The 144,179-nt window shown below is 37.0% G+C and overlaps 3 protein-coding genes across 6 annotated transcripts; 2 read left to right on the top strand and 1 right to left on the bottom strand.

Moving 5' to 3' along the window:
* The first annotated feature begins 18,012 nt into the window (after nt 1-18,012).
* Nucleotides 18,013-27,531, top strand: MS3_00008297 (uncharacterized protein). Its single transcript, XM_051216660.1, has 6 exons — nt 18,013-18,505; nt 20,157-20,581; nt 20,616-20,663; nt 21,397-21,487; nt 25,653-25,703; nt 25,853-27,531. Exons 2-6 carry the CDS (start codon nt 20,520-20,522, stop codon nt 26,021-26,023), a joined length of 423 nt encoding a protein of 140 aa, XP_051065253.1. The 5' UTR covers nt 18,013-18,505; nt 20,157-20,519; the 3' UTR covers nt 26,024-27,531.
* Nucleotides 27,532-46,631: 19,100 nt separating this feature from the next.
* Nucleotides 46,632-60,597, bottom strand: MS3_00008296 (uncharacterized protein; the record flags this gene model as incomplete). Of its 2 annotated transcripts, XM_035732811.2 has the most annotated exons (11): nt 46,632-48,045; nt 49,187-49,663; nt 50,834-51,326; nt 52,941-53,529; nt 55,323-55,641; nt 56,198-56,515; nt 59,835-59,993; nt 60,025-60,110; nt 60,141-60,234; nt 60,264-60,361; nt 60,394-60,531. In XM_035732811.2, 11 exons carry the CDS (start codon nt 60,529-60,531, stop codon nt 47,526-47,528), a joined length of 3,291 nt encoding a protein of 1,096 aa, XP_035585810.1. In that variant the 3' UTR covers nt 46,632-47,525. The 2 variants fall into 2 exon arrangements, with proteins under 2 accessions (XP_035585810.1, XP_051065252.1); XM_051216659.1 differs by having other exon boundaries at nt 59,835-60,361; nt 60,394-60,597.
* A 15,232-nt stretch (nt 60,598-75,829) lies between these two features.
* On the top strand, nt 75,830-121,044 carry ORC3_1 (Origin recognition complex subunit 3). 3 transcript variants are annotated; one of them, XM_051216658.1, is made up of 17 exons: nt 75,830-75,991; nt 76,031-76,061; nt 76,112-76,185; nt 76,222-76,620; nt 79,528-79,590; nt 86,913-86,970; nt 87,057-87,568; nt 90,037-90,147; nt 91,416-91,784; nt 93,518-93,597; nt 94,236-94,438; nt 95,999-96,165; nt 104,783-105,115; nt 109,961-110,080; nt 114,824-114,885; nt 116,452-116,552; nt 118,492-121,044. In XM_051216658.1, exons 1-17 carry the CDS (start codon nt 75,986-75,988, stop codon nt 118,569-118,571), a joined length of 2,769 nt encoding a protein of 922 aa, XP_051065251.1. In that variant the 5' UTR covers nt 75,830-75,985; the 3' UTR covers nt 118,572-121,044. The 3 variants fall into 3 exon arrangements, with proteins under 3 accessions (XP_051065251.1, XP_051065250.1, XP_035585811.2); XM_051216657.1 differs by having other exon boundaries at nt 117,611-121,044; XM_035732812.2 differs by having other exon boundaries at nt 116,452-121,044.
* Nucleotides 121,045-144,179: the final 23,135 nt, after the last annotated feature.

The raw sequence follows: 144,179 nt of genomic DNA, 5'->3' as shown, positions 1-144,179 counted from the left end.
TCATTGTTAATCATTTCAATCAAATGCAGGACAGTGAAGATTATTCTTTCATTATTTGTCCAATAGTAGACTGATTCAACTTTTAAACTAATGGTAATTAATTTGATGATACTACTTTTTCCATATTCAGTTCATAATTTTGATCATCGGCGTTGGATTACTAAATTTACATACAAAAGGGTATGAAATAATTATTTCTGTAACTGTGGATACCGCGTTGGCCAGCTTAGCGATTTTATTGGGTGTAAAGCTACGAGTTCGAGAAAGAAAATTGGAGTTAATCTTGTTCTCGGTATGGTGTGTATTTGGGGGAGTTTGAATCATTTTTATGGGGGCACTTCGCAACGTAAGTTTGTCTGATCATACATTTCCACAAACTAGCAGTAATCAGTGATTATTATCGACTTATTAATGGTTCACTCGAATAGCTACAGTTTTTCTAACAAAATACGATTATCGTGAATACCGACAAATAGTTTCTGTACTAGTCCGTAGCCGCCAGTTAGAAACACCGAATTATCGATTGGACCAATGATGCGTAAAACACGTGCGAGCAGCTCATGATAAGAGAGACATGAATATAAATAGTTAATCAATTATACGAAAAAAGTATACACATAGTATTGGTCCATAACTTGATTCGAAAAAGTTACCACTCATTATTCTTATCGGGACACAACAGTTTTCTACACCGAAGTAGAAATACATTTTCAATTTATATTTGATTGAGGAATATTCCAAACAATTCTTTGTTTTCTAATACATGTTCAACTACATTGAACTTTATTTCACATCATTTCGCTGCCACATTGAAAACTTAATTGTTTTCTACCAACCATGATACTTTCATCACGTTACTTACTTACTTACCCACTTACGGCTGTTACTCCCTGTCCAGCATTTTCCAACCCACTGTTTTCTGGACTTTCCTCTCATGTTCTATCTCACTTTTGTTCACTTTTCTCATGTGTGTCTGAATTTATCGGTGTAATGTGTTCTTCGTTCTTAAACTTCTTCGCTGGCTTTGACGATTCCAGATGAGGGCCTGCATTTCGACGCTGTTCGATGCTTTTCTCAATGTATGTCATATCCACTCCCGGCGCTTCTTCTTGATATCCTCATCTGCTAAAATTTGGTTTATTCTCTCTCACAGTGGGTTGTTACAGGTAGTGTAGTGTCTGGCCAACAGATCCGAAGTACTTTCCATGAACAACTGTAAATAAACACTTGTATCTTCAGGATTATTGCTTTCGTAGTTCTCCAATCTTGAATCCCGCACATTAGAACTGTTTTGAGGCTTGTATTGAAAATTCTGAGTTTGATGTTGTTTTGCAGATAGTTGTTTTGAGTTGCAGATGTTCTTCAGTTGTAAATACGCTGCTCTTGCTTTGCCGATCTGCGCCTTCACATCTGCATCAGATCCTCCATGTTCATCAATGATGCTACACAAATACGTGAAGGTTTTAACATCTTCCAAATGTTCTCTGTCAATTTTTATTGCATCGGTGCATACTGTGTTTGTTTTATGGAAGAATTTTGCTTTTTCCTTAGTGTATTTTGGGACCAACTGCTGCTTGGGCTGACGCATCACTGTTGTTCCTCTCCTTCATTTGTTGTTGCATGTGCAACAGAAGAGCCAGATCATCTGCGAAGTCTAGATCGTCCAACTGCATCCTAGATGTCCACTGTATCTCGTGCTTCCCTCCAGATGTTGATGTCCCCATGATCCAGTCGATCACCGGGAGAAAGAGAAAGGGTGAGAGTAAGCAACATTGCCTGACACCGGTCTTCACTTCGAATGACTTTGTCAACTGTCCTCCATGCACGATTTTGCAGTTTAATCCATCATATGAACTCTGTATGATATTGACTATCTTCTGAGAAGAATTTTCCATAGTGTTGTTCTGTCCACGCTATCAAATTCGTTTTCGTAGTCAGTGAAGTTGATGTAGAGTAATTTCATACACATAGTTCCCTTTATTATTTTAAATAGAGCAAGAACAAAGATTGGTGCAGAATAATATGAATTCATTTTATTTCGTTAGGTTCTCATCAGCTGCTTACAACCTAAAATATTTAAAATTCAACATTATTACAGATATTGACATATTTATACATAAGAGTGTGATTAAGGATCAGTACATGTGTATGATGATGTAGCAAGCAAAGATTCAGATAGAGTTAATGAGCTCATAAAATGTTTGATTCGAATAAATAAATAAAGTTAGAGAGGGAAAGTTCCAGAACATTGAAATAGTGATTAGAACTCATGAAAATAGATTAATTGTAATAAAGAAAATATGAATTGAAATCAATCAGTTATGTATGATGTAATTTAAACTTCAGAAAGAGTTGCAATAATGACTCAATGAATAAATAGAAATAAATGAATAAAAAGGAGGGGGTTATTGTTACCAGGGTAAAGAAAGATTTATTACTGTCTCTTTTTGTATACATAGATCTGGTTTTAAACGTTTGATTGCTAACGCTTCAGCGAATTTCAAAAGGTTCGAGTTTGATTGTTTGTTAATCACCTTGAAGGACTTCAGTATATCAACTTCATGTCCTGTATCAAGGAGATGTCTTGCGATAGCACTGTTCAATGCGTTCAATCCATTTAACCTTAAACTTTTCGGAATATCTTCTTTGAATCGGACGTAGGCTCTCCTTTCTGTTCTACCAATGTAACTGCTTTGGCAGGCACATGTAAATTTGTATACATGGTTGGTGGTAACATGAAAGGGATACCTATCGACGTTTGATTGTGTCAAAGAACATGTTGTTTTGGACAGGACAATCAATTTCGCTGCAGGATAAGTTCTTGTCAGTGCAGTTTTTAGTCTCATATTGGTTGATCCTGTGACATCGTCACCTTTGAAATGAAGTTGAATAAACATAAGCTTTTTATTTGCTGTAATTTTTTTGGTTTTTTATCTTCACATTTGCCGTGATGAATTCCATTCAATTGATTGTTCCACAATGATCCGTAGAGTTGCGATTTGGTCTGTACACGATCTATCCTTACGGAATCCAGCCTGTTGGTCAAGAACTGACTGGAATGATTTGTTCAACGCTCGTACTGCACAAAGACACACGTATCATGACATTGACAAATAACGTAATTTCAATTGTATTAGTGGTCTTACTTTTTATGACACCATTCGATGATCCGAACTAACTTATATGTATCGTCATGTACGCCATGGTTACTGGACTGAAACTTCGATTGATATGGATCAGTAGCGTAGGTGTATTCACTCACCTTTTTGACTGCCGTATTACTTTATGTTTATCTTAAAACTGTGTCTGTATGAACCTTATTCTAAGTGCATAAATTTTTTCAGATCCAATCGCACCACATTAGACCGATCTTTCAACTAACACAACTTGTTAATGTCGTTTCATCATGGTAATGAGATATAATAACTTAAGCCAGCTTGCATCAGCTATCTTACACGGTACTTTTCAACCTACATTTTCCATTATGTGATTTATAAAATTTTTTCAAAATCCTAATGTTTCTACATTCACCTTGAAGATGTTAGTTATTAACTAGAATAGAGAACTCTGTATGTGAATAGTGAAGGTTGCGAATAAAGTACCATGAGTGCAAGTTTAGTAAATGGACAAATAATGTGATGAAACTTCTTCTGAAAAATAAGTTTGTCACCATGTACTGGTATAACATATTGATTTAATGTATTATAAAATAAGTGTTATTATTAGTAATTACTGAAGCTTTAGAGGCATAGAATGTATTTCAGTAGAAGGTCGATGAGGAAAGAACGGAAACGGAACGGAAAGCAATTGGTATTAAAACGTGTGAACAATAAAATCTGAGATAATGGACTGATGTTTGCGACAGAAAAGGTCAGATTTGAGATGATGGGTTGATATTATGCAAATTACCCATTTACTCATATGGTTCTCAGATTTTGTTCAGATGCTCTGTAATTATGTGGTCAAATACATTCGATTGTCCTCACTGGTGTTGTGCTCACTACGCATATATAGATTTCCTAATAGAAACGTTTTTCCATGTTATCGGAGGTTATTGAAAGTCTATTTAAGCTTCTCTTATACATTCAGAAACAATCTTTCTTCATATCGAACCTTTGCGAATAACTACAATCCATTTTTAATATCAATGCTCGTGTAAAATTTTATCATTTATGTATTGAGTGAACATGTCTCATGAGTATAGATCAGCTTTGTCTTCTCATAACTATCAAATTGTATGATGTAGCAGCGGTAGTTGCTTGTTTTTGATTTTTCACAAATTGACTCATCTGACCATCACTTATTGAGTAGTAACGTTATAGCACATCACTTACTAGTAGTTTTGTCAAGCCTTTCAATGAAATTATTAAATAGACAGTGTTATTCAATCAGTAGAAATATGCTTATTGCTTTGTGTTTTGAGTGCTTGATAATATGTGACAGTCTATGCCCATATTCCTCAATCTACCCTTAATATCAGTCGGCCAAATGTAGCCCAATTAATCATATGTTTGAATCTCATTAATTGTTTTGCTTCGATTATATTCGATTTGACCCTGAATCTACCTCATTAATCGCTTGCTTGCGTGCATTATCCTCTGCAACAATTTTCGCTTAATGTACCTACCTGTAACTTTGTTATCTGTGCTATTCATTCGTAAACTGTATTCGACGCTTCATGTTGCCTACTGAATTCATCGTTGTAAGCCATTTATTCACAGCTATCCGTGTGATTGATCGACAAAACCTAAGGAATTATATCAAAACCAAACCAATACAATGTATTGCTCAACTTTATCACCAACAGTAGATGTATTGACAATAGGAAATAGGTTGTACATTATTGTAAAAGTATGAACAATATCATAGTAACTAAAAACAACAAGAATAACTTCAACTTTCTTTTCCGAACTTGTAGCTTTACACCCAATAAAATCTCTGAGCTGGTCAACGCGGTATTTGCAGGTTCAAAAATAATTATTTCATACCATGTTGAAAATGAATTTAGCAATCCAGCAGCGTTAATCATAATTATCAAGTGAACAGGGAAAATGTAGTATCATCAAATTACCATTAGTTTAAAAGTTGAATCGCTCAACTAACGGACAAATAATGAAAGAATAATCTTCACTCTCCTGCACTTAGATGCATCTTCACTGGTTACCGGTAACACATAATCAAATGCCAATTTCATCATCGTTGAACTATCTGCAATGGAGATTTGTCAACAACTCACATTCCACGCTTTTTGTGGAGTAAGAGTTTGCTCTTTTAGGAGAAGTATTCGTAATAAACTACTCCAGGTGTTGCAGTAAGCAGGAATTATCACCTTGAAGATATAGAAAAGGTTGGACTAATAGACAGTTTTAACACAATATAAATGCCTTTCACTAGATAAATTTTCAACACTGTTTACCCATATGGCCAAATTGAGCTGAACTTACAATTTTCATTTTTCATTTTGATCTATAAGACATTTTGTCAGAAATCCCTAATTTACATTTACAACTTTAGTCAATTCGTGATATTTTGGGTTAGTTATTGTGTCACTTTCTCTGTCTTATTATCTCGAAAAATAACAGCCTTTTGACAGTACGTCAAGGAAGCTATAGCAAAATGCTGATTCAATTAGTTAAAAGATTAGTAATGCTTTGGCAATGAATTTAACTATAATACTCCGTGTTTTGGATTTAAATCTCATGAGAAGTATCACTTAACATTGCAATGACATTTTGGTGATAGACAATCATTAACATGAAAACCTAAGTCTTGAGACTCGTGCTAAGTGCCTTTGAAGGCACTTAGGGTTCAAATTTGATATTATTATTATTATTATTTATTATTATTAATGGCTTCATTCAATATTATATTTTGGTACAATATAGAATTCTCAGCACAGGGAATTTCAACAAGTTACTTACTGAACAACGAACAAAAAGGCAGTAGCAAATACAAGAAGAAATATAAAAAAACCAAAAAAAAACTACAAAATTTTAAAATTAAAGACATGTTAAGAATGTAAGTTATTGACTAGGTTAATTCTAACAACCTGTTCGTCACAGAGTATATTTGCTAGGTAAGGTATTATAGAAATTTTGTACTTTTCCTTGCGTGCAAGGATTTTAAATGTCTATCCACAACCATATTATTTATGACCTCGAAAGATTCACCACACGTCTTGCTAACTGCCTTCAGCACTCTTCGCAATACAGCAAAGTCTTTTCTGAAAAGCCCGAGAAAGAATAATGGAGAACAGTAAAGAATAATAGGTAATATGCAAGAACTGACAAATTGTAAGAATAAATGACGAGTAATTCCAAGAGCATGCAATCTCCTTATGTAGTAAGTCAAACGGAAAACCTTCTTTGATAACGATAAAACGTGGGAAGACCAAGAGAGATCAGAGGAAAAGGTGACACCAAGATAATTGACCTTCGACACTGAGTTTATCAAGGAGTCTCCGATGGCACAAGCACCATGGGATCTCAAAATAGTGTTTATATTCCGTTCATGTCTCATACTAAAGTTAACAGCTTGACATTTAGATGGATTAAGTATGAGACCATTACCAACAGACCAATAATCAATGCGACACAAAAACTCATTAATTTCTATGGGATGTAAAGAGGAAGATATAGGCATACATACAGTGAGATCATCCGCGTACTTCACAAAAGTGTTTTCTGTGGAAGAGGGCAGGTCATGCAGAAAAAAAGAGAATAGAAGAGGTGAAAGAACAGCTCCTTGTGGTACACCTTCCTGAGACAGTAGAGGATCTGAACTCTTTCCTCCAAACACAGTGTACTGTTCCCTTCCAGAGAGGTAGGAACACAGCCAGTTGGTTATCCAGCTGTCAGTGTTGACGCTGATTAACTTGTTAAGTAAACGTTGTCTTGGTATAGAGTCAAAAGCTGAAGTATAGTCCAGAAAAGCACATCGAACATACTTCTTACCCTTGTAGTGACTCACATTTATCACGAGAACACGACTGGTTTGATAAAAACAATTATTATTATAACCAACTGTACCAGTGTTTGTTTTAATGTGCTTTTGTTTGACTGTGCTAATGACAGCTATATTGTGCTTCCATTCTTCTTCTTACATTTTTGATTGTGACTTCGCGCGGATTCGGTTACGTTCTGTAACCAAGGTTGTATCCTGGCACGATCTCGGTATCCTTTCGATGCCACGAGATCGCCAGCGAATATATCTCGATTTGGTCCATTAATTGCCTTCTGATATTTGGCTTCTCGGGAATTTTATGGATTTATTTGGTTACTTTAAACCTTTGCCTTCTGATTTACTTGGCACGTGTTTCTTGGTAGCGGTGTTCATAGTTAACCTCAACTCGACACCACGCTGCACCCTTTTCTAAGTTGAACACTATGTTGTGATGCAGAACTGCAACAGCATCTAAAGTGCTTCTTTTGCGCCTGTATGCAAACTGGTATGGGTCAGTATGCTCTTTTATCGCAGGCTGAAGTGGGAGTATTAATAATTTTTCCATGGTTTTGAGGAAGGGTGAAGTTATTGCAGTAGGTCTAAATTTTACATTCCTATCACCAAATGCTTTCTTGGGTACAGGAATTATCTTCATCTTTCTCCACATTTTAGGTATGAGATTAGATGAGAAGGATCTGTTAAATATAGTTGTGAACGGATGACACAGAACGTCAGCACATTTTTTAAAAAGGATGCTTGGGATTCCATCAGGTCACAAACATCGAGATGAATTAAGCGACTGGAGACATCCTCGTACATCAGTTTCAGTGAAAGTAGGAACACAGCTATTTTTTAAACCCGTGGATAGAGGGAGCATCACATCAGATGACTGACGTACAAAAGACTTAGTTAAGTCACAAACATTCAGCTGGTTATCGCTTCTAAACTTTCTGTCACCTGTAAGTTCTTTAAAGAATTTCCTCATACTTGGAGAGTTTTTGCAAGATAAGAGTTTTTGAGTAAACATGCAGTTGAGACGTCTAATCTCTAGGTTTATCAGACCATTTAGCTTACGAACTTCATTTGAATTCTTCTCCTTGTAGATTCTTTCTTTCATCCTCCGTAGTCGTTTTAGTTATGAAGATGTAAGTCGGTCAAAACTTACAAAAATGGTTTCAGTGGGACAACAAATATCAAAACAGAATTTAAGGTACCAAGTGATAACATCAGTAGTGATTTCGAGTGAGTCATCTGTAAATAATTCTCAGTTAGTCGTATGAAACATGTTTTTCAGATTTCGGATATTTTCTTCTGAGTAATTCCTATATTTGACTTTCTTGGTTTGATGTAAGAGTGTACTCTTCCCATGCTTTCCATATACTTTAGGTAGAACACGAACTATACAGTGATATGAGCTAGACAATGGAGCACGTTTATGAGTCGCATATGTACCCACATCATTAATGAAGACGAAGTCTAGATGAGCATCGAAACGGGTAGGAACATCCACTACATTTTGGTGACCTAGTGACGTAAGGAAGCTACAGTCACATGAATTGAAATCACCACATACAACTGAAAGTGAATCACTGAAGGCATTAACAGCGAACTCAGTGAATTCATCAGCAAAAACAGATAGTGCAGATGATGTGCAATCTGGAGTCACGTAGATATTGGTAACATAAACATATTTGTATTTATTCAGATGTTTTGGACGACATCTTAGAGTTAGACAGTCGATAAAGTCATTTGAAAACTTAAAACACTCAAACGAAGATCGACACCAGTTTATGTCTACAAACGTAGCTACACCGCCACCACACCTCTTTTTATTGTTCGATTGATCCTGACGATAAATTTTGAAATCATGTAGTGATACAAGGCAGTCATCTTGTAAATCATTCAACCAAGATCCTTGAATTGTGATGACACCACAATTACTATATGTATTTTGACTAAGCAGGAATTGCAGATAGTCAACTTTGTTGATTAGTGATCGGCAGTTAGAATTTTGTAGCTCGGGAATCGACATACGATTAACGTTCATTCTCTTTAACGCATATTGCCAACCACCACGATGCCTTTTATAGTACTTTTTCGCAACTTGTGCAGCGAAAGGTCGTAGGCTTTTCATAAAAGCACCTGAATAGGTTATGCGATTAATGGACATAATTATAAATTAAAACAAATGAAAAACAGATAACTTGTTGAAATAATCAGATGGCAGAAACAGGTAGCCCAGATATTCAAGCAGGCCGCCAGATATTAAATTTATGAGGAATGACTCACGAAACTGATGTTGGACTTACTTCTTTAAACAAATTTGACTCTCAGTTACTAAGAAAACAATTTAGATTTCCATTGTGACAGATCATTTTCACTGGTTAGTTTAGGTGGACGTTTTTGTTTATAACTCCGAATCCGTTTATCAAAATCTCAAGATATTTACTTAAATTATTAGTATATACTCTAATAAAAGACCTTAATTAGTGAAAAGATGAGGTTCTGTTGAGATTATTCAGCATAATGTGTTGATATTTGCGGATCCTGGATTATTCAACATAACTTTTGTTACATCATAGACAGACATCAGTTGTAAAATATCATCAAATACCAGAAATCTGTGAATAGCTGTTTAGACATAAAAGATTAGATAGTCAATACTTATAAGCTTTGTATCTTGACTTCACTTGTTCAGTGGATTTAATATCTTGGTCAGTGGACCGGAACGTATTTTGTCAGACGTTTCATGATCGACTAGATTCTATAACACATGTGTTTATGAGTTAGCACTGTCGAACAGTTGAAAATGAAGATGAAACAGATATCACATACTGAATTATTTTTAATTTCACAAAGTTATATTAGTCCACGAAATAGACTCACGTCAAAACAACTTAGTTAAAGAATATTTGAGATATTTCACACAACTGATTGTCAGTGTACTTACACTAAATTCTCTTTTCAATTGCTACTTATTTCATAATTTGTTGACGTAAATGAAATGTTGTCATTATTGGATCAGGACTGTTTAATGCCAGATAAGCTGGACTTGCTAAGGCACGGTAAACATTTAGCCTAGAACGTGAACGTTTCAATGAATCGTAATCTTGTCTAACTTGACAACCATTCCATTGACATGATATCGAATGTGGTTTGTCAATTGTATGATTACGTGATAAGAATATTTGTATCATCTCATGATTATTATAATGAACTGATTGAATTATTGGCGTTAAATCAGGTGAAAATGCATTGCTTGAATCCATTCATTTAATTTGTTGTTCATCAGCTTGATCATTTGGATGTTCAATAATAACACGTACTAGTTCAGGATGTCCTTTACTGATAGCATGTAGTAAAGCTTGTTCGATACATTCAAACTTTAATTTGTCTAATAATAATTCCATTACCTGAGTATTTTCTGAATCGACAGCAAGGTGTGTAATCCATTATGTCCCATATTATCAACACAATTTACATTGAAGTCAGTTGATTCGTCAGTATTTTCTAATAACGTACGAATGATCCCAACATTGCCTATCGCCGCTGCATTCAAATTTAACACGTTCTTAATTAATCAACTACAATTAAATTATTAGAAATAAAGATATATCTGACATCAGCATTTCGTTAAAAAAAACTATTCATGGGCTTTTTCCACAACTATATTTCCTAATAAGTGTTTTGGAGGAAAGAATCGATTTTAGTCTTAATTTATAGGTATTATAGAGAAATGATATTGATTGATTTCTGTTTAACTGAATTCATCTCAAAGGTTGTTACATATTCAAGCATTGTCCGAAAGAAAACAGAGCCAGTCGAAGATTGTATTTGAGTATTCAGTATTGAATTATACACGTACTTTTACAATGCGCTCTACAGACTATCAAAAAAATTGAAATAGTGATCATCAATAGTATCCTGAACCCCACGTTCTTTTTTATTTGAAACTCAACTGTATATAATTGCACATCAGTGTTGATATTTACACCGAAACTCCAACACAATAAAAAGGTGCAGGTACTATCAACTAATGATTTCCACATTGGACGAAGCCAGTATTCTGGTATCCAGCGCTGGCAACTTCAGTAACGATTTACAACAGGTGACCATATGGCGCGTTTTGAAGAATCCACATATGAGATACATATACCAAAGGATATGAACCGATTTCAGTCCATAACACTAACGATTGAAAGGTAAGAGTACATTAAATTGGACCACTACAAATGTTGTTTCAAGGATTCTAAGTACAGTTCAATTAAAACGAACTTTCGAATTTTCACTCACATATGGTTAATTTTAATGGTTAATTGGCAAAATCTCTTGCAACGAGAGCAGATTTCATTTACAACACGCCAGTTTATTTGACAAAAAGCGGCTATTTTGCGCTTTCATGTGACTTGGCAGTGCTCATTCACGACTCCGCACACGGGACGCCAATCCACGATCTTACGTCACGCTCAGATGCTTAAAATCTCGACCACCGAGACAGCACACAACAGTATAATTAGACAAATTCAGCATATTCACGATATTGTGTGGCCATCTTCCATCGTCTCCGGTGAATACCTGCATCACACCCAACACTGTTTACCTCCATTGGTCACGGCGTCTCACTAGAACTACGAGAGTTACTTCTCAAAGCCAGTTGGCAATGAGCACATGATAGTTATCAGTTGGAAGGTTTGTGAGATTTCTGTGTTTCATGGAAATCATGAAACGATCAGTGTAAAAGCACCATTCAAAACCAAGATTTCAAACAATGGAATAATTAATATACTTTAATAATGATGTAAAGTGTTTAGCTAAACACTTGGACGTTCTATATCTAAAAATCATATACATTGTTACGTAAAAGTTAATCGAAATTGGTATCATATATAGTTATAAAAGATCACACTAGAAATTTTTTTTCAGTTAGATTTAAAACCTATAACAATTAGCAGTCTTGACCATCATCAACACTATCAACTCACCACCTGAAAGTCAGTGACACACATTAGGAGGTAACTTCTCGAGCTTTAGAGAAGAGCAATGTCAAGTGTGATATAGAAAACCACCAAAGGCAATAAATGGTCGTTGCATGATATCTTTATTGCCTCGCATCCCAACTCGGATATCTGTAGTTTAAGCTCTTACCACGAGATTTGAAAGTACCAGGTTGGATTCCTGGTGAGGTTTTGGATGTGCACTGCCTCAAACCCCGATACTATACTGAAAGTAGTACTCAGCTCTTTCAATGATTTGTTAATTCCAGTTCATGTATAGATCATAAACGAAACATTGGTTTAAAAAACTAACCTTCTATTGACTCCTTCATCAAGATTTAAAAACGAATACCATAAAACAATGCATACATTTTACAAACATAGACGCCGTCTTGTTTACCTCTATAGGGAGAGGGAAATTTGAAACTTGTTTATTTTACGTAGTCAATAAATTGTTGTTCCAATGAATAAGAAAGCTGTCAAACACAATTGATTCATGTTACCACAGTGACCTTCGCTGTCATCTGAACGGTTGTTATAAATTCTGTTTGTTATTCTTTGATTTATTACAAAATTATATTTGCTTATAGCATACAACCTTATTCTTTGACAAAGTCGAATTCTTTAAATATTACATTATTGAGTACCCCATTTTGATCTCGTTTGTATAAGTAGAGATTACGGTTTAAAGATTGGACTGAGTCTTCTAGTTAATATAGTTTGCCTGGATTTCGTTGCTTTTTATATATCTGCTTACTTACATATGTTAACACTCGTCATTCAGTTTCATGATTTCTGCAGTATATATGAAACCTACCACCAGAAACTTTTTTGAATTTCCTCTTCAGCTAGAACCTAGTTTGTTCTTTACCATAATAGGTTTTTGATGATGAGGAGGATGATGATGATTGTTCGACGGATATTGAGTATCTTTCGTAGACGATTGTTTATAAATATTTTTACCCTTTTTATTGTCATTCCGGTAGTTCTCCTAGTTCTAGCTCCGTACAGTAGAATTGTCTTGATGTTCGTATTGAAGATTCTGACTTTGATATCGTTGACAGCTGTTGTGAGTACTATATGTACTTCATCTGTAAGAATTCAACCCTTGGTTTGCCAATCCTTACTTTTATGTGTGCATCAGATCCTCTTTGTTAATAAATGACACTTCCCAGGTACGTGATAGTCCCCAACTCTTTCAACCTTTATCTATCAAGTATTGTCTGTTTGATGTTCCCCGTGTTTTATTTGGGAATCTAGGATTTTCCTTTGCGAACGCTGAGGATTATTACTGAAGAGGCTGATGCTATACTAGATGTTTTAAAATAGATTGGTTGGTGTATATTACATCTATGAGAAGGTCTGTGAGTGCTGCTTCGTTGTCCGGTAAATTCAATGGAGCTGGTCTACTCCTCAGAATGTTCTACCCTGCTAATTCTCTGTTCACAAATCTCAGTGACTGACTTGCCCTTGCCATGACTCTTTGCTAGTTTCTCTATTGTGTGTCATACAGCTGTTACATATTTCTCTCTCTTTCAGCTTTTCCTACTGTCATCACTACGTCTTACACATATTTCTGCTCGTCAGTTCCAACGCTTCTCTTCACTTGCTTATTTGCTTCGGTATATTCCGCCTGTGCCTCGACTTTCTTTGCTCTTGTTCAGCCGTTGTTATTCGGTATCTTTTGTTTTTCTTCCTCGAATCCTTACCAAGGTTTCAGTAAATATACATTCCTTATGATGATGCATCTTGTGGCCCAGAATTCTCTGGCACGTTGAAGTTAGTACTTCAATGATCCTTTTCCAGTTGCTATTCATAGTAGTATCTCCTTCTTCGAGTAGATCCTCTAAAGCTTGGAACCTGTTGTTGATAGCCACGTTATATTTGTAAGTATCCCGAAGGAAAGCTGTATCGAGTTTCTGCTGTTTCTTGGGTTGTCCAGAAATTCTTCAGCTCTAGTATTTCAAAGACCAAAAGTATTATCCTCTGTAATGCCGTTTTCACAGTTGTCCTATGTTTCATCTAAAGCTATGTCAGCTGTTCGCTTTGTTCTTACATCCTCCATGAATTTTGAGAATTTTTTCTAAGTGCAAATTCTATTTACCTTGTTTTTTGTGGTAAGGTCTGTTTGTTAGAACGAACGTCGGCCTCATTAATTCCAAAACGTTTTAGCTTTCACCATGAGGCGTCATAAAGTTTCTAAATGAAGATTGCTCAATTTCCAAGGCAGAGTGTTGTGTCGGTTACTATGTTAAACCCATATAACTCATTCTAACTTGTGAACATGCCTTCCCCACTGCACGTCATTTTGCTCTCTTCTCTTCTCTTTGCTTCGTTCCTCTGATTGTCTATCCAGATTGATGATTGTACAAAATACATGTATTCGAAATCCTTTCTCGTATTTGACTTCTTTAGTTCAGTTGTTAAATAACGCGAGGTAAGCCGTTAACTACATACTAGGGTTGATGATATATATATATTTGGGCAGCAATCAATCATACGATTCTATTTGAGTCAAACATCAGGCCACCAATAGACTTTAAATGGTTGAAATAATTTTTCTGGTTGGCGTAACGAAACCCATGTTCTGGATCCCAATGGTAATCACAATTCATCTATTTTGTTTCGAAGTAGTCCGAATCAACACCTTACATACAAACAAAGCCTGACTCAAATCCAGGCCTGAACATCAACAACAGAGCAATTCAAACACTGACCATTGATGATGTATCGTTAATTAATATCACCTGTATACATCGTTAAAGTAACTATAAAGTCAATAGATCTGGTATATTCTTTCCTAAGGTATGCAAATTCGTGTCACACAGTTTTACTATCAGAAGTGTTCATACTCAGTTATTTGAATTCACAATAACCCGCAGTTACGACTCAGATATGCGAACTAAATTTTTACTTATCAATAAGTAGAGTGAGTAGACAGATTTCAATCGACAAAATTGCAATCAAGAAGCTTGTAGTTCAGTGAAGCAACTTCATTTCCTTTCACTATTCTTTGACATCAAACAAATACATACGTTATTTACCTAATATCCATATCACTATTGTCTTCATCGAATGAAACCAATGTGGAAGCGTAAATATTTTCAATTTTGACTAATTGATTTTCACAGTTTAAATCATGAGTTCTTCTTAACTAGACTACTGGATGTGGAGTCATAAATGTGCATTGGTGAGAAGATTCATACTAGGAAGTTTTAACTGTCAAGTACTTTATACTGCTGTTTCCTCGGTTGTGCAGTTCTTCCTTAAAAATCTGTGATGTGACCCGGTGAGACCCATAAGGAATTGTGCATGCGTTTGTGTGTGAAAATTATCCGCCTATAACTACTATTTTGAATGCAAATAAATATTGGTACATTACATATATGACTTAAACATTATTGCTTTCTCTTAATACCATGAAAATAAGTTTTCCAATCAGTTATTATTTAAATACACAATAATGACACCATACAGCCAATTATTCGAAGGAATTCTCGATGCTTACTTTCAATTTGTAGGTAACGGGGAAGATTATTCTAGATTTTAATATACTACAACTTCACTCATTACTAGCTAATGTTCTCGCCCTCCACATTTAGAAGGAACACAACAATCATTTTATTTATTTATCTATCTATCTATTATCAAGAATGCAGTGCAACTGCTTACATAGACATGGATCTCAAGGAACAGGTATTTCGTTACTTCTGGTCAACAACATTTAAAACTTGGAAGAGTAACTGTTTGACCATGCATCTTGTTACTTTCACGATAATATACATTTCACATTGGTAATGTAGTGAACGACAACACACAAGTGTGAACAACCGAAATCCAAAGTTAGCAACCATCCTTGCTTGCTTATTGTGATGCTTGTTACTGAACATCACATCAAGGCAATACTGACAGTATGCACATATGTCAATGAGAGATTGAACGATTGCAGTCCTAAACATCGGTGGGAAGTTTGAAGTAAACAATATCAAGTGAATTTGATGTTACTTTTGATTCATACAACTTTTCTCATTTCTCTACACTTGAATGAGGGAAGAACAGCAAATGAACACCAATTTCATGGATTGGCTGACTATAATCTGCTAAACTGTTGTTATTATTCATTGGAACGAAACAACTTTACATACTACTCGACAATGAAGTGTCTAGAATAAATTGAGTTCAAATGTGGAGATTGAATAATATTAAACAATCATACTGTGGAAGATATTGACAGTGATGTAAACAGTTTGATCTGCACACTGAATGAATACACATTTTGTATGTCTTACAACTTTCAACAATAACAACCATCATAACAGTCACATAATATTGATAATGATATATGTGTTCAGTGAACTATCAACAATGATGAGCGAAAGGTAACAGACTTCCAGGACTAATTATCGTTTACGAAGTCCGTTTCATTATCAACATAAAATAGGTGAATTTGACCTACATGATTCTGTTGTGTTCGGTTGACCGTAGTCAGCTCTACACTAAGTGAACTGTTGATCTATTCATGATTAGTAACGTTCGTTTACAAGTTTAGCTTTTTTCCGACTGTTATTAGGAAAATCGTTGTCGTCGTATCACATTTCACTACAGCTTGTTAGGATCTATGGAATATTCGACTAGACGTAGTCATGATGTATCCATATCAGGTGATTGGACTTCTCTTACAGTACTGATTGTTTAAACTACATTGATTATCTGTCTGACATGAAATATTCATAAGGGATTAAGTAAACTTCCTAATGTGTACAACAACTATATTGATGTCTTTATGAGATGAACACAAATGATGCCTAACAAACATGACACGAGAAAGGTTTATCAAGTGGAAAATAAACTTCAGTATGGAGCATTCATATGTGGTGTTTCGCACGTGATTTTTAATTCTAGCTGAAAATTGTTTGGTTTTTGTTTTGAACAGAATGAACCTCATTGTTTGATATGCTACCTGATGCATGAGGGAATCCTTAACTGGTGGTTATCTTCCACATCCAGTTATTCAACTCAATTCACCTGACTTCCACAAATGATTACCGATTTCCTCCGTCGTAGAAATCGAACTGTCCAATTGCAGTTGATGTTAAATAGATTAAGAAATGGAATTCAGTGAATGGATTCAATGACATTTTCATCGTTACTAAGTATTATAATACTGATAATTGACTATTCATTCATTAGATAGATAGAATATCGACTTCGTGATTAGAAATGGTTGAATTGGTTATCGAAATGATAGAACAGTTCGGTTAATAAGAAAACAATCTCATTTGTTTTGTTAAGTCACATAGATTTCTTTTGAATTTGTACTTACGTATTCATTTCTACGTCGATCTGTGAAAATTCTCTTACGAATTCGTAATACACAGTTATCTACAGTGATTAACTTTGTACCATGCCATATCAACTATCAGTTTGACTAAATGAAATCTCTCAGCTTTTAACCAGTTGGTTAAGAGCAAGCTAATTGGTAAAGTGTTCTTGTGAGTAAACGAGCACATACCCAATCGAATAAGCAAAGTTGCAAGAAGCAGAAAAATTCAAAATGTTGACATACAGCATTCCTGCATACAGTTGTTCAGCCTATATACACAGAATGAAAGAGAGAGAGCGAGTAATTGAGTGACAACGTCTCCGACTGTGAGGCTGGTAGACACGGAATCAAAAGCATTTCTTCAGTCGAGGATAAAATTACAACATTTTGACGATGGCGTTTAGGTTTCCTATACTTCCTACTGCAACAATATATATATATATTTTTTATTCATAGTTTGCAAGATGTGTCGATTTTGACCACAGAAATTAATTATATTATCAAGAAATAGAAATTAATGGTGCCTTATCTGACATCTATTCTCCGTAGAGACTCCATTCAGTTACTGAGCTTATCGGATAAATAAGATCACTGATTATTTCCATTTCAAAGTGCCATCACTTATTTTTTCTAAATAAACTAACAGTTAAATGCAGTTTGTTCGATTTCTGTTGTAATCTGTGGTTTGACTGCTAACTTTTGTATCTGTTCGTCGCTCAGTGTTCTGTCGGAGACGCTTATCACTTATACTCGGAACGAGGGACCTCTGCGCTTCCCACAACGAGAATGTAAGAACACAAAGACTGGTATAAATGATGATTACGTAACATTTAAACACTATGACAACGTCGAAAATGATTCTACTAGGAAGTACACTCATTTATATATTGATTGTACACACATTTTTATTAATAATTAAGATGAAATCACATGTATGAAAAACACTTTGAGTTATAACAAATCACATACTGAGCATAGTTCATATCGTATATTATACAGAATAAAATATCATACGAGAGAAAAGAAAACGGACATAATCTGGAACGAAAATTCATCATGAGTAAATCCAATCGAAAATTGACTTTTCTTTCCATCATATCGATTTGTAACCAAATCACTTATTTTGTTGTTTTGTACAATGTTCGCTTAACCAAAGTTCAATGAAGCAATTAATGAATTTCGTTATAAATTTGTGTAATTTTATTGTATGGATCATTAGTAATACTGAACATTCGAATAATTCCATGTAAGTTTATCAATTTTTCTATCAAACTGTATGAATTAAGCATGAATTTAGATTTGTTGATAAGTTGTATTATAAGTAGGATTGATGAGCTACCAGAAGGTTAACTTATCGACCTAGAATACGTAAATGACATTGTTCTGTTTGGTGAAGATGCCGCTAAAATACAGAGCATTTTGGTAGCAGTGAGCAACAATGCCAGGATGTTTGAGATCCTCATCTTCCCCTCTAAATGAGAGTTGTTGCTTCAGGACAGGTCTGCATGAACACCAGAACTAAGGATAGGGAGTGCAGTTGAACGCGTCAACAACTCCACTTACCTTGGAAATCCGATCAACCCTAATGTGTTGTTGTCTGACAAAAGCTCAGCACGTGTTCGAAAATCCCGTTTGCCTTTTGTCAAATTACATCACCTATGGCGAAGGCGAGATATCCGTCAATCAATAAAATGACGAGTATACTGCGCAGCAGTTCTTTTTGCTCTACTTAACGGTCAGTAGGAGTAAAAGATACCCGTGAGCTACTAGTAATTGATCACAGGTCCCTTAAAAACGTTTTCCACATCTACTGGTATCACTAGGTTAATAGAAGTGATGTGAGACGCATGGTATTAGAGCACGATGTTAAATCAATTGATGTGGTTGTGAATCTTCAGCGACTGAGATGGTTGAGCCAAATATTCCCGAACACAGATTACCACGACGCGCAATGCTTACTAGTGTTTAGGATGGCTAGAATAAAGCTAGAGACGGCCAAATCAAAATATGTTATCAGCACAAAATATAACTCTCAGCACAAATGATTCTGACGAGTTTCTTTTACAAACACGAGAGAGGTTCTCATAGATTCTCATGTATTGGTTCAACAACAAGATGTACAAGATGAAATATATATGGTAAATATTTATTACGGCATAACTTGTCAGCAGTTTGCAACATTTTCAATGTCTATCCACAACCATGTTTGTAATGATCTTGAAAGATTTATCACACACCCTACTTATTACCTTAAGCAGTCTCCACAATATGGCAAAATCTTTCCTAAAAATCAAATATCGCCAATAATCGAGAACACTAATGAACAATAGGTAACAACTAGAGTCAAGAAATCGTCAATATAAATGTCGAGCAATGTGCAAAGCACGTAACCTCACTATATAATCGGTCGAACGCAAAGCCTTCTTTCATATCAAAACCACATGAGAAGACGGAGAGAGAGGAAGAGGTACGAGCAAATTATTATTCCGCAAAAAGTAGCCTTTCACATTGTTTTCAATACGGAATGTCTAATAGTACAAACTTCATGATATTACAATAAGCTTTTTGAATTAAGTTTGCGTTTCGAGGATCACGTATGAGACCATTAACAACAGACCATCGTTAATTGAAATGCAAAAACTCATTCATTTCAAGAGGATATGAGGAGGTATAAATCCTCATTCGTAATATACACACCAGGATCATCAGTCTATTCAACAAAGTGTTTTCCATAGAAGATGGTAGAGCGATCAAGCTTCGATTGCATGACGTTGACTTTTTAACCAAAAATATATCATAGTAAAAGAGATAGCTTAACGTAGGCAACAACATACTTCTATTGAGAATTATTTATATGGAAGGATGCATTAGTCATTGTTAATGATCTATTTCTTTAGATTGAGTGCGATAACGTTAATGACTACAAGTCACCCCATCTTATGTAGTGAGCAACTACAATGAATCTGATGAGAACAGTTTTCGTCGGCTTTCAATGTTTGTTTTTAATCTTGTGAAGATGATACAGCAAACTAGTCAGATGGAATTCAAATTCTGTCCATGAATCCAAACTTGTTGTGAAACATTGATGAATGAGGCAAGAAATAGTCATGTGAATGAATATTTAAGGTTTTATGTAATCCATGAAATTGTTTATCTCCATTACTGTATTATTGTGAATTCTTACTCATTTCAGTTGAGTTTAGAATTAGTGGTTGAGGAAGGTGAATTGTTGACAAATCTCTATTACAGATAGTTAAACGATGATGAAATTGGCATTGGATAGTGTTTCAGAGATAAATTGTCAGAATAATTCTAATTGCACGTAAGAGATTTATCATTCCATTTGACATATTCAGCTTCCATCATTATGCGGAACCAGTTGTTCTCAGTGGTGTCATATTAACGTAAGTAATATGTTTTTAATGCATGTATTACGCGAAAATCATAACAACAATTTTCCATGTAATACTATTACGTATTATTTAATGAACTGATTAGTACAAATAGTCAAAGACTACGTATATGCCACACAAATCAGTTGATCTGTGTGTGGGCTGTGATATTGTCCGGGTGACCAGAGCGAAGCCGGTGGTTTTGTTAGAGGGCCACACTCGGAGTCACAAAGCAACGTCAGCAGATGTAATCCAATGGCAGCTGGTTAATATTCCATTTCTTTTCCTTAGGTTTGTGGAGCCCATGTAAATCACGGTTTTCCAACTTACTCAAATGGATTCAGCATATGCACTAACCCGCCAAATAGCCGAATATTCGCCTTATATACTCTCAATTTCTTAAACAGCACCCTCTCCACAAAAAAGGAATGAATATTTCTTCCGTGTTAGTGACTGTATATGGGTGTCCATATGAGAGCGTTTCGTGAGGGAGAGCTAATCCTCTCCAAAATCTGTCGTACCAGGGCATTTGTGTGATGAAATGAAATATTTAAGAGATCATTCCTTAGGTATTCCACTTTACAAGTTTGACAAACTTTTGAAAATGTTGAACTGAGTAGTAGGTGAGGAACGTGTTCAACCATTTTATGCATACATATTGTGTAGAACATTTGATGCATATTACTATGCTCTGTTGTATCTGTGAGCTTCGTATGTTGTACACATATTTTCTTTTATATTTCAGATTTATAGGTTTACTTATTGGATTAGCAATCATATTGATTAAGAAACTACATTCCACATCCATAATGAACACTGTCTTCATGGTTATAACGGTCAGTTGAATATGGTTTTAATATTACATTCATGATAGTTTCATCCAATCATCGATTGCATTTAGTTGAGTGTTGTTTGTTGAATAAAACATCAATGTTGTCATGTTCGTTTGATAACGGTGATCAGGATCAAATGATCTTTTAAGGTTGACTTGAATAGATGAGTTTGATCGTTGTAATTTATTTAAGGATGACATCATGTGTAGAGACCGAGTTTCTATAGTTTCACTGATTTCATAACAATGTTGACGTATAATGATGATCCGGTCGAATCATGAGCTATTACTTGACTGATAACTGGCGAAAATAATATAACATTAGAAGGTATCTGACTGTCCATGTTATGGACAATTGAGAAATGAGTAGACATGGTTACACATAATACCGGTACATTCCACTCTTATCTACGTTTGTTGTGATAACCATTTGCAAGATGTGGAATGAGCTGTGAACACAGAAAAGCAACTAAACAAATTGAATTTGTATCATTTTCATTTGTATAATCATCCACACACACTTTGTCTATCACTGAACTTGTGTTCTATGAGACACAAGTCATCATTTAGTGCTTCAAGTCGCAGACATTACTAGCTGTCGTAGTTGTTGGTTTACCCAAATTGGTATAATTCACACCGCTTAGGTGAGAACGAAACCTCATATAAAATGGTCATGTGTAATGGATGAGCGAATTAGTTTTGAAGATATTTCAAGTTTGTCATTATGATAGACATGGATAGAGATTCCTTGTTATGTGCTTGTATCCATAACTATTCATTGTTAAGCATTTCAATCAAATGCAGGACAGTGAAGATTATTCTTTCATTATTTGTCCAATAGTAGACTGATTCAACTTTTAAACTAATGGTAATCAATTTGATGATACTACTTTTTCCCTATTCAGTTGATAATTATGATTATTGGTGTTGGATTACTAAATTTACATACAAAATGGTATGAAATAATTATTTCTGTAACTGTGGATACCGCGTTGGCCAGCTTAGCGATTTTATTGGGTGTAAAGCTACGAGTTCGAGAAAGAAAATTGGAGATAATCTTGTTCTCGATATGGTGTGTATTTGGGGGAGTTTGAATCATTTTATTGATTATAGGGGCGGCACTTTCCAACGTAAGTTTGTCTAATCATAGATATGCACAAACTAGTAGTAATTAGTGATTATTATTGATTCGTTAATGGTTTACTCGAATAGCTACAGCTTTCCCAACTATATTCGCTGAATGTGAATACCGGTGAAACGTTTCTGTTATAGCCTGAAGCCGCCAATCAGAAGCAGCAAACTATCGATCGGATCAAGGACGCATAAGACACGTGCTTGCAGCCTACAGTCCTGATAAGCCCTGCCTTCCGCTTAGCCCGGTCAGTTAGGTCCAGAACATCAATTTCATCCTCTGCAATATGAATCATGTATTTCAAATATACACTGTTTATATGATAGTCAAGTAGAACACAACGTAGCATAAAGCAGAAAAGAACATTTTTACAAGATCTGTCTAAATATGTCTGTGAATGCGGGAGGAAGTGATTAACAGACAGGAAATAACTCAAGAATGGTAATTTGTATAATAACAGTTCATAGGTCAAAATAAAGCTTATGATAAGAGAGATATGAATGTGAATATTTTGCTTAATTAACAATAATAAGACAAAAATATACACATAATATTGGTCCATAACTTGATCCGAAAAAGTTACCACTCATTATTCTTTTCGGGACACAACATTTCCCTACACCGAAATAGAAATACATTTCCAATTTATATTTCATTGAGGAATATTCCAACCAAATCTTTGTTTTCTTATACATGTTCAACTACTTTGAACGTTCATTCGCATTATTTCGCTGCCGTAGTGTTTTTTTTTTACCGAAAATGATACTTTCATCAAGTTACTTACTTACTTATCCACTTACGGCTGTTACTCCCAGTGGAGCATGGGCCGCCTGCCAGCATTATCCAACCCACTCTGTCCTGGGCCTTCCTTTCTAGTTCGATCCAATTTTTGTTCATACCTCGCATGTCTACCCCAATTTCTCAGAGTAATTTGTTCTTTGTTCTTCCTCTTCTTCTTTGGCCTTGACGATTCCAGGTTAGGGCTTGCATTGCGACGCAGTTGGATGCTTTCCTCAATGTGTGTCGTATCCACTTCCAGCGCTTCTTCATGATTTCCTCCTCCGCTAAAAGTTCACTTGTTCTTTCCCACATTAGGTTGCTGCTGATAGTGTAGTGTCTGACCAATGGATCCGAAGTATTTTGCTTAGACAACTGTTAATAAACACCTGAATCCTCTGGCTTTCGTAGTTCTTCAAGTTTCAATACCGCACAGTAGAACTGTGATGACATTTCTATTAAAAATTATGAGTTTGGTGTTGTTTGACAGAGAGTTGTTCTTAGTTTCAGATGTACTTCATTTGTAAATATGCTGCTCTTGCTTTGCCGATCCTCGCCTTTACATCAGATTCTCCGTGTTCATCAATGATGATGCCCAGATATGTCAAGGTTTTCACATCTTCCAAATCTTCTCCGTCAAACGTGAATGGATTAGTGCATACTGTATTGTATGGGAGAATGTTGCTTTTCCCTTTCTGTATTTTGAGACCTACTGATGTTGAGGCTGCGGCTTCAGTGGTCTCTTTCTCCTGCATTTGTTGTTGCATGTGTAACAGAAGTGCCAGATCATCTGCGATGTCTAGATCGTCCAGGTGCATCCCAGCTAGCTGGTGGATCCCCTTCTTCACCCTGGATGTTGACGTCTTCATAGTTTATTCGATCATCCGAGAACGAGAAAGGGTGAGAGTAAGCAACTTTGCCTGACACTGTTCTTCACTTCGGACGACTCTGTCAAGTGTCCGCCAGGCACGATTTTACAGTTAAATCCATCAAAGGAATTCTGTTTGATATTGGCTATTTTCTCAGGCGCGCTGTATTGTTGAAGTAGCTTCCATAGTTTTGTTCTGTACACGCTATCAAATACTTTCTCATAGTCAATATAAATGATATTGGGTGATGAATCTCGTTCAGTTGATAGTTCCATAATGATCCGTAGAGTTGCGATATGGTTTGTACACGATCGACCCTTACGGAATCCTGCCTGTTGATCTCGAATTTGGATGTCTACGCAGTACATCATTCTGTTGACATCGCCTTTCTTTGGTATTTTGATTAGAATTCCTTCTTTGCAGTTTTTTGGTACTTGTTCTTTATCTGAAACTTTGCTGAAGAGAATGTGAAGTGTCTTTGCAGTTACTACTACATCATCTTTCTGTGCCTCTACCGTAATGTTGTCTGGTCCTGCTGCTTTGACACTGTTGATTTGTCTAATGGCCGTGCTGATTTCTTCAATTGTTGGTGGGCCAACATCGATTGAGAGGTCCGTGGGTGCTGATTCGATGTTTGGTGGGTTCAGTGGAGCTGATAGATTCAAGAGTTATTTCAAGTATTCTACCAAACTGTTTCGCTATTCTTTGATATCGGTGATTACGTTGCTTTTATTCCTGTCCACTAGTCTTTCTGGTTTACGATGATTTTCAACGAGTTTCTTTGTTGTACCATACGAGTGTTTCATGTTTTCTTTTCTTGCAGTCTTTTTCGCTGTCATTGCTAAGTCTTCCACATATTTACGTTTGTCGGTTCTCATACTCCTCTTCACTTGCTTGTTTATTGATGTGTATTCAGCTTGCTCCTTGGCTTCCTCTGCTTTTGTTCAGCTGTTATGGATTGCTGCCTTCTTGTTCCACCTTTTTTGAATCTTATCCAGTGTATCTGCAAAGATCCATTCCTTGTGGCCAAGGAACTCATTATTTGTTGAAGTGATTGTCTCTTTGATCCTCTTCCAGTTGCTCTCCATAGTGGTTCCTTCACCAGTGATTTCATGTTCTTAGAATCACTAACATGAATGTTTCACGATACAGTCATTAAACAAACTAATTCGTTGTTTGGCCAAATGTCAAGTATGAGACGGGATGGGTAAATGATTTCGAAATTCATGATCACTGACTGACTGAACTCTTACATGAAGTCAGTCAGTCAGTCACCTACATGTTAGTTTAAAATCGGTAGAGTTAATTAGTAGAGTGATACTGTTTATTCACTGATAATCATATAGATACATGATGAATTGACGTGAACTGTTTTCTTTCATTTATTCCAGCATTATGTACTAGATACATCCTGGATAAGTTGGTGGTGTGCAATTTTAATTGTAAGTTGTGAATAAATAATAAAATGTAAATACAAAGAACAACCGTCCATTGACGATCTCGTGCGCGAACTATTATTATACTACGATAATATCCACCAAAATCCCTTCTGATACTAATGAATTAATCATATATGTTTTGATTATTACAGGTGATTGTATACACAGCATATTATTTGTGTAGATCCGGTAAAGAAGAACAGTCTGATGTTCTGTACATTACTTTCTTACGGTCTTATGAATACATCTCCCTAATTGTCGTTTCACAATTTAGTTTAAATTCATTCATCGATTGTCATTGGAACAGTGGGAATACTGAATGAGACAATGATTGATCATGATGAATAGATGCTATTCCATTGAATGTTTTTATATGTTTGACGATTATTGTAAATGGCTTTGTTATTTATAATAGATGTTCTGTTAAATAGACGTTCGCCTCTTATAATCATTCACAATGTAGAACCACGCATATTTATGCATCAATCGAAGTTGCCATACCTCTTAATCACAACAAGATGAACACCGAATTCATAGAAGTTGTTACTCCAATGGTCGTAATATATTAAAGAAAGATTGTATATAAAGATAATGTACAGGAAGAAAGAATTAGTTGGTAGAAAGATTTGAAGCGACTTCAATCTCATAGTTTGAGGGAAGACAGAAAGTGTATGCACCTAATGCACGTGAACCCAAACCAAGACAACATCAGCCGCCTTAATTACAACTAGAAGTAGACAAAGAAAATTTATTGTCTCAATAGTGGCATCTAGTGTTTTTCGAACTGGACGTTCACTGTTTGGATACAAGTACATCTAGCTAATGAGTTCCAAATAGGATGAAACCAACTTCCTGGATTCCACTAATAAACACACCACAACTATTCTATAAAAACGTGTGACAATGAGTATACCTAGATAATTTGAATAGGATTTGCATATACGAACTAAATCTGATCAAAGTCTAGTCCAAATAAAAACTACGGGGTGATCCATTCAATTAAAAATTGAATTAAAATCGATGGGAGCTTAAATATATAGTCCGTATATTGAATGCCAATAAAGCTTTCATGGTGTGTGCATCACCGATAACCATATAAAGCTGAGAAAATGATCTTTGGAATTTTCCAACCACCTGTATGTTTACAAAAGTGTTTTGTTCATTTCTTTTCCCTACCGTATCCTTTACGAACTATCGGTAACAAAAATGACCATTTTTTGCAGCCCATCACTTGAGATAATATTTTTGTTAATATCATATCCACTGTTACGTTCATCGTTTTATTTTCTGCTCATTTCACACATTATTCACATGACCTCGTCGCTTTGTCTTTAGGAACGCAATCCAGGACATAAGTCTTATTGTATTTGGAACTTGTCAGCCAGTTGAGTATGCATCTCGATGTTGTTCACACTAAGACTGAAACTCAGTTCCTATCGTTTTGAACATTTAAGGTTTATACGCTTCGCTAGTGAGACCATATAGTCATCAACCTTTTCAAAGTATTGGTAAAGGTTTGTGATTTCCCACTGTCTATTTGTCCGTAATTAACTGGTCTATTGTGCCATTTGTTCGTCCTGGGCGGATTTCTTCGACATAACTATTTAAAAATTCAGGTACTATGATATTTGAATTATGTAACGTATTAGTGGTTTATTCATTTCGTTATTCTTCTATCTCTTAAACACACACCGACCAAAAATATGTATTTGTTTATATTTCAGTTGATCAATAATGAGACTATTTAAAACCCTAGATAGAATCCACAAGTAATCAAGTGTATCAGAAGGGTTTTTCTGAATGGTTGGGATCAGTAGTCAATTGAAACTAGACCACCATGGAAAACGTGAAAGAAAACCATGGTGGTCAAGCCTCAATTGACTGATGATCTCAACAATGTTTATTACACATAATGCCTAAAATATTCGTTATGAGGATTGTTTACACTTTAGCATAGAGTATGTCGTGTTATAATTCGTCATGACTAAATGGTATTACAACTGATTGATCGATAAGTAATGGCCAATCTAATGTTTGTTTAGTCTTTCAATGCAAATCGAATTTTATTAGTCAATTTGTTGTGTGTTCATTTTGGCAATTGAAGATAGCTAACATGGAACCCTGAACAGTGTTATCTTGATATTCTACACTGATCAGAAGAAATGGAATTGATTCTGCCTAATGGATTCGGATTCGTATCATATAACTTCACAGTCTAAGATGTCATCACTGAGCTATTCAGACGATCAATGGCCTTGTGTTGGACTAAAATATTTTCTATAGTGCTTCATGATGCATATCATATTTGATCAGTGTCATGTTTGATCGATCAGTACTGAATAATTAGAGAAAAATGATTTTATAAATAGCAAACAAATATTGATTTTGAGTAAGCTTGATTCCATTCAACAAGTGATCGTATGTCGGGTAGAGACAGGTATCTACCTCAGTACAATGGAAGTTGGTCGCGCAATTTCGTGGATTGGTTGGTGTCAGACACTATCAACATTGGATGCCGGCTCAGTGGTCCACTTGGTTAAGCGTTCGCGCGCGAGACCGAAGGCCCTCGGTTTGGATCCTGCGAGCGGGATCGTGGATGCGCACTGCTAAGGAGTCCCACAATAGGATGAAACGGCCGTCCAGTGCTTCCAGGTTTACAAAGGTGGTGGTCTTACATCAATCGGTTTATGATCTCAATCAAAAAGTTAATAATCTCCACAATCCCTATACTAGTGATCGTATTTCATTGGGTCGCTAACAAGTTGATCGTAAAATTTTAATTCCTAATTCATTCAGTATTTTTGATGAATCTCCAGTTTTTATACTACACAGTTGGAAATTATTTTATTCGGGTTATGAGTTTAAAACGTTAAGAAACGTTGTTCATAAACTGTTGTTGCATTAGGTAATTAAAAATAAACTTGATTGTATATTTATCCATCTTGTATCAAGTGAGGAGGATAACCAACAAGTGGTAAGATGTTTGATCTATTCATGATCATTCTAATCTATTTTATTAAAAGCGAAAGAGGCTAAATCAACGTAGTTTGAATCAGGTCTGAATCTGTGTCAGACAAGTCTTGTTGTTTTGACTTGTATTGTCAAATAAATCCTCAAAAGTAGTGAGTAGATTAGCAAGCTTTAGACAATCATAATGATCTTATCTATTTTATTGAACAGTCTGCTAACATAAAGAGCTTGATCAAGCATTCCCATTTTATGAATGTTATTATTACAGATGAATCATACTTCAGTTTGTAGAAGGCTTGTGATCAGATACAGCAAGAATTGATTCTGATCGTTAGTCATTCAGTTCACTGGAGAGTAACTTGCATATAGAGACATCTAACCAATCAGTCATTTATATGTTGATGAACTACTAATTATGTTTATTCTTGTTTTCTATAAAAGTGCATGATTTTGTGAAGAGAGGAAACCTATTATGTTGATACGTATCTTGTCTTCTGATATCAGTCCATCATTTCAAAGTTAATATCGATCAATCATTTGACCTTTCTAACAGTATTAATTTGACTATATTCTATCAATCTGTATTATCAAGTGACTGTGTATTTCATCCATCAACATTAACAGTCCAAAAACATCCTTCCAATAAAATCATTGAAGGACCATTCTTAAGTAAGTCAACTGGCATTGTATGTTGTCTCTATGACTTCGATCTGTGCGGGTAGCAAACAAACTAATATAACTTGGTAGAAACGCCAAAGTATTGAATCATGTGAGCTCCAAAAATACTGGGAACTGTTGAATATTATGACAGTAAGGTGAAATTCTCATCAATAAATATATGAACACTCATTCAACCTACCAACACATACTCAGCAGTCAGTTTAAGACATCTGCGGAAGCACATAAACTTGCGAAGGATTAATTACTCCATTAAGTCATATACATGGGGGGCCATGATATAAATATGATTGAAAAAGGAATATTTCCTGGCTATATCCATTTCCACTTCACAGAAATTCGACAATGTTGTTCGTTGAGCGTTTGTTGGAGTAAGTGATGATAATAATGAATATTTGACATAAGTTTCGTTTGTATACTGAAAATACGGAGTTGATTTGAAAACAAAATGCGATGCAATAGTGTTATACATTTCAAGGAATCAAGTCACACATATCATTGTCAAGACATCTTTATAGAGGACTGATGATGGTCAATTTGAATGCAGAGTGGTCAATAGAAATAAAGGATGGATATCCAATACTTTCTTGTTTTTAGTGATGCCTTAAGCTCAGTCCACAAATGCAAACTATGAAAATCCTACGATCTCTACGAAACCTCATACTGATAAAAAGTATTGTATTATGTAAATCATAAGAACTGACCCTATCACCCTTGGTTATAAAATGCATTCAAAGTGATCAACTTATTGTAGTTACATCATAAAACTTTGAGTTTTACATCGAGTAATGTTTCCGAAAAATTGAGCATTTGATTTGGAAAATTCCACTACAAGATGTTCAGAGTTATTTTATGGTCAACCTTGTGATCTGTTTATGTTCAACATCGTTTTCTGCTCTCGGCTTTTATTGGGATATTCGAAAACAACTGATTACAACAAAACCGTCTAAGCATATTTTCCATCACTTGTAAGTGTATTGGTAAAATACACTTTTGTAGTTCTATGTATCCATACACATAGACGAAATGGCAAATGTAATGAGATGTGACTCAATGTTCTATTGTCTGGTTCTTCTCCATACTCTCATGTTACCTTCATTTCAGAATAGAACTATGAATGTTTGAATATTGAATCACTTTTGCATCGGTTTGTAGATTTTAATGATGAATATCTATTCAATATTCATGTTTCAGTTGTCAGTCAGTTTCATATTCTCTTCAATGATGATATCGGTATTGTCAATCCGTTAAATGCTGTTAAATAGTGAAATCCTACTAACCTTCATTTCTATGATAGTAGTAAACAAGATCTATGAGATTTTGATACTGACCAATAAGCCTTAATCTGCTACCTTTTTAACGAATCATCATCATCACCATGATCATTCCTTCATCAATCCTTCAACACAAGCAGATCATTGTTATTTCCATACAAACAATGTAATATGATCTCATTCTGTACTTGATGAAGTTTTATTTATTCATGAATGGCAACATTCATATAAGAAGAAATAAGCCTAATCTTAATTTCAGTCGTAGAAGAAGAATATCAAAAGAGAGAACACATCATAGATGTTTAATGAGGAAATTAAATTCATTGTATTCCATTCAGTATTCCCACTATTATTCGACCGAAAATTGATGTCAAAAGGACTGATAGGTCCTGTGTTCGAATCCCGTGGGGCCCGGATTCGTGGATGCGCACTGCTGAGTAGTCCCGTACTATGACGAAACGGCCATTCAGTGCTTTCGGGATTTCCGTGGTGGTCTAGCTTCAATTGACACATGACTTCAACTATGGAAATAATATATATATATATATATATATATATATATATATATATATATATATATATATATATATATATATATATATATATATATATATATATATATATATATATATATATATATATATATATATATATAAACATGTATACGTGTACACTTCATGTATCCGTTCATATGGAAATTTTCAGAATGTGATCGACGAATGAACTCACCAACGGTAGAAAGAAACGTTCATCACCACATTAACCTTCTTTGATGTCGTATAACTGTGTCTTGTTTATTTACAAATCACAATCTGATATTCATTATAACACAATATTTGCCTTGTTAACACATTTTCCCCATCTTCTAGTTACTGTTCGGCATGTTGTTTATGTCTGTGCTTTTTCCATGTGTTATTAGACTGTATCGTTTATTTTATACACTAATGGTGATAATTTATTTTTTAGCAACAGATAAAGTTTATCAAGCCCTATAGCTTACTTGTTCTGTGTTCTACAGTCTACAGAAGAATAGCTTAGAGTTAAAGCTGTGGGAAATCGCTTCCTACGGTGATATTCTTGCATGAAATACAATTGAATAACCAAAGTGAAAATATTATTCATACCGTTATTTTACTGACTAAATGCTTACTAGTCAGCAGTATATAGTGTTATAATCATTTTATGCTTCAGTAGTAAGTTATTTACTTACTTACTTATGCCTGTTGCTTCTCGTGAAGGAGCATAGGCCGATTGCCAGCATTCTCCATCCAACCATGTTACGGGCAATCCTTAAGTTCAGACTAATATATACAGTAGATTTTCAAACTCATCGATAAAAAATTCCTTTGAAGAAAAACACTTTGAAAAAGTTCACAATACTTATGATGGAACATTAATTCAAAAACAAAAGTGAATTATCAGCATAAAGTTGTGAAAATGGTTACGTTTAATTGAGATCTTGAAGTGATCAATGACCAGGCATTGGGAACCTGGAAACACTGAACGGTTGGTCTGTTGAAGTATAGTATTCCTCATTAATACCCCTCCACGGTACTGCATCCTAGGTTCGAACACAGGACCTGTGGTATCGCGATGTAACACTGTTAGGTCTCGATACATATAATGACTGGTAAATATGTGAACGATTTATGGATAAATACTATGTGTATATTTTAATCGTTTAATTGTTAATTCATTTAACTATTCATTCTCATGTCTCTCTATTATCAACAGATTTATTTTACCCTATGAACTGTTATTATACAACTTACGATTCTTGAGTTATTCCCTGTCTAACAATTACTATTTCCCACATTCACAGCCACATTTGGCTGAATCCTTTGCCAATGTTATTTTCTATTTTATCGTACGATTTGGTCTGCTTGTTTGGTATATAGACAGAATATGTTTGGAATACATGATTCATATCGCAGAAGCTGAGACTGGTATTCTGGACTTACCTGGCTGGGCTAGGCAGAAAGCTGGACCAATCAGGACTGTAGACTGCCCTCACGTATTTTACGCGTCCTTGATCCGATCGATAAGTCACTGCCCTCTAATCGGTGGTCATAAGGTATGATAAACACTTAACCTTCAAATCATACTTGGACGAAATACTCGTTCAGTTATTCCAGGTTTCCATGTTGACTTAATATTGATCGGATTTCGGGATCGTAAACAATTTTGATTAAAGTGGGACAAATATCAAAGCAAGAACAATGGAGAGTAAAATCTCTCGATTCTACGGTAGGCCAAAAGTATACAAACAAACATCCTAATACATCCAATCGTATATTTCCTGGAACCCCAACATAAAATATATCGGGAGAAATTTCAAGAACATTGAAAGATTTATTTGATTCATTCAATCACTCCATCAAATTTCCCATGCAATTTTTGGATAGGTTTATGGAGATTCCAATCAACAACGACGAACTGATGGTGTTCACCAATGTAACGGCCTTATTCAGCTCAACTGAATCAAGCTCAAGAAAAAAAATGAAGACAACTAACTTATGAGTGTGCTTCAAAAGAACAGATAGCCACACAACTTCATCAAGCAATATAAATTCAACACACCAGCAAAAATAATTCAAGTATAAGTACAAACAAACAGATCATCCTACCACATATAAAAAACAAATCACATATTACATAGAGATAATTGAAGCCGTTTGGTAAAGACAAAGCATACAAATTGGCAAAATCACTTCAATCAATCCTATATAAACCATATGATGAAATGACAAAAAAATAGAAACACAAAAACCATTTACAAAATAAACTGTTCCACTAGCGAAAAACACTACATTGGACAAATTAGACGCCTTCTTCATCTTTGCCTGTATGAACATCAATTAGAGGTCGAACGCCATGACATATCTTCGTCTATATGAATGCATGTTGAAACCGTTGGTTGACGTTTGTCTTGGAAAATGTTAAGGTTTAGGATAATGAGAATACTAAAATCACTAAAAAATCTTTAGAAACTTGGCACTGGGGCAATCAGCAACGAACACGTCAAAATAAATCCAATCTATCGACTTATAAAAAATCCCAGACAAATAAAGGACTAAGAATCAAGATAAAGGGAGAAAAATCAAAATAGAGGGATAGACAATGACACGTTGAAGGTCGACAATAGCCAATCAAAACTAAGGCCAAAATGACAAGCTATGAGTCTTTTGTAGAAATATTTGAACAATTCTACCTGAAGTTTGTTCTGATGATGTTGTCCAGAAGAACAATGAAAACTCCACGACCAAATCACCTAGTTCACAGGACAAAACTTCACGTAAATCATTGACTTGTGATACAATTGATTATACAATCGACATACGTTTTACATCAACAGATAAACAAATGGATGTAGACACTATCTAGTACGTAATGATATAACGAAAAAACCGAAGTTTCCAAAACAACGATTTGTATACAATAGCGGTTCTTTATGAAATAATACACAAAATTTAGTTACAAACCTCAACTTGTGAGGTAGCTGGGGGCGTTTGACCGCGTCCTTCAAGTATGAAAATAAAGAAAGCTGAAAGCTGTGTCTAAATTTGATAACACTTTATGAACAACCGAAACCTGAACCAAGAGCAAAATTATATGAAAACTGTTTTGTTCAAACAAATGCACAAAATGTGCATTTCCGTTACAGTGATCATAACGATAAATACAATAAAAATTATTAGTACATGTGGACATTTCAGAATATTACAGTACAACTTGCGTTGCAACATAATTGTGAAAATGTTTAGGAATACAACTGCTTACTGAATGTAAATAAGTAGTATAAAACGATATACATAAGGAGCAAGTAGGAACATTGTACGACAAACACTGCTGAGGAGTCCCATACTAGGACGAAACGGCCGTCCAGTGCTCCCAGGTTTTCAATGGTGGTCTAGCTTTAACTGACTCATGATTTCAATCTGTGAAAATTTCTAAAAATCTCCACAAACCCCTTTCGATAATAATCATCTGCTCACTAGTGACTGACTTCAAGAGATACTCCTGGAGTTCTAGTGGGAAGCCGTTACCAGTGGAGTACAACCAAGTCTGTTGTGAGATATCAGCTCACTGAAGACAATAAGTTTTTTCTTATCTCTCTCTCTCCGTATTCTCATGTGGTTTTGATATGAAAGAAAGCTTTCTGTAGGGCCCATTATATAAAGAGGTTACATGCTTTTCGCACTGCCCGACATTTATATATTGACGAATTCATGATTTGTTTTAAATACAAGTATTACCCAAAAATCCTAACGACCATTTTCCATGTATTACCATGACATATCATTCAATGAATTGATTAATACACTTTGATGAGCAATTTGATCCATGTTTGACAAGAATATTATAATTGAGGAAGGGAAATAAAGCTTATTTCTTTCCCGGTGGAAAGCATCGTCACTTTGTGTTACATTACGTCACAATAAATGATCATATTGAAATGTATTTATTTCAACTCCAATATTAAGACAAAGAGTCAGAGAATAGAAATGCACCACACAAATCAGTTGATTTGTGTGTGGGCTGTGATATTGCCTGGGTGACCAGATCACAGCTGATGGTTTTGTTAGGGGGCTACACACGGAGTCACAAGGCAACGTCAGCAGATGAAATCCCATAGCAGCCGATGAGCGACAATTGGTTCATGTGCCATTTGTTTCCTTGGGATTGTGTAGCTCATGTACATCACTGATTTGGAATCACGGTTTTCCAGCTTGCCTAAATGCATTCGGCATGTGAAGTAACCCGGACAAATCGGTGGACATTTACTTTTTATCCTCTCAATTTCGTAAACAACATCCCCGCCACAAGAAGACAGTGAGCACATCTTCTATGGTAGTGACTGCATATGCGTGTCCATGTGCGAGCATTTCGAGAGGCAGAGCTAATTCTTCTCACCATCGGCCGTACCAGGGCATTTGGGCGATGAAATGAAATATTCAAGAGATCAGTCCTTAGATATTCCACTTTACAAGTTTGATAAACTTTCGAAAATATCGAACTGAGAAGTTGAGCAACATATTCAACCATTTTATGTATAAATATTATGTAGAACATTCGATGCATATTACTATGCTCTGTTGTATCTGTGAGCTTCGTATGTTGTACACATATTTTCTTTTATATTTCAGATTTATAGGTTTACTTATTGGATTATTAATCATATTTATTAAGAAACTACATTCTACATCCATAATGAACAGTATCTTCATGGTTAAAACGGTCAGTTGAATATGGTTTTAATATTACATTCATGATAGTTTCATTGAACTATCGATTGAATTTATTTCAATGTTGTTTCAGTCAGCAACAACGTTTGACCGGGCACACATATGCATCGTTATTAGTTGCCACACCTCATTAGCACAGCACGATAAATTCCGGTTTCATAGGAGTGGTTAAGTCAATAGTGGTAATATATAAAATAAAGATTGTATATAAGGATATGGTACAGGATGAAGGAAGTGTTTCGTAGAAAGAAAGCTATGATTTGATTTCGATCTCATATTTTAAGGGATGAAAGCGAGTGTATACACCTACGACATTGAGATCGCTTCTGACCCATGTCACCACGAGTTTCCGACCATCGGATAAAATAGTCACCCGGCTCCGACTAGCAGTTAGTTTCTTCAAGCACTGATGCCACGTTTTGGTTTGGCCGCACACCACTTTTCTTCCAACCATCTTCAACACCAGTTAGCACTGCACGTCGTGGTAATCGGTATTCAGGCATACGTAACACGTGGCCCAATCATCTCAGTTGATGAAGATTCACAACCTGATCAACTGATTTAACATCATCCCACAATACCCTGCATCAAACATCACTACAACTTACCCAGTGATACAAGCAGATGTGAGCAATATTTCTAAGGCGTCTGTGATCAATTACTAGTAGCTTACGAGTATCTTTTACTCATAATAACCACATTTCACAGCCGTTAAGTAGAACAGAACGGACTGCTGCGAAGTATACTCGTCCTTTTAATGACAAGCGAATATCTCGCCTTCGCCATAGGGGATGTATGTTGGTAGAAGCGAAACGAGCTTTTCGAATCCGTGCTGAGATTTCGTCAGACAACAACCCATCAGGGCTGATCAGAATTTCAAGGTAAGTGTATTTGTTAACGCGTTCGGCTACTCCACTACTTATCCTTAGTTCAGGTTTTCACGCAGACCGGTCATGAAGCAACAACTCACATTTCGAAGGAGAGAGGCAGATGTCAAACATCCTGGCATTGTTGCTCACTGCTACCAAAATACTCTGTATTTTATCAACGTCTTCAACAAACAGCACTATGTCATCTGAGTATTCTAAGTCGATAAGTGGACTTCTTGGTAGGAGATCAATGCTACTTATAACACAACTTATCAACAAATCTAAACTCATGCTTAATTCATACAGTTTGATAGAAAAATTGATAAACTTACATGGAATTATTCGAATGTTCAGTATTACTAATGATCCATACAATAAAATTACACAAATTTATAACGAAATTCATTAATTGCTTCATTGAACTTTGGTTAAGCGAACATTGTACAAAACAACAAAATAAGTGATTTGGTTACAAATCGATATGATGGAAACAAAAGTCAATTTTTGATTGGATTTACTCATGATGAGTTTTTGTTCCAGATTATGTCCGTTTTCTTTTCTCTCGTATGATATTTTATTCTGTATAATATACGATATGAACTATGCTCAGTATGTGATTTGTTATAACTCAAAGTGTTTTTCATACATGTGATTTCATCTTAATTATTAATAAAAATGTGTGTACAATCAATATATAAATGAGTGTATTCTCTACTACAGTCGTCGTCGTTGTTGTCATAGTGTTTTAATGTTACGTAATCACCACTTATACCAGTCCTTGTGTTCCTACATTTGCGTCGTAATAATTGCAGAGGTCCCTCGTTCCGAGTAAAAATGATCGGCGTATTTCCGGCATAAAAATCAGCGACGACCAGATACAAAAAGTCGAATATTCCATAGATCCTAACAAACTGTGGTGAAATGTGATATGACGCTAACGGTTTTCCTTATTACAATCGCAAATAGCTTAACTTGTAAACGAACGTTACTAATCATGAATGAATCAACACATTTTACTTAGTGTACAGCTTACTACACTGAACCGAATACATCAGGAACATGTAGGTCAAATTCACCTATTTGATATTAATAAAGTAACGGATTTAAAGAACACATAACGTCGGGAAATAGAAGTGGATATGAAGAGGATGAATAAAAAATGCAAGAGGCTTGAAAGGACTGCCCAGGACAGAGTTAGATAGAGAATTCTGGTGAGTGGCTTATGCTCCTTCACGAAGAGTAAAAGGCGTACGTAATTAAACCGACTTTACTTACTTACTTACACCTGTTACTCCTCGTGAAGGAGCATAGGTCGCTCACCAGCATTCTCCATCCAACCCTGTCCTGGGCAATCCTTTCCAGCTCCTTCCAGTTGTAATTCATCCTTTTCATATCTGCTTCTATTATCCGACGTAATGTGTTCTTTGGCCTTCCTCTTTTCCGCTTCCCTTCAGGATTCCAAGTTAGAGCTTGCCTCGTGATGCAGTTTGACGATTTGCGTAATGTATGTCCTATCCATTTCCATCGTCTTTTCCTAATTTCCTCTTCAGCTGGAAGTTGGTTTGTTCTCTCCCACAGAAGGCTATTGCTGATGGTATCCGGCCAATGGATGTTGAGTATCTTGCGTAGACAGCTATTTATAAATACTTGTACTTTCTTGATTGTGGTTGTTGTAGTTCTCCAAGTTTCAGCTCCATACAGTAGAACTGCCTGGACATTCGTATTAAAGATTCTCACTTTGATATTGGTTGAAAGTTGTTTTGAGTTCCATATGTTCTTCAATTGTAGGAATGCGGCCCTTGCTTTGCCAATCCTCGCCTTTACGTCTGCATCTGAACCTCCATGTCTATCGACGATGCTTCCCAGATATGTGAAGGATTCTACATCTTCCAGAGTTTCGCCATCAAGGGTGATTGGATTGCTGTTCTCCGCTTTGAATTTGAGGACCTTGGTTTTCCCTTTGTGTATGCTGAGGCCTACTGATGCAGAGACTCCTGCTACATTGGCTGTCTTTATCTGAATCTGTTCACGTGTACGTGATAGGAGGGCTAGGTCATCTGCGAAGTCCAGATCGTCTAATTGGTTCTGAGCTGTCCATTGTATTCCATGTTTTCCTTCAGATGTCGAGGTCTTCATAATCCAGTCGACCACCAGAAGAAAGAGGAATGGAGAGAGTAAACAGCCTTGTCTGACTCCGGTCCTTACTTGGAATGCATCTGTCAGCTGTCCTCCATGCACTACTTTGCACTGTAGTCCGTCGTATGAGTTCCGGATAATATTGACAATCTTCTCAGGAACTCCGTAGTGTCGAAGAAGTTTCCATAATGTCCTCCTATCTACACTGTCGAATGCCTTTTCATAATCAATGAAGTTGATGTATAGTGACGAGTTCCACTCAACTGATTGTTCGACGATGATCCGTAGTGTTGCAATTTGGTCTGTGCACGACCGATCCTTTCGGAATCCAGCTTGTTGATCTCGAAGTTGGGCATCTACTGCATCCTTCATCCGGTTCAGCAACACCCTGTTGAAGACTTTCCCTGGTATTGACAGTAGTGTAATGCCTCTGTAGTTTTCACATTTGCTCAGACCTCCTTTCTTTGGAATCTTGATGAGGTGTCCTTCTTTCCAGTCCATTGGCACTTGTTCCTCCTCCCAAATCTTTTTGAATAGAGGGTAAAGCATGCTTGTGGTTACTTCGACGTCTGATTTCAGTGCTTCAGCTGGTATGTTGTCGGGTCCTGCTGCTTTCCCGTTCTTGATTTGTCTGACGGCCATTCTAATTTCTTCCGTCGTTGGTGGGTTGACATCTATAGGAAGATCTGTGTGTGCTGCTTCGATGTTCGGTGGATTCATTGGAGCCGGCCTATTCAGGAGTTCCTCGAAGTATTCTACCCATCTGTTCCGCTGTTGTTGAATTTCAGTGGTTGGCTTGCCTTCTTTGTCTTTGACCGGCCTCTCTGGTTTACTGTATTTCCCTGATAGTTTCTTCGTTGTATCGTAGAGCTGTTTCATATTTCCTTCTCTAGCAGCTTTTTCTGCCGTCGTTGCTAATTCTTCCACGTATTTCTTCCTGTCGGCTCTAACGCTCCTCTTCACTTGCTTGTTTGCTTCTATGTATTCAGCTTGTGCTTGGACTTTCTCTGCTCGTGTTCGGCTGTTGTTAATTGCTGTCTTCTTGTTCTTCCTTTCTTTGATCTTGTCCAGTGTTTCTATAGAGATCCATTCCTTATGATGGTGTTTCTTTAGGCCCAGAACCTCTTGACACATTGAAGTCAATGTTTCTTTGATGCCTTTCCAGTTGTCCTCCATGGTAGTTTCTTCTTCCTTCAGTAGATCTTGAAAGGCTTGGAATCTGTTGTTGAGAGCTATCTTGAATTCATTGAGTTTGTCAGTATCTCGAAGGAAGGCTGTATTGAACCTTTGTATTGCTGTTTGTCCACTTGTCCAGTTCTTTTTTAGCTTCAGTTTTAAATTGGCTACAACTAGGTGGTGATCTGAAGCTACGTCAGCTCCTCTCCTGGTTCTCACATCTTCCATTGTCCTTCGGAATTTTTTTTTTAATGCAAATATGGTCTATCTGGTTCTCTGTAGTGTGGTCCGGTGAGATCCATGTAGCCTTGTGTATACGTTTGTGTGGAAATATTGTGCCTCCTATGACTAATTTGTTGAATGCACACAAATTTGCAAATCTTTCTCCATTTTCGTTCCTCTCTCCCAGTCCATGTCGTCCCATAATATCTTCATATCCAGTGTTGTCTATTCCGACCTTGGCATTTAGATCTCCCATCAGAATGGTGAGGTCCTTTCTTGAGCATTTCTCTATGATTGGCTGCAGCCGCTCGTAGAATTGATCTTTAATGTCGTCATTGCTATCATTGGTGGGTGCATAACATTGGATAATATTCATGAAGATCCCCTCCTTCTTTGTTTTGAATGATGCTTTGATGATTCTGGATCCGTGAGATTCCCATCCTACAAGTGCATTTCGTGCTACTTTGGACAGCATTAGAGCAACTCCCTGTGTGTGTGGAGCATTTTCCTCTTCGTGACCGGAGTATAGCAGCATCTCTCCCGTAGCTAGCCTTTTCTGTCCAGCTTGGGTCCAGTGGGTTTCGCTGATTCCCAGTACTGCCAAGTTGTATCTCCTCATTTCCGTTGCTATTTGGCTGGTCTTCCCGGTTTCCCACATTGTTCTAACGTTCCATGTACCTATAAAAATTTTTGCTCTGGTTGTTAGAAGGGGCATCGGCCTCGTGGCTTCCGAAGGAATTCGGCTTTCACCATGAAGCGTCATAATTCTTCTAAATGAAGACCTTCTAACTCTCAGGGCAGAGTTAAAATGGTTTGAATTATTTTTTCTGGTAAGCGTTTTTTTAGCGAGTTAGTTTTCTACGGGATGGGGACGCTAACCCCATGCCCAACCCTCCTCCTTTACCCGGGCTTGGGACCGGCAGTAACTCTAGAAGAGCTACAGGCGGAGTTAATTAAACCGACTTCGTAAACAATAATTAGTCATGGAAGTCTATCACCCTTGGCTCATCATTGTTCATAGTTCACTGAACACAAATATCATTATCAATATTATGTGACTGTTATGATGATTGTTATTGTTGAATGCTGTAAGAAATAGAAAATGTGCATTCATTCAGTGTGCAGATCAAACTGTTTACATCACTGTCAATATCTTCCACAGTATGATTGTTTAATATTATTCAATCTCCACAGTTGAACTCAATTTATTCTAGACACTTTCACTGTCGAGTATTATGTAAAGTTGTTTTGTTTTAGTGACTAATAATATAACAGACCATAGAGAGTTCGTGTTCACTTGCTGTGATATTTGTTCCTTATTCATTCAAGTGTTTACAAATGAGAAAAGTTGAATGAATCAAAAGTAACATTAAATTTAATTGATATTGTTGACTTGAATCTTCCCACTGATGTTTGGGACTACAATCGATCAGTCTCTCATTGACATATGTGCATACTGTCAGTATTGCTTTGATGTTATGTTCAGTAACAAGCATCACAATAAGCAAACAAGGATGGTTGCTAACATTGGATTTTGGTTGTTCCCACTTGTGTGTTATCGTTCACTACATTACTAATGGGACTCCTCTGCACTGTGTATACACGATCCTGCATTACGGCATTCCAACTCACGATCTACATCTGCCCCGGTGTCGACCAAGGACTGTGTTACAATTCTTTTGTTTGTGACATATAACAAACGACTTACTTGAGAGTTGTGGCCGGAGATCTCAGTCATTACTAATCGTCGGCCTTCACGTTTCGTTTGCTATGTGTTTGCAAAGCTACAGGGAGAAGTAAACGTTTTGCTTTGTTTAACGCACCTTATGTGGTACCAACAATCATTATGTCGAGTGGTGCTTGGACTAAGACGTCTACTTCTTCTGCACCTTCCTCCACACTTACAGTGGTGGTTATTCGAAAATTGTACCTGGCCTATCTGTTTAGTGAGGACGTTGACTGTTTCTTCGTAACTCGGCGATTTCCTCAATTGAGTTTGTTTGTATGTGCGACACCGAGTGAGTTCTGATCCCCTCGTAAGTTCTATCGACTATATCCACTAGTCTATCAAAATCGACATCTTCGTCTACAATTACTAGTATCCATTGAATATTTTGTGTGAGACACCTGAGCCACAATCGATATAATAGACACTTATCTATTATACCATTCCCCAATTCATTTGTCATGTGGCTCTACATTAGCTAAAAGTTGATCAATTGTCTGTTGGTCGGTGGCAGATGTAACACGAATGACCTCTTTTTCTAAGCAATCGTATGGTGAGTCTGGATCCGGCTTCAAAATGACGTCACGCACTTGTTCAATGAAAACGTCTGACAGCAACAAGTTTGCGTATCTAAATCTCGTGCACTGACTCATGATTCTCTTTGCAACAAAAGAGCTTGCTAAGCGTGTAAACCATAGTTCAGCATTTCGAGTGTTAATCACAGGTAAACGTACAGAGATGGCACCCACAGAAATACACTTAGATGAAAGTCTTAGTGAATTATCAAGCGGCATGATACGAACAACTAATAACAATAGCAATAATGGTAATAAGCTGAGCATCTAAATATACAATATGAGGAAATAACAAATAACAACTGGAAACGTTGATGAGAGACTCACCGAGTTGTTAATCATATGATTGGAAAATATGCAGCAGACGTTTTGGAGAAATATATGTATGTTCTAAATGCAGTTCACCAAATTTGTTCACATTAATCTCCTCTACATCTTTCTCCAATAAAAATAGTATTCCATTTAACTGAGTATTTAACCCGGTAGAATGATGGATTCGCTTGAGATTTTTCAAAAGCCCGAACATCAGTTGTAGAAATAGTTTATTGGTAAATGCACAAGGGTGCAGGAAGCGAGTACACGAGGTAATGAGTGTGTGTGTGTGTGAGAGAGAGAGTGCTTAAAAATCCACATATATATTTATGAATATTAATCGATCGTGGATAAATTATTGGTTATGTGTATGTTGAATCCAATGAGAGAATAGATTAAGGATGGTAGATGTACAGACAGACATGTGCCTAACCAGACTCACATACAAATTTACATAGTAGATCAAGTGTCTAAAGGACAATGAACAGACAAATAATACAATGAGCTTACTACAAAGTGGGGGTATGTTTAGCAGTGGAATCCAAGATGATAGTTTGGTCCTATTTGCGACTCATTAGCTAGATGTATCTGCATTCAAATTGATATTCACTTCAGGGTGTGAACCTAGTACCCTCCACTTCGAACGCTCAATGTCTTATTTACTTTATTTCTGGTGAGCGTTTTTTTAGTTAGTTAGTTTTCTACAAGATGGCGTCGCTAACCCCATGCCAAACCCTCCTCCTTTATGCAGACTTGATACTAGCAGTAACTCTAGAAGAGTTAATGTCTTACTGATTACAATTCAGTCGAAATATTCACAATCGGATAATATAAACCATGATAAGTTGAATCGAAATCCAATTCTAGCAACATTTCATCCATTCTTATCCGTATTTGTATATTTTATATCCATTAAAATAGACAATATGGAACTTTTTAATGGATCCTTTAACCATGTACACTGAAAAATGTTCGAGAACAAAACAATGAGAATGATAGATGATTCTGTTGATAAAGATTTCTCCACAAAACCAGTCCAACTGATAACTTTACAAAGAAATAACTGGATCAGCAGTATACAAAACATCTTAGAAATGTGATATGTAGCACAGATGGAATGAATGTTTTGAATCTAATCTCTTTTTGTGTTAGTTTGGTTATTAGTGTTATATCCTGACGAGAATTGTGAATGGTAACTTAATGGACCAATACGACACAAATATCTTGTATTGTATAATTGTTAAGTAACTAAACTATGCATATTCATGTTCCTCCTATTAGAAGCTTTATTTTCAACCATAGACCATTATTATATGATATACCGTTCTTGAGTTATGCCCAGTCTATTAATTACAGTCTCCCACATTCACAGTCACTTTTGGCTAGATCTTGTACGAATGTGTATTTTCTGTATTTTCTGGTAAGATGTGATCTATTTAGGTTGTATATAAACCCAGTATGTTTAAAATACATTATTCATATTGTAAAAGCTGAGATTGATGTTCTGCACTCAACAGGCAGGAAGAAAGATTGATAAAGACTCTAGATTGCTCTTACAGGTTTTATGCGTCCTTGATCCGGTCGATAAGCTGTTGTTCTCTAATTGGCAGTATCATTAGGTTATACATAAAGTAGGGCACAAATTATAACAATTAGTAGTTCAACAAATACATCTCTATTAAAGGTAATTATAAGACATAGTAATTTCTTAATCACGGAGGTTGTAAAGTAGTTCAGTACTTAAAAATATTTTTTTGTTATACATTTAGTATCTGTATGCCCTCGTAATCGGATCATTAGACTATAGAGTGTTAATATTAATCGATAAAATGACTAAATCTGAATGCACTTACTTACTTACGCCTGTTACTCCCAATGGAGCATAGGCCGCCTTCCAGTATTATCCAGCCCACTCTGTCCTGGGCCTTCTTTTCTAGTTCCATCCAATTCTTGTTCATTCTTCTCATGTCTATCTCCATTTCCCGGTGTAATGTGTTCTTTGGTCTTTCTTTTTTCCTTTGTCCTTGAGGATCCCATGTGAGGGCTTGCATTGCGACGCAGTTGGATGCTTTCCTTAATATGTGTCCTATCCACTTCCAGCGCTCCTTCTCGATTTCCTCCTCCGCTGGGGTCTGGTTTGTTCTCTCCCACAGTAGGTTGTTACTGATAGTGTCGTGTCTGGCCAACGGATCCGAAGTATTTTGCGTATACAGCTGTTAATAAACACTTGTATCTTCTGGATGATGGCTTTCGTAGTTCTCCAAGTTTCTACCCCATAGAGTAGAACTGTCTTGACATTTGTATTGAAAATTCTGACATTGATGTTGGTTGACAGAGAGTTGTTTTGAGTTCCCGATGTTCTTCAGTTGTAGATATGCTTCTCTTGCTTTGGCGATCTGCGCCTTCACATCTGCATCAGATCCTCCGTGTTCATGAATGATGCTGCCCAGATATGTAAAGGTTTTTACATCTTCCAAATCTTCTCCACCAAATGTGATTGGATTGTTGGGTTTTAAGACTATCTTGTATTTTTTTATTTTATGAATTCATTCTTTCTTCTCGAATCAAATTCTCTATGAAATATTATTTCCCACTGGTTTTAGTACTGTTACGACTTCTATCACACTAATATTTGTCTTAATCTTGTTATGTTGATATGATGTTGCTAACACACATATACTCCAGGTTTTATGTTGCATATGAATAATTGGTTAGACCTTCAAGAAGCAATGTTCCTGTCAACATACTTAAAAAAGCAATTTCATGTGATGTATAATAAATGAGTGTTCAGTCAGTCAGCAACAACAAGGAACTTTGTACGTGCGTACATCACTTCAAGTTGCCATAATACATTAGCACAGAGATGCAGTTGTTGATTCCAAATCCATGGTGGTAATAGTAAAAGCATAAGCAATAATCGGAAAGATGTTACTCAAGGAGTATAATCCAGTGACGTAAATTTGGAAAGAGAAAAAAACGAGACACGAAGAATTCAGAAGATTAGAATTTGGGAGAACACAAAGAGTTGATGCATCTGCGCCATTGCAAACGATTTTCAGCCATGTCATTCAAGGTCTCTAACCATCGGTTGCTATCATCTCGCGGTCCCCAACCAGGTAGTCTACACCTACCAACATCACTCAGTCCACTTGTCAGTGACCTCATGGATTTGTGCTATGTTTTGGTCTGGCCGTCCCTACCTTTCTTCCAACCTACTCCTACATCATAAAACATCGCACGTCGAAGCAGTCGGTGGTTGGGCATACGTAGCACGCGTCGCAGCCATCTCAACTGGTGAAGTTTCACTACTTCAATTTATTTGCCATCCTTACCTAGTACCCGTTTCCTAACAACTGCATTACTTACTCGGTGGTCCCAGGATATACGAGCAATGTTGCGAAGACACCTATGATCGAATACTAGTAACCTACGAATATCCTCTACTCTTACCGGCCATGTTTCACTCCCACAAAGTAGAACGGAACGAACTGGTTCACTGTAAATTCGTCCTTTGGTTGATAGACAGATATCTCGCCTACGCCATAAATGTCGCAAGTTGGTAAAAGCTAGTCGAGCCTTCTGAACCCGTGCTGAGATCTCCTCACACACTAGACCATAAGGGCTGATGAGACTCCTAAGATAAGTGAGGCAGTCGACACGCTCAACTACTTCACTCCCTATGATTAGTTCGGGTGTCGAATCTAAACAATACAGACTAAAATGATAGTATACACACTAAGTACTATTCAACTGACCAATAAATTATATTAAAAAACAATGAAATTGAACATAGATACTATCACACACACAGAGAGAGAGGGTACGAAAAGAAGTAGTTTAACATACCCTTGAATTTACTTATTGTACAAATTCATAGTTAGTCATAAGTAACACATATCGGTTCATGATGTCACTATACCATATCAATACAGTGAGATGAAATGTTCAAGACAAATACTAGAGTACTAGAAATGTTACGATACATTATCAATAATAATAATAGAACATATTAATTATACACAAACTCAATAGTGGTATCCAACACTATATTCATCAAACTAACCACAACCAAACGGAAATATAGAATACTACAATAAGTATCAATTCATCAAATACAAAATCCTAAGTAAAATGAAAAATACTTATGATTCATTGAAAAATATTTTTTTATATATACATATATAGATAGATACTACTTACAATATATATTAGTAATATAGAACACAAATCTACATGAAGAAGGTTGTGTGTGTTTTTTTTTCTTCATATATTTCAACACAAACATTGATAATAAAGAGGCACTAATCAAAATACATATACACCATACAAATCCCTTGATTTGTGTAAGGGTTAGAATACTATCTAGATACACAAACTGAAGAAGGTGTTTTGTTTTACTTTTACAGTTTTAATAGAAGTTATATTCACATGTAATTGTTTCATCATATTCATTGAAAAAAGGATCCTTTCAATTAGAGATTGATGATGAATACTTTGGAAATACATTTTTACATTATAAACATGATGAAAACCAATTGGAAACTAAAAACAAGATTATTAGATAGAAAGACAAAAAAAGACAAAAAAAGAGAAAAGAAAAGAAAGAGGGGGCGGGAGAGGGTAGAGAGAGAGAGAATATAATTATTGGAATAAATTACGTCGAGGATGTAATCCACGATGACATGATGGATTATGTAATGTTGATTGTTGTATAATTGGTACTATGAATTTAGAAGGGAATAAATTATGATTATTTTTAGATAAATATGTATAAGAATGATGATGATAATTAGTATCGATAGATGATTGTATATTATATTGTAATTGATGTAATACTGGTGATAATGGTATATCTAATGAATTCTCATCCCATAAATGACGTGAATTATTATTATTATTATTATGATTAGGATTATCATAGGATAATGGAATAATATGAGATTTTGATGATGATGGTGATGATAATGATAATGAAGAGGATGGTGAATTCAAATGATTAGGAGGTATATTCTCCGAATTCTCATGAATATCTTCAGATAATTTAGGATTAGATATACTATTAGATGGTTCATCAATTCCACCAAATAATTGTTTACGTAAAGCAATACACGTTGAATTACTTTGACTACTGTGAATTGTTGTTGTATTATCGATAGAATCACTAAAATTATAAATAAAATACACATAGATGATGAAGAAATGGATAAACAAAGGAAGCTGTTCTTTTTTTGGATGGGGGCGGGTGGAAGGAAGGAAGGAAGATATTATCTCGCTGTATTCAACGTTTGTACCTGTTTAATTCAATGAATCATAAACTTTTGTTGAATATATCTAAATTACTATCGGCCTGCTTGAATATCTGGGCTACCTGTTCCTGATATCAACATATCACAAGTTACCTGTCTTTTGTTTGTTACGTATGCCTGAACACCGATTACAACGACGTGCAATGCTGACTAGTGTTGAGGATGGTTCGAAGAAAGTTAGGGGTGGCCAAACCAAAACGTGGCATCAGTCCTTGAAGTTATTAACTACTAGTCTGAGCAATGTTGGTAGATTCAGACTACTTGGTTGGGGTCCGCGTGACTATCGTAACTAATCGTTGTAGACCGTGTGTGAAATGGCTCAGAATCGATCACAATGGAGTAGGCGTATACACTCTCTGTCTTCCCTTAAACTATGAAATTAAAATCGCTTTATATCTTTATTTCTACTAACTAATTCTTTCTTCCTGTACTATGTTCTCATATGCAATCCACAATTGAATTAACCACTTCTATGAATCCGATGTGCATTTTGTTTTGCTAATGAGGTATGGTACGTACGAAGTTCTACATTGTTACTGACTGACTGAATCAGGTATGGCAGCTTGGACCGATGCATATATGTGCCTGGTCCTACGCTTATACAAAAAATATGGCAAACATCCTCGGAGCTTTGCTAAAGATGTTGATGAATACATAATAGTATATCTTCAACAATTTCTTTAGCAAGACTACATACTTTATGTCAATTACAGAATCTCTAGACAAGAAATAAACTACTGAAAACAATAAGGTCAAAAAAGTATATCTCCATAAGTAGTACAATCTGTGTTAGGGTTGAACAGGAGTAGTTATAATGGGAATTCCTGACGAAGGACATATCATTTTGGATGAAAACAAACCAAATAGATCATTATACATACAACATATGAAAGAGAATTATAAATGAAATCAAATATCAACAACAAAAAAACACGACTTTTAGTATAAAGATACAAATATGTATATGAATCAATGATATTTCTTTCATATACTTACCTAACTGCAATTGAAGGACGATTGAATACATGCAATGGAGCAAATGTTGATTGATGAATAGGTTTAACTACTGGACATGTGGTAAATATAGATGCTTTAGAATTATTGATCATATCAGATTGTTTTTGATCACTAATACTAATGGTATTGGCAGAAGTAGTATTAACAGTGGTACTAATAGTAGTATCCGAAGTACCATAGTCACTACTGTTACTGTTAGCAACGGTATTGACGGAACCGTCAGAAATGCAGTTGATATTACGCTTAGGAGCATTTATCAGGTAGTCATCCATGAAATTATTACTACCAAATGAATATGGTGTATGATTTCCAGTCAAATCATGAGAGTTAGGTGATCCAGTAAAAACTTGATGAGTATTAGTGGAACCTGACGTAGTAGTTGCAGCAGCTAATGTGTTCAAACGAAATACAGGAGGTTGTGTTGGTGTACAAACTGGAGATATTTTTCTACGTTTTCTATGTATAAGAAAGTTCAAAAGGGACAATGTTAACAATAAATATTATTATTCATTCATATTCCATAGTGATTTTAAATACCCTTAAATTGAATTATTTTCTCTATAAAGCTGAGTATTTATTTATTTATTTAAACACATAAATATTGGTACAAACGGGCACCGAATACATACACGCCACACAAGTCACTTCGTTAGTGTGTGAGCTGTGATACTGCCCAGGTGACCAAACCGAAACAGATGGTTCTCTTAGGAGGTCACATGCGGAGCATACGACCTAAAGGCCTAGTCCACAAGACAGTGAAGTAACGTCAGGAGATGCAGTCCCATGGTAGCCAGTGATCAACAATTGGTTCATACGCCATTTGTTCCATCAGAATACTGGAGCCCATGTGCACCACTGGTTTGGAATCAGGGTTTTCCAACTCCCCTAGGTGGACTCTCCGTGTCCACCAACCCGGTCAAAACGCCGGACGTTTGCTTTTCGTCCTCTCAATTTTGTAAACAACACTCGTTGTGCGAGAAGGCAGTGAGTAGGACTTCCCTGACAGAGGCTGTATACGCGTGGCCATGTGAGAGCATTTGGAGAGAGAGAGCGGACTCTCCCCACTCTCGACCGTACCAGGGTATTTGGGGTGTTGACATTATTTTCAGTGTAGTTTTATGTAGGGATTCGAAACATCGGTTTCTTCAGTTAACAACTCTGCTTTGATTGGAACTGATGACTTATTGTGGTAAGTAGGTATAACTAGCTCAGAGAGTTTGATTACTAGGTTACTGTTTGGGGTCCGAAAGTTCTTAACTGTTCTTAAACATACTCTGCACAACCAGGAGCCCACCAAAGATGCGAATCGAGACCCTCAAGTCTCCTAGGACAAGTTTGACTGTTCAACTTCAACCAAACTAATACGGCGAGAATATTTGGTATCATCGGTGACAACCGTTTTACACCCAACATGACTGAACTTCATCATTCACGACATTTTACCAGAACTTCAGGAAAATTTTGAAGTCACTGGTCATCTGAATATTCTAATTTGGTTGAAGAGGTTTTGTAGAGATTGGTTACATCTGTGATCATTACAACCTAAAAAATAAAATTTAGCTTCAGATCAAGATACCGGATCACTAAAAAAATATCTAAAAATCAAGAAAATGACAGCCAACCAACCTAGACATTAACAACGCTCCAAATTCAGCACCATCATCATCATCTTCGACACATTTATCAAATGTGCTAGACACATTTGGGGTAGTTTCATTCAGAAATTCTTCTCTTCCAAGGAACATTGCCTCCTCGTCAAATATCTGAGGTGAAACAATGGTTTCGCGTGTATTCGATTGAACGAATCCAGAAGAATGTCTAGTCCGACGACGACTTGTAGTAGTAGTAGTAGTAGTGGTGATGGGATGACTATCATCAGTATCTTTAGATTTGTACGTTCTACGTCGAGGAGTAGATCTTGGGAATGAGCCTACTGTATTCAGACTTGACATAGGTTGAACATCGTTTTGTAAAAATGGTTTCATAGTAGAGATAGGGGGAGTTGTAGTAACTTGTGCTGGATTTAGACAGTCTGTATTTATCTGAGTTGTTGTTGTAGACAATTGAGAACAATTGTTTTTTGCATTCGGAGTACACTTGGGCGTCACATTAAAAATGTCTTATTGTAGAAGAAAAAAAGAAAAGAAGTCAGGGAAAAACAATCTGGATGCATTAGACTATTATTGGGAATCTGGTCTATGAAAGCAGAAGACGTACATAAGCAACAAATAATCTATTATAGTTCACTTTGAAGCATTAGTCGCGTATAGTGAAACTGAATGAACAAGTCGAATGATGAGACTAAAAACTCTCATCAATTAGCAGTAATTAAAGGTGTGTTATGTATATTTAACCACCATCTACATTGATGTCCAATGTTAGCTGACAGAAGTAGGATGTTAAAAATTAGAGGGCATAAAGATCAGTACATAAAATCAAGTAATGGAAATCATTAAATGTCGATCTGATGCAAACTCTCTGTGATCAAATCTAGCTTAATACCAATAACCAGAAGTCCGATATGTTATGTAATAGCATGGTGCAAAGTTAACTACAGTGGCATGTTTGCACTATTTATTTTTAGTATTTTGTTGATTGCTTTCTTCGTTGTACAAATATGAAATGTGACTACCTGGTTCTATACACATTTATGTCACATTCTATCATACTGGTGATAACTGACTAATTATTGCAGTGAATGAATTATAGAAACATAATTTATGATTAAGATTGTAAGTAAAATATGATCTACACCACATCATGGAAGACACGAACAGATCAGTCGGTCAGTCAGCTACAACGTAGGGCCAGGCACATAAAGTTTAAGGGAAGATAGAGAGTGTATACACCTACGCCATTGTGAAAGATTCTGAGCCATGTCACACAGTCTCCAACAATTAGTTACGATAGTCACGCGGACCCCAACCAAGTAGTCTGAATCTACCAACATGGCTCAGACCAGAAGTTAGTGACTTTGTGAACTGATACCACGTTTTGGTTCGGCCGTTACTAACTTTCTTCCAACCATCCTCAACACTAGTCAGCATTGCGTGTCGTGATGATCGGTATTCAGGAACACGTAACACGTGACCCAACCATCTCAGTCGATGAAGATTCACAACCTCATCAACTGGTTTAAAATCATTCCCTAATACCCTGTGTCCAACACCACTATTACTTACTCAGTGATTCCAGCACACGCCAGCGATATTTCTAAGGCATCTGTGATGAGTTACTAGTAGCTTACGAGTAGCTTCTACTCTTAATGACCACATTTCGCAGCCGTTAAGTAGAACAGAATGAACTGCTGCGCAGTATACTCGTTCTTTTATTGATAGACGGATATCTCGCCTTCGCCATAGGTGACGTAAGTTGGTAAAAGCCAAACAAGCTTTCCGAATCCGTTCTGAGATTTCGTCAGACAACAACCCATTAGGGCTGACCAAATTTCCAAGATAAGTGGAGTTGTCAACGCGTTCGACTATTTCACTCCCTATCCTTAGTTCAGGTGTTGATGCAGACCAGTCCTGGAGCAACAAATTGTATTTAGAGGGGGAGAAGCGCATCCCAAACATCCTGGCATTGTTGCTTAGATTACGAAATACAATGCTTAGGTCATACAATTTCACCCTAAAACGATTGCTTAGTATCAGAATACTAAACAGTATAATAAATGGTAAGTCTATCAAATCTGATATAATATTGCTTCAGATGAGTTTATATATCAACTTACTTTTACGAGGGGTTTTTATTCGTTTTGGACTATGAATCAATTGACTTAATGCTGTATTTAAACGATGATGATCTGATGAAGAAATCATATTGGCTAATAAATTAGAATTACGACGTAGTAAACGTGGAGGTGTTGATGGATTAATATTTTCATTAATAAAATCATTATTTATATGTACAGAATTTGATTGAATATTAGAAATTTGTGTTGAGAATTGACTTAAACTAGCTTCCTCTTCTAATTGACGTCGTCTCCAACGTTCAGCACGTGACATTGCCACGGACAGACATGAATCTTTATATTGTATTGGTAGTTCTTGACTGAATTGAAGTGATGATTCGCGAGTTAGTCGATTATTATCTTCATTGTCATCATCGGAATTAAATGGCAGACTGGAACTATTACTCAATAGTGTTGGAAGACAACCACCACCACCACCACCACTGTGAGTCTGAGCTGTTATATTGGCAGCTTCCTGTGCTTCAATGTACAAAAGACTATTTAGCATAGAGTTAGCTCGACGTAGTCGACGTAATGGACTGACTGTTGTTAGCAGTGGTTTTATTGGTGATTCATCTACAATAATTGCCTGTTGAGAAGAAAAACAAAAAAGAAGTAAATCAGTAATGCTCTTAGTGTTTTATACAATTAAACTGTGAACTGATTAGTAGGGATATTTGTGCTTTAACCATTGCGATTATATAAATAGTGTGGTAGAACATTGATCGTTAAACAATAATAACATAGTAAGAAAATACTGCTGAATATATGCTAGTAAGTGACTTCTCTTTGTTGAACATATTATGGGAGGTTATTTCCGGTCATCTCACATATGGTAGTACACTGAAATCATAATGAGGCATTAAGAAATGGATTATATAAAGAAGGAGTTGAGATTTTCGTGATCATATGATTTGAAACAAGAATTAGAATACAAGTATAAATAAAGAACACCAATCACAGTGGGTTCGTTGAAAAAGAGAAATCTTAGGAGAACAACGATTTAACATAAATAGTCTTCAAACTACAAACCTACCACTACCTCGGCCAATAATAAGGTAGTAGGCGATGATCGAGTATACGTAATACACGTCTCAACTATATCAGTTGGTGAAAATTCCCAGCATTATCAGCCAACTTGTTGTCTTTTCTTCGCTATGTTTTAGGTAGTTTCACTGACATTAATTTTCTGTTACAGGTTAGAACGACAAGATGTAACTATTATTTCTATATTAGTAGCTCAACCTCACTATTTAGTTTCATGCTAATGACATAGGTTTTGTAAGGTTTACGCATAAAGAACTAGTGTACAGTGACGTAATCCGGATTACACTAGGATACACTGGTAGGTGTAAATAAATTTCCAATACCCATGGTTCATAATCTGTAAGCTTTTTAAAAACAGTAAGAGTTTACTTGATATTTTTACAACATAAAACATCTATGCAATGTGTACTAATCGATGTTATTTAAATTATTTATTTAAACACATCATAATTCGTACAAGGAGGAACCAAATAGATATGTGGTACATAAATCATTTTGTATGTGTGAAGGCTGGGATACTGTCCTGGTGCCCGAACCGAAACAGGTGGTTTTCTCAAGGGGCCACATCCCGAGCCTTCGACCTAAAGGTCTGATCCATAAGGCAGTGGAGCAACGTTAGGAGATACAGTCATATGGCAGACGGTGAACAACAATAGGTTCATACGCCATTTGTTTCCTTAGGATCCTGAAACCCATGTGCACTATTGGTTTGGAATCAAGGTGTTCCAACTCCAGGTGAATGCTCTATACCCACCAACTCAGTTTAAAGACTAAACACTCGCTTTTCATCCCCTCAATTTTGTAAACAACACTCCCTGGTGATGGCTGTATACGCGTGGCCATATAGGAGCATTTCAGGAGGGAGAGAGGACTCTCCCCACTCTCAGCCTTACCAGGGCATTTTTACTGTTACATCTTATCAAAGTATTATAATATAAGTGATGATTTCGTTAAGAGATAATTTTTTCCAATCTAAAGAATTCATTGAATAAAGGAACGAAGGGATGTCAGTAGGTCAATTTCTTCACCCCATGGTAATCAGTGTCTGACATTTCGAATTCTCGAGTGCATAGGGATAACTAATTTGGGATTAGTATTTGACAAATTTATAAGAGTATACTATAATTGAGTCTACTGATTTTGCCTAAGTTTCGGACATTTGTGGTTGCTCCTTACTACGTAAATTAGTGAACAGGACTTCGATTTACTTTATTGACAGGTAAACATAACCTTTTCAACCAAGTTAATCTCAAAACAGAGGAGTAAATTTAGTTAAAAGAGAAATATATAGCTACAAAAATCCAAATGATTTTTGCTAAATGCACAGAAATATACCTTATTTTTTGTTTTCTCTGCTGCAGCCAACTTGGCGCGTTCCCAGCGAGGATATGATTTCTCTGGATTAGGTGTTTCGTGTACTGAACGTCGATGATTACGTTTTGAATCGGTATTCGCCCTTCTTTTAGACTCTCCTCTTGTTGAAATGGGCGTTTCTGATAATGTCGACTTTGGTTTTACGCTATTAGCATTAGGAGACGTGATAGTATGTGAACGTAATCGATTTGAACTCTTTGGAGTACGAGCTGACGTTGAAGCTGGAGTTCGTTTTGATGAATTAGCTGAAGAATGTCTGTGTCTTGTAGTAGGTGTTGTGCTAAAAGATTAGACATAAGAATAAATTTTAAATGAAGACTTTGACAAACTAAACAAATAACGGAGGAAATAATATTAACATCTGACCAATTGGAACATAAAATGTCCGCTCCCACATAACAGGAGGGTAGATGACGATGAATTAGTTGTTTTAGTTTTTAATTTGAAAGTCGTTAGTAAGCAACCTTCAGTAAGTCTTTGAAATATCAATATATTTTGAAAATTTCATCCAGTGATGCCATCAAAATGACCATAAATACAGAGATCCCTGGTAGCATATTATATTTTGTATTTATTGTGACAGATCTAAAACGTTTACTTGATAATTATGATTTGCTTTTAAATTAAACTGGCTACTTGGGATCGTGTAGCAATTGAATGTATCTATTTTATTATAATAAATATTTTTATGCACAATAGGTAAATTAAGAGGCCAAAACAAAATATTTCTGCCGTAAAAAAATAACCAAAGGTAACCAATTTTCAATCCTGTATTTCATACATTATGCTATAAAAATCATTGAGAGGAAAGTATCATAAAAAAATATTATACTAACCTTGTTGGCTTCTTTCGAGCTTCTCGTTTTACTGGTACGCGTTTCGTTGGAGTTCGGCATTTTCGTTTCGATCGTTGACATGGTATAAGTACTAGATGAGGAGTTGGTATGGTCTTACAAGACCGATATTTGCTAGATGACTCTATGTTGACAGGACACGAACTAATAACATTGGATAAAATTGGAGTGGATGTCAAGGGACTAGGAATTTCATTGGATGAAAGTGAGATGTGTACTGAATCAGTAAACAAAGCACGTGGAAGCGATTGTCTAAGGGTATTGCGTGGTACTGGTGAAGGTTGCATGACATTTGATGATCTATTATTTACAGAAAATAATAAATGGAATTTGAATTAATTTTCAACAAATAATTCCTGGCTAGAGGTAAGATAAACTAGACTTTGATCAATATTTGCTTCAAAAATTCTTATTAAGTGAAATGTGTCCGAGTATATTACAAACCTGAAAATTTGACAGCGTTTTATCTCGTACCCTATACTAGACTTACCTGATGATAGTATTAAAAACAATTGTCTTGATCCAACGGCTACCAACTGCCTCCAAATGCCCTGGTGCAGCCAGGGGGTGAAGAGAGTTAGCTACCCCTCTCGAAATGCTCTAACATGGCCACGTGTATACAGCCTCTGCTAGGGAAGTGCTACTAACTGCCTTCTCATGGTGGGGGTGCTGTTGACGAAATCGAAAGAACGAAACGTGAATGTCCGGTGCTTTAACCGATTTGGTGGATATGGAGGATTCACCCAGGAGAGTTGGAAAACCCTCATTCCCAACCAATGGTGCACATGGGCTGCAGGAACCTGAGGGGATAAATGGCGTATGAACCAATTGTTGAGCACTGGCTACCATGGGGCTGCATCTCCTGACGTTGCTCCACTGTTTTATGGATCAGACCCATAGGTCAAACGCTCCGGGTGTGGCCCCCTGAGAAAACCACCTACTCCGGCTTTGGCACCCAGTCAGTACTCCAATCTACATGCGAACTCAATGTGTGGCGCATACATATTCCGACGGTTTTGTATCATTGTTTATTTAAACAAGTAAATAGGTCAAGCACCTTATGTTTGGTGGATGGTGTATGGTTCTCCTGGAAACGGGATTGAGTTGTATTATTTGGGCTACAAATTTTAAGCCTGGGTAGTGTCTGGATTTCCTGAGAAACGGGATTGCGCTGTATTGTTTGGGTTGTCACGTGAAAGTCTGGATGGTGTCCGGTTCTCCTGAAAACCAATTTAAAATTACCCTGGCCCACAATGGCATATTATATAACTGATATATTATATATAACCTTATGTTTACCCTAGAATTTTTTGACACAACCTGTCTCATAAACTACGTCTGACTATCAAAGTGATAACGGTGTTGGTAAAATTGCTTTACCCGCTTCTTCTAATCAAACAGTTCACACCTCAGTAATTTATAAGACTAATTTTACAATAATATCATTTAAAAACCGATTGTGAGACTACACTTGGACTAGTTTGCGCTTAGTATCATAACAAGCGAATTTCAGTTTTTTCTGTTATATCAACCTAGAAGCTAAGTAGTAACACCGAGCTGGATCTGTTAACAGATTCTGTTGGAATGGATTGCTGACATTAAATAAATTTCTAAGTATCTGTACGAACACCCTTATGACTGAAGATAATCTAGCTTAAGGGCAGGTGTAGATACATGAGATGAAACTTGAAATCCGTCATCATTTACTCGATTATTAACCTCATATAAATTTCAACAAACGGTTGTTAGTTACCCACGACTGATACCAAATAAGTCACCATGATGCACTATGATAGCTTTTTGGTCAGTCAGTCAGCCACAACGTAGGACCAGACACATAAATGCATCGGTCCAAGTTGCCATACCTCATTAACACAACAAGATGGACACCGGATTTATAAAATTAGTTAATTCAGAGGAGGTAACATAGAAAAGAAATTGCGATAAGGATATAGTACAGAAAGAAAGATATGAGGCGTTTTTAATGTCTTAGTTTAAGGGAAGACAGAGAGTGTATACACCGACGCCATTGTGATCGATTCTGAGCCATGTCACCCAGCGTCTCCAACCATTGGTCACGATAGTCACGCGGACCCCAACCAAGTAGTCGGCATCTCCCAGCATGGCTCAGACTTAAAGTTAGTGACTTCAAGCACTGATGCCATGTTTTAGTAGCCAAGAAACGTCACCATACACAGAAATAACACTAAAAACATTTGGCTATTCGAAAAGGTTATTATCCTGATCTGTGTATAGAACCGTACATCATTATAATAAAGCTTGCAAAACGGCTGAAATCGGTTATATATTACCACAACTGAATCCGGTGTTCATCTTATGTTAATGAGGTATGGCAACTTGGACCGATGCATATATGTGCCTGGTCCTACGTTGTAGCTGACTGACTGACTTATGGTTAAAATAGTGATTCCTCAACTTAAGTCTGCATCTTGCTTGTGCTCCAGATAATAATTATGTCACTTCATGGTTGGGAGTGTTGTTTTTCTTTTCTACCTTCTATTGACCACTAATTAAATATGTTAGGTCATTATTAACAAACTTTATGATTACAACCAAGTTTGCCAACTCAACTGAATGATCATGTTGAGGTTGGCACAAACGTTTCGGAGACCTTATTCATTAAAGGCTAACAGCTCAACGGTAGTAAATTAAAAATATTGAGGATAAGAAATGATATACAAATTAAGAATTCTGTGATGGAATTGAAAGTACTTTTCAAGTTTACTTGACGAAAGACGGGGTAGCAATTCGCTATGAAAGTTAGACAATTAGACGATAGATGGGGAATGTTGAAATCGAACAAGTAGAAGTTTTAGGATGATTAGATGGGATTTTCCAAATACCAGAGGAGTCTATTATGTTTATAATTATGGACCCCAAGACAAGCAAGAGTGACATAAAAGGAAAATTATAGTGTCAGGACTATTCATTAAGCAGAAGTTCAGAATGACCCATTTAAAGATACGCCACTAGAAGATAGTGTGATAGCGAATGCAGAGTTTAACACAAAAATTCACCATTTGAAGATATCAAACTTTAAAACTTTAAGGGCTGAAGATGAACAACATTATTAGGCGGGGAAGCTAAATTTGATCTACAGGATTTATTATGATTCGAAGACCAACAAGGAAAGAGTTGAGTCAACAGATGGTTATGAACTACATTACTGGAGGTCTTGCTTTACTGATTCCTAACACCATGATTCCAGTCAGAAACACTTCATTTTTACATGATTCAAGTTAGGTCGCTAACCTGACGAAGAAATACAATGTTTTGATAAAAAAAAGACATGATGTGAGTAAAGGGTCAGGTGCAATTCTCGGTCATTCACATAGCTGTAACATAAATCCAAGGAACATGTAACTAGGTTCAGTAATCTACCCATACTAAAGCAGAAAAGTTTAGAGTTTTCCTATAGTTTTTTGGTTCAAAGTGTAAACATGGTGCATGCTCTTTTAGGAATTGATAAGAATATAATCTGGGGAGGGCGTGGTTTATCGAAATCGCAACTAGGATTGCTTAAATAGGAACTTTAGTCATCATTAACACAAAGCAATGGTTAAAAGTGCTGTAGACAGTAAAAAAAGACAGAACGTACTGGGGTGAATTTGGTATGACCCCATCGACTTCATCTACATTTTCCTCTAGAGTACGTGATTCTGATGTAAGTTCCGTATCATGGGGAAGGCACTCAGGAGGTTCCAGACCAAGATTGATGTAGACATGAAATAATGTGCGACCAAAGCCTGTCTTGTACCTTTAAAGCAATTAATTGATAGAGAAATTACCTATCGACAACTTCCAATTTCAGAAAGTTTTTCCATTCATTCCAAGTAGGATCACATAAGCTAAGCCGGCTGATTAGTTCCGAAATCTAAACCGATCAGATAACCATTTTATTTACCCAGTCACCAAGTTCATGATCAGCACACATATCAGCCTCTTCAAACGAGCATAGAAGACGAGTATGTAGGACTAATAAAATTTGGAATTGTAGCCTGGAATAGTTAGGGAATTACTGACTTACTCTCTAGACAATTTTTCGTTTCCATTGTCTGAAGAATGCTTTTCTAGAATCTCCTTATATGACAGCTTCATTTCGCTATCTACGCGTTGTACCAGAGACTAAAAAGGTGATTAACAACTAGCGGTGGTACTTTTTTCTCTTCAGGTGATAAGCTTATACTTATTTCCGATAGCCGAGTAGTAAATTCAAGTACTGTAATTTCACCATTTTCAACAGCGTTATCGAAAAGACTTCTTATGGCAGAGAAATGACAATTTGAGGTCGACATTTCAGGTCACAAACAAGTACAGAAACACTCCATTTGCGGATTTCAAAACAGTCCCATCGCTTGAATGACCTTTAGCATCTAACGAAATTCAATCGTTTAAAAAAGTTTGAATTTTCTGTCAGTCACAAAACAATGTTTTGTGAGGTGTAAAAAAATGATGTCCTGCGTTTAAATCGATTATTTCAGGAAATATTTTACTTCATTTAGCATGTAGTTGCCTGAACAATATAGATTCCGAAAAATCCAACGCTTTCCATGAAGATTAAAGTTTCAGTTTTCAGTTTGAATTTGGAAAGGACAGGAGGCTTGATGGCCTGTGTTATTCCTGGCAATGGTGGTCTTTCAGTTGATCCAACTTTTTTGAAAGAGTAGACGGATGGAGCCTCAACCACGTGCTGAGGCAATGAATTCCACTTGTTGATGTTTCGATGGGAAAGATGATAGTCAGCTGGCAAGTAATCTGTTCTGGGCTTGTGTGCATTTTGGAGTGTCCTCGTATATCCTCTGTTTTGGAAGACAAGAAAAATGAAGGCATATCAAGTGCAAATTTATCACTAAGATATTTGAAAACTGAAATCAAGTCGCCTGTAGTTCTACGATGTGACAACGGGAATAGGTTTAACTTTGCTTGTCTAGCATCATACGGAAGCTTCGCTATTCCGGGAATCGGCTTAGTTATTGTCCTCTGAACCCTTCTATGGTATATACATTGCCAAAGTAGTTTGAGAACACTTGAACCCTACCAAAGTCGTCCTCCACTAATGATGAAGCAGTACTGTCTCCCCACAATGCTGGAACACTTCCTCTTCTTTTTACCCGTTGGTTTATATCCGAATACAGGCGTTTAGGACATTCTGTGGATTCCTTAACAATTTCTTCTTCGTACAACTTTCTATACTTGCGGAGGGTCGAGGCATAGGTATTCCGAGCTTTTCGATACCGAGATTTCGTCTCGTCAGTCCCCATTAACCTAAATCTATCCCACATTTTTCTTCTCTTACGGAGGATGGTGCGGACCTCCCTACTGAACCATGGTGGAGAGTTTAGCGACCCCCTTGGTACAGTTCAAGGGATGTGGAGTGCGGTAACTTTTAAGTAAAAATTTCGAAATGCATCCCAAGCTGTTTCAATTGGGGACCCTCGGTCTATTGTTCAATCTACTAACAATGCTGAGTGCATGATATCTGGTATGTTTGCTTTCCAGACGTTAGGTCTGGATTGGGCTGACGCGTGCTCGTGACTGGCATTTATATGGAAGTCAAAGAATAAAACTGCGTGATCACTTTTACCTAGGTGTGGCAATGTAATGAAGGTTCGCAACGTCATCCTCATAGTGAGTCAATATAAGATCTAGTCAGGATGATTCAATGTCCGCGTCGTACCTAGTCGCTTCTTTCACATGTTGCACTAGGGCATATGTGATAACTGTATCAAATAGTGCCTGCTCGAAGGAATTATCTGACGTTTCAGTTCGCAGATTTTCCCAGCCTATCATAGGTGCAGTAAAGTCCCCTAGGACTAGACATCGACCACTTTGTGACCAAGCATTGAGACTGCTTAGCAGGACCTCATTTACCGCACAGCTTGGACTGTGATAGACCAAACCAATCATCAGCGCTTGTCCCTTGCATCTCAAGTGGCAACTAACTTCTTCGCACGTCTGTTGAGGTGATTTAGAAAATTTCTCGCAAAAGGCAAGCAAGGATCAGGAAACACTAAGAAGCATTCCATTCAGTCAGCGTTCACTTGAAGTTTTAGCCAGAAACACTAAAGAAGTGAAACGTCACATGAAGAGGTTCTAATTGGCTGATTTCTATACCGCTACTATGTTTAGTAGCATTCCAGGATCTTCTAGCAACCCAAGGACTTTTAAACTATTATAAAAACCCTATATTTTCTGTAATGGAATATTATAGGCGGCCTGCTTGAGCATCTGAGCGACCTGTTCCTGCCATCTAGACATTTCAACAAGTTATCTTTTGTTGTTTGTTTTAATATATCATTATGTCTATTAATCGCTTGACATACCCTGGTGCATTTCTGAAAAGTGTACAACCTTTCGTTGTCAAAGTTACAAAAAGCCCAATAAGAGATAGTGTGGTCGCTGGCAATATGCAGAGAAAAGAATATACATTATTCAGATGTTCGTTTACTGAACTGCTAACATCTAACTGGTGATCACTCAATATTTATCGTCAGGATCGACCAAGAAGAAAGAAACGGAAACTTGTTGAAATACTTTGTGCTGAGAATTCTATATTGTACCAAAAATATAATACTGAATAAAGCTTTTAATAATAATAATAACCTTTGGAGTAAAGTACTTCTCGCATACTTTGCGCCTTCTCTCTAGTGCTTATGTTGCTGTGTAGTTTTAGCTTGGGTGTTACAAAACAGCTTAGGAAAGGAATATAGCGTTCAATTTGCAAGACCTATCTACGTCCCACTCTCATGAGATACATCATCGATAATGGCAAATGGGATGCATTACTAATGAATAGATCTACTCCCCCTCATTTACGCCTTTGTATTCTGTCGGCCCTTACTAACGTAAAACCCTCGAAACCAAGTTCCACACTATATAAAGACTGTGTCAGCCAGGTGTCTGTGACTGCGGTTATGTCTGGCTTTGTAGAGTCAGTCTGTACACCTAGTTCCGATCGCTTATTGAGCAAGCTTCGGGCATTATTGCAACAGATCCGAAGCCTATTTAGATGGCTTCGTGCTTCACCCAGAGTGGCTTCGGCACCCTTCTCTGTCGAAGCCTTACAACCCGAAAACTTACAAATTTTATGTACTTTTCGCCAGCATCTAACCTAAGTTGTAGTTCTTTTTCGGCTTCCTGTCTTTCTACACGGTCTGCCAACGGCAAGTCCTTACGGATAAAAACTTCAGAACCCTTTAATTTATGTTCATTCTGTAAAATTAAGCCGCGTTCGTTCGAAGGTCTGAATACTTTTCTAAGCAGTCTGGATTGATTAGGCTTCAAGTTCGCTAGACTTCCTAGTGTGTATACCTCTAGCAAGGTGACTCCGGGGATATTTTGAGGCATGAGTCGATTGAGTAGCTGTTTTATCAGAACAATGTCATGCTGAAAACGAGTTCTTGGTTCAGAGCTTTCACCCTCCTTGATTCTATGAAAACCAATTGATCTGTCGCTGCGAACAGCCTTCGATTTCCCGACTACTTTTATGGGGGCAGGATTCCCTTTTATACGGTTATGTTATTTCTTACTTACAACCTGTGCCCATTCGTCAAAGTTGGTTGAAGTAGCAACCACAGTTGTGTCAAACATACTTCAGGATTCCGGAGGGTTGTCGACGACTTGAGAGGTCAGGTTATGTTTCCCGCTAGAAACCAAAGGAGCCTTGCGATCGCGGCTTCTAGGTGTTTCCTGTTGGATACCATTTAGAAGACGGTGGATAGAAGAAAATTCTTTTCTTGAGTTTTTGGTTAAGACAGACCTCTTTGAAGACTGTTTTTCCTCATTTGGTCGGTGTGAGCCAGCTGTTTTCGAACTCACCTGAGTTTGCTTCACACCAATTTGGGTGTTGACAGAGCGAGTACTGCCCGATGCATCCCGACCACGCTTGCCAAAACACTTTTTTGCAGCATTTACCAATTAGGTGGCCTCGGTTAACAAGCTGTTTGCATCCGAACATCACTGTTGACAAATACATACGCAACAGTTTTTACTGAACCGTTTAAAAGCCGCAGGCGTTAAATCGTGCAAACTTCGTGGCACCATCCTTTGCACTCATCACACCAAATGCCGCTTTCAACGGGATAACGACAGCCCGGACGTTGGCAATAACTTTTTTTGCACTGTCCAGTCATTAAACAGGGGTCTTTTTTAAAAAAATAACTAGATGCAATAATACTCAGAGACAAAAATGATCTATGACCAAAAAAAGTAGAAAACTGGGGAATTGTTAGAACCAAAAGTATTAACAGATACAATAGAATGCAAAGCACTCAAAAGTACCGACGACAAACTACTTTGGAAACAGAAACGATACTAGTGTTATTTTGAAACTTACCTCACCGAAAAACACCGTCCTTAAACTCAGTGACCTATTCGGTCTATGAGGGTTGGATCAGCCACTATACGTTATCAAGTCGCGAAACAGATGAGAAAAGAAACTGTGCTACGTATGAGAGAAGTCGCTGGACAATGAAGTTTGGTCGGAGGCCCTTCTGAGAAGTGCGTTTTATCCAAGCTTTCTCAGCAGGTGCAAGCCGTCCTTATTACACTCCAGTATGACGCTTTAGACTGACAATCAGATTCAGGCGGTCACTAGGACCCAAGGCATTCATTCTGTCAAAGAAAAACCTCGGTCGATATAAGATAACTCTTTCACTCATTTTTTAGCATTTAGCATGGTTCTTTACAGTCGAGAACTCCTTAAAAAAGCCCATCAGGTAAAAGACCTGTTTCTAGATGGCGCGAAACAAATAGCTTTAAATGACGCCGCAATATCTTTATTGCCTTCCATAAATTTCTGGGAGTCCTGCATTTTTCTCAACCTTAAACATTCCAAGAAACCCCCTACGAATGCCAGTGATCGTCTACAAATTCCAGTCTCCAGTTTGGGGGCACGGAATGAAAAAGCCACCGTCAATTCTGATGAGAGTCATGGTTACCTTAACGTGGGTTTGTATTGGTATTGGTTGTTAACCACGCCATTCACGAAGCTGAACATTTCTGAGAAGATTGACACTCAACATGTGACAATTTGAGGAGGTCGGTAATGATGAGTTCGGGAAGATTCATTCAAGATTTCATGACCTGACCACGCAGACGTGGTCACTCTATGTAAAACCTACTGGATCTTGTATTAAATATATTACTTTCTGCCCAAACATCTTATGGGCACATAAGTGTTGTGAATATGTAGTGGCATTGGATAATAACCACGCAATCCAAAAAGCTGTGAACACGAGACTACTCAGAAAATAGATATTCAATATTTAAGGCGGAGAAATACCTGACGATGGAGAAGGAGCGAACAAGGAATTGAATGAATTGGAGTTGATCGGATGGCATGGATCGTCCATGCAGGCGTGGTCCTGTAGAACTATGGTCTACTATGATATTAGTACTGCTCTAATAATAGACCTAATCCTAAAATTTTAGATTTGTCATGATATAACTGCCTAATCTATAAGATCTTACGTGGAAGTCACACCATCGACTACACCAACTCACTGTATCGTATCAATTACCAATACATGATGTAGAACAAGGTTAGGCCAGAGAAGGAACAATATATTTAATATGAGTAGAAGATATAAGGTAACATTCAGAGGGACCACGCCTGCATGGCCGAGCCATGCCATCCGATCAACTCGGTCCATCCAATTCATTATTCGCGCCCTCTCCATTGTTAGGTATTTCCCCGAGTTAAATATTGAATATCCATTTTCTGAGTAGTCTCGTATTCACAGCTTTGTGGATTGTGTGGCTATTGTCCAATGCCACTACACTACTCTCCCACCAGAATCAACGTGATGTTGGTTCGACACCAAACTGGATGGGATCGTCGCGCGCCGGAAGTTACCAAGGATAATAAGGATCCTTCGGGTATTGGTAAGCTGAAAGATAAATCAAAAGAAAGCGGCAGCATCTGGTCGGGAAATACATGTAATAATTTTAAAATATCTGCCTTCATGCTTAAAACGCTTGAAATGAAAATTTGGGTGAAGATTATTTGAACTATAAAGAATGGCATAATAATATTAATAAAATGATGCGTGTTAATAGCCGTTGGTTAATAACTTAACGTATAGGTAGTAAGTATTTTGTGTTAAGAAATATTAAAGTAATGATTATTGTAGAAATGTTAATATTGGTATTAGTTTTGGTTTAAATTATGAAATCAAATAACGATTATGCCGGTAAGTTGTCCATATGAGTTGAATTCCAATTGCATCTGTATTAGTAGGCTAACTGAAGGAACAAAAGTATACCGTGGAGAAGAATTCCAACTAGTGTTCCAGTTAGTTTGATACGGTTTATTTAGTTACGGGGAGATTTTCTCAACCTCATTTTTACTTGACCGTGATAGAATTTAGTAATACTACTAATACGCATGAATGTTCATCAAAACAAAATTTAAATACATGAGTGATAATTATATGAATTTTGGACAGATAGCTAGGAACAAATCGTTAAACATGAGTGTATTCGTAAGAGACATGCTCTGGACTCAATGTTCTGATCTGCGGCAGACTACTTATTTACATTTATACTTGCTGGCTGATTGGGCATACAAGTTAGTTGCAAGTATGCAGTTTATCATAAGGCGGAATACGATTTAATTGAGATATAGTGGTTATAAGTTATTAAAATCAGTTAGGCCTGTGTCATATTACGGAGTGATGTGGTGCTGCAAGATGTATTTTTACAAGATGATTAATAGTAAGTGATGCTCATGTGATTATCAGGGAGAACATAAGTTGTAACCAAGAGGAGTACACTCCCAACTCATGTCTATGATAATGGCTTGAACCTTAGTCAGTGTTGGGGTAAATTCGACATTGATGTTTTCAGTTTGCAGGAGATTTACTCGACTGCTTATACTGATTATTTGCATGCATGATTGTGTCGCTAAACCATCAATTAGACTGACAAGGTTTCGAGATATTTACTGAGTGAGCAACTGATAGAGAAACGTACTGTAATCATCCGTAGCGAATGAAGATAAAAGAAAAACAACACTAGTGATAATTATAAGTCAATTTGCTGACCGATTTTGTTAATAGTTTCATTAATTATATCAATTATATTACGTGATTGTCAAGTAATGACAATGCTTTATGACGATATCCTGAAACTATTATGTTTAACTAGTTAGTGTTGAATGAGGATTAGTCAGTGGAAAAATAGGTATTGTTGCTTTAGGTGATTCGAAATTATCAGAAATTTGTAACGTTAAAGAATTCGAGACGCCTAATTTAATTATAAATTTTAATTCAGAAAGATTCGTTTAGTGTTAATTTTAGTAGGCTACGGAGTTTTGATTTTAAACGTTTGTTTAGCCAACAACTACCTAGGGATTTAGTTATTTTACTAGTGCAGTTGATAGTACCTGAATTTTTAATCTTATTATCTAAACTATGTTTGCATTTTAGGCTGCTAATATGATAAACCAATCCATAAACCCAAATACGATTAGCAACAACGACTATGATGGGTTTATTGATAAATGTTAAAGGCGATTCAGATGATTCTTAAATTTAGAAGACATGAAGATATAGTGTGACGTATGTACGGGCCAGGTTAACAAGCGGGTTGTTGACGTATATGACGATTTAAAAATAATGAACATGACCAGAAAATAATTTTAAAGTTTAGACTGCTTGTGAAACTTCAGGCAGGAATACGATGCGTTATAAACATTCCATAAGAAGTTACTGCATTTAGCCTAGGGACACTTACAAATATATAGCAAAAGGAACCGGAAAACATATACATGTTAAGTAAAAAAATCATTAGGTAAAATAGTTGAACTCGCCTGGATTATTTTTGCGTATTAGATTATTCAGTGGACGACATATATAACGCCATTCGTGAGTAGTAATGGCCCAAAAGCATCCAGAATAAAAGGGCAGTATGGCAATCACTTCCAGGATGCTTGATGCTGTTGAGGTTTTTGAGACTCGCTCTGATCAGAACAACTGGATGAATCCAGATAACTGTGTGTGCCATCGAATGAGCCATCTAAAATGAACTTATGATTGGAGAAAACTTATAGCTGGGACTCACCGTATTTTTTAAAGAAATGTCATCCTTGTTGTTTGGCAATGGAACTCGAAAATATGAAATTAGGCAGGCAGTGGTCGGAAGAAAAGATATTACAGGATAGTGCATAGTTTAAAACAGGATGGTGTTAAGCGAAGGAACACTAAGAATTAGATCCAGATAACTATTTAATCCTTGATTGCATTGTTAGTCAATGTATATTTACGCTATTTACAGGTCATATTTGCTAGAGCTTGATGTTTAAACAAGTCTATGTCGCTGAAGCGGGTAAATGCTATTAAAGCTTGTTAACGGACCATCAAAGCTAACTAGTTGATATATTGATCAACTTTTATTATCGATTGAGCTAGTAAGTTATGTGAACTAATAGATATAACATTACGATAATATATGTGACCATTAATTAAAGGACTATTAGAATACTGGGTTACCAAAAATAAAAAACCGATTGAGAAGGTTAAGGTGGAAATAAGGATTAACAATAATAGGTTGCGTTTCTTTAGTTGGGCTCACCAATGTAGAACTATGGTCTACTATGATATTAGTACTGCTCTAATAATAGACCTAATCCTAAAATTTTAGATTTGTCATGATATAACTGCCTAATCTATAAGATCTTACGTGGAAGTCACACCATCGACTACACCAACTCACTGTATCGTATCAATTACCAATACATGTTGTAGAACAAGGTTAGGCCAGAGAAGGAACAATATATTTAATATGAGTAGAAGATATAAGGTAACATTCAGAGGGACCACGCCTGCATGGCCGAGCCATGCCATCCGATCAACTCGGTCCATCCAATTCATTATTCGCGCCCTCTCCATTGTTAGGTATTTCCCGAGTTAAATATTGAATATCCATTTTCTGAGTAGTCTCGTATTCACAGCTTTGTGGATTGTGTGGCTATTGTCCAATGCCACTACACTACTCTCCCACCAGAATCAACGTGATGTTGGTTCGACACCAAACTGGATGGGATCGTCGCGCGCCGGAAGTTACCAAGGATAATAAGGATCCTTCGGGTATTGGTAAGCTGAAAGATAAATCAAAAAGAAAGCGGCAGCATCTGGTCGGGAAATACATGTAATAATTTTAAAATATCTGCCTTCATGCTTAAAACGCTTGAAATGAAAATTTGGGTGAAGATTATTTGAACTATAAAGAATGGCATAATAATATTAATAAAATGATGCGTGTTAATAGCCGTTGGTTAATAACTTAACGTATAGGTAGTAAGTATTTTGTGTTAAGAAATATTAAAGTAATGATTATTGTAGAAATGTTAATATTGGTATTAGTTTTGGTTTAAATTATGAAATCAAATAACGATTATGCCGGTAAGTTGTCCATATGAGTTGAATTCCAATTGCATCTGTATTAGTAGGCTAACTGAAGGAACAAAAGTATACCGTGGAGAAGAATTCCAACTAGTGTTCCAGTTAGTTTGATACGGTTTATTTAGTTACGGGGAGATTTTCTCAACCTCATTTTTACTTGACCGTGATAGAATTTAGTAATACTACTAATACGCATGAATGTTCATCAAAACAAAATTTAAATACATGAGTGATAATTATATGAATTTTGGACAGATAGCTAGGAACAAATCGTTAAACATGAGTGTATTCGTAAGAGACATGCTCTGGACTCAATGTTCTGATCTGCGGCAGACTACTTATTTACATTTATACTTGCTGGCTGATTGGGCATACAAGTTAGTTGCAAGTATGCAGTTTATCATAAGGCGGAATACGATTTAATTGAGATATAGTGGTTATAAGTTATTAAAATCAGTTAGGCCTGTGTCATATTACGGAGTGATGTGGTGCTGCAAGATGTATTTTTACAAGATGATTAATAGTAAGTGATGCTCATGTGATTATCAGGAGAACATAAGTTGTAACCAAGAGGAGTACACTCCCAACTCATGTCTATGATAATGGCTTGAACCTTAGTCAGTGTTGGGGTAAATTCGACATTGATGTTTTCAGTTTGCAGGAGATTTACTCGACTGCTTATACTGATTATTTGCATGCATGATTGTGTCGCTAAACCATCAATTAGACTGACAAGGTTTCGAGATATTTACTGAGTGAGCAACTGATAGAGAAACGTACTGTAATCATCCGTAGCGAATGAAGATAAAAGAAAAACAACACTAGTGATAATTATAAGTCAATTTGCTGACCGATTTTGTTAATAGTTTCATTAATTATATCAATTATATTACGTGATTGTCAAGTAATGACAATGCTTTATGACGATATCCTGAAACTATTATGTTTAACTAGTTAGTGTTGAATGAGGATTAGTCAGTGGAAAAATAGGTATTGTTGCTTTAGGTGATTCGAAATTATCAGAAATTTGTAACGTTAAAGAATTCGAGACGCCTAATTTAATTATAAATTTTAATTCAGAAAGATTCGTTTAGTGTTAATTTTAGTAGGCTACGGAGTTTTGATTTTAAACGTTTGTTTAGCCAACAACTACCTAGGGATTTAGTTATTTTACTAGTGCAGTTGATAGTACCTGAATTTTTAATCTTATTATCTAAACTATGTTTGCATTTTAGGCTGCTAATATGATAAACCAATCCATAAACCCAAATACGATTAGCAACAACGACTATGATGGGTTTATTGATAAATGTTAAAGGCGATTCAGATGATTCTTAAATTTAGAAGACATGAAGATATAGTGTGACGTATGTACGGGCCAGGTTAACAAGCGGGTTGTTGACGTATATGACGATTTAAAAATAATGAACATGACCAGAAAATAATTTTAAAGTTTAGACTGCTTGTGAAACTTCAGGCAGGAATACGATGCGTTATAAACATTCCATAAGAAGTTACTGCATTTAGCCTAGGGACACTTACAAATATATAGCAAAAGGAACCGGAAAACATATACATGTTAAGTAAAAAAATCATTAGGTAAAATAGTTGAACTCGCCTGGATTATTTTTGCGTATTAGATTATTCAGTGGACGACATATATAACGCCATTCGTGAGTAGTAATGGCCCAAAAGCATCCAGAATAAAAAGGGCAGTATGGCAATCACTTCCAGGATGCTTGATGCTGTTGAGGTTTTTGAGACTCGCTCTGATCAGAACAACTGGATGAATCCAGATAACTGTGTGTGCCATCGAATGAGCCATCTAAAATGAACTTATGATTGGAGAAAACTTATAGCTGGGACTCACCGTATTTTTTAAAGAAATGTCATCCTTGTTGTTTGGCAATGGAACTCGAAAATATGAAATTAGGCAGGCAGTGGTCGGAAGAAAAGATATTACAGGATAGTGCATAGTTTAAAACAGGATGGTGTTAAGCGAAGGAACACTAAGAATTAGATCCAGATAACTATTTAATCCTTGATTGCATTGTTAGTCAATGTATATTTACGCTATTTACAGGTCATATTTGCTAGAGCTTGATGTTTAAACAAGTCTATGTCGCTGAAGCGGGTAAATGCTATTAAAGCTTGTTAACGGACCATCAAAGCTAACTAGTTGATATATTGATCAACTTTTATTATCGATTGAGCTAGTAAGTTATGTGAACTAATAGATATAACATTACGATAATATATGTGACCATTAATTAAAGGACTATTAGAATACTGGGTTACCAAAAATAAAAACCGATTGAGAAGGTTAAGGTGGAAATAAGGATTAACAATAATAGGTTGCGTTTCTTTAGTTGGGCTCACCAATGTAGAACTATGGTCTACTATGATATTAGTACTGCTCTAATAATAGACCTAATCCTAAAATTTTAGATTTGTCATGATATAACTGCCTAATCTATAAGATCTTACGTGGAAGTCACACCATCGACTACACCAACTCACTGTATCGTATCAATTACCAATACATGTTGTAGAACAAGGTTAGGCCAGAGAAGGAACAATATATTTAATATGAGTAGAAGATATAAGGTAACATTCAGAGGGACCACGCCTGCATGGCCGAGCCATGCCATCCGATCAACTCGGTCCATCCAATTCATTATTCGCGCCCTCTCCATTGTTAGGTATTTCCCCGAGTTAAATATTGAATATCCATTTTCTGAGTAGTCTCGTATTCACAGCTTTGTGGATTGTGTGGCTATTGTCCAATGCCACTACAGTCCCTGCTGAATATTACCTTATATCTTCTATTCATATTAAATATATTGTTCCTTCTCTGGCCTAACCTTGTTCTACATCATGTATTGGTAGTTGTTGTGATACAGTGAGTTAGTGTAGTCGATGGTGTGACTTCCACGTAAGATCTTATAGATTAGGCAGTTATATCATGACAAATCTAAAATTTTAGGATTAGGTCTATTATTAGAGCAGTACTAATATCATAGCAGACCATAATTCTACAAATAAGCCGTTTCAGGTTTCTTCAAAAATGCAATGATACACAGGTTTCAATAATGTTAGTATTATGTTTGCCACATTTGAAAATGAGAGTAATAATAATAAAATAATAATAATAATTCAGGTGCTGTGTAATTGAGAAGAATATTGAATTTAGTTTAAAAAAGGAAAGTGAGAACGTAAGGGAATAGGAATAAAGGAGACATGAAATGCGCAAATAGTTTAATAGGCGTGTTTATGAACACAGAACAAGAATAAACAACTATGTATGTATCGTCAAATTAGTAACAACAAAAAGAAACTAATTGTAAAAAAAGAAATTATTATTGCAATAAGTTATGCGTCTTTCAAAAATGTTAAACGTTATATATCTGATTCTTACGATAATGTGACTTCTACGTAGTCACTTATAGATTAGGATTTCAAACCATGACAGAACCACAATTTTTGGATTAGGTCTCGTATTATAGTAATGCTGATAATGATCTAGACAATAATTCTACATCGATGTAACGGACTAAAGAAACGCAGTCTGCCATCATTTTTCTATTTACTTTCATTTTGCCGATTGGTTTTTACTTATGTTAACCCCTTTTTATCTACTAGTCTATCAATTTATGCTCATATGTATGATAGTATTGTATTACTGATTAGTACTCAGCCCTGGCTCGATCTGTACAAACAACTGACTGATTACATTTGCGTTAGCTATGATGGTTCATTAACAAGCTTTGGTAGCATGGACATGCTTGAGTGAAATACACTTAAAACATCAACGACTAAAAATATGGCTCACTATCACCGTACATACACATAAGCTGGCAATCGATGTAGGCAAAGACTGGGTAGTTACCTGGATCCAAATTTTCATCTTGTTTCTTCACATTTTGCTCTATTTTATAATATGTACCATACTATAATATCTTTTCTTCCGACCACTACCTAATGTTTAATTTTCGAGTTACATTGCCGAACAACAAGGAAAGTAACGCTGAGTTTAAGCTATATATTTTCCGAAAACATAAGCTCATTTTAGATGATTCGTACAGTAGTAGCCACATGTTTGCCGGACTCGTTGGATTTTTATTGGGTCACCTAATCGACAAAGTCAATAGCATCACGCGAACCCAGGAACTGGCTTTCAATTCACGACAAATCTACAATTTCAGCATTAGGTCTACTGTCATAGTAATACTAATAGCGATTAAAAATTCTGATTGTTTAAAAATGAATTCGATCGTATAATCTATGAGGGAATTATCAGGCCATCAAGCAGCTCATAGCATCTACCCTAGATATGGTCTCTAAAATGAAAAGTAGTGACTGGCGTATGCATGGCCTGACAGCTATATTGAATAGTACGACTGTCTTTTTGGAAGTCGAATTGGTAAAAGAATACCCTGTGACTGTGGGAGATATCCTTAAAACAAATGTCATCGGTTTATTGGGACTATACTAATTTTTGTGCATGCCTTTCGGCCAAATAAATGGCGATCAAACTTTCAAACGACTCATTTACGACGTCTTCAGAGGTCTAAACTATGTGAACGCATATATCGATGACTATTTAGTCACAATTCCAGACAGAGAATTCCACATATAGAATGTGAATATTATTTCCCAACGATTGTAAGGACGTGAAACTACTGTAAACGATTAGAGATAGCAAATCGTGATCGACACACTGGACGTTTTTGAGCGTGAATTGACATTCAGGGTATTAGCCTTTTAGAAAACAAGGTGGCGGTCATTCTGTACCACCCAGAATGGGTCACAGTCAAGTACCTATGTACATTCAACATACTAGTAAGTTTCTACTGACAATACACACCAAGCTGCGCGTTTTCCATGAGTGCCTCAACTGGACATCTCCATAGAAATGAAAAAATAATCGAACTGGATGGCAATGTAAAGAAAGAATATTCCACGGTGTAGAGAAATGTTACAAAGTCGACTATGCTTACACACTTAGATATAGATGCATCCATTAGTATGGCCGTATACGCATCCAACTCAACAGTCTGGAGAGTTTCACAAAAGTTGCCAAAAATCACATGGCTACCCAGGACATTCTTCTCGAGACGATCACAGAACACTGAATCGATGTACTGCAAAATTATGGTCTAGATTGTTGTTAGTACACTTAACTATTCCACTAAAGTAAAGCAATCGTGGACTTGCCATGGTGTGACCACATAATATGTCAGACTTTACATGGGGGTCATATCATTAGCTTTAATGACTAGTCCTACCGTGACATCAGTGGTTGCTGCTATGGTATTTTGAGGAATACATTTGGGGTGAGAAGAGAACAGTATATTTAATATATAAAGCAAGGGGTTATGTAAAATGATCATATCAGCATGGGTGAGCCATGTCACAGTGATCTTCAATCTTCTCTCGTATTATTTGTTCAGCTTCAAAGACTGACGTATAACATTTTGGTAGGGTGCTCCGAGCTACATGTCGTGCTATACGGCACTCTTAGAACTCTATGGTGAGGCAAAAATTCACTTTATACACCAACCATAAACCTCACATCTTTCCTTCGAACTCCTGTTAGGACAAGTGCTCACCTTGAGCGTCTTGACAACTACACTTCATTTTGCAGTTTAGTTCGTATATACAACTAATCCTTTGGTGTACAGAGTAGTCGTAGACACCGTGTCTCAAGTACCCTCCTTGAACAGTTTCCAAGGAATCGGTTTTCATGAACCCGCTCATCTTCAAAAGGAAACCGGAGAAATTTGACCTAAGTTATCGTCGTTAACTCTGAAAATATGAATCAGACAGGTCTGAACAGGCGGGAAGAGTTTGTATCAAACACATATATGTCAATTCAACATAATCTTTACTTCTAAGACCTCTTTATAGCCCTTAAGTCACTCAAGTCAGTTTTTATTATTTTCTAGCGATTTTTCTGCTCTTGATTATTTTCCAGTAAAGTAGAATACTGCTCGTTTATTTGTTTAGCTATCTCGGCAGTCAACGATGTTCCGTCCTTTTTTTAAAGTTTTTTAAGTTCAAAAATCATATATTTCACAATAAGAATGTTACCATAGATGACTAATCGTAGATAGAATAAAAAAATGAAAACACGGTAAAATTATGCGACGAGGTAACAAAGACACATTATTACAAAAAGAACTCGTTCAGCACAGAATATATTCATCTCAAGACATATCAGATATTCCCAGCAATTTATATAGAAACATTGAGGATGACTCAGTTCACCAATTGTGCAGAACAGGGTTTGAAGGTTGACTGTTTCGGAGTCTAGAATCCCTTTATCATCGCGGTGAATTCATCAATGACGGTAAGTTACCTTGGAAATGCGTTTCATTTTGTTTGTTAGGAGTTCTCTGTTCATCATGGAGATCAGAAAGGTACGTGAAGTAAACTTCAGTTTAATAATGCTTCTTTTTAAATCGAAAAGGTCTTCAGTTGCCGTCCAATCATAGGTATGACCAGTTCCTTAGTGTATGGAAATCAATAATTTCTCGCGTTGAAGTATGCAAGTCACTTTTTTAACATTTACTGACACAGATTCAACTTAGATTTCTCACTTCAAGCGTATTCACTGAGGTGTTCAATTTCATTGAAAATTCACATACTGCCTGGTTATCATTGCACAATTCGGAGACAAATAGCCTCGTCAATTTAGAACAAATTCCAACAGCTCTACTGTTAGCTGGTGTTAATACTCCCGATCATTCTGTTATCTATGGCTACCTCAAAAATTTAATTTTGGAATCTGGTGGCCATGTGGCTGTTATCAGTCCTGGTGCTAATACAACAAGTGTCCGTAGTCTTGTTTCTCTTGTAGTGCAGCAACTATCGGACGATTCTTATCACCAAAGTAAACGGCTTAGAAATGATGAAGATTCTGATGAAAACTCGCGTGTCACCCTTCAAGATCATAAGGAACCAAAGTATACTTCAGTGGTAAGCAATCCTAGCATTTTCTCTTACAAGAAAAAAAGTGAGACTATAATTTATGAAAGACCTTTGAGCGACGCTAAAGTGACCTTGAGAATATCCACCTACTAACTAGGACTAAATGAGGGTTATAAAGCAGTACGGGAAACTATAATTATGCTTTACAGTTGATGGTTAGGATTAGGAATTAGATTAATGGTTTTCATCACGCACTGACATCAGATATAGTGCCGAAATAGTATTTAGCCAAATGGATGAGTGAATTCCGAAGTTGAGAAAACGAGAAGCAAATTTCTGGCGCCTTAACTGGGTTGGTGGACACAGAGGGTCCACCTAGGGGAGTTGGGAAACCCTGATTCCAAACCAATGGTGCACATGGGCTCCAGGTTCTCAATGAAATAACGGACGTATGAACCAATTGTTGGTCACCGGCTACCATGGTTATGCATCTCTTGACGTTGCTGCACTGCCTTGCGGATTAGACCTATAGGTTAAGTGTTCTGGGGTGGTTTAAGAAAACCACCTGTTACGGTTTGGTCACCCGGGTGCATATCTACTTGGTGCCTCCTTGTACCAATTTTTATGTTTAAATGAATAATTAATAAAACTTTAACACTGTCCACTCGGTCGTTCCACCATACATAAGCAATGCTTTTAATTCATGTAATCAAAAATCTATGTCTTATACTTTAGAAGACCATATTTTTTATAGTTGTAAAGTAATGCAGACTGGACTTTGTGGAGTATACTCACCTTTTCTCCAAAAGACTGCTATCTTGCTTACATCACAAGTAAGGAAATTTGGTAAAAGTCAACCGAGCTCTCCAAATCTGTGCAGATATTTCTTTTGATATCCACCCATCAGGGTTGATAGGTTTTCCAACATATGTGGATGGCCAATGCATTCAACTTCTTAACTGCCTATCATTAGTTCAGGAGTTGGGTAAACCAGTCCCGAAGCAACGTTTTACATTTGGAGGGAAACATGCTCGCATTATTTCTCAATGCTATCAAAGGACTAGATTTTTATCAATGTCCTTACTAGGTAGGGTTACTTTATCTGCATATTTTAAGTCGATAAGTGATTCTCATGTTGTCAACCTTCATGTTAATCTAGTTTTATCATGCATATATTACTTTAGGTACAGTTAAGTCTTCTCAGCTCAAAAGGTATTTTTCAACTAAGTGAAATATAAAATGTACTGGATACATAAATGTGAGTGATCCAGACAGGATTTCATTTATCAACTCATAAATAATCATTTTAGTTGCGGATATTTCCTTTCAATAAATTTGCAAAATAGGGCTGATGTTTATTCAACTTATTCAGTACATGCAGGTCTATTTAATCTGCTTTGAGCAACATGTCTGGTATGAAATGGTTATCCAAAAGGATATAATTTGCGGGGTCAGGCAACATCTCCATTTATGAAAAGAACGTCAAGTTTTACATCGGTCACAAATGCCTTTTTGTAGTCTTCTGGCAAAATTTGTTGTTGATTTTGTTTGACATTCAAGAAGTAGGATAAATTGCCTAATTAGTTCATGTGATCGGTGGTTCTATTTTGTTACTGTAAAGTAGTTTGCTTTGTTGAAATTGATATACTATTAATAACATTCATCAACCTATTCGTGTTAGGCTCTACTTTTTCATGACAATTTCAGGATACAATCTTTATTAACAGAATAAAATATCTACAGAAACCTAATGTTGTACTACAAAGTAATTAAAAGTTACAGCTCTTAGTTTAATTATCCCTCGTGATCCACACTGACTGGATATATTCCCTGATTGTTTATGTTTTTAATTAGTCTACTGTGTCTAATTTATCAAGTACACGTTTGTGTACTTTTATTTGAACTACACTTCTATGATGCTTAATGATACTACTTTCCAACAACCAAAAACAACTGATTGATTAATTACTGGTCAGTAGTTTCAAATTTGTCGAGTCCTTTAAAGTGAGTTGAATTCTATCTATTTAGTTGCAATACGGCTTCTAGTCTAGGCGACTGAAAATGGGGTATATTAAATTTCTGATGTAAGGTGCTTGGTTACAGTCGATAGGATACTCTGGGCCTGGGTCTTGTGCCATTTGTTACTTGCCACCAAGGCATACTCTCGATCTTAAAGGAACTAGTGCTCTTCTTAAGATTCTGGCCCTCATCCTTTCAATATGATAAAAACGTCTTACTATAGGACATCAACTAAGAATAAATCTCCACACAGTCCCTTGCCGACTATTTTCTATCATCCAAAATCAAGGTAAAGTTCACATGATGTCAAGTCACTTAGATTGGTGGCCGCACTTTAACCTGATTGGTAGAACTCGATCAACCATAAGGACTGGACATGAAGTTAGTTGCTACTCAGTTTTCAATCGAAGTGGATATCCAAGTGTTACTGAAAACCTTTTGCGGGACAAATATCTCGGCGGTAACGTGTCAGTCTATGAAGCTGGGTTAAGTGGATCTGAGTCCTGTAAGGAGCATCAATCCCCTCAAGGTTGGAGTAGAGCAGTAATGGAAACTGTGTGAAACTTTAAAAAGTCCTTCAAGACTCCAGGTACGCCTTGGTGACGAATACTAACTAGTATAGCCCCCAGGTCCAGGGTTTCTTGTCGCTCACTTCCAAGTACTTAAGATCAGAATCTGCTGTTTGACAAATATCAAGTGTTCGTATTATCGAAAATTATCGTACAAGATCTACGAATTAATTCAAATATTCTGCCACTTGATTGGAATCAAACTGATCATTGTGGATTATGTAGTATTGAAATTAATCTTTAAATAACTTAAGTGTTGATTAATTTCTGACTTCATTAAGCTATGTTAAACCATAACGTATTTGAAAAAACCTTGAAGCTCTTTGTCCAATATTTATCCTAAAATTGTTCCTTTTCTTATGCATAGAAAAATTTCACTTCGGCTACACGCTCCTCGTATTTGGCTTTGGTAGAATGGTACTACTCTGGAGTAAGTGGGCCAACATCTTTAATGATTACCCCTTTTTTCTTTATACCACAAATATCGAAGTTTCATAGCTAATAAATGGTGATAAATTTGTGTTCAGTAAATAATTAATCAGGTTGCTTATGTTCATTACCATTTACCGTTGTTGTTATTAGTATTTTCTATACATTGTTTTACGTGCAGTAAAACATTTCGTTTGTCTAGTCCAATTTATCTGAAGACAATGTAAATTTCCAATTTCTAGTTGGAAACTTGAGTTTAGCTTGGATCCAGTTGTGCTGAGTATCTTTTAATTTACAAAAAACAAAACACCGAATCTAATAAACTTCACATTGATAGTTATCCAAAAGATTCTATCTTACTATATCTTGGGTTTATTACTTAGAGAAGATCGATTAGTTAATAGTTGTTAATCACAAGAATTATATTCGTGTTACGTATGCCTGAATACCGATTACCACGACGTGCAATGCTATCCGGTATTGGAGATGGTTGGAAGAAAGTTAGGGGCTGCCAAACCAAAACGTGGCATCAGTGCTTGAAGTCACTAACTTCTAGTCTGAGCCATGTTGGTAGATGCAGACTACTTGGTTGGGGTCCGCATGACTATCGTAACCAATGGTTGGAGACTCTTGGTGACATGGCTCAGAATCGATCACAATGGCGTCGGTGTATACACTCCCTGTCTTCCTTTAAACTAAGAGATTAAAATCACTTCATATCTTTCCTTCTACGAACCAATTCTTTCTTCTTGTACTATATCTCTATATGCAATCTTTTTCTTATATATTACCACATTTGACATAACCACTGCTATGAATCCGGTGTTCATCTTGTTGTGCTGATGCGGTATGACAACCTGGACCGATGCACATATGTGCCTGGTCCTACGTTGTAGCTGACTGACTGACTGACTATTCGAATTTCAATGTGTTGAATGACAAAGAGTGTAATTCCCACCGAGATTTGCGTCTCAAGTGTGTACATTTTTACGTAAACAGACTTTAGGAATTACAGAAGAGATATTCACTAGTTTTGAACTCAAATAGGTCACATCGCTATCAACCACCGTCGGAGGTGCTCGATAGAAGACTGTCGCTCGTCCCGGAGTACATGCTTAGATCCAGATCATGCTCTAGTGCGAGCGCGTATTTGTTTTCGTCTTACTGGACATAGGAAAGACGCTGCAAGGAAACCTCTTAGGGTCCTACTTAATGATAGTCAAGCTAAAAATGTATTTCAGGAACAACTAAAAAAAGTTAGGCAGCCATATAAGTGATGCCCACCCCGAGGCAGCATGGAATGACATCCGAAAAGCTGTGGAAACCAGTGATATCTATTAGTAAGGTAAACCATAAGCTTAGGGAGAAACATTGGATTTCAGCAGCATCCACCGCACTGATAGATGCTCGGAAACTCATCCTATCTGGCTCTGAACATAACGAAGAGTGGAGTCAGCTTAAGCACAGGCTGATAAGAAGCCTACGCAATGATCGTGAACACTGGTGGGTAGCGAAAGCAAGAGAGATAGAAAAGGCAGCGGCAATAGGTAATGGCAGACAACTCTTCAGATGTGTTGGGGAAACCGGTATTAGGAACCCAACTGTTAGCGAAACTATCTCGGAAAATGTTGGACGTATTATTCATTCTCGATCTAGGAGATTGGATTGATGGGCAGAACACTTTAGGGATTAGTTCAACTGGCCTTCAGTCACACTTCGGTTTCCCACGATCTCCAGTCAACCTGAATGGTAAGTTAATTTAGGTCCTCCGACTGTTTACGAAGTTGAAAAAGCAATAGGAAATCTGAAGCGTGGGAGAGCAGCAGGCCCTGACAGGTTTACCTCTAAGATTTTTAAGGATGGTGGTCCAGTATTAGCAGTGAGGTTGACTGAGGTCTTAGGTAGAATCTGGGAACTGGACGTAATCCCATCTGACTGGTCTCAATCACTGATTGTGCCAGTCTATAAGAAAGGACAATAGTCCTCTTGTGACAATCACAGAGGAATCAGTTTGACTAATATAGTGTCTAAAATATTAGCTTCAATAATACTTTGACGCTTAACCAAAGCTCGTAAAGAGCAGACTAGAGAAAACCGGGTTGGTTTTCGTTCTGGACTTGGTTGTATAGACCAGATATTCACACTACGTGAGGTCCTAGAACATAGACACACATTCAGACGCCCCACAATCGTACTATTTCTCGACATTAAGGCGGCATTTGACTCCGTTGATCGTGAGTTTCTATGGCAGTGTTTGTCACTGAAAGGAGTACCAAAGAAGTACATTAACCTTGTAAAGGCTCTCTACTCGAACACAACTGGTCGAGTGAGAGCTTATGACGAACTGTCATCAGAGTTGATTACCTCGAGTGGTGTTCGTCAGGGCTGTCCACTCTCCATTCTTGTTTAACTTTGTCATTGACGTGCTTTTGAAGATAACACTTCCCTCGTCTAGATTTCAAGGGGTTGAACTTCTACCAGGAGATTCACTTGTTGACTTGGAATGTGCTGATGACAGTTCTATTTGGTGAAGACACTGACAAAATGCAGAGTCTTGTGACCACTCTAAGCAACAATGCAAGCATGTTCGGGATGCGATTCTCCCCCTTGAAATGCGAAATGTTGCTTCAGGATTGGGTTGCATTGACACCCGAACTAATGATAGGGAGTGAAGTAGTTGAGCGTGTCGACCGCCTCACGTATCATGGGAGTCTCATCAGCCCTTGTGGTCTGGTGTGTGACGAAATCTCAGCACGGATACAGAAGGCTCAACTAGCTTTTACCAACTTGTGTCATTTATGGCGTAGGCGAAGTGTCCGTCTATCAACCAAAGGACGTGTATACTGTGCAGCACATATATACATCGTTCCAGGTTGCCATACCGCATTATCACAGCAAGATGAACACCGGATTCATAGGAGTGGTTAAGTCAATGGTGGTAATATATAAAAGAATGATTGCATACAAGGATATAGTATGGGAAGAAAGAATTAGTTCGTAGAAAGAAAGACATGAAGTGATTTTAATCTCTTAATTTAAGGGAAGACAGAGAGTGTCACCCAGAGTCTACAATCATTGGTTACGATAGTCACGCGGACCCCAACTGAATAGTCTGCATCTACCAACATGGCTCAGACCAGAAGTTAGTGACTTTGTGAACTGATACCACGTTTTGGTTCGGCCGTTACTAACTTTCTTCCAACCATCCTCAACACTAGTCAGCATTGCGTTTCGTGATGATCGGTATTCAGGAACACGTAACACGTGACCCAACCATCTCAGTCGATGAAGATTCACAACTTCATCAACTGGTTTAACATCATTCCCTAATACCCTGTGTCCAACACCACTATTACTTACTCAGTGATTCCAGCACACGCCAGCGATATTTCTAAGGCATCTGTGATGAGTTACTAGTAGCTTACGAGTAGCTTCTACTCTTAATGACCACATTTCGCAGCCGTTAAGTAGGACAGAATGAACTGCTGCGCAGTATACTCGTCCTTCTATTGATAGACGGATATCTCGCCTTCGCCATAGGTGACGTAAGTTGGTAAAAGCCAAACGAGCTTTTCGAATCTGTGCTGAGATTTCATCTGACAACAACCCATTAGGACTGATCAGATTTTGTTCTCTTTCCAAATTTATTTGACTGGAATATACTCCTTGAATAACATCTTTCCGATTACTGCCTATACTTTTACTATTGCCACTATGGGATTTGAATCGATGATTGTGTCTCTGTGCTGATGTGGTATGGCAACTCGAAGTGATGTACGTACGTACGAAGTTCTACGTTGTTACCGACTGACTGACTGATTCACTGGTTTTAGACCAATCATTTAGTCATGTTCAACTTAGTATCTGATAAATCTGCAGATCTGTTCGAGTTACCACACTATATATGAACTCAAACATTGGTACAAGGGGGCACCAAATACGTATGCGCCACGCAATAACAATGAGGTTTTGAAGAGATAAAGTGCGCATGATAAAGAAGAGGAAGAACAACGACCAAAAATAAGTGTATGGGAGTAAAATAATAATAATAATGATCATCAAAGGAGCAGTTCAGTTAATAAAAATTCAACTAGAAAAAATTCTTTCAGTGGAAAAAGTTACGTTCACTTTTATGAAGAAAGTAAAAGAAGTCAGTCAGTCAGTCAGTCAGTAACAACGTAGAACTTCGTACGTACGTACACCAGTTCGAGTTGCCACACCACATTAGCACAGAGATGCAGTTGTCGATTCAAATCCCGTAGTGGTAGAGGTAATAAGAGTATAAGCAGTAATCGGGAAGATTAGGTTTGGAGATGTTATTTAAAGAGTATAATCCAGTGAAATAAATTTGGAAAGAGGAAAAAAGGGACATGAAGAATTCAGAAGATTAGAATTTGGGAGAACACAGAGGGATCGCCACTGGCTTCTGTTCTGGGCCATATCGGATAACGTCTTCAGCCGGTGTTGCATTACCTCTAGGACCCTGACCAGGGAGTCGTGAAAGACCAACAGAAGCCAGTTCTGTACAGTTCTCTTTTACGACACCATGTCTTACACTGACCACCTCTCCAGTTTTTTAACGTGTCCCAGCGTCGGTAAATAGTGAACGACGGAATTCTGTGGGACGACATTCGTAGAACATGTCCGAGCCACAGAAGTCAATGCTTCAAGATATGCACGACGCGCAATTCTCTGGGACGACATACGTAGGACATGTCCAAGCCACCTAGGTCGATGTTTCAAGATAGTGACACCATCTGAATTATCGTCTCTGTGCCCAAACACACGATGCTGAACCTCTGCATTACTAACATGGTGTTGCCACTGGATGTCAGCAATCCTTCGGAGACAACGATGGCGTATGGTGCTCTGGCTTTCACTGTACGTAAATTGACCTCACCACTCACGCCACCACCAGCATTTATGCAGCTACCCAGATGCACGAACTTTCCGACTACAATTCGCTCACTACCCAGGGTGAATGCAGGTTCAGGGTCTTTCCAGTTTTGTAAAAGTACTTTGCACTTGGAAGGTGAAAAACATATACCATACCTACGGACACTGACTGCGAACTGATTAAGTGCGGATTGCATGGCTTACGTATCATCTCACAGGGAGGCAGTATCATCCTTATACTTAATGCCGGAAAGTCCTACTTCAGGAAACAGAAACAGATCCACACCACCTTTACCTACATCCATAGGAGCTATTTCCAGAAACGTCATCGATGGGACAGTTGTAGAGGAATGGTGAGATTGAGAAACTCTACCTAATCCCACTGCTTGAATGGAACAATGGAGAGAGGTGGTTGTATGCCCTCACTTTGCCTGAGTTGTTAGTATATAGGGCTTTCGAAATGTTGATGAAGTTCTCGGGCACGCCCGTCAATAGATAATCCCAAAGAACAGTCCTGTCCAACGAATCGAAGGCAGTCCTGTTGTCAAGAAACGCTACGATTTTTGGCCTATAATAAGTATGACGGTGTTCTAACATTTGGTGGATGGTGGAGATATGATCATTACATCTTCGACCGGAACGAAAACCAACCTGCTCCTCGCGAGTCAATCTTTCTCAGGTTTTGAACAATCTGCGAAGCATGCTGAAGGCCAATAGTTTGGACGCCATCGTAAGTAGACTTATCCCCTGATAGTTGTTACAGAAACGACGTGAATCCTTTTTAAAGATAGGAACAACTATTGACTCATTCCACTATGTTGAAACACTCTAATTGCTAGACCTTTGCAAATAATTCAGTCAGTTCCCTATCCGGAAGGCCGCCATCATCTTTAAAAAGGACTAGAGATAAGTCATCTGGGTCTGGTATTGTGTCGCGCTTCAGGAGTTGGGGTTCCTTGGGGACACGCCTCGTTAGGCGGATCAGTCGTTACGGGTCATGAACGGAAGGACAGTCTGATTGATGTTGCTGGGGCAGCAGACCAGTCGAACTGCCCCTCGAAAAACTCCCCATCACCCAAGACGTCGATAGATGTTAATGATCGGCATCGCATCATCTTCACAGATTGTTTCGCTCACACCAGACTTCTTGCTGCCAGTGACTGCCAGTTGGAAGAGCTTCCAGCAGTTACCAGATGCAGCTGCTGCTTCCAACTCATTGGTATGTTCCGACCACCAGGCTTCTCGGTCCTTACGCAAGTTTTGCTCGATTTCATTACGTAACAGCCTTCGTTTATGGTCACACTCACGATTACCCAGAGTAGACGTACGTGCTTCAGTGAGTTGTAAGGAACCTGTAGAAACCCAGTGCTTATAAGCGGGACGTGTGTGTGTCTATGTCTAAACACCTGACCTAAACATTGACGTCTCCGGCCAGTACTACAACATCTGTCGGATGCATTTTCTGTATAAGAACATTTATCTAATGGCAAAATTCATCCTTGATCGCTTCCAGGTTGCAATTTGTCGGAGCATAGGCGGAGATGATGAAAAGGTATCGTTTCTTACACCGATTTCTTCGCATTCTGATGAAATTTTCTAATTTTACAACACAACCAACTGTTAATGGGGATCCAGTCGGTCAGTGCTACCTCACATCTAGCGCTTAGTGCGAAACCAACACCAACAAAATTAGACGATGCCACAGGGTTCCTGGATAAACGCACATGAAACAAACTTTTCGAAACGACAGATGGAGAGCGAATTTGTAGTACTTCACTAGAGTCTTGATTACGAGTCTCGGATAGACAACACACATCAATATTAAGACTTCTTTAAGACATAGCCAACCCAATATTGTCCGATCTACATTAGTGTGAGAACGTTGAAGGAAGCCAGTTTGAATGGTATACAGGGTTCCAGAAAAACTGTCTCAGTATTCGTATTCGGTGGTAGCATTCAACTTTCAACCAATCAGTGACTTGAGATAGGACAGTAATTCCACCATAGATGAGCCGCTGTACAAGTTGGAAAACAAGAATACAGAAAGTGAGAGTAGAAGAGAGTAGATAAGTGACGTAGTATATAAAGAAAATAAAAATGTATGTTATCAGATGATTGTAAATGGGATTTGTTTGAATGCTAATTGAAGCAAGAACAATTTTTCCAGTAGTAATCATTTAGTTTGTGTATATTAACATAGCGGAATAAAATTATTTCAAGACAAATCTCAGAGCAGTTATCCGTCGAAACAAATAGATATAAAAAAGAATGTATATGATTCCAGGACTTAGAGCTTAAGGGAAGACTAAAAATGAATGCGAAATCAGTTAAATGACTGAAGTTACTTATATCGATAAACTTTATGTCATAAATGGTCATATTTTTTAGTTCCCTCTAATTTTAAGGTTTTAAAACATTCTTTTGTAGACGAAAAAATACTGTGGCACCAGCGTACCTGAATGTAATCCAGAATTTAAAACACCAGGTGAGTTTCAATGGTCACTAGTTTTTGTTATATTGACGTGTAAGAGTTATCCTTATTTCATGGCTAAAATTTCTTTGTTTTTTTAGCACCACCAACTACACCACGTTCCCGTTCTCAACGTAGTACCAGTCAACCAAGATCTCAAAAATCACATCAACTTTGTCCTATGTCAGTTGCCTCGCCTAGATTGAGCACACCAACTAGAAGAAATCAGAGATTTAGTCTACATTCTAATGAAGTTAGTAACACTTTAAAAAGCGAACTAGCTGACAGTATATCATCATCTCCAGGACCAGGAATGCTTTCTGAGTTAAAACAAAATTCGTCGTTACTTAGACCTCTAGTCATTATTCTTACAGAGATCGAATCCATCCCTGTTCAGGTTTTATGTGATTTCATCGAGCTGACTTCTCTTTATGTGGCCGGTCAGATTAGAGGTCGTTCTTGTTCATTACCAATAACTTTTGTTTTCGGTTTGTCTACAATTCCTGAGATTGGATTTGAACCACGTTTTAGTGCATCCATACTAAGCCGATTAACAATTCGACGTTTTTCTGTTCCTTCACCGTCAGCTTTCTTAAATGTTGTGTTAAAGGAAGTAAGTTTATTATCTTTATTTTCCCTCTTTCTAAGATAACTATAATTGATTCGTATTATTCATTCAAGTGTTGATAGATATAGATATATTTATAAAAATGTTCATTACTACTTTAATTCTAATATGAGAATTTTATATGCTGAGATGAAATTGAACTTTTTAATCTTGTGATATTTAATCCCATCCAGTCTAGCTACTATTTTTACTTCTAGGCGTTTGATTACCTTTAACATACGTAACACATTAAAACCACCTCAGTTGATGAAAATTTATTACCTCATCAGTCGGTTTACCAATCTTACCTAGTACCCTATTCCTAATCCAGACATTGCTTATTCTTTGGTTCCAAAATATATGAGGAATGTTTTGAAGATACATTTGACCGAATACTAGTAACCTGCGATTATCCGCCATTCCTAATAGGCATGTTTTACACCTATAACGTGGGACGGAGCAAACTACTGGCTAGTAAATTCATCCCTTGTTTGGAAGACGGGTATCCTGCTTGAGCCATAAGTAATACCAGTTGGCAAAGGCCATTCGAGCATTCTGAATCCGTGTCGAAACTTCGTCAGGTGCCATACCATCAGTACTGATGAAACTCCCAAGATAAGTGAAGGAGTCGATGCGTTCAACTACTTCGCTCCCAATCATTAATTCATGCGCTTACGCAGGTCAATTCTGAAGCAACATTTGACATTTGGAGGGGGAGAATTCCATCTCAAATATGCTTTCATTGTTGCTTAAGGTGGTTAGAAGATTGCTTTTTGTCATTGTCTTCACCAAACAGAACTATATCATCTGCGTATTCTAAGTCAACAAGTAAATATTCTGGTAAAAGATCGATCCCTGAAAAGTTAGACGGTGAATAATATTGTCCTTGAAGGCATGTCTATGACGAAGTTAAATAAATATGCACATTATCATGAAGAATTATAGACTGAAACAAAAGGAACAATCCAGTTCTCTCTCTTTGTGTTTAATATTTTTTTAGCTGATATAAATTCGTGATAGAAATAACCTTTTGCTACTGAGAAGATTCAATAAAATCTATTTTAATAAAAAGTAGGAGCTGTGTAGTATTGTGGTTAATGGATTCGACCTTTGGTCACAAATTTAACCTTTTTACCACAGCAATCAATAGTTGAAAACGTGTGAAATGATTCAGAATCTGTCATAGTGACACAGACAGATTTACTCTTTATCTTCCTGCAAATCTTTAATTCCTCTATTTCTTCATTGATACATTCTCATAGTTTTTTTGAATCATATTTCCAACGTTTAGTCTTTCTGGATATGGATGAAAGTGCTGTTATTTAGATATATTTATTATTCATCTTATTATTTGTCTCGTGCTGGTATGGTATGACAACTTGGGCTAACTCATATTTATGACAGGCTTTAAGTTGATTATAACTGATTGACTTGTGGTATATGCTACTTATGTTAGCAGACATAAGTAGTATGTAAAACCAATTAGAAGTTGAATGCCTGACATCAGAAGGTTCAGAAGGTTGAATCAAAAAGCTCAGAAATGTAAACAGAGAGTAATTGTAATAACAATAAGGAAACGATGAAGTTTAAAACAATTGATGAAGGATTTACAAATTACGTATTTAATGTATTGTTTTCACATTTGACGAAAGAATTGTGTAATTTTGTATTAAACAATAAATTGGTTGTCCCCAACTAAGTTGTCGTTCATTGCACACTTCGGCTAGGGCAATCGGGTAACATGACTAACCCATAAATACCCACACACACACAAGCAACTGATAGCTCAAAGTTGAGTACACAAACCCTTATCTAATTATTGACATCGTTCAATTCTTTTTCTTGGTTAATTTAACATTTCCATTGTTGTAACTTGTGAACCTGTGTGCCCTGTTTATTGTATAACGCAACGATACCACCAATCAGAGGGCAGCGAATTATCGATCGAATCAGTGATGCATAAAACACGTGCAAGCAGCCTAGAGTCCTGATTGGTCTCGCTTCCCGCTTAGCCCTGCCTGTTAAGTCCAGAACACCAATCTCAGCCTCTGCAATATGAATCCTGTATTTCAAACATACGGGGTTTATATACCAATCAAACAGACCACAACGTACCATAAAATAGAAATTAACATTTGTACAATATTTGGCCAAAAGTGACTGTGAATGTGTGAGACCGTAATTAATAGACTGGTCATAACTCAGAAGCGGTAAATGATATAATAATAGTTCATAGGTCAAAATAAAACTCATAATAACAGGGACATGAATATGAACAGTGTAGTTACATAGTAATTACACGATAAAAATATACTCACAGTATTGGTCCATAAATGGATCCCAAAAATTACCATTCATTATTCTTATCGGGATATAACATCCAGATAGTAATAATTATAATAATCATTATAATTTGTACCTTTTCCCCTTATCCATTCTAATGGTGTGTTTTTCTTATACCTTCACTTTCTCAGATTATACAATTTCCTGGATTACATCCAACTTATTCTGTATTAAATTATTTAATGGATGGATTATTTCTTTGTTTAGATTATTCAGTGAAAAATTTCTTACAACGTTTAAAAGTTGGTTTCATCTTGGTTTTTTCGACCTAAAAGTGTTTTCTTTTGTTATTGATTAGTTAATTCCTTGGGTATGTGTGTGTGTGTATGGGTTCGGATGAGAATTTGAATTAAACATTCTTTATCAGTTTGATATATAAGATTGTAGATGATCACGGATTTCTATCTCAATTTACTTATTCTAGTTTGTACTGTTCAGTAATAACATTCGCTATCACAAAAATAGTGTACCTCAAAAACCGGTATCTAAACTTGTATTTGATTATAATGCGTTACATCAATGTATCTATATGGCTGTACTCGTGTGTGTTTGAATAGATAAAGAGCTTGGGAATGTTACACTTAAACTATAAATCATATGAAGTAGAAATGTATCTGCTCGAATTAATTGGTATTTCATTGTCAGTCAGTCAGCTACAACGTAGGACCAGGCACATATATGCATCGGTCCAAGTTTCCATACCTCATTAGCACAACAAGATGAACACTGAATTCATAGAAGTAGTTAATTCAATGGTAGTTATGTATAAAAAATTGTGTATGAAGATATAGTACAGGCAGAAAGAATTAGTTCGTAGAAAGAAAGATATAAAGTAATTTTAATCTCATGGTTTAATGGAGGACAAACAATGTATACACCGACGAAACGGTCGTTCAATGCTTCCAGGTTTTCTATGGTGGTCTAGCTTCAATTGAATCATGATCTCAAGTATTAAAAATTTATATATTGGAAGATATGCACATTATCTGATTATGGTCAGTGAGTTAACTGTGATTTGTGCTTGTAGATATAAGTCAACACAACTTTTTTTTGTGACATAGGCTTTTTCATTTGCTTTATTTCGATTAACATTTGTGCCGAGCTCTGCTTCGTTCCGATTCCCGCATTTATTGTTAGAAAAATTCACTATTACTTACCCGGTGATATCAGCAGATGCCAGAAATAGTTCTAAGGCATCTGTGGTCAAATACTAGTAGTTTACAAGTGTCTTCTACTCTTAATGGCGCAGGATTTGCTGTCAACTTTTGTCAGCTAACTAAAATCACCAATAATTCACGTGAGATTTGTTGATAAACAAAACCCTAGTCCCTTAATATATAACATTCTATTACTTAACATATTGTATGTCGTATATTATTCATTGTTCCGTTGCCATTATTCATGGCTTATTTTTAATGCATATGTGCTTGACTGTATTGTATTATACCCCATGCTTTAGCTTTAGTAGCAAGTATCCTATCTTCTACTCCCTGTTTCTTTTTGTTTATAGTTTTGCATGTTAGAACATTATTTGAAAACACCACATCCTGAATTGTTACAATCACCGGAGTTAGCGTACAAATATCTGACATCAATAAATTCTAGAGATTTAGCTAAAATTATCACATTGGATTATCCTTCATTAGCAAATTGTGTTGTGGATAATACAACAACTTCAACTCCTACTGTCAGTTATCCTACACTTCCTGTTGTTAATAACTTATCTCCACAAACTGCACAACAAACAGCGCATAGACTTGTCAACAAGATTGTAGAACATTTAGAAAACCATTTAAAATTACAATATTTAATTCCATATGTATTGAATTGGTTGTTGATTATTATAACACCATTATCGGCTCGACCTTTGGGTAAAAATGTAAGCTTCAATCATTTATATGGTCTTTGTTTTGCGCTATACAGTGATCGTTTTTAATGTCATTTCATCATCTTGTTTAATACGGGATAATAATCGAGTTCTAACATCGGCATCTGTGAAAGATTGTAATCCAAAAACGAATAATAAGTCTTTAAATTGGTCACTTGATAATGCATTTTATTTAAAACGTTCAGCTCGTAAATTATTCCTGTTTGCGTATGTCAGATAATCTTCATCAGCGTCCTTTTTAACTAGAGGCATTCATAACGAATATGGAATAACGACGCTTGTACACAAAATATCTTGTTCAAAATACCGACGGTTTTATCAAAAATCAAATCCCTTGGGTGTTTTGGCACGATAGAATTTTTATATTTAAAGTATTCTTGTAAGCCAATTTTCAGTGTTAGTGATCTTACCTTCTTTGTTTCCTCTATATCCTTATATTCTATTTGGAAAAGATCTTCGATTCTAGCAAACCATGACTCAAATGTGTGTCCACTTTCTGCATCAAAAACAAATTCTAGGACTGAATTAAGTGACTGTTCTATTTCTTTACGTTCTGAGACTCATTTAGACTGCGTTGGAATTTCGACATAAATGATGTAAGTATCTGTTCTTGCGAAGCTAAAAATCACTTCTGCTGTTGCTAAAGAAATTACTGCATTTGCTCCATAATAGTGGTTTTTTCTTTCTGCCTGATTCAGGTAAGTAATTAAAAAAACTGAAGGACTAAGTAGTAAATAATGTCGTACAAGGACCCTGAAGACAACTCCGTACGTTGAATGATCAAATAATTACTCTGATTCTCGACAACTTACCGCATGACCTTAATTTTCTTGTGACCCATCAAATATCACGTGACAACTCGCTAATTAGAGTACCGACTTCTGTGACCCTGTTCCTATCTGACACCAATGATGCGTCAAACAGCACTAGCAACCTTGAGTCCTTATCGGTCTTCTCATATAACAAAGTTTATATCCATAATCCTCTGGTAACCAATACTGTAGTGAAAAAGAACACGAGTGGGGACAATTGAATGTACTTGAACATGAAATTACAGAGCATCTCACTAAGATCTGAGAACCATACAGTAAATACTTGATTTGCAGAATATCAATCAGTTGTCTCAAACTTGCCTGTTTCTTTTGCAAATATCAGTCCATCCTTTCAGATTTCATTGTCCCTGCATTTTTATACCAATTGCTTTCCGTTCCCGTTCTTTCCTTCTCGATCATCTGCTGAAATACATTATATTCGTAACTAACGTCACATACTACTTATATGGATATAAGTAGCTCACACCACACTACTAGTTATTAAACATTGAAACACACTCCATGCAATAAGTTACTAAAACTAGTGGACGCATTGTGATTTAAATAATGGAGTTTCGTCAGCTGCTACTCACTAGTAGAAAAAATGTCGATTTGACAATCCGATTCAGTGGTCAGTTAACATCTTACTAACTGAATGCTAACGTTTTAAACCATAAAACTGAATGCCCCGAGTTCAAATACCACATAGAGTAGGTATATTTTATGGACGAGTGCCAACTTGTTTAAAGCTTAAGTCTAGGATATCTTATCGCCTACTGTCAATCACCTTACAATCCAGATGGATTATCCTGTAATCTACTGAAGGATGAGTATACTGTACAGTAGTTCACAGCTGTTATCATCTACCTGAGCCACGAATCTTCTACACCATCTCAATGATTTTTTTTACAGATTGGAGATTTATATCGTTTATGGTTGAAAAATGGTTTAGTCAATGCAGAAGAATTCAACTTGACAATCAATCTTCTAGGGTAAGCTGTAACAATATCATCTTTATATGATGTAGAGAAATATCTTCGACAATTCTCTCCTAAATATCTTTTGTTTACAGTTCTAATTGTACTGATGTTAATATAAATTAACTGATGATGATGACGATCTAATGCGATTAAGATGTTTGACCTTTAACTAGTGAGTTATCGGTTAGTTGGTGCTATACTTCACCTGTTTTGATCGTAGTAATATTAGCTGCCTATCACATACGCAAGCCTGTATATGTTTACTGAATTGTGTTGAACTGTAAAAAATTAATATTATAGTTTGCCTTCCGTTGTCTGTCATAACCAGTTTCGTTTTCTGATGCCTAAAGAAGCGATATCATTTCACAATATGGACAACTGGGAAGTGACAATCTCCTTCGTACAACTAACAGTACCCGAGATTACTGAAGGCAACAAACAAATTCAGTTATTCCAATCGTACACTTGGAAGAATTCTGACGTGTTGTTCATCATTTGATGATTATCACTGTGCAGACAGTTGACAATTTCATTCATGAAGAATTATTTAATTTTTTTTTAAACATTTTGCTTTAAACTTTTCTTGTAGTTAATGGTTTTTGATTTATTTCCTTCCTTCTCCCTTCATCACTACCTCTTCAAACGTTTAGTGGAGTGCCCAAAGAACATTTATTGGATTCTGTACAAGATGCTTATGATTATCTACTGAAAGAATCTACTTCTTTAATTCAGACGCAAAATCCAACTTCATTTTGGTGGTCGTCGTCTACCTTATCAGAAGGTAGAAAATGTTTGAATAATTTAGCTGACTCAACCCTGTCTTGGCATACAAAACTATCCATGGCTTGTCAAGGTAAGTGTATATATATGTGTGTTATAATGTTTGAGGATTTTTGAGATTTATAATAATAATAATAATGATAAGTGGGTCTTGTATTAATAAAATGAATCGATAGAATAATTATTTAATTGTTCAGATCATGAATCAATTGAAGCTAGACCACTATGGAAAACCTGGAAGCACTGGAAGACCGTTTCGTTCTATTGTAGGACTCCTCAGCAGTGCGCATCCGCGATCCCGCTCGCGGGATTCGAACCCAGGACCTACTGGTTTCGCGCGCGAGCACTTACCCACTAGAGTACTGAGCCGGCATCCAACGGTGTTAATGTCTAACCTCAACCAATCCACGAAATTGAGCGACACATCCATCACTGTCATCAATGAGTTACTATCTCACAACTGAGACGGTTGAACTCCACTGATCACTGCTTCTCACTAGAGCTCGACAATTGAAATTACTAAAATCTCCACAAAACCTCCTTCTGATAATAATCAACATATGCTCACTAGTGACTGGCTTTAAGATGTATATCCTGGAGAAAATGGTTTGTTCCCTCCCTCCGATCAACGATGATATAGGTGAAAATATGTAGATATTTATAAAACATCGTAATATATTGTTGAAGATCAGTCATTCCTGATGCCAGTTTGTAGCGCTTTGTTCAACAGTACTCGTGCAGTCTAAAAAATCCTAAATGATAATTATTATATAAAAATCTCTAGCTTTTGGTTGATTTAAGTCAAATTTAGGAGAAATGATGTATTTCCGCACACGTTGTTTGAAAAATAGCACAATTTTTATCGTTTTCACTTGAAATTTGTAGAAGTAGATAAAGAGAAAGTTTGGAGCGGTCCAAACCGATATATGAGGTCAGAATATAGAGTCATTGACTGTTAATCTGAACCATGTTGGTGAACTCACACTACTTATTTGAAGTTTGCAGGATAACCACAATCAGTGGTTGCGAACGTTGGGTTTCATGGTTCACAATCATTCACAATGGTGTAGATGTATTCACTGTTTGAACGGCTTTTAGATTTTGATCTATGTTATTTTATGCATACCTTTCAATGTTTCGTGTTTTTCACTATCATCGCTGTCAGATTATTTCTATACCTTTTAATATTTATCTTTCCAATTTCATTTTATCATTCTAATTTGATATGTCTGGCGCTTCAACCGTGTTGGTGGACACAGAGGGCCTACCTAGAGAAGTTGGAAAACCCCGATTCAAAACCAATGATAAACATGGGCTCCAGGATCCTGAGTGAACAAATGGCGCATGAACCTAGTGTTGGCCACCCGGTTATCATGGGAATGCATATCCTAACGTTGCTACACTGCCTTGTGGATTAGACCTCTAGGTCAAAGGCTCGGGGTGTGACGAGCATATATATGCATTCTCGTAGTAGTCGGCATTCGGGGGCCTAATCTTTAGTCCATCAAGGATTTAGGCAAACAGAATATTGGCTGTCACTTACTATTTACTAGTAACTATATGTTTATTATATTTTAAAGATTTTCCAGTTACATCAACATCTTTTTCGTTTGTTTCCACTCACTAAATCAAGAAGCATCGATGAATAAACAACTGTCACAGTGCCATCAAGAACAGTCTACCGATAATGACACGTTGACAATAACAGCTGCGACTTCTGTCAGTAATCAGGATACGGTACTAGTTAAACCCGTTGAATTTAATACAAAAAGAAAGATAAGTTTACGTAATTTACGTCAGGTTAGTGGTAGTTTGATCTTATTATTTACTTTGTATCATCAATAACTATGCACTACTACATTATATCAGTTGATTATTAATTGATTAAACTAATCTTGAAACCTTCACTTCCGGCTGACAAGTTTCAAATAGGATGAAACATGTACCCTGGATTCTACTGTTAGCCACTATCCATCTCTGTTTAAAGTTCACTTTAATGGTTCGATCACGTTTTTTCTTTTTCGCATGTGGTGTTATCCCAGTATGGATGTGCTTTGTATAGATTCTAAACTGCGCATTTATTGTTGCTGACTATACAATTGTGTAAAAGGAGACAGAAATGTTATCACAGTTGTTGATGATATGACATTTTACAATGAATAATGATGGTTTTTTAATGTTACAAAGTTCTTTAAACTAGATGGTTCACTTGTGGAGCTTTTATTTTCATTCTAACCGATGTCAATTATACCTACATCATGTGAACTTCCTAGTTATAGTGCACAAGTGTTAAATCAGTTCATTCTTGTGGTCTTATTTGGGATTCGCTGTTTTCATATATATTTTTAAAATCTTCATTTATCCTTGTGTTCCTGTTAAATAACTTGTATGGTTGACCTCTGATCATGTGGTTGATTGACCTTTATCATATGGATTGATAGATCGAATCTATAGTCAGTGACCTGTTGACCGCTTAATAATCTAAAACATATACTTCTAGAAACTGTATGACTTTCTTAGTATTCCCTTTATTTTGAATTCTGACACTTTCCCAGCCAAATTCATGTTTGTGATTATTTATATACATTGATATCGGTGATAATATTTTGTGTAGTTTTACTGTTAGTTGGTGTTTGTGTTTGACCAAATGAAGGGGATGTCTAGTCTATTCATTATGTAGTTGTTCTTCACAGTTTATATAATTTATTTTGTAGGTGATGTTAGATTTGTCTTCAAACTGTTTTACTTTCCGATCTGTATAAAACTGAATAAAGTGATCGCTTTGATTTTTAGTCAGTCAGTTACACTGTAGGACCAGGCACATATGTGCATCGGTCCAGGTTGTCATACTGCATCAGCACAACAAGATGAACGGATTCATAGCAGTGGTTAGGTCAAAGGTGGTAATATATAAGAGAAAGATTGCATATAGAGATATAGTACAAGAAGAAAGAATTGGTTCGTAGAAGGAAAGATATGAAGTGATTTTAATCTCTTAGTTTAAAGGAAGACAGGGAGTGTATACACCGACGCCATTGTGATCGATTCTGAGCCATGTCACCAAGAGTCTCCAACCATTGGTTACGATAGTCATGCGGACCCCAACCAAGTAGTCTGCATCTACCAACATGGCTCAGACTAGAAGTTAGTGACTTCAAGCACTGATGCCACGTTTTGGTTTGGCAGCCCCTAACTTTCTTCCAACCATCTCCAATACCGGATAGCATTGCACGTCGTGGTAGTCGGTGTTCAGGCATACGTAACACGTGGCCCAACCATCTCAGTCGATGAAGATTCATAACCTCATCAACTGATTTACTATCATTCCCTAATACCCTGCACCTAACCTCACTATTACTTACCCGGTGATCCCAGCAGATGCCACCAATATTTCTGTTATTATTATTATTATTATTATTATTATTATTATTATTATTATTTGGGCACATGAATATTGGTACAAGAGAGCGCCAATATATATGCGCCACACAAAACAATGAAAATTCGAGAGGAATACAAAGAAAGAAAAAAAAAGCTAAGGAGCGCAACAAAAAAAGAGAGAACAATAACGAAGAGATTGGTGTAAGGTAATGAGCTAGTAATCAGGGAACGCAAAGGTACAATCGGAAGAAATCTTTCAGGTAAGGGAGACACAACCAATTATTATGAAGAAAGTAAAAGAAGGTTACAGCAGGATCGCCACTGGCTTCTATTCTGAGCCATATCTGATAACGTCTCTAGCCACTGTGTAGCACCATCTCTCAGACCCCAACCAGGGAATCGTGAAGGACCAACACAAGCCAGTCCTTTGCAGCTTTCTTTCATGCCACGACACCATGTCATGCACTGACCACCTCTCCGCTTCTTCCAACCAGTCCCAGAGTCGGCAAATAATGCACGACGTGTAATTCTGTGGGACGACATTCGAAGAACATGTCCAAGCCACCGAAGTCGGTGTTTCAAGATGGTAACACCAATTGAATTATCATCTCTGTGCCCGAACACACGACGCCGAGCCTCTGCATTACTGACATGGTGTTGCCACTGGATGTCAGCAATCCTTCGGAGACAGCGATGATCGAACACAGAGAGTCTTCTAACGTCCTCAACTCGGAGAGGCTGGGTTTCACAAGCATAGAGCAAAACTGCTCTCACCGACGCGTTGTAGATCCGACCTTTTACAGCCAGACTAACATCACGAAGGCGCCATAGATGGCCCAGATTGGCATAAGCCACTCTGGCTTTCACTATACGTGCATTGATCTCATCACTCACACCCCCACCAGCACTTATGCAGCTACCCAGATACACGAACTTCTCGACTACTTCTGTCTGCTCACCATCCAGGGTGAGTACAGGATTGGAATCCTGCCAGTCTTGTAGAAGTAATTTGCACTTCGAAGGTGCAAAGCACATACCATACCTACGGACACTGATTGCCAACTGGTTAAGTGCGGATTGCATGGCTTGGGCATTATCGCACAGTAAGACAATATCGTCCGCATACTCAAGGTCGAGAAGTCTTTCTCCAGGCAACAGATCCACACCACCATTACTTACATTCATCAGAGCTGTTTCCAGAATGTCATCGATGGCAAAGTTGAAGAGGAATGGTGAGATTGAGCAACCCTGCCTAACCCCACTACTCGAATGGAACAATGGAGAGAGGTGGTTGTATGCCCTCACTCTGCCTGAGGTGTTTTTATATAGGGCTTTTAGGATGTTAATAAACTTCTCAGGCACACCCTTCTTCAATAGACAATCCCACAGAACAGTCCTATCCAACGAATCGAAGGCAGCCCTGATGTCAAGAAACACTACGATTGTTGGCCTTTGATAAGTATGGCGATGTTCTAACATTTGGCGGAGGGTGAATATATGATCAATACATCCTCGACCAGAACGAAACCCAGCCTGCTCCTCGCGAGTCAATCTTTCTCGGTTTTTGAACAACCTACGAAGTATGATGGAAGCCAATAGGTTGGACGCAATCGGAAGTAGACTTATCCCCCGATAGTTGTTGCAGGAACGACGTGAACCCTTTTTAAAGATAGGGACAACTATCGACTCATTCCATGACGTTGGTACACTCTCTAGTTCCCAAACCTTTGTAAACAACGTCGTCAATCCCTTAGTCAGAAAGTCACCACCATCTTTAAAAAGAGCCGGAGGTAAGTCATCTGGGCCAGGTGATTTGTAACGCTTCAAGAGTTGGAGTTCCTTGCGGACTTCCTCCTCGTTTGGTGGATCAGTCGTCACCGGCCATGGAGGGCAGGACAGTCTGACCGATGTTGCCGGAGCAGCAGGCCAGTTGAACTGCCCTTCGAAAAATTCTGCCCACCGTCCAAGACGTCGATGGATGTTAGTGATTGGCATCCCATCATCCTCGCAGATTGTTTCACTCACACCAGACTTCTTGCTGCCAGTGGCTCGGATGAGCTGGAAGAGCTTCCGGTAGTTACCAGATGCAGCTGCTGCTTCCAGCTCATTAGCACGCTCCGACTACCAGGCTTCTTGGTCCTTACGCAAGCTTTGCCCAATTTCTTTACGTAACATCCTTCGTTTATGGTCAAACTCACGGTCACCCGGAGTAGACCGACTGGCTTCGATGAGTTGTAAGGAACCAGAAGAAACCCAGTGCTTAAAAGCGGGACGTTTCGCAAACCCACAACTGACTGTTCCCGCCATTTTCATGGCGTCATACAATTGCAACCAATGCTCATCTATACTTTTCGGTGGAGTGGTAGCTAGCCTAGAGGCTAGCTCGGTTCGATACTTATTTGCAACAGAAGTTGCAACCAGCTTGCTAATATCGATCCTTTGCTGGCGGTCACTTCGTTGTCCACTGAAAAGTAAGGCAAGATTGGCGCATACCAAGGCATGGTCAGAGTCCAGATAGGTACTCCAAAAGGAGCGGCAGTCTTTTACACAACCACGCCAGCGGTAGCTGATCGCGATGTGATCAATCTGAGTCCAGGCTTGAGATGCAGAGGGAGGACGCCAGGTGGCACATCGGCGATGACTGTGTCGAAAGTTAGTGCTAGCCAGAAACAGGTTGTGGTCTGTGCACAGTTGCAGTAGACGGTCCCCCTTATCTGACCTGCGACCAACGAGTCCCCATCGGCCACCTAAACGACTCTCTTCTGTGCCTAGACGCCCGACCTGAGCATTCAAGTCTCCGGCTAGTACTACAATATCTGTCGAACGCACTTTCTGGAGAAGAACAGATAACTGGTGGTAAAACTCATCCTTGATTGCATCCGGGTTGCAATCTGTCGGGGCATAGGCGGAGATGACGAAAAGACATCGTTTCTCACGCCAATTTCTTCTCCCTTTGATGGAACTGTCTAATCTAACAGCACATAACCGACTGTTAATGGGGATCCAATCGACTAGTGCTGCCTCAACTCTAGCGCTTAGTGCGACACCAACGCCAGCAAGACCAGACGAAGATGCCACAGGGTCCCCGGATAAGCGCACGTAAAACAAGCTTTTCGAAGCGACAGATGAAGAGCGAATTTGTAGTACTTCACCACAGTCTTGAATACGGGTCTCGGATAGACAACAAACATCAATATTAAGACTTTCCAAAGACATAGCCAGCCCTATCTGTTGACCAACCTGCTTAAGTGTGCGAACGTTGAAGGCAGCCAGTTTGAATGGTACACGTGGTTTCAGAAAAACTGCTTCAGTACTCATATTCGATGGTAACATACAATTTTCAACCGGACAGTGACTCGAGAACGTTTAGATACAGTCGGATTTCCACCGAAGACGAGCCGCTGTATAAGTATAAAAGAGGGTGAATAATGTGGAAAATAATAATAATAATAATAATAATGACAATAATAGTAATAATAATAGTATTAATAATGACAATAATAGTAATGATAATTATTTGAATCGACTGATTGTTTTTCGGAGCGAGAAAAGTGGTTGCCATAGACATAGAGTTCATCGTTTGTGTGTGGGCTGTGATACTGCCCGGGTGCCCAAACCGAAGCAGGTGGTTATCTTAGGGGGCCACTCCCCGAGCCTTTGACCTAAAGGTCTAACCCACAAGGCAGTGGAGCATCGTAAGGAGATGCAATCCCATGGTAGCCGGTGACCAAAGATTGGTTCATACGCCATTTGTTCCCGCAAGATACTGGAGCCCATGTGTACCATTGGTTTGGAATCCGGTTAAAGCGTCGGACATTCGCTTTTCGTCCTCTCATTTTCGTAAACAACACCCCCGCCACGAGAAGGCAATGAGTAGGACTTCCCTGACAGAGGCTATATACGCGTAGCCATGTGAGAGTATTTCGAGAGGGAGAGCGGACTCACCCCACTCTCGGCCGTACCAGGGCATTCGGGGGCACCAATATTTCTGAGGCATCTGTGGTCAAATACTAATAGCTTATGAGTGTCTTCTACTCTTAATGGCCATGTTTCGCTACCGTAAAGTAAAACAGAACGGACTGCCGCGCAGTATACCCGTCCTTTTATTGATAGACGGATATCTCGCCTTCGCCAAAGGTGATGCAAGTTGGCAAAAGCCAAACGAGCTTTTCGAATCCGTGCTGAGATTTCGTCAGACACCAACCCATTAGGGCTGATCAGACTTTCAAGATAAGTGAAGTTGTCGATGCGTTCGACTACTTCACTCCCTATCCTTAGTTCAGGTGTTGACGCAGACCAGTCCTGAAGCAACAACTTGCATTTAGAGAGAGAGAAGCACATTCCAAACATTCTAGCATTGTTGCTCAGTGCTACCAGAAGACTGCATTTTGTCAGCGTCTTCACCAAACAGGACTATGTCATCTGCGTATTCTAAGTCGATAAGTGGACCTCCTGGATGGAGATCAATACCCGAGAACTCAGTCGACGAGAAAGTTATTTCCATCAGTAGATCTATGATGAAGTTAAACAAAAATGGGGAAAGTGGACAGCCTTGACGGACACCACTTGTGGTTGCAAAAGTAGATGACAGTTCGCCATAAGCTCTGACTCGACTGGTAGTGTTCGAGTAAAGAGCCTTCACAAGGTTTATGTACTTCTGTGGTACGCCTTTCAATGACAGACACTGTCAGAGAATCTCGCGGTCTACCGAGTCAAATGCTGCTTTTAAGTCGAGAAAGACCACCATTGTCGGACGCCGATAAGTATGCCTGTGTTCTGGAATCTGACGAATGGTGAATATGTGGTCGATGCAGCCACGACCAGGTCTGAAGCCAGCTTGAGTCTCTCGTGTTTGCAGTTCACGAGTCTTAGTTAGGCGTCTGATAATTATCGAAGCTAGTATTTTAGATATTATATTAGTTAAACTAATCCCTCTGTGGTTGTCACAGGATGATTTTGACCCTTTCTTATATATTGGGACGATGAGTGATTGTGACCAGTTAGATGGGATAACGTCTAACTCCCAGATCCTAGCTAAAATATTAGTCAACCTAATCGCTAAAATTGGACCACCATCCTTAAAGACATCTGGAGCCAGTCCATCTGGACCAGCTGCCCTTCCTCGCTTCAGATTAACTATAGCCTTTTGAACTTCAGCAAGAGTTGGGGGACCTACTTCAATGTTCCATTCACACTATCTGGGAATGGAGGGTAGTTGTAGAGTAGCTGAATGCCAGTTGAACTGTTCTCTGAAATGTTCCGCCCATCGTTCTAAACGTCTGGACTGAGAGCAGATGAGAGTATCATCTTTTTCCGAAATAGTCTCACTTACACTTGACTTATTAATTGCAGTTTCTTTTATTAGTCTGTAAAGCTGTCTTGTGTTCCCTATTGTCGCCGCCTTTTCTATCTCTTTTTCTTTCATTGCCCACCACTGCTCACGGTCGTTTCTTAGACTTTTTCTTAACCTAGATCTGATTTGTTGTCGCTCTTCATCATGTTCGGAACCTGATGGGACGAGTTTGCGAGAATCCATCAGTGTGATAGACTTTGAAGAAATCCATTGGTTCTTTGTAACCCTGTGGTTTAAATCACTGATAGATGTCACTGCTGTTTCCACAGCTGTTTGTATGGCTTTCCAAGCAACAACTGGGTCAACCTCGTTTTCAGAACTACCTAATCGTGACCTCAGTTGTTCCTGGAACCTACTTTTGGTTTCCTCGCTACTCAGTTCGGTTCTAATGGGTCTTTTTACTGTGGCTTTTTTGCGTCCAGTGAGGCGCAAGCAGATGCGTGCCCGTATTAGGGCGTGGTCGGAGTCCAAGCAGGTACTCCAGAATGAGCGACAATCTTCTACCGACCCTCTCCAACGATGTCTATTCGAGTCCATCGTTGGTTTGGTGTAGGGGATCGCCATGTTAGACGATATCTCTCCTTATGCTTAAAATTTGTGTTTGCTAAGAATAAACGATTGTCTGAGAACAGTTGCAGCAGACGATCACCATTATCTGTTCGCTGTGCCGGAATGCTAAAATATCCACCTAAATGCCTTTCTGTTTGGTTTAAGCTACCTATCTGAGCATTAAAGTCACCCCCTATGAGTACTATGTCTGAGCGTTTAGCTTTCTGAAGAAGTTTTTTTAAGCGACATTGATTCCAAATAGGTCAAAACTCCTCATATTAATATCTAAAATGTCTTACACATATGAAAGGTATATTTATTTCCTGGTTTATGAAGTTGATTTTGTAATGGTTTAATGCTTGTGGGGTGGGTCACTAACAAGCTCATTTCTACACAAAATAGGCATGAATGAAATTGTTTTCTAGGATTGCAACGAAAGCCCCCAAATACCCTGGTACCTTCGAAAGTGGGGAGAGTCCGCTCTCCCTCTCGAAATGCTCTCACATGGCTACGCGTATATAGCCTCTGTCAGGGAAGTCCTACTCATTGCCTTCTCGTGGCGGGGGTGTTGTTTACGAAAATGAGAGGACGAAAAGCAAATGTCCGGCGCTTTAAGCGGATTCCAAAACAGTGGTGGACATGGACTCCCGTATCCTGCAGGTACAAATGGCGTATGAACCAATTGTTGGTCACCGGCTTCCATGGGACTACCTTCTGGACCAGACCTTCAGGTCGAAGGCTCCATGTGTGGCCCCCTGAGAAAACCACCTGCTTCGGTTTAGGCACCCGGGCAGTATCACAGCTCTCACACATATCGAATGAGATTTGTGTAGCGCATATGTATTTGGTGCCTCATTGTACCAATATCTATGTGTTCAAATAATAATATAATAATAACATTGCAACTAGGCCATTCAGCCCAGGTAATTCAACATTATCAATGTATAAGTTTAGTCGTGGATAATATCGGATCAATCTGCACAGGATATACATATACCAATAATAGCGATTGATCAATCGCAGTCCTATACACACCAATGGGAAGACTCAAACAAACAATACAAAATGTATTTACTTTCTTGTAGATAATAAAGATTATTATTCATCATTTTCTGTTGTTGAATATTTTATTAGCATCTTCAAGAATATGCAACTTCTTCACCGAATCGTCCTTTATCTGCAATCACTTCAACTATTCACAAAACTCAATGGGATATAACACGTAAAGAATTTTTAAATTGGATACAATTAAAATTAAATGAATTAATTCCATCATTTAATCAATTACCATTGCATGAAGTTTTCTATGGTCCATCCATTATTGAAAATAACATTCATTCACTATCATTCACTGATGATGATTCATCAATTCATGCACAATTAGCATTGTCTATTCGTCGTCGATTAAATCCACCATTTCAACGTTGTTTACATCTAGCACTTGTGGATCCCGGTGTATATTTACAGGTTTGTGTTGTTGTTTGTTATTTATTCATTTATTCTTTCTTGTGGAATAAGTAATTGTTATGAGTTTTGCCCTGTTAATTATCAAGTAACTAAATCACCAATCACAACCAACCGACTTATACGACTTTGGCCCTATGTCTAACCAGTACGAGCAATCTCGAGTAAACTCTGAGTTCTTATTGGTTTTCCAAGATAGTAGATTCATGCCTAACCCAACTGGTTCAGACCAGAACGAATACCAATATCAGATTCCACTGCACAAATCATTTATTTCAGATATATTTCAGTTCATTATATACAAACAAAACAGACCACATTATTTGCATAAAATAGAAAGTAACAATCACTACAAGATCAAATGAAAAAGTGACTGTGATTGTGAAAGACTGTAATTAGTAATTTGTGAAAAACTCGAGAATAGTAAGTCGAATGGTAGTAGTCAATAAGTCAAATGGAAACTTCTAATAAAAGGAATATGAATATAGTTATTTAATAGTTATCTAATAGGAATATATGTAATAATAATCGATAAATATCTCCTAGTAGCTAAGATTCATGGTGAGACTATAATTTATGGAGGACGTTTGAGCGACGCTAAAGTGACTTTAGGAATGTCCACTCAATAATCAGGACCAAATGAGAGATATGGACCTGTGTGAAGAGTTCGAATTATGATTTACAGTTGATGGTTAAGGTTAGAAATCAGATTTTGGCTTTTCATCACTAGCTAACATCAGCTATATTACCAAAACTCTACGTAGCCAAATGGATGAGTGGATTTCGTGCCCCCAGATGTCCTAGTACGGTCGAATGTGGGTAGAGTCCGTTCTCTGTCTCTCTCTCTCTCTCTCTCTCTCTTCAGATGCTCTCAAATTGTCACGCGTATACAGCTTCTGCCAAGGAAGTCCTACTCACTGCCTTCTCGCACCAGGGGTGTTTTTTTACGAAATTGAAAGGACCATTTAAGTTATTTGCTTAATTCATACAAGGATTCAAATCAAACTGTTGAATCGTGTGCTATATTCAAAAGGAATTCAAAGGATTTGTCTACAAAGCAATATAGTTACACATGATAAACATCTCTATTCATTCACACAAAAAACGAAGGCAAATTATCCGTTATATTCTTAAAAATATATATCAATTCATAAATTACTGACTCTTAGTAAGTAATATAATAAAATATACAAAATTACATACTTGAGTATTGAGGGAATGTATTATAAAATGTGCAAACATAACCAACATCATTAATCTTAGAAAAGTTCACATTTTTATTTAATCGGTATGTAATTCAGCTGGAGAATAAATCCACTTCTACTTGATAATTGTCAATTAGATGGGCACTACTTACGTTCATGCTGTGTTATGTCACACATTGAACTCATACTGGTTAACCGACTAAGCAAACCAACAAATTACATGTATTGTAATTAGTAGAAGTTAATATCTTTCTCTCCATTTTCACTTTCTACATTCAGTAGAGTGGTAGCTCACCGGTCATCAGAGTTGATGCCTACTTCGGGACTCGGACCCCAGTACCTTCCTCTTTAGACGCCATCGTATTGTCCACTTGGCTACTGAGTCTAGATGACCACTGGATTGTACAACTAGGTGAATTTTAGTTCAGTTGTATTGATATTGGGTTGGAGTTGTGGAGTGGACATTAACTCTGGGATGTAAGTACATCCAACTGATAAGTCATAAATAGAAAGTAACACATGTTCACAGTGGTCATCTAGACTCAGTAGCCTAGTAGATAATACGATGGAGTCTAAAGAGAAAGGTACTGGGCCCGAGTTCCGGAATAGGCAATAGCTCTGGGATCCAAGTACTGAAAATTTCACAAAAAAAACTGAAAGATATGAACTATTTGTTCATGGGAAATCAGTTTATTTATGATAGATATACATATAACAGTTTATATAACAATTACTCATCTTTTATTTCATCATTATAATATCTCCTGTTCTGGTTAACTGAGGGATATTTGCGATAACCTGCAAACAGTAGAGATATAGCGAACACATAACATGAAAATTAAAAGTCGAATCCACATGGGATATCTTTATAGGTTACATCACGAATCCGCTTTAATTAGACATCCGTTTCATTCTAATATATCAGACTTCTCGGAAATGTACATTCACGTCCCAACCAAATTATTTCATTATGTAAAAGATGAAAATTGTTCTGTGTATCAGTGAGTGTGTTTTATGTTTATCCAACCCTTTGATTTGATCGAATATAAATTCAACGGGAATTATCAGTTTCTTCAAGACTGTAGATTATGCCTTACTTTAATGTGTTCCAACTAGGATGAAAAACAAATTCAAAGCCTTCTATTGATTACCTTTAATGACTTAAAATCATTATTTAGTATTTGAAATAACTTTTCAAATACATTTCCGATAAATGAACATAATAATAATATCAGACTGGGATTCAATTGCTTGAATCGATTTCCAATAAAAGGAAACCATTAATTACCTCTAATCAGTGAATGTTATTGCGTAATAACCGTGTTAACTAGTTGAGATATCAGACATAATAACACACAACATTCACTACAGAATGTCTACATTATTAATCCAGTCTGTAATAATTCACTAAAAAGAAACGATATAGTATTCTCAACACACAGTATTTTAACAAGTTTCCTTTTCTTATTTCTTGATCAATCCTTGCAATACATATTGAGTGGTTGTCAGTTAGAAGTTAGCAGTCCAGTTAATCGATATCTAAATACTGTACATTCTTTTCGCTACATATTGCCAACAACCATGATGTCAATAATTGAGTTTTTTGTAACTTAATTCCTCCTTGTCTCTTTTTTTCTCTTCCCAAATTTATTCCACTAGATCATACTCTTTAAATAACATCTCCAAACCCTAATCTTTCTGATTACTGCTTATACTCTTACTACCTCTACCGCTATGGGATTTGAATCGACAACTGCATCTCTGTGCTAATGTGGTGTGGCAACTTGAACTGATGTACGTACGTACGAAGTTCTACGTTGTTACTGACTGACTGACTTTGTAACTTGTACAACAAAAGGTTGTATACACACCTGAATACGTGATACGATTAATAGCCATAATCATGTGTTTAAAACAAACAAGGATATAGATTACTTGTTGATGAAATATCCAGATGATAGGAACAGGTAATCTAGATAGATATTCAATCAGGTCACATTTTCTTAATGAATATAATAAATCATTTTATTCAAATGATTTCGGACAAATATGTTATTTCTCATTGTGACTATGAAGAAGTATTTATCACAGATTATAAATGAGTAGTTAATATACATAGAATAATTAATTGTCATATTTATTGTTCATTAAATCAAAGAATAATGTTCTTTCCTTTCATAATATTCAAATCAGTTCATTATAACTGATATTGAGAATCTGGCATAGATGTGTATTAGTCTGAAATTCCCTTGATAACATTTAGGTGGCAAGATGTAATTAACTAAATCTATAGTAAATTAATCGAACTAATATCATCAAGATGAGAGAGGGAGAGAGAAAACAACAACAACTGGATATTGAGAATATAATTTGAACAGGCAAAATATAGTTATGTCTGAAGAAACATTGAAATTTATAATGTAAAAGAAGCTGAAGACTGATTGTATCTACTTCATTTTAATCGATTCTGAGACATTATTATTATTTAAACACATAAACGTAGGTACATTATTTATTTAAACACACATCAACATTCGTACAAGGAGCCACCAAATAGATATGTGCCAAATAAATGATTCGATTTGTGTGAGGGCTGGGATACTGCCCGGGTGCCCAGACCGAAGCAGGTGGTTTCCTCAGGGAGCCACATCCCGAGCCTTTGACCTAAAGGTCTAACCCACAAGGCAGTGGAGCATCGCGAGGAGATGCAGTCCCATGTTAGCCGGTGAACAACGATTGGCCCATACACCATTTGTTCCCTCGGGATCCTGGAGCCAGCTCCTGTGCACGATTGATCTGGGATCCGGTTAAAGCGCCGGACATTCGCTTTTCGTCCTCTCGATTTCTTAAACAACACCCCTGGTGCGAAAAGGCGGTGAGTAGGACTTCCTTGGCAGAAGCTGTATACGCGTGGCCGTGTGAGAGCATTTCGAGAGGGAGGGCGGGCCCACCCCACTCTCGGCCATACCAGGGCATTTGGGGGCTGAAATAGGAACAATAACGTAGGTATAAGGAGGTATCAAACACCTATGCGCTACATAAATCATTCGATCTGTATGAGAGCTAGTATGCTGTCCTGGTGCTCAAACGGAAGCTGGTAGTTTTCTTAGGAGGCCACACAGAGCATTTGACCACTAAGTAGTGGAGTAACGTCAGGAGATGCAGTACCATGGTAGATGGTGGTCAACAATAAGTTCATACGCCATTTGTTCACTCAGGATCTCGCAGTCCATGTGCACCATTGGTTTTGAATCAGGGTTTTCCAACTGCTGTAGGTGGACCTCCTGTGTCCACCTACCTTGTTAAAGCACCGGACACTCACCTTCATCCTCTCAATTTCGTAAATGACACTGGTGGCGCGAGAAGTCAGTGAGTAGAACTTCCCTGAAAATAGTTGTATACACGTGGCCATGTGATAGCATTTCGAGTGGGAGAGCTGACTCTCCTCACTCTCGACCATACCAGGGCATTTGGGACACCTCACCCAAGAAATCGTGGTTATCAGTTGAATCTCAATTAGGAAGGGAGGTAGGTAGCCTGTATTATACCCTACTCTTCAATAAATTATGATTAATTGTAAGCAATTTAAACACAATTTTTATTTGTTCAAATCATTGTTTGCCTGCAAATGTCTTTCTTTTAGATTGCTGATTTGAAACTATCTAATTCAAGTAGTATTTCGTCGAAATTATTTGATTTATGCATTTTGTATAAATTACTCATTGAAACAAATAAAATGGTGAATTTGTACGATTGGCTTATGGTAAGCGATAGTCAATGTATACATGTGTGTATTTTTAATGAGAATGATCGATTCCGTGATATCCACAGACCAATCAACATCGGGGTCTACAGGGACAAGCTGTGAACTATATAGGGAGAAATTCGCGCACTTCACTTTGACCTGAAGTTTGTGCTGACGATTTCGTTCAGAAGAACGATGAAAGCTCCATGACCAAACCATTCAGCTCAGAAAACAAAGCTCCATCAAAATATCCACACACTATCCAATCTGTCCAATAAAATACATCAGTCGCTTATATTTCCCTGAAAGAATATTCCTCTTTCTTTGTTGGTATAACACGCTTGTTTCTTTTCGATTATCCTCTCCTAGAAAATATGATATTGCCCATATATACACGTGTTGTTTTTATCAACAGAAGGGATCATCATTTTATTCTTCACAACCATCACTCAGACGCTTCATGTGTGATAATATATCAAGCCACTAAGTTGCATCATCCTTAGGTCCTTGGCTATAGAGTCATGTTAGACTGACAAATTCAAGTCTTGTAAACTGTTCACCTCTTCACTTCTTCTACCCCATCTCAGCATTGGCAAATAATCTACGTTGTGGAAGCCAGTTAGATGACGTTCTTATGAATTTCTCTAAGCTAATGCTCCGAGATGATAATATCAACATTAATTGAATCATGGTTACCTCAGCATTACTTGCTTGGTAATTACCACTGTTTGTAAATAGTTCTCCAGAGATGACGATTACTTTACTTACGTACGCCTGTTACTCCTCGTCAAGGAGCATAGGCCGCTCACCAGCATTCTCCATCCAACCCTGTCCTGGGCAATCCTTTCTAGGTCCTTCCAGTTGTAATTCATCCTTTTCATATCTGCTTCTATTATCCGACGTAATGTGTTCTTAGGCCTTCCTCTTTTTCTCTTCCCTTCAGGATTCCAAGTTAGGGCTTGCCTCGTGATGCAGTTAAATGATTTGCGTAATGTATGTCCTATCCATTTCCATCGTCTTTTCCTAATTTCTTCTTCAGCTGGAAGTTGGTTTGTTCTCTCCCACAGTAGACTGTTGCTGATGGTATCCGGCCAATAGATGTTGAGTATCTCGCGTAGACAACTATTTATAAATACTTGCACCTTCTTGATTGTGTTTGTTGTAGTTCTCCAAGTTTCAGCTCCATACAGTAGAACTGCCTGGACATTCGTATTAAAGATTCTCACTTTGATATTGGTTGAAAGTTGTTTTGAGTTCCATATGTTCTTCAATTGTATGAATGTTGTCCTTGCTTTGCCGATCCTCGCTTTTACGTCTGCATCTGAACCTCCTTGTTCATCAATGATGCTTCCTAGTTATGTGAAGGACTCTACATCTTCCAGAGTTTCGCCATCAAGAGTGAACGGATTGCTGTTCTCCGCTTTGAATTTGAGGACCTTGGTTTTCCCTTTGTGTATGCTGAGGCCTACTGATGCAGAGACTGCTGCTACACTGGCTGTCTTCATCTGCATCTGTTCGTGTGTACGTAATAGGAGGGCTAGGTCATCTGCGAAGTCCAAATCGTCTAATTGGTTCTGAGTTGTCCATTGTATTCCATGTTTTCCTTCAGATGTCGAGGTCTTCATAATCCAGTCGACCACCAGAAGAAAGAGGAAGGGAGAGAGTAAACAGCCTTGTCTGACTCCAGTCCTTACTTGGAATGCATCTGTCAGCTGTCCTCCATGCACTACTTTGCACTGTAGTCCGTCGTATGAGTTCCGGATAATGTTGAAAGTCTTCTCAGGAACTCTGTAGTGTCGAAGAAGTTTCCATAACGTTCTCCTATCCACACTGTCAAATGCTTTTTCATAATCAATGAAGTTGATGTATAGTGATGAGTTCCACTCAACTGATTGTTCGACGATGATCCGTAGTGTTGCAATTTGGTCTGTGCACGACCGATCCTTACTGAATCCAGCTTGTTGATCTCGAAGTTGGGCGTCTGCTGCATCCTTCATCCGGTTCAGCAACACTCTGTTGAAGACTTTCCCTGGTATTGACAGTAGTGTAATGCCTCTGTAGTTTTCACATTTGCTCAGACCTCCTTTCTTTGGAATCTTGATGAGGTGTCCTTCTTTCCAGTCCATCGGCATCTGTTCCTCCTGCCAAATCTTTTTGAATAGAGGGTAAAGCATGCTTTTGGTTACTTCGACGTCTGATTTCAGTGCTTATGCTGGTATGTTGTCGGGTCCTGCTGCTTTCCCGTTCTTGATTTGTCTGACGGCCATTCTGATTTCTTCCGTCGTTGGTGGGTTGACATCTATAGGAAGATCTGTGTATGCTGCTTCGATGTCCGGTGGATTCACTGGAGCCGGCCTATTCAGGAGTTCCTCGAAGTATTCTACCCATCTGTTTCGCTGTTGTTGAATTTCAGTGATTGGCCTGCCTTCTTTGACCGGTCTCTCAAGTTTACTGTATTTCCCTGATAGTTTCTTCGTTGTATCGTAAAGCTGTTTCATATTTCCTTCTCTAGCAGCTTTTCCCGCTGTCGTTGCTAATTTGTCCACGTAATTCTTCCTGTCGGCTCTAATGCTCCTCTTCACTTGTTTGTTTGCTTCTATGTATTCAGCTTGTGCTTGGACTTTCTCTGCTCGTGTTCGGCTGTTGTTTATTGCTGCTTTCTTGTTCCTCCTTTCTTTGATCCTGTTCAGAGTTTCTATAGAGATCCACTCCTTATGGTGGTGTTTCTTTAGGCCCGGAACCTCTTGACACATTGAAGTTAATGCTTCCTTGATGCTTTTCCAGTTGTCCTCCATGGTAGTTTCTTCTTCCTTCAGTAGATCTTGAAAGGCTTGGAATCTGTTGTTGAGAGCTATCTTGAATTCATTGAGTTTGTCAGTATCTCGAAGGAAGGCTGTATTGAACCTTTGTATTGCTGTTTGTCCACTTGTCCAGTTCTTTTTTAGCTTCAGTTTTAAATTGGCTACAACTAGGTGGTGATCTGAAGCTACGTCAGCTCCTCTCCTGGTTCTCACATCTTCCATTGTCCTTCGGAATTTTTTTTTTTAATGCAAATATGGTCTATCTGGTTCTCTGTAGTGTGGTCCGGTGAGATCCATGTAGCCTTGTGTATACGTTTGTGTGGAAATATTGTGCCTCCTATGACTAATTTGTTGAATGCACACAAATTTGCAAATCTTTCTCCATTTTCGTTCCTCTCTCCCAGTCCATGTCGTCCCATAATATCTTCATATCCAGTGTTGTCTATTCCGACCTTGGCATTTAGATCTCCCATCAGAATGGTGAGGTCCTTTCTTGAGCATTTCTCTATGATTGGCTGCAGCCGCTCGTAGAATTGATCTTTAATGTCGTCGTTGCTATCATTGGTGGGTGCATAACATTGGATAATATTCATGAAGATCCCCTCCTTCTTTGTTTTGAATGATGCTTTGATGATTCTGGATCCGTGAGATTCCCATCCTACAAGTGCATTTCGTGCTACTTTGGACAGCATTAGAGCGACTCCCTGAGTGTGTGGAGCATTTTCCTCTTCGCAGCCGGAGTATAGCAGCATCTCTCCCGTGGCTAGCCTTTTCTGTCAGCTTGGGTCCAGTGGGTTTCGTTGATTCCCAGTACTGCTAAGTTGTATCTCCTCATTTCCATTGCTATTTGATTGGTCTTCCCGGTTCCCCACATTGTTCGGACGTTCCATGTACCTATAAAAATTTTTGCTCTGGTTGTTAGGAGGATCATCGGCCTCGTGGCTTCCGAAGGAACTCGGCTTTCATCATGAGGCGTCATAATTCTTCTAAATGAAGACCTTCTAACTTTCAGGGTAGAGTTTAAATGGTTTGAATTATTTTTTCTGGTAAGCGTTTTTTTAGCGAGTTAGTTTTCTACGGGATGGGGACGCTAACCCCATGCCCAACCCTCCTCCTTTACCCGGGCTTGGGACCGGCAGTAACTCTAGAAGAGCTACAGACGGAGTTAGAGGTGACGATTGTCAAACAACTAGAACTTCGATGTGTCTTCAGCTCAAAAGGGTTAGGTTACACAAAACTATTGAACAGAACTGCTCTCGGGATTAATCGATCTCAACATTTCATGGATTACTTGAAAAGTTTTTTCTAGGTTTCATCGAAAGTTCGATCCTAACTTGTTTGTTCGTGTAGTTAGTGGATTTACTTACTTACGTCTGTCACACCTCCTCGAGGAGCATAGGCCGCCCATCAGCATTCTTCATACAACTCGGTTCTGGGCAGTCCTATCACGTTGCTGTTCATCCTTTAAATGTCTGCTTTCGATTCTAGACTCAGTGTGTTCTTTGGCCTTCCTCTTTTCCCTTTCCCTTCAGGATTCCAAGTTCTTGCGTGCCTCGTGATGCACTCTGATGATTTCCTAAATGCGTATCCTATCCACTTCCACTGTCTTTTCCTAATTTCCCATTCAAATGGAAGCTGGTGTGTTCTCTCCCACATTAGGTTGTTGCTGACGATCTCAGGTCAACGGACATTGATTATCTTGCGTAGACAATTGTTTATAAATACTTGTACATGTTTGATGATGGTTGTAGTAGTTCTCCCAGTATCAGCTCCGTACAGTAGAACTAACTGACTTGAGGTTCGTATTGAGGATCTTGCGTAGACAACTAGTCTAGTGAGATGTAGTTATTATTCTCTGAGGATCGTCCATTGAACTAAACTTAATGAAATCCATACATGTTCTCATATGATCGTTTACATACATTTTTATATCGATCTATTTTATTTATTCTTCATTAAGGCATTTGCAACTATACTGGGAGAGGCGGTCGACTCACAAAATCCTCCATCTCAAGAGACTCAGTAAGTTAACTGTCCTGTTTGTGAAACGAATACATGTATAAATGTTAAAGAGGAAAAGTGTATTTGTAAAATCTCAGCGAAAGAATTTGAAGTAAATCCAACGTTTCACCTGGCAATCTGGTCCAAGCTTTTTAAAGGAAATATAAATGTTGTCTATAAACATAGTAGTCCTTGCATCAATATACCAGCACTTCATCTTTTCATTAATAACAGGACACTGTGAGCTAAGTTAGATAGCTTAGCGAACAATGTAATGAATTTTTTTCATGTTACAATCTTCACAACTGATACCTAGCCCCTACTCTTATTTATTTATGTAAATTACTATATGACTACTAATCTGTATTTGAGTAGTGTAAATTATCTACCCAATAAATTCAAGATGAAATATCATTTTTGATGACTTAATCAAAAATGTTTCTGAACTAATGGATTAATGTACATTTTAAGGTATAGTCTCATCACCCATTCGTCGAGCCTCTAAATTAGAGTTCTAATTCAAAAAGCTACTGGAGAAGATGCAGTCTCATGGTTTCCATCCGGTAACCAAAATAGATTCATTTATGGATCTTAAGGCTTTTGTACACCATCGATTTGGAATTAGAGTTTTCCAGGTTTCCTAGGAGGACTCTCTGTGAATCTTCATCGACTGAGATTGTTGGGTCACGCGTTACGTATGCCCGAACACCGATTACCACGACGCGCAATGCTAACCGGTGTTGGAGATGGTTGGAAGAAGGTTAGGGGCGGCCAAACCAAAACGTGGCATCAGTGTTTGAAGTCACTAACTTCTAGTCTGAGCCATGTTGGTAGATTCAGACTACTTGGTTGGGGTCCGTGTGACTATCGTAACCAATGGTTGGAGACGCTGGGTGACATGGCTCAGAATCGATCACAATAGCGTCGGTGTATACACTCTCTGTCTTCCCTTAAACTAAGACATTAAAAACGCCTCATATCTTTCTTTCTGTACTATATCCTTATCGCAATTTCTTTTCTATGTTACCTCCTCTGAATTAACTAATTTTATGAATCCGGTGTCCATCTTGTTGTGTTAATGAGGTATGGCAACTTGGACCGATGCATTTATGTGTCTGGTCCTACGTTGTGGCTGACTGACTGACTGAAAGAGTTGAATCAAGCCCCGAACATTCATTCTTCACTCGCTTACTTTCTTGAAAGCATTCTGGCCCTGTTTGAATAGTGTGTTGAACTTCCCTGGCAATGAGAAAGGTCGGATCCTTGGCCATATGTTAGAGCATGAATGTTTTTGACTGCCTAATTACTGAATTGTGAAAACTTCCGACATATTGAATATATATCATTTCATTGAGGTCATGAACTGATGAATGTTAGACGACCATTGAAAACTTGGAATCACTGTACGTCCGTTTCGTCATAGTATGTGACTCCTAAGAACTGCTCATCCACGACCATGTAGGTAGGAATTTGTTATTGACTTTCAATATTATTACTAACCACAGTTTACTTTTCTGATTGTCACGATCATTATTGGTTGTATGAATCTCTATCTCCTTTCTTTGTTTTACTCCCCCTTTCTATTAGATGTCGTTTCTTGCAAGGATTGGCAGAATTACAATATTTAGGCTGTATAAAATCAACTCGTCGAAAAGTGGATCATGTTATACGTTTGACATGGATCTCAGGTCTTGTATAATCTTATAACATTCAATTCTTTTTACCAAATATATTGAAATTTTTTACTATCAATTAAAAGCATGATTATTTATTGCATATCTAACTGGGGTTTTTTTTTGTTTCTATATTTCAAAAGGTCTCATTTGTTTTTGAAAATGTATTTAGGTATTTTTCTCATATTCAGATCACACACACACACGCACTCACAAATATGTAATTGAGATTTTTTTGAATGTATGTAAACATTTTATATTTATAGAATTTATACACAGTAAATTGGTCTTCTCTCTGTATGTTATTGTTTTAAGTTGATCGCTTACTTCGTATGGGAATGATGTGTTCTTGATGAAGTTTTGTTCTCTGAGCTGGATCATATCAATTATACCAATGCGAGATAAAAGCAAAACAAAGAAGTAAACAATGACAGGTTTAAGGTTAGCAAGAACCAATCAACATCGAGGTCTACAGGACAAGCTGTGAGACACATATGTACAGAAATTCGAACACTTCACTTCTACCTGAAGTTTGTACTGATGGTTTCGTTCAGAAGAACGATGAAAGCTTCATGATCAAACCATCCAACTCAGGGAACAAAACTCCATCAAAATTATTCACCTGAGCTAAAAATCTTCACCATCTCAATGATGTGTTCTAACACAACAGGTATCTTTCATTAATTGTATGTCCTTGGGACTGTGATAGAATTCCTTGGAAATCAAGGTTGTTTACTTAGAAGATCTACAAGTTTAGTTCACAAATTCCGTTGGTGGATACCACGATATTCAATGGACAAATAATTTTCACACACCATTTGTTTCTTCAAGAGTTTAGTCTATTTACTCTGTTCGTTTGTAGTTTCTTATTTCATCTTACATAGGCACTGTATCTAACTTACGCCTGTTACTTCTCATGGAGGAGCATAGGCAGTCCATCAGCATTCTCCATCCAACCCTGTCCTGGGCAATCCTTTCTAGGTCCTTCCAGTTGTAATTCATCCTTTTCATATCTACTTCTATTATCCGACGTAATGTGTTCTTTGGCCTTCCTCTTTTCCTCTTCCTTTCAGGACTCCAAGTTAGGGCTTGCCTCGTGGTGCACTCTGATGATTTTCGTAATGTATGTCCTATCTATTTCCATCGTCTTTTCTTAATTTTCTCTTCAATTGGAAGCTGGTTTGCTAAAAAAGACGCGAACCAGATTAGACAAATTAAATCAAACCAGTATCACCTTATCATTATTATGGAAACTCCTATTATCACGTAATAATAACCAGTAGGATTTCTCTGGTAGAACCTATAATCATAAGACAGAATTTTCAGATGGGAACTAAACTTCATTTTCTCTCTTGGTTACACCCTCTCCCCCAAAGTTATGTGAAGCATATTATTTCGATTCCCTCATTGTATTAAAATCTTTATGTTGAAAGTAAGTATCATTTATGTTAATTTAGTTTAATAGACAACTAAAATGCTGTTACAGTTGTTGGTTTCCTGTTCAAGGTACACTTCAAGTTAAACTGGAATAATCTATTTCTCTTCCTGAATCGATACATTTTTTTACAAACCAAATATCTTAGTCAGTCATCATGAACACTGAATTGGCTAACTATTTGCATTTGACCAAATTACCATTAATACATTCGCACAATAAGATGAATGGGAAAGGAATCGAAGTATTGATTGTATTAACTATATTGTAAATAGATCCAACATTCAAGAATATATTTTGAGAAAGATTAATGAATTATGTATAAAGGAATACTGAAACTGAAGATCTAGTGAAAGATAAGAAAGTGAATGAATCTGTGTGATTGCAATTGTTTTAAATCACTGGTCACGATTATTTCATAGATCTCAACCAGATAGTCGTCTATAACTACCAACATATCAGAACAATAGTCAACATCTTTGTGAACTAATGTCGTGTTTTTCGTTTGTTTTTCCTTAGGTTTCTTTCAAATTTTAGACCGGCAATGGTTAATTGACAATTTAATTCGATATCCAAGCACAACTTTGTGTATTCAATAATGAAGTCACACTTTATGCATATATGTGTGAAGAATAATAGTTTGACTATTACCAATACTATAGCTGATCAAATTAAACTATATAGAACAGAGTTGTTGTTTGAATCTATAAATATTTGGTTTAAAAGAATCCAACGATATAATCACTAACTCACTGAATTCAGTCAATTGTTTTATACCTACGACCAGTAGTAGTAGTAGTAGTAGTAGTAATAATAGTACAGTAGTAAACTAGAAATCAGCTTTCATAAACACAGGTTCTGTTGAAGAAGCCTAACAATCGGTCTCTTATTAACGAATGAACAACTAATAATCTTAATTTTGTCCATATCTAATCATGTTAATTTCTTTTGCCGTCATGTTATTTCATAAAAATTATTCTTCTGACTAATCATTTCGTCAATCATTCGATCTTGCAAACTCTTACTCCTCAATCATATTGTATCATGGTATATTACCAAATTGGTCAGCGTTGTCTATAGTAATCAAGCAATCTCAAAACTTTTTATTAAAAATAATCCTGTTGGCAAGACTGTAGTTTGTAGACGAACAAATCACATATAAGTTAACAGGTTTCGGATTTTATTTATTTTATTTGAGCACATAGATATTTGTGCAAGGGGGCACCAGATATATATGCGCTACACAAATCTCATTTGATCTGTGTGAGGGCTATGATATTGCCCAGGTGCCCAAATCAAAACAGGTGGTGTTCTTAGGGGGCCACACCCGGAGCCTTTGACCTAAAGGTCTGATCCACAAGGCAGTGGAGTAACGTTAGGAGATAGTCACAGGGTAGCCGGTGACCAATAATTGGTTCATACGCCATTTGTTCCTTCAGGATAGTGGAGCCAGCCCATGTGCACCATTGGTTTGGAATCAGGGTTTTTCAACTCACCTAGGTGGACTCTCCATGTCCACCAACCCAGTTAAAGCACCGGACATTCGCTTTTCGTCTTCTCAATTTCGTAAACAACGCCCCTAGTGCGAGAAGTCAGTTAGTAGGACTTCCTTGGCAGAAGCTATATACGCGTGACAATTTGAAAGCATCTGGAGAGAGAGAGAGAGAGACAGAGAACGGACTCTCCCTACTCTCGACCGTACTAGGACATTTGGGGGCACGAAATCCACTCATCCATTTAGCTACATAAAGTTTTGGAATTATAGCTGATGTTAGCTAGTGATGAAAAGCCAAAATCTGATTTCTAACCTTAACCATCAACTGTAAATCATAATTCGAACTCTTCACACAGGTCCATATCTCTCATTTGGTCCTGATTATTGAGTGGACATTCCTAAAGTCACTTTAGCGTCGCTCAAACGTCCTCCATAAATTATAGTCTCACCATGAATCTTAGCTACTAGGAGATATTTATCGATTATTATTACATATATTCCTATTAGATAACTATTAAATAACTATATTCATATTCCTTTTATTAGAAGTTTCCATTTGACTTATTGACTACTACCATTCGACTTACTATTCTCGAGTTTTTCACAAATTACTAATTACAGTCTTTCACAATCACAGTCACTTTTTCATTTGATCTTGTAGTGATTGTTACTTTCTATTTTATGCAAATAATGTGGTCTGTTTTGTTTGTATATAATGAACTGAAATATATCTGAAATAAATGATTTGTGCAGTGGAATCTGATATTGGTATTCGTTCTGGTCTGAACCAGTTGGGTTAGGCATGAATCTACTATCTTGGAAAACCAATAAGAACTCAGAGTTTACTCGAGATTGCTCGTACTGGTTAGACATAGGGCCAAAGTCGTATAAGTCGGTTGGTTGTGATTGGTGATTTAGTTACTTGATAATTAACAGGGCAAAACTCATAACAATTACTTATTCCACAAGAAAGAATAAATGAATAAATAACAAACAACAACACAAACCTGTAAATATACACCGGGATCCACAAGTGCTAGATGTAAACAACGTTGAAATGGTGGATTTAATCGATGAAGAATTATACAAACTATGTTTTACTCTGAAATTCTATGATTCATATAATGAAAGCTGATATTATTAGTATTCTGAACTGAATTGATTAATTGATAACCCTAATATACATTGAAATTGTTAATTATAATCAACTACACAAATCTAGATCATCTCTGATTAACGTGATTGATAACTAATTTGAAGTCAAACTATACTATTAGTCCTCCATTTTTCAACTTATTCAACATCATATTTCTAGAACATTTTGGTTTTTATTAATCATATAACTTTGTTAATAATATTCACTTCATATCTCTTTCTTACTTGCTCTTTCACTATTTTGCTTCATCAACCAGAAATCTAAATGAGTGAATGAATGAATAAGGAGAGAAAGAGAGAAAGAAATCGATGCTCATTGAACAATGAACAGACTCATAACAATCGTATGCCCATTATATATTCACTTAGTTTCTCCCGTTTTTTCTTTTGTCTATACGTGTGGGATTTCGTTTTCTTGCTTCAATTGTTCATATATATATATATATATATATATATATATATATATATATAGAATAACTTCAGTGATTTAGTAGTTTACTTATATACATGTGTATGGTTGTTTGTATTGAGAGTATACTCGAAACAATACTACTACTACTACTACTACTACTACTACTACTACTACTACTACTACTACTACTACTACTACTACTACTACTACTACTAGTAGTAGTAGTAGTAGTAGTAGTAGTAGTAGTAGTAGTAGTGGTATTCGTGAACAAGTTCATCAATAATCCTAACTGATTGATCTGTCTATTCGTTTTCTTGTCCACAATTTTCCAATCTCTCTCTCTCTCTCTCCTCCATATAACTTATTTGATGCGTATATATTGGCGTATTGTTAATGTAATATGTTAACGATGTTGTCTGTAATTTCGTTGATTGTAAAATGTTAATCAACTATTCCAATCTCTACTTTTTTTCCTTCTTCCTTTCCTTCTTTTTGGCTTGTTGTCGTTGTTGTTAGTTTGATTCTGAATTGTGAATAATTCGTGAAAGAGAATTTTTTCTTTCTCGTTCTCTCTCTTTCTCTCTTTTTATAGGTTTTTCCCTTTATGATTGGCAGGTCTGTCATTTGTCTTCCTTGTATCATCAACAACAACAACAACAACAACAACAACTTGATTAACATTTAATTCTCTTGGGATGATAAATTGAATGTGGGTGGGAGATGGTGGTGGTAGTCATGGTGGATTCATTCCATCACAACAATATTTGTGTATGAATAAATTACAAAAAAAAAAGAGATTTAGATTATTGATAAATAATGATGCTTGTTTATTTGTCGAAATTGAACAGAAAAGAAAAGAAAAGCAAAACTAAAACCTACTGATGATAATCATCATACAATTGATTGAGTTTGATTCATCTAAACATCTAAAGTTGGTTGAGTTTTGGTTTTTGTTTTTTTCATTCTCGTTTTTAAGTAAAATATTCGAGTATTCTTTTTTTATACTTTTGAGGTGAATCATTTGGAAGATCAGGAATATCACATCAAATTGGTTAAGTGATATAGATTTGAGTTTGATGTAGGTTTGTTTGGTTATACAATTTTGGTATTTCAGAAATGGGCCTTGTGTTACGTATGATTGAACACCGATTACAACGACGCTCAATGCTGACTATTGTTGGGGGATGGTGGGAAGAAAGTTAGGGGTGGCTAGACCAAAAACTTAGCATCAGTGCTTGAAGTCACTCACTTCTAGTCTAAGCCATGTTGGTAGATACAGACTACTTGATTGGGTTCCGTGTGACTATCGTAACCAATAGTTGGTGACCCTTGGTGACATGGTTCAGAATCGATCACAATGGTGTAGGTGTATACACCCTTTGTCTTTCTTTGAATCGTGAGATTAAAATAACTTTATACCTATCTTTCTACTAACGAACTTTTTTTCCTGTTTTATAAATTTCATGCAATTGGTTCCCTTTATGAATTTAAATAAAGCAAGAACAAATATTGGTGCAGAATAGTATGAATTCATATTATTTCGAGGTTTCTCGTCAGCTGCTTACAAACCAAAAAATGTGATAGAATTTTTACATTGAGATAGAGTGAAAACAAATGACATAGATGAGTGTAAATAACTGGGTTACAATAATAACTATATATATATATATATATATATATATATATATATTATATATATATATATATATATATATATATATATATTTATTTATATATATATATTTATATTCCTCCCCTATTACATAATTCTTAAACCACATTATTATTTACGCATTCCCACCACCTGATCCTCCTAAATTATCTTAACTTTTCAAATTCTATTTAATTATTATTACGTAACCTATCTTATGATTATTCAATTCCACTATTACACCACCCAACCCGAATTAATTCCTTTTGACCTCTGACCTGTTCTAGCATATATATATATATATATATATATATATATATATATATATATATATATATATATATATATATATATATAGTTATTATTGTAACCCAGTTATTTACACTCATCTATGTCATTTGTTTTCACTCTATCTCAATGTAAAAATTCTATCACATTTTTTGGTTTGTAAGCAGCTGACGAGAAACCTCGAAATAATATGAATTCATACTATTCTGCACCAATATTTGTTCTTGCTTTATTTTTTTCCTGTATTATATCATTGTACACAATCTTTCTTTTATATATTACTACCATTGAATTAACTGTAGTGAATTCGGTATTGATCTTGTTGTGCTAATGAGGTATGGCGACTTCAACCGATGCATATATGTGCGTGGTCCTATGTTATATCTAACTGACTTCAGAGTTGAATGTAACATGTGATTCCTTCCTGGTTTAAGTTTTCTCCTCTCTAATTGTTTCCAATTCATCAGTCATAATCACTGTACAATATAGCACATGTATGTATTGGTTCAAGTTATAACGCCACATAAAAACAGACGAATGAAATTATCAAGAACAATAACAGAGTAGTAGAACTAGTAATAACAATGTCAGTAGTAGCAGTAGCAGTAGTAGTAGTACAAGTAGAGAAGATTGAACTGACACTAGATGATCCAACGAGTAATAATGAACCCGTACAATTGATATGCATCAGATATGTGAAAAGTGGATGTATCTGTGCGATTACGACTGATAGTGAGTCGTATTAGTCAATTCAATATCTCCAACCAATGATTATGATAATCAAATAATGTAGACTTATCAACATGGATCAGACTAACAGATAATGACTTCATGGATTTACGTTACGTTTTGATTATGTCATTCAAACCAATCTTTCAATATACTTCTAAAACTAATCCTTTCAGTGGATAGATTTTTAACTTAATTATCCCGAAAATTCAAGGAATCTTCGAGAACATTATCTTCTCGATTAATTAATTGTATTGACCGTATTAAAATAAGAAAGATTGGTTCAAGGAAGATTTCTTTTTACGGCGGATTTATATATTCCAAGCTGTACAATCACAAATGTTTATACTTATTTTCCTTAATGATAATCAGTACAATAATAATGATAATAAATTTTTGTTAAACATGGTAACAGTGAAGCCCCCACATGCCCTGGTACGGCCGAGAGTGATAAGAGTCAGCTCTCCCTCTTGAAACGCTCTCAAGTGACCACGTGCATGCAACCACTGCAAGGAGAGTCTTACTCACTGTCTTCTCGCACCAGGGGTATTGTTTACGAAATTGAGAGGACGAAAAGCATATGTCCGACGCTTTAACCAGGTTAGTGGAAACAGAGGGTTCACCTAGGGGAGTTGAAAATTGATAACTCAAAACCAATGGTGAACATGAACTCCAGGATCCTGAGTGAACAAATGACATATGAACCTATTGTTGGTCACCGGCTACCATGTGACTATATCTCCTTACGATGCTCCACTGACTTGTGGATCAGACCTTCAAGTCGAAGGCTCCAGATGTGGCCCCCTAAGAACACCACCTGTTTCGATTTGGATATCTGGGCAGTATCCCAGCCCCCACACAAACCAAATGATTTATGTGGCGCATATCTATTTGGTGCCTCCTTGTACCTGCGTTTATGTGTTTAAAGAAAATAAAATAAAGAATAAATAAAGGTATTAAGGAAATATTTCTTTCACCATTAATGAAACTCATAAGATTTTCTTGTTTTATGCTGCTGCTACAAGCTGGCACTGAAGTTGGCGCCGTAACCTTGAAATCCCTAAAATGTCTCTGATTGGCTCGCCCACTATATCATAGTAATAGATGAGTTGAATTCATTACGTCATATGTGAACGTAAGCTTAACATTAATAAATCGGTAATTCCCTACTGCTAGTATATAGTCAAACAAGTCAAAACTCCTGGAGTTCTAGTGAGAAGCCGTTACCAGTGGAGTTCAACCGGTCTGTTGTGAGATAACAACTCACTGAAGACAATGGTGTACGGTGGCGCAACTTCGTGGACTGGTTGAAGTTAGACATTAACACCGTTGGATGCCGGCTCAGTGATCTAGTGGGTAAGTGCTTGCGCGCGAAACCAGTAGGTCCTGGGTTCGAGCCCATCGTGGATGCGCACTGCTGAGGAGTCCCGTACCAGGACGAAACGGCCGTCCAGTGCTTCCAGGTTCTCAATGGTGGTCTAGCTTCAATTGACTCATGATTTCAACCTGTGAAATCTTACTTTTCATATTTCCTTTTTACGGTTTAATCATTAACCAGTATAATAATAATAATAACTTCATTAAAGATGATTCACAATGATATCGTAATGTTACAAATTCAATAACTATATGAATGTAAACATGACCGTTATTCCAATTAGAGTTATATTAAGTTTACGTGACAACGTTTAGTTTAAAACTATCCGTGCCATTTTTCTTTACTTACTTAATTACTTATATGAGAATTGTCATTGTTTTATATGTTCCTCTTATTCACCTTATTTATATAAAGAAATAAGCATGATAAATAGAATAGTATAATAGAGAATGGGATAGTGTATACATATAGGTAGGTAGGTAGGTAAGTATATCGTATACAATTATAATTCTAACACTGAATATTAAATGTGTTTGCATGACAAATGAAGATTAAATCGAAAAAAGCACTAATTATCCCTTGATACTATTTTTTGTTGTTGTTGTTGTTGTTACTTAAAATAAATGGGGGTGAGGTTGGGTGGAATGGGATGGGGTGGTATGGTGTGGTGTGATGTGAAGAAAAGTACATCATACAAACCATTTCATTCAAATAATCCTTATTTCGTGTTATTATTATCTCATAATTGAAGTTATACAATTGAGAATAATAATAATAATTATTATGTTAAGAGCATTGGGAAAAAAAGCACGATAGCAACAATTACATGAAATGAAAGAGGATAACTTGATAAAGATTATATAGGTCCTCTCAAAGAGTAGAGAAGTTAGACATTAACACCGTTGGGTAGTGGCCGGATCAGTGGTCTAATGGTTAATCGCTTGCATGCGAAACCGATAGGTTCTGGGTTCGAATCTCACGAGGCGGGATCGTGGATACGCACTGGTGAGAAGTCTCACAATAGAATGAAACGGCCTTCTAGTATTTTCAGGTTTTCTATGATGGTCTAGCTTCAATTGGCTCATGATATCAACTATTAAAATGACTATAATATTCACAAAACCCTTTTGAATATATATATATATATATATATATATATATATATATATATAAGATTTATACCATTTGAACATAGTTTTCATTATAAACGGAAACATTGATACTCACAATAGGATGAAACGACCGTCCAGTGCTTCCAGTTTTTCAATAGTGGTCTAACATCAATCGGTTCATGATCTCAATCAAAACTTAATAATCTTCACAATCCTAACCTCCATATAGGCATGGATTGACTATGAAACATTTAAATCTCACAACGAACATGTTTTTTGCATAATTCAATGAATTTACAGTTTATTAGTATATTGAATTTAGCTAAATACACCATTAAGGTATCAACCATTGTATGACAGTGATAAAGAATTTGAACCACAATACTGAGTAATAATTCAGTCTTGAGTACTATTGTAGGTGTATGAGAGCATGTCACTTCCCTTTTGTTCATACTATGGAAAGATATTTCTTTTTGAAAGGTATGAAAAAGGAACTAGGTTAGTAATGGTCCTGACGACTTGAGAGTATGACGGTACATCTCAAGGAACAACTACATACATGGTTCGTTTCCTAAACAGTTCTTGATGTATCATTTTCGTATTTTCCACGCACTATCACTCCCGATGGAAATCTTTGAATCAAGATAAAGGAAGCACAACCATCACATCGAGGAATTGCAACCAGTTACTACTCCAACCAATTCATATATATTATAAAATATATAATAATAATAATAAGCATCTTCAACCTGATGGTTTGAACTTACCAATATGACTCAGACAAAACAGTCAGTTGTTTCATGAACTGATGCCATGAATTGGTCTTGCAATCCTTAGCTTTTGACGTCTACTTTAACCAAGATTGCGTATCTAAGTAAACGGAGGTGGGATATATAAAATAAATGCTCCGGCTAATTCATTTGATAGGAATTCACAGTTATATAAATCAATTTGTCATCAAAATCAATTATGATGAGTCAGATACCATTCACTGTACGTCTATATGTCCGTAAATTTTGAACACTATTTATTAATTCCCTTGGTGTTGTTTTACTTGTATCTTCCCATTGTTACTTAGGGCTGCATTTAATCAGTCTCATGTTGGCGTATGTGCATACTGGGTGGATTGCCTCGATAATGTCTTAAGTTACAAGCTTTTTACTCAAAGATGGATAGTGGGTAGCATTTAAATCCAGGATACGCGTTTCGTCCTATTTCCGACTCGTCATCTGGATGTACCTTCATCCTGGATTTGATGTTCACTCTAGTACTGGAATACAGTACCGTTCGTTTCAAACACCATCACCGTATCCACTTAGCTACTGAGTCCTGATAGCCACCTTCTTGTGCAATGGAGTGAAGTTCAAATTAATTAATTAATGCTTAGCTTTAAATACGGCTGATCATGTCGGATCATTTTCTTTTACGTTGATTGATCATTAAGCATTTCCCAAATATGGTGTTTATCTATTGCTTAGCGTAAACTGAATCCAAGCTCACAGTAGAGCTTCTGCTCTTCCATCGCGATATGATCATTGTTCCAATTGCTTTGAAACATTATCCACCATGTTTTGATGTAGGGAGACTGATAGTAGTAAAAAAAACAATTGTGGTAACGTTTCAAACTGTGAAACGGGGTGATGCAAGTTTGGATTATGTACCCTACGTCGGTTCACTCAAGATTGTTGATAAGGCTTCATCACAAATCCCAACTAGCATGAAACTTCAATACAGCGTTTTCTATCGACTAATCTAACCATGCAAGATTGACATTTTTTTAGTTTTCAGCTCAATGTGTTGGTGTAAATAATAATAACTTGGGCTAATACAAATTTATGACAGATTGTGTGCTATTTACAATTCAGTAATTGAATGAAAAGCAGAAAACAAATAACACAACATTAAATATTATCGGCTAACTTTGTAAGATGGTTTTATGAAAATTCCTGGAAGATGAAGCATTGACACATGATGATGCCAGCTGGTGTACGAGTATGTTGAACGATTGATTTGGCTGAAACAATCAAAACGTGACGTAAATCCATGAAGTCATTATCTGTTAGTCTGATCCATGTTGATAGGTCTACACTATTTGATTATCGTAATCATTGGTTGGAGATATTGAATTGACTAATACGACTCACTATCAGTCGTAATCGCACAGATACATCCACTTTTCACATATCTGATGCATATCAATTGTACGGCTTCAGTTCAACCTTCTCTACTTGTACTACTACTACTGCTACTACTGACATTGTTATTACTAGTTCTACTACTCTGTTATTGTTCTTGATAATTTCATCCGTCTGTTCTAATGATTCGTCCAACCTTTCATCCTTCTTTGGCCCTAATCCCCTTAATGGACATATATTATCCAAAGAACTATATATAAGAATGTACAGCTTAAGTAAATGATTTCGTCGGAAAGAAAATTTTTATCTCTGAATTCTGTTTTTCCTATTCAATGACACTATGGTTTATTTTAATTATTCATAATTGTTAAGAGTTTTTAAATTCCTGAATAGGTCTCGTTGTTTTCTCATATCTTTTCAGTGTTGAAGTGTACCTACACTTGAATGAGAAATATTTGTAAAGTAGTCCATGAGTGTCGATTGTTCTCTTGAATCAATGTTCAATTTTTATAGAACAATAGCTCCAGTTCGATGCATTATTTGTTACATAATCAGCTTTTTTCACAGATGTTCCACCTTTTCTAGACTATCAATCAAATGGATGATGATTAATGCCGTTTTATTGTACTTAGATTTATAATTCGTAGGACCTTGCAATTAAATTGGAATAATGCTATCTCCAGATATCTTGCATACTAACGCCTGTTACCCCTCGTAGAGGAGAAGCTAAGTGGGGGGTATTCGCGAGTTTGTGTTCTTTATGTATGAGATAACCGAATTGTCTGCCATTATAAAGGCACTGAAAATACCCTTTTCTGGTACATAGATAAACCTTTTTCACAACTGATGTGGATGTTTTTAGCTACATGGAAGAAATATATTTGTACTCTTTTTCATAGAATGATTAGGACGTAATCATAGTTTATTTCATGATGTCGGTTATGTAACTGATATGTTATTGTTTGACAGTTACTGTCATCTTGATGAAGTAGTGAAACTTCGTCAGTTGAGATGCCTGGGACATGTGCTACGTATGCCCAACCACCGACTGCCCCGACGTGCGATGTTTTATGATGTAGGAGTAGGTTGGATGAAAGGTAGGGACGGCCAGACCAAAACATGGCACAAATCCATGAAGTTACTGACAAGTGGACTGAGTCATGTTGGTAGGTGTAGACTAGGTGGTTGGGGTCTGCGAGATTATAGCAACCGATGGTTAGGGACCTCAAATGACATGGCTCAAAATCGTTTGCAATGGCGCAGATGCATCCACTCTTTGTGTTCTCTCAAATTCTGATCTTCTGAATTCTTCATGTCTCGTTTTTTTCTCTTTCCAAATTTATTTCACTGGATTATACTCCTTGAATAACATCTTCAAACCCTAATGTTTCCGATTACTGTTTATACTCTTACTACCTCTACCACTATGGAATTTGAATCGACCACTGCATCTCTGTGCTAATGTGGTATAGCAACTCGAACTGATGTACGTACGTACGAAGTTCTACGTTGTTGAATGACTGACTGGCTGACTTATTGTTATCGATTTTAATCTCAAAATAAATTTGTGAAATTCAACATGTGATCAACGTGTTACATCATGAATTGACATTTACTAAAGCTACTGTAAAAATAGTTATGATCACCTCAGCATTATTTTGTATTAAACAAACAACACTCATTGAGGCATGGAATAAGTTTAAAGAGTCACTTAAGAGGTAGAGGGTTTTTAACAGTAAAATTGTCATATGAATTATACTATACAGGTTGAGTGAATCTGATTTATTGGCTCAATAGTTTGTTGTTTTGCATAAAACTTAAAATTTGTTAATTCATTCTTGCTTAGTGTTGGTCGAACACAGACCAAATTGTGACACTACGGATCATTGTTGAACAATTAGTTGAATGGAACTCGTCACTATATATCAACTTCATTGACTATGAGATGGTGTTTGACAGTGTGGACGGGAGGACCTTATGGGGAATTCTTCGGTACTATGGAATGAGTAGCTGAGAAAACCGTCAATATCATTCGTGGTTCATACAACGGACAATAGTGAAAAGTAGTGCATGGAGGACAGCTGACAGATGCATTCCAAGTGAGGACCGGAGTCAGACAAGGTTGCTTACTCTCCCCCTTTCTCTTTCTTCTGGTGATTATTTGGGTCATGAAAACCTCCTTATCTTATGGTAAACGCTGAACACAATGGACAGGTAGGATGCAACTAGACGATTTGGACTTCACAGATGACTGGGCTTTCACACACAGAGGAATAAATGTAGTGTAGCAGAAACCTTTGCATCAGTAGGCCTCATCATACACAAGGGAAGGGAACATCAACCAAAACACACTTGATGGAGAAGCTGTAGAAGAGATGGAGATGTCCACGTACGTGAGTAGGAGCATCATCGATGAACAAGGAAGATCGAACTCAGATGTGAAGCCAAGGATTGGTAATGGAAGGACAGCATTACTACAGTTGAACAACATGTGGAACTCAAAACAACTGTCAACTAATATCAAAGTCACAATCTCCAATATGAACGTCAAGACAGTTAGTCCTACTGTATAGAGCTGAAACGTGGAGAACTAGCACAACCATCATCAAGAAGGTATAAGTATTTCTAAACAATTTTCTACGCAAGATAATCAGTGTGTGTTGACCGAAGACCATCAGCAACAGCTTACTGTGGGAAGAAACAAACCAACTTTCAGATGAAGTGGAAATTACCAAAAGAAGGAATTGGTGGATAGGACACACATTAAAGAGATCATCAGAGTGCATCACAAGGCAATTCATAATATGGAATCCTGAAAAGAAACGGAAATGAGGAAGGCCAAAGAACATAATGACTCGAGAATTGGAAGCAGACAAGAAAAGGATCAATAGAAACTGGAACCAACTGCAAAAGGATTGTTCAGGACAGAGTTTGGTGGAAAATACTGGCTTATTCTCCTCTACGAGGTAGAACAGTTGTAATTAAGTAAGTAAGTATTCAAATAACAATCGAATGACTTCAATATAATTTACATACATCCATATATATTTATAAATGTAATCATGTTACTATGTTGTTATCAATTTTAATCACGTTGTTCAGATTGGGAAACAATTTTTTGTTGTTGTTATTGTTGTTGATCTAAAAAACAAAGAAAAACTTAATTTTAACCAAAATTATTATCTTAGTTACCATCTTTGGTTTTCTCTATGTTATCATTTTTGTAATTTCAATTTGTCAATCATGACTACACACAAATACATACATTAGGTTCCTTGTAATACAAAGTGTATATATATATATGTGTGAGTGTGTGCGCGGAGGGTGTATCTAAGTTTGAAGGATAGTATAATGATGTTTTGTTAAGTTATTAATTTATAATAATGTTCAAATGGCTAATCATTTTGGTCAGTAGTAAATGAAATCATAAAATAACTTTATAAACATTGAATTCATTCACTTTCTAGCTTCAATTGATTCATGATCTCAAATATTGAAATTGATAGTAATCAACATATACTCACTAGTGACTGACTTCAAGATGTATATCCTGGAGTTTTAGTGAGAAGCAGTGATCAATGGAGTTCAATGGGGTCAGTTGTGAGATAGTAACTCACTGATCACAATGATGGATGTGTCGTTTAATTTCATGGATTAATTGAAATTAGACATTAACATCGTTGGATGTCATCCGGCTCAGTGGTCTAAAGGTTAAGCGCTCACGTGCGAGACTGGTAGCTCCTGGATTAGAATGTTGCGAGGTGGGATCGTGGGTGCTCACTGTTGAGCAGTCCCATAGGAGGACAAAACGGTCGTCCAGTGTTTTCAGGTTTTCCATGGTGGTCTAGCTTCAATTGACTTATGATCTCAACGATTGAAAATACTTTCTATTTCTTTCAACAACAGAAAAATCTCTTTTTTTTTTCATTTCGCAAGTTGGATGGATGACGTTTGTTTGTTTGGTTGTTTGTTTTTATTCTACTTATCAAACGAACAAAAATAAATTGAACATTGAAATTTTGTTATTTTTAATGGTAGGTAATTTTAAATTATTTAATCACTATGACACATTCGATACATTGATGTAGTGTATGTATAGAAGGTGAGTTTAAATGTGTGCGTGCGTGCGTATGTCAGTGTGTATATGCGCGCACTTGTGTGTGTGTGTGTGTTTGTTTATAATTATTAATGATGAATAATTTGAATGTTATTGGAATCAATCAGTCAACTCATTTTTAGGAATTTTCGCCCAACGAAACGGTGTGGGGAGGGGTGGAAACAAAACTTGAGATAAAAATAAAAACAAAACAAAAATTGGTGATAAGAAAATCAGTTTTTCTTTTTCATTTTTATTTTATAGAAACAAATTTTTTTTGGTGTAATGAATAATGAAAATGAAAATTATTGAGAAGTTAATTATAAGCTTGAAAAGAATCTTGTTTTTCTTTGTTGTTGTTGTTGTTGAAATGATTCGGTACTCAATAGATATGATGTATATTTAAAGGAAATAAGAAAATTGATAAATGAAACCAATGTTGAGTATCGTGACCAACTTGATCTCGTGTTCTGTTTAAAGTATGAGCGCTGATATCAGTTCCCGTCTGCCCACATTGTGGAAGGGTATTTCTTGAGGAACCTGAAAAGGAAGGTGGATTAATGTTGGTCTTAACGACCTGGGAGCGTGATTGCTATGCCCAAGGGATAACTAATTGAGGCTGGTCGAGCACGGCTTTTTTATGGGAGGTTTTTAATGTGTTATCTCCGTTCTTCAAAGGGTCTTACCGCCGGAGACGGAAATCCGTGAGGTAAGGGGAGGCGTGACATTTTCAGGGTCAACCTTTTCTAACCCCTTCCTTCCTTGTGAGAAGGCAGCATCGCTGCAGATTCTGGTTGTCTTAGGGAAACATCTTACTGCTGTCACACCCCTCTACAATCAGCAGTATGACTTCGCCCTCAGATATTGAGTCACTGATTTTTGTCTTACCGTTCTCCAATCGACCTTCCTGGCATGTTCCAGCCAATATAGCTCGGTTGGGTTACTATCTCTATGAATTTGATGTTCATCTTGTTATGTCAGTGAGGTGTGTTAACTTGGACCGATGCATATATGTGCCTGGTCCCAGGTTTTAGCTGACTGACTAGCTGGTGGATGGCTTATATGCACCTCGACGGGGAGGGAACCGGCGTAATTAAGTAATTATCTACTTGTAATGCTAAACCAATGTTAGTTGTACACTACTTCATATATATATCAGGAGGGGATATTATAGTAATTTCAATATTTGAGATCATGAGTCGATTGATGCTAGACCGCCATGGAAAACCTGGAAGCACCAGACGGCCGTTTCGTCCTATTGTAGGACTTCTCAGGAGTGCGCATCCACGATCCAACCTCGCGACATTCGAACCCAATACCTATCAGTGGATTGGTTGAAGTTAGACATTAACACCATTGCATGCCAACCGGCTCAGTGGTCTAGTGTTTAAGCGCTCGTGCGCTAGACCAATATGTCCTGGGTTCAAATCTCGCGATACAGGATTGTGTATACGCATTACCACTGAGTAGTCCCAAAATAGGATGAGACATCCATCCAATGCTTTCAGGTTTTTCATAGTGGTCTAGCTTTAATCGACTCAAGATCTGAACTACTGAAATATATAGATGTATTATTGATATACTGTATAAACGATTATTAGTAATTTACTCATCAATGAATCTTGAAATCATTTTTTTAATCTCTATTTATACTTGTGATGATGATGATAATAATAATAATAAATACGTGATTAAATATAATTACTGTCTAAAATTTGCTAGAAGGTATTCTGTACAGATAATTTGCTTCTTTTTTTTCATACAGGTCAGTCAATCAGTCCCTCACTTATCCACACACACACACACACACATGCATATGTATATGTGTATGTACAACATGGCCTACTCATTACTCTTAGCATTCATTTATCACTAACTATTTTCAATATTAACCTATTCTACATCTAATGAGATTAGTTTACATTTATCCTACATGTATTAGTTGTTTATGTCACGTTTATAATCACTATTTATGCTTCATTGGTTAATTACATTTCCTTTTTTTTCTTTTTCTTTTTTTTCTTTCTTTCCTTCTTTTTTTTTTAAATAAAGCTTCTATAGGCATTCGTTGTAGTAAATATAAATGATGTTGTCATAGATATATATCTATATCTATATCTATGGATAAATGGATCTACAAAATATAGTTTTATTCATTGTCTATTAAATTAACTCATTTCTTTTATTATTTAAAAAGGGGAACTAATGAAAATCAATAATTAGGATTACAATTTTAAAAGAAAAAAAGAAAAAAAAGAAAAGAAAAGGAAAAAGATACAATTGAGAAGTTATTTAAACAAATGATACCTAATGTTATATATTACTTAATTACTTAAGCTTGTTACTCTTTGTAGGGGAGCATAGGACACCCACTAGCACTCTCCATTCAACATTGTCATGGGAAATGCTTTCCTGGTTGTTCCAGTTGTTATTTATCCTTTTCATATCTGATTCTATTTCCCAACGTAATGTGTTCTTTGAACCTCGTTTTTTCCACTTTCTTTCAGGATTCCAAGTTTATTCTTGACTCGTGATGCAGTTTGATTATTTCCTATCCACTTCCACTGTTTTTTCCTAATTTCCTCTTCAGTTGGAAGTTGATTTGTTCTCTCCCACAGAAGGCTGTTGCTGATGATATTCGGTCAATGGACATTGAGTATCTGGAGTACACAATTGTTTAGAAACACTTGTACATTTTTGATGATGATCGTATCGGTAGTTCTTGAAGTCTCATATCCATACCGGTCCCAAATTCGGTTAAATATAGAGGGTTGGGCATGGCTTTAGCAACCCTATTCCGTAGAAAACTAACTCCCTAAAGAAACTCTAACCAGAAAAATATGATTCAAACCACTTAACATCCATTTGCTATGAATATGTCAGTGTAGCACACCCTAACATACTGGATGAAAATTCTCTTAGTATTCTAATCACTGATTACGATGATAAAAGACTAGGTTTATAAGAATCCATAGTGTAGTAAGTTTTAAATATCGATTCAGTCAATATCGAACGATCCCTGAAAATTATATGTTTACTGTATTTATATCACGTTTTGGGTGGTTTATATATTTTTGGGCTGATATATTAATTTCTTTTATAACAAAAAAGTTTGCCATCCATGTGATTTTGAAGCATTATCCTAATCGTTGATCATTATTCAATATTGATGCTGAATTTTATGTGGCAAATATCAATGTCAGAAGGGGTTTTGTGGATATAATAGTAATTTTATTAGTAGTTGAGGTCATTGGTCAATTGGCTTCAAGAAGCATTTCCTGGAGTTCTAGTGAGAAGAAGTGACCAGTTGAGTTCAGTTGGGTTTGTTATGAGATAGCAACTCACTGAAGAATATGGTGGATTTGTCGCTCAATTTCGTAGATTAGTTGAAATTAGACATTAACACCGTTGGATGCCAGCCAGCTCAGTGGTCTAGAGGTTAAGCGCTGGTAGCTTTCGGGTTTGAATCTCGCGGGGTGGGATCGTGGATGTGCACTGCTGAGGAGTCCCAAACTAGGATATATATATTTATATATAACTGAGAATCTGAGTATATACAGCAAAGGAAACATATAGAAAAAAATACCCAAGTTTGAGCATTGTGAGTTCGACCCTTGGTGTGCACTGATAAGGAGTTCTATTTTAAGACGAAATAGTTATCTAGTAATCCGTTGATTTTAGTATCATACAAAGACAATAAAACTGAAACTGAAGGTATTAAGACGATGGATTGTGAAGAATGCCCATTATTTCTCTCTCTCTCTCTCTCTCGCAAAATGCTCTTATTTGGTCTGCTGTAGGAAAGTTTTATCCATCGTCTTTACATGATAAATATATTTCTAAGAAAGTGAACAGTTAAAAGCGGATATATGAAAGTTAGATTGAGCTGTTATATACAGGGAATTCATCAAGGAAATTTGAATAATCTCAATTTCAAATCATTGATTAAAGTAAACTTCTGAACCTTATGAGAACAGATAGAGTATAAATCTAATCTGATTACAGGTTACTATGAGATTATACTTGCACAGAATTACACTGTTGTCTTGTGATAGCTACACGTAATACATATTACCTTGTTTTAAACCCTAAAGGTCCTTGATTCGATCTCGTATAAAGTTATAGTTATACATTGTCGAATAGTTTAGAACTAATACAATATACAGTTATTCAATCCGCATACTATTTCAAGAATTACCAAATGAGACATTATTTATTTATTTATTTGAACATATAAATGTTGGCACAAAGGGACACTGAATATATATATGCGCCACACAAGTCACTTGATTCGTGTATGGGCTATGATACTGCTCGCGTGCTCACACCGAAGTAGATGGTTTTCTTAGGAGGCCACACCCGGAGCCTTTCACCTAGAGGTCTAATCCACAAGGTGGTAGAACAATGTCAGAAGATGCAGTCTCATGGTAGCCAGTGATCAACAATTGGTTCATACGCCATTAGTTCCTTCATGACCCTGAAGCCAGCCCATGTTCACCATTGGTTTAGAATTAGGGTTTTCTAACTCCCCTAAGTGGGTCTTCTATATCTACGAAGCCGATTAAAGTGTTGGAGATTCACTTTTTTTTCTCTCAATTTCGTAAGCAACATTTCCTACCATGAGAAGTCACTGAGTAAGATTTCTCTGTTAGTGGCTATATACGCCTGACCATATAAGAGCATTTGAAGAGAGAGAGAGAGAGATAACTAATTCTCCCCACCCTTGACCATATCAGGTCATTTGGGGGAGTATTATATTTCTTTTTTTTCCTCCTCTTCTTTCCTCTTATTATTTCTATTAAAAATAGAGATAGAATGAGATTTTTCTTAAACAAAAATAACCTTAATGAATTCAAATGATATCTGCTTATTATGAATAGAAAGAAATGAAACATTCTATCAGTTTATCTTATTGAAAGTATATGACCTGGAAACTATTTCATTTACAGTTCTATTATATATTGATTCATATAATTGAATACCTTTCATTATAACAATATGGGTTAATAATACTATTACTACTACTAATAATAATGATAAGAGTAATAATAGATTGTAATTCATTATAAATCCAATGATTCAATGAAGATATTCATTGAGGTCAATTGTTATGCCTTTCATAAGGTTTTTATGCTTATTCCCTTCTTATTCTATTCAGTTATATCATGAATGGTGATTCGATTAGACTAATAATAATAATAATAATAATCAAATGGATTATGGTTTTTATTTGTGACCTGATTAAGGATTAATAAATTCACTTGATATTGTTTGTTTGAATCTTTCCATTGATGTTTAAGTGACTGCAATTGACCAATCTGTTATTGGCATATTGTACGGATTGCCTTGATATTATCTTAAGTCATAAGTATTCTAAGCAAAGATAGATGGTGGCTAGTAATGAAATCCAGTTTGATGCGCGTTTCATCCTATTTAGGATTTTTTAGCTGATTGTGTTTACATTCCAGAGTTGGTGTTGACCCGGGTGCCCAAGTTCAATACCGTTCAATCCAAACACCATCGTACAGATGTCAATAACAGACTGATCTATTGCAGTCTCCTAAACATCAATGGGAAGATTCGAACAAACAATACCAAGTGGATTTAAACTTCATTCAATTGCACAATCAAGTGGCTATCAGGACTCAGTAGCTAAGTGTATAACACGATGGCGTTTGAAGCGAACGGTATTGGGTTTGAGTCTGAGTGTGAAAAATAATTCTGAGATACAGGTACATTCAAGTGACGACTTTTGAATAGGATGAAAAGCGCGTCAAACTAGTTTCCACTACTAGCCACTATCCATTTGTTTATAATGTTGAATATTATTATTATAATAATCCCACGATTTATTTTCCAAATTCTCAATCAGTTTAGTCATTTTCTGGCTTTCCATTTCTCTTTTTAATATTTCTCAACATAATTCAAGATATAGTTTTAATAATTGAGAACATGAGTCAATTGAAGCTAGATCACCATGGGAAACCTGGAAGCACTAGAAGGCCATTTCATCCTAGTATAGCAATCCTCAACAGTGCACATCCACAATCCCACCTGGCGTGATTCGAACCCATGATCTGTTAGTCTTGCGCGCGAACACATAACCTGTAGACCACTGAGCCGGTCGCATCCAACGCTGTTAATTTCTAATTTCAACTGACTCACGAAACTGAGCGACACATCCATCATTGTGATCAGTGAGTTACTATCTCACAACTGACCCGACCGAACTCCGCTGATCACGGCTTCTCACTAGAAACGGCCGTCCAGTGCTTCTAGGTTTTCCATGGTGGTCTAGTTTCAGTTGACGCATGAATTCAACCATTAAATTGATATAGCATAGATAGACAATGTATAGCAGTGGGGTCCATCATACGTTTTTCGTTCTATTTGGGATTCTTCAACGGAATATATCTGTATCCCATTATTGAATTGTTTTCATTTTATAGTTTATTCAAATGAATTATAACCTGGAGTGAATAAATTTTATAGGTTTGTGTATTCATATAAATTGAAGGAATAGAGTTATTTCATTTAATTCGGATGAGGTCTCGAATTAATATCAAGGGGTTAAACATCCACCCTATAAAATAAATATAGCTGATAATAACCACATCCCCAATGGTGACTGATTTTATCATGAATCTATGGAAGCTCTTATAAGAAATCTCGGCGAGACTCTAATTTAGGGACGACGTTTGAACGAATCTTAAATGACCTTGACAATTATTAGCCAATCAGAAGACAGTTAGTATAAAGTGAAAATATATTATAAGGAAGTAATGAATTACAGTGGATATTCTTCTTTTACATGATTTAAAAACTTGTTAAGGTTTGATAACTGTTCAGAGGTTCTGAATTCATAATGCATATGATATAGAAACTCGTCCATAGGGTAAGGGTTAGGGGTTAGGGTTAAGTTAGCGTTAGGGTTAAGGTTAGCTTAGGGTTTAGGGTTAGGGTTGTAGCCTCTCAATAAACACCTCTTCTCTAAAATCCGTTGTAAACCGATCGTATATTAGCACCCTAACCTTAACCCTAACGCTAACCTAACCCTTACCCTATGGACGAGTTTCTATATCATATGCATTATGAATTCAGAACCTCTGAACAGTTATCAAACCTTAACAAGTTTTTAAATCATGTAAAAGAAGAATATCCACTGTAATTCATTACTTCCTTATAATATATTTTCACTTTATACTAACTGTCTTCTGATTGGCTCGACCCTAAATCATCTGTTGTAACCTCTCATTAATCACTTCCTCTCTAAAATCCGCTGTGAACCGATCGTATGTTAGCATCGCGTGTTGAACTTTGCTTCGTGACCTTGAAATTGCTCGAGCGCTTCTGATTGGCTCGTCCCTAAATTAGAGTCTCGCCGAAATATCTTAAGCATTGAACTCAACCACTTGAGGGTGGGATCGTAACTTACCAATAACGTTGACTAACGACCGCTCAATATCATGGATTGAATGGAATCGACTATCTGATCCACACTCAATGATTCGTTATCTTCTATTAGTCCTGCTAGTAGAAGTCTGCAACAGGAGATGCTAATGTACTCACGTGGAAGAAAGTGCTTCGCACACTCAGAGAGTTGCTCTAATTCTGTACAAAGAAGAATGTAAAGCAACTGTAGAATAGGAATCTCAAGTATTCAAAATCATCAAAACATCCATGAATACAGAGAAAATAACAATAAATGTTATCCAATGTTATATATACATCAACGATGACGATAAAGATCACTTCTACTCGAGGCTGCAATCAATCATAACGAAGTGCCCAGGAAATAACCTAACAATTCTGATGGGAGACCTAATCGCCAAATTCGGAATAGACAACACTGGTTATGAAGATATTATGGGATGACATGAACTGACTGGGAGAAAAGAACAAGAATGGTGACAGATTCTCAAATCTATATGCATTCAACAAGTCAGTTATAGGTGGCCTAATATTTCAACACTAAAGCATAAACAAAACACATAGATTTCACTGGACCATACCACGGAGAATCAGATCTATCGTATTTGCATCACTGAAAATTCAGAAGGACAATGGAAGATATGAGAACCAGGAGAGGAGCTGGCATAGCTTCAAATCACTACCTGGTTGTGGCCAACATGAAACTGAAGTTAACCAAGCGTTGAACAAATGGACGGACAGAGTTACAAAGGTTCAATAGAGACTACCTTCGACATAATGACAAGCTCAATATACTCAAGATAGCTCCTGACAATAGGTGCCAAGACTTGCAGGATATATATCGAAAGTAAAAGAAACTATTATAGAGGACAACTGGAAAAGGATCAAAGAAGCACTAACTTCAAAGTGTCAGGACTTGCCTGGTCGCAACATGCATCATCACAAGGAATGGGTCTCTATGAAAACCCTGGACAAAATTCAAGAAAGAAAGAACAAGAAGACAGAAATTAACAGCGGTCGAACAAGAACAGAGAAATTCAAGTCACAATCGAGTACACAGAAGCAAACAAACAAGTGAAGAGGATCATTACAGCCGACAACCAGAAATATGTGGAAAACCTAGCAACGACGACGGAACAAGCTACAAGTGAAGGAAATATGACACGACGAAGAAACTGGTAGTGAAACATAGTAAACCAGAGAGATGAGTCAAGGAAAAAAAAAGGGAAGTCAATCACTATGATTCAAGATCAGAGGAACAGCTGAGTAGAAAATTTTGAGGAACTCTTGAATGGACCAGCTCTACTAAATCCACTGAGTATCGAACCAGTAAATACAGACCTTTCTATAGATTTCACTTTCACCAACGATTGAAGAAATCGGGATTGAGAAAGCGGAAAGACCTTGGAACGAACTAGCTGAAGTCAGACATACAAGCAACTGGAAACATGCTCCACTTTCTATTCAGGAAGGTTTAAAAAGAGGAATAAGTGCCACTGACAGACTGGAAGAAAGGATATCTCATCAAGATACCGAAGAAAGAAGATTAGAGCAAATTTGAAAACTACAGAGGAAACACTACTGTCAGTACCAGGAGTATTCAACAAAGTGTTGCTAAACCAGATGTAAGAATCAGCCGACGCTTAACTTTGAGATTATCAAGCTGGATTCCGTAAAGATCGGTCGTGCACAGACCAAATCGTGACGCTATGGATCATTGTTGAACAATCAGTTGAGAGAAACTCGTCATTATATGTCAACTTCATTGATTATGAGGCGTTTGACAGTGTGGATAGAAGAACATTATGGAAACTTCTTCGACACTAAGGAGTTCCTGAGAAGATTTTCAACATTATTAGGAACTCATGCGACGGACTACAGTGCAAAGTCGTGCATGGAGGACAGCTGACAGACGCATTCAAAGTGAGGACTGGAGTCAGACAAAGCTGACTACTCTCCCCCTTCCTTTCTCGTCTGATGGTTGACTGGATTATGAAGACCTCGGCATCTGAGGGGGAGCACAGAATACACTGGACAACTCAGAATCGATTAGACGATTTGGACTTTGCAGATGACCTTGTACTCCTATCCGATACATAACAGCGAATGCAGATGAAGACAACAAGGGAAAAACCAAGATCCTCAAATACAACATGGAGAACATTAACCAAATCACACTTGATGGAGAAACTCTGGAAGAGGCACAATCTTTCATGTACCTGAGTAGTAGCATCATCGATGAACAAGGAGGATCAGGTGCAGATGTAAAGGCAGGAATTGGCAAAGTAAGGTCCGTATTCCTACAATTGAATAACTCAAAACAACTGTCAACCAATATCAAAGTCACAATCTTCAATACGAATGTCAAGACAGTTACTTCTACTGTATGGATCTGAGACTTCGAGAACTACCACTACAATCATCATCAAAAATGTACAAGTTTTTACAAACAATTATGTACTCGAGGTAGTCAATGTTCGTTGACCGGATACCATCAGCAACAACCTACTGTGAGAGAGAGCGAACTAATTTCTAACTGAAGAGGAAATTAGGAAAAGATATTGGAAGTGAATAAGTGACATTGTGGAAATTTGAAGATCATGATCGAATGCAACAAACTTACTGAATTTCGACATATACACAACTGATGACAGCTCAATGGTCTAGCATTTTAACACTAACGATACAATGGACAATCTCGTGTTCAATCTTTAATGAAGTTGTACATAAATACTTCTGAGAATTTCTTCATTAATACAAAACAATTGTTTACTAAAACTATTTATGTTGATTGATCACGCCTGTTACCCCTCGTAGGGGAGCATACGCCACCCAGCAGCACTCTCCATCCAACATTGTCATGGGCAATGCTTTCTAGCTTGTTCCAGTTGTTATTCATCCTTTTCATATCTGATTCTATTTCCCGACATAATGTATTCTTTGGTCTTTCTCTTTTCCACTTCCCTTCACAATTCCAGCTTAGGGCTTGCCTCGTAAAATTATTCTAGTCTCTCCTTTACTATTATTATTTATCAGACCTTTTTTTCCCGCTCTCCTTTTTTTTTGTTTCTATCATATTCGACTTGATGTTTTTGTATTTGTTCCTTCTTCCTCTCCTCTTTTGTTTTATTATTCAATCTCATTATTACTTTATGAATATGTAACTCTTTTCTTTGTGTTTTTTTCACACACACAATTATATACTACTAACTATTAACTACTAATAACAATAATATAACATGATTATTATTTCCGTTGGTGCTATTCAGTTAGTTTCTATACAAGTCTAATTCAATGTAACTAGTAACCATAATAATAATGATTCCATTTGTGTGTGTGTGTGTTTGTTTGTTTGTTTTTCTCTTTTCATTTATATTCATGAATTGAACAAAAAAAGAAAGAAGGAACTATTAAATGTTTCATTGAAGCGCAAAAAAATAAATCTGTTGAATAGTTGGAAATGATTTGAATCATACGTTGAATAGTTCAATTTATGGGTTAATTTATGTTAGATAATCATTGAAAACATAATATAGGACTCCTAAGAAGTGTACATTCATGATTTCATACATGGGACTCGAACGCAGGACCTTAGATGTGATGTGAAAATGTTTAACGTCTTCACAAATCATTTACTTATGACTGTTACTCCTAATGGAGAATAGGCAGCTGACTAGCATTCTCCAACCTACTGTCTTCTGGGTCTACCTTTCTAGTTCTATTCAATTATTCTTCATTCTTCTCGTATCTGTCTCTATTTCTCTGCGTAATGTGTTCTTTGGTCTTGAGGATTCCAGATGACGGGTGATTTCCTCAATATATGTCCTATCCACTTCCAGCACTTCTTCGTCATTTCTTCCTCCACTTGAATCTGGTTTGTTCTCTTCCACAACAGTAGGTTTTTGCTAATAGTGTCTGGCCAACGGATCCGAAGTATTTTGCATAGACAACTGTTAATAAACACTTGTATCTTCTGCATGATGGGTGTCGTAGTTGTCCAAGTTTCCACCTCATACAATAGAACTGTGTTGACATTTGTATTGAAAATTCTGAGTTTCGTGTTGACACTTAACAGTCATTTTGAATTCCAGGTATTGTTCAATTGTAGATATGTTGCACTTGTTTTGCTGATCCGCTCTTTCACATCTGTATCAGATCCACTGTGTTCATGAATGATACTGCTCAGATATATGAGGGTTTTTAAATCCTCTAAATCTTTTTCACCAAGTGTGATTTGGTTGGTGCGTGGTGTGTTGTATCGGATCACAAGTTCTCATACTAATAATAATCATGTGCTCACTAATGATTAGTTTTAAGATGGATTT

The sequence above is a fragment of the Schistosoma haematobium genome, chromosome 6 (assembly GCF_000699445.3).
Source record: "Schistosoma haematobium chromosome 6, whole genome shotgun sequence".
In the NCBI taxonomy this organism is placed as follows: domain Eukaryota; kingdom Metazoa; phylum Platyhelminthes; class Trematoda; order Strigeidida; family Schistosomatidae; genus Schistosoma; species Schistosoma haematobium.
The sequence above is the reverse complement of the archived record's forward strand: the minus strand, read 5'-3'. Positions and strand labels throughout refer to the sequence as shown.

Coding starts and splice junctions, on each gene's coding strand:
- MS3_00008297 (XM_051216660.1), top strand. CDS start 20,520: ATGATGAAATTGGCATTGGATAGTGTTTCAGAGATAAATTGTCAGAAT. Junction 20,582..20,615: donor CAGAATAATTCTAATTGCAC/GTAAGAGATTTA, acceptor TGACATATTCAG/CTTCCATCATTATGCGGAAC. Junction 21,488..25,652: donor CTGTCTTCATGGTTATAACG/GTCAGTTGAATA, acceptor CATTTATTCCAG/CATTATGTACTAGATACATC.
- ORC3_1 (XM_051216657.1), top strand. Junction 79,591..86,912: donor TAGAATGGTACTACTCTGGA/GTAAGTGGGCCA, acceptor ATTCTTTTGTAG/ACGAAAAAATACTGTGGCAC. Junction 114,886..116,451: donor CCTCCATCTCAAGAGACTCA/GTAAGTTAACTG, acceptor CCTTTCTATTAG/ATGTCGTTTCTTGCAAGGAT.